Raw genomic sequence first — 144,179 nt, 5'->3', positions numbered from 1 at the left:
CCATCATTTACTGAGGTAACATGGTGAAAGGTGCACTCCATCACTGTGTTGTAATACAGAAAGCACATACACAGACACATTATTTATCGACACCAGACATGGCTGGTTCGGTCAGATTTGCCCACTGGTTCATTGGTTCATAAAATTGCACCAATGCTGCAGTTTAAATTATTGTTGAAAATCCTATGAGGTGCCAAGTATACAGAAAAGTTTCCTCTTAAAGGAACAGAGCGAACAGTTTCAGTTTTCCCATGTAAAATTAAACAGGTCTGTCTGACAGCAAGGTAAAGATGTGAAAATATTCTAAAAATATCTTACACTTAAACAGATTTTTTTGAGACAGACCTTTTTTAGGCTTAATTACGTTTTGCGGTACATTGCTTAGCTTCCATGTTAGGAATCCTGTCCGCTTCTCCAAACACGACGACCGCCATCGACTGTATGTAATTCACTGACTTTGGATGAGTAACTCATGAGTTTGGATGAGTAACTAACTTTCCCTTTAAGTATTTTAAACACCAACCTTTATACCTGAGAGTGTACATCAACAATAAACAAGGAGTCACCTCTATTGTCTGAAGAAGACAACTCCTTCAACATCTGACGGAAAATGTTCATGAATCTGTGAATCTGTTTGCTGTTGTGTGCTGGGGAAGCAGGTTGAGACAGTAGGTCAGGGACGTTGAGACAGTAGAGCTGGACTCTCTGGAGGCGGTGGCAGAGAGGATGATGCTTTCCAAATAAATGTGTCATTTTGGACCATGTCTCCCACCCACTCCATGACGCACTGGTCAAACGCCAGAGCACATTCAGTGCTAATCTGAATGACGGGTATGACTTGTTTTATGAAAACAGCTGACCGGGCCAAAGGAACGCACAGCAGAACAAGAAAACAAAAAGTCAGCCATAACAGAACATTGCAGAAGAAACAACTACATCATGGACTGGGACAGGGGGGGAATCATCACATCAGAAACAAACAGATACAGAAGATAGATAAAGGAGGCCATAGAAATAAGGGCGCGTGAGGGCAACACCATGAACAGGGACGAGGGGGCATACTTGCTCCCACGCACCTGGGACACCATTCTCTGCCAGTCGCACCAGGGCGAGGAACAGACACAACCAGGGCGGGGAACTTTATTTTGAAGTTTCCCAGCCCGGTTATCTGTTTTCATAAAACACGTCATACCAGGAAGAAAACTCAGCTGTAGTACAGCCGAAACTGTCAGCTAAGAAAAGGTAAGAGGACATCCTTACCATACAACTAACTTGTCTGACAAGAAGAAACTTTAACTTTCAATGTTATTGTTCATTATCAGAATTCTTTCTTTTCAAGAATGGAGCAAAAGTAACAAGTCTGTTTCCTCTATTCTCGTTTGAAAAGAACCTGAACACATCATTCACTGTGTACTGACAAGAAAAAGGAACTGAATGTATTCCTATGCTTGGCTGTTTTCAGTATCAGCTCGGTTAATTTATAAGCAAATATGTGTATTGATCGTTGGACACAGTACCCAAAGCAACTGACAAAGTCCATTAATCGAAGCAATCAGGGTGGATTGATGGATCTGGACAAACAATGTATTGATTCCAGTCTTTGTGCTGGTGAGGGTTAGAAACAGAATAGAATAGACGTCTTTATTGTCATTGTGGCAGAGCAACAACGCGATTTTAGATGCAACTCTGTTTGGTTTGTAGTAAAGGACAATTACAAATTTAAAAGACAATTTTAAAAATCTAGTACACAAGACAACACAAGACAACCCGCAACATATAACACTGTTAATAAGTGCAAAAAGTGTCTATCAGAATAAATATTAAAACCATGGATGCAGTATAACAAATACTGTATTTACAAGAAAAGGATAATTATATTGCACAGGTATGAAAGAGTGAGACTGATGTGACATGTAATGGTGTGGAATGATGTGAGGGAGTTGGATGGGGTTGGTCAGGGCTTATTAGAGTTCAGTGTACTGATGGCCATGGGGAAAGAACTGTCTCTGAGTCCGGAGGTGCGTACCTTGGCAGACTTGTAGCGCCTGCTGGAGGGCAGCAGCTGGAACAGGTGGTGACCAGGATGGGAGGGGTCCCTGATGATTTTTGTTGCTCTACAGAGGTAGCAGGAGGTGGCGATGTCTTCCAGGGAGGGCAGTGAGCAGCCAATGATATGGGCTGTCTTCACTACTCTCTGCAGAGCTTTCATGTCCACAGCTGAGCAGCCAGCGTGCCAGCGTACCAGATCACGATGATGTAGGTCAGAACGCTCTTGATGGCTGCCTGGTAAAAGGCTATGTGGAAAGTCACAATTTCACTCATCTCTTTTGTGGCAGTGTTTATTTATCCAGATGAGGTACACAGTCGCTTACCCAGTGGGTGCCATTCCAAATTCAAGGTCGAAATCATTTTTCCTCTCCATCGATCATTTTTCCTGCTGTGTGGCACCCATTAATAAGGAACCACCCATAAGGTCTCCATCTGGCCCGGTGGCCTTTTGACGCGGTTAGGAGGCTCGTCCATCAGTGACAAACGCCTCACTGTCAAATGTCACTCCTCAGCTGGAGTGACACACTCACAGGAATTAAAAAATGACTTATTTATTATATATTTAGGGCATGGTTTTAGTTGTAGTTTACAGCTTAGAATTTATGACTCTTTCTTGCATTTGGTCGATTAACCTAACCTGACTCCGCCAGATGGATTGATTCGCATTTACTCAGCATATCCATCTGGGAACTCTCATTTGGAGCTCTTTTGGGAAGGAGCGAAACTACTAGTTGCTGATTGGATAAACCATCCGTGTATCAACAACATATGGGCCAAATCAACCATTCAGATCAATGATCGCATGACGTACTAACAGCGTGGGCTAAGCTCAGAAAGTAAACAACATGTCGGTAAAGGATATTTACCGTTTGTGTAGCACGAATTTACGGATAAAATTCATAATATCAGGTGCCCGATCCATATTCCAAGAGAAGGATCTAAGAAAAAAAAGAGTTAGTGAGCTTGCTCGATAGCTGTGCTCATCTCATCCGCGAAAGCCGGCATGTTGTTTAGACTGAACAGTTGCTTCTCGTTTCGTCACACTTAAATCCAACTCAAAACCAACACTGATTGGTTCGGTCGCTTGGCTAACTTCTCCAAAATTTCTCCGCTGCACGTTACCAGACTGATCTGCAAGTAAAATACAATGGTGCTTGCGAGATCAGGATGGTTTCACAAGGCTATGATTAGCCACCATCTTTCATCTTTGCTCACTCTGAAATTGCAACTATAGTGATCTTGGCTCTGTCTTGGCTGTCACCCTTGGCATTAACCTAGAACAAAACTACTGCTGCTTCCACTGCACTCTTCTTTGTCATTATCTTTTACATCTTTGGCCGTACCTCATGAACTGCTGGATGGATTGCCAGAAACTTTTGTACAGATATTTGTGGTCCCTTGAGGATTAATCCTAATGACTAATCTAAAGATAAGCATAACACGCTAAACAAACATGGTGAACATGGTAAATGTGAGAAACACAGACGTTAACATTGTCATTGTGAGGATGTTAGCATGCTGATGTTAGCATTTAGCTGGAAGCACCGGTGTGGTTGTGTCTGGATGGAAACCCTAGCTGTGCAAAAACTTGGTATCGTCATTCCTGACAAACATACTAACCATAACCATTCAAGGTCAAGGCCTAACCTTCACCATCTAACCTTAACCATGTTGTTACATGTTGTAAAGGAAATGCAACAGCGTAGCACCACATGCCTCCACAAGCATCAAAACTACATGAAACTGGACTGCAGAAAAGGTCCAAAAGTCTTGCAGATTATATAGACAACCTTTTATTTGCATCATATTCATTTGAAGTCAATTCATGCTCAGTCTGTCCTTTTCCTTTGCAGTTATTCCTCTCGCTAATGCACAGGTTTTGTGCTCATAGTGTCCTGTAGACCAGAAACGTATGTATGTGACCATGAACATGCACATGCGAAAACCAGTGCAAATGCAATCAATCTCTTCATAATTCATTTTTAAAAGTGGATTACTTCTCAGTGTGTAATTATAGCTAAAACGCGACACATTCATGCATATTGTACCTTATGGACCTCATCCTTTCTCCACAGGCACTTCACCCAACTGTCACTCAAGCCAACCTCATTTCCAACATCCTACTCATTCCCAAGACACTGTCTCATGTGCCCTGTCCTCTGACTCTTCTCTCCCTCTTTCCGTATTCCATCCTTTTTCCATCCCATAAATCATTTTAACTGTGTGAGAAAAGTCTCATCTGCACTGCAGACAGATATAGTCTGAGCACACCCCACCTCCTTGTAATCCCTCCAGTGAATGGAAAAGCGCTAATTCTTTTACTGTGCCACATGAATAGCGCAGGGAATTGTCCACACCGTCACATGTTCAGCTCTGTGTTTCTTATCTTGTGGTTACATAAATATATCTGTACTAAATTATTCAAACGTGAATAAGGGAAAGTTCAGGGGAAGTTAGCTGATAAAAGTTCTTAATGATCTGTATCAGCCACTTCAGATGATTCGATTTCTTCTACTGAATCGTTTGGTGGTCTGATTGTTATTAACATGGATCATCAAATTCTCCTGAAGTACCACAGCTGTACAGATGTGTCACACTGTGAAATCTAGCAATACAGCAATGGTAATGCACTGTTGTAATATGTATGATAGATGATTGGCAGGGAAGGGATAAGAATGACACACAGACCCAAATGATGTATTGGGTACGAGCATCCTTTCAGAGAAAACTAAAACAAATTTAAGCATAAATATAAGAATTGCTAATTTGTCTTCCCAAAGGTGATTTATATTGTAAAAGGCGGAAAACAGAACAAACTGTCAGTGTTCTTCTTCTTCTTCTTCTTCTTCTTCTTCTTCTTCTTCTTCTTCTTCTTCTCCTTCTCATGAAAACAAGTTCGAGAAGAGCTTTTTCGCTCTCTTCCCGAAGGACTTCGCCAACAGTTTGATAGACAGATGGTACATCCAATCACATGCCAAGTATTTTTTTTGCATGTGCCTGCCCGTTTCCAAACTGTTTCCAATGACGGCTTCTCAGATGGCTCTGTGTAACAAACCATCTGGCGGGTCAGGTTATGCATCTACCCCGGCATTGCAAACTGTTGGCATGGCTATAAACCGGTAACCTGACTCTCTTCAGATGAATTTTTTCTGCCTTGCTTTTTCGATTTCAGGAGGCTAAGCCCTAATTCAGAATCCAAACAGAATATGATGTTCATATTAGGAATAATAGTGGAAAATGAGTGTGCATGTAAACAATGTCAATTTTCCCTGTTAAATAAATAAATAAATCAGGTAAGGGCTGGGGCTCATTCACCTGAGCATGCCTTCCGGTGAAAATGCTGGCTTTATGGGTTCTCTAACAAACTGCAACCACATTATAATCCCACTAAAACAGTCTGTGGTCTTGGTCCAAAAACAGCAACCACAGAAAATGGATGTCGTTCACTTTACATGTTTTTGACTATATCACAATACAGCGATTTTTGAACAAAGTGAAGCCTCATCATTAAAAAATAAGATTGCGGTTGTTGTTCATTTGCGGGAGTTGCTGCCTTCCTGCCAAGTGAGACTCTTGGGAAGATTTAACATTTTTGACAGGAACCCCAGGCTCACTAAAAACTGCCTCTGCTGTGCTGACACATCACTTTCAAATTTATATATTTCACAGATGGTCCTCTTTTTTCAGAAAATTGAAAAATGAGGAGTTGAAGTTTAATGCCAAATGTATGTATGTGGCTCTCCTGAATACTGAGATTCCCATAAGAACTGGACTAGAACAGGGTCCCCACTGTTGTTATTGTACCTGTTGTTTATGATGGTGTTTTGCTGTAAGCATCAGTTTAGTGCTCACTTTGATGGGATCTTAAAGAGGCCTATAGCATTAGCTGCTACATATAGGACATTAACTCTAAAGCTAATAAAGACTTAACAGCCCAACACATGAAATATGGTGGATTGGACATCTACACAGAGAGCTTTATAGATCCCCGGCTGTGTGAACTGCATGCTTAGCGACCTGTTTACTGAAGCTGTGTCTGTTCTCCGTTACTTTACTGTGTGCATGACAACCTCTTCTCAATCCCAACTCGTCAAATATGGCAGCTTGGTCAGGGGGCCTCAGCGTCTGATACCAATGCACCAGGCACCCTTTAGCACTGAGGTGTCAAATCTGTCAAGAGTGAAAATGGCAAAAAAGTAATTAATTCAATTTTTTTCAATGAAATGGACTGCTCTTCCTATTTGTCTACTGGGGGTTGCACTGTCCTAATAATAGTAGCAGGTCCTATGCTGGATACGCTGTTACAGATCCCACTTTCTTACCTACAGGCTACGTGACACAGCGTCAGGATTTGCAAGAAGAATTGGACCAGGTTCTGTTTCTTCACATAAGCAAATGTTGTGCGCTTGGTGTGTTCACCTATCTTCTCAGTGCTGAAGTAATACTCAGCATCATGATCATCATGACAAAAATACAAGCACTTGCAAGGACAACTGAGAACAGAAAAGATAAATTAATGTTTGTCAGGTTTGAGGAAAAGCAGTCTGTTTTCAGTCACAACTGAGAGTTGCCGAGAGGCTGCAGAAATCTGGTGCCCCGAGAAGGGACAGCCTTTTGCCAACATCAACCAGATGAGAAATTCTCGGCAGATCAGATTTTGGATGTTGCTGTAGTTGTTTTACTGGTCCGGCCACACACACACACATTGGAACTAAAATGAGTATGAATCCTAAATCCCAATCTTTTCCTAAACCTAACCAAGAAGTTATGTTGCTTAAACCTAACCTTATCTTGCGTGTTGAGAAATGTTGCCATAGCGTTAAAAACGTGACTCCGACAGGTGCTGACGGAGCATCCGTATATATCAGTTGGGAGTGACAATGTGTTCTGCATCCGTGGTATTTAGTATGAACTCTTTGTTGGGCTGAGTGCAGTGCAGTGTGTGCTGCTTCAGGCTACCAGATGGAGAAAGTCCTGTACCAGTCTGCCTGCTAATGAGTGCCGAGTAGCCAGAAGACACTGGCAGATGCTACATTGATGGGGCACTTGTCTTTCTGAAAAAGCACTTTGGGATACACTTCATTTTAACCTCCTCGCACAGCCAGACAACACTGTTACACTGTTACAGTAGCTGCAAGGGTTCGTCAGATTGATAAGAAAACGCATTGATTGTAGGTTATTTTTACACAGCTGGTAAAAGAATCAGATATTGAGCGAGGCAATTGACCTCTGTAGATTTGAATCTGCGATGCATCACACCGTCACATTAAAGTATTATTATTCAGGACACAAGACCTATCCCTTTACATCACGTACTGTTCTCATCTCCTCATACTATCAATTTGCCAAACTGCCCTCTTGCTTCCTTGAAAATAGAGTCGGTTGGTTTCCCCACTTTCCCCCACTGCTGGATTAGATTTAACCTGGCATGTCGTTCCCGCTCATAAATCATTCGCTTTATCATTTCTCCAACCTCAATAAAACTCCTCTAAATGGAAATGCACCACCATCGTCGCAGGGGCTTACTTTACGAGAATAACCGTATAAATCAAGTTTGTTTAAAAACCAAGCGTCATAACGTAGCTTAACGTTCTGTATCTGTGTTCAGAAGTGCACACACCCACACACACAGACACACACACACACACACACACACACACACACACACACACCCGAGGAAACATCTAGTTTTCCTGCTCCAACCTGACTGGCTTCCTTCTGGCATCTGTCCATACAAAAGTGAGTAATATCGACTGGGAGCTCAATCAGAGAGACAACACATAGCTACAGGGGAGGTGTTACAAGTCAGACATTGTTGCTGTGGGTGTGTTTGTGTGAGTGTGAGAGAGAGAACAGGAGGAACTGCATTAAGAGCCACAAGCTGGCGTGAGGTGGGGCAGTGTGCGGGGAGGATGGATGGGGGTTATATAAATGATTAATATGCTCGATTATAACATTGGAACTGTGCTCTAAGTAATATTCTTCAAGGCCTTTTCTCCTTGATTTTAAATGGAGATACATCTCAGCTCATCAGTATCTGAGTAACACACAACTTATATTTTATGTTTCTAGATGGACCTATCTAAACAGAATAAAAATCCTGAACCGTGCTGAACGTACAAAAACTCTTTTGTGATCCAGGAGTTCACGGTCTCTTCTTTGATATTGAATAAATGTGACTTTTCCAAGTTGGTGCGGTGCAAAGAAAGAGCTGCCCCTGCAAAAGAATATGTATTTTGCATACGTAGAATGAGAGATTGCAAGTGTGGCGCTTGAGCCTCGAAGCACAAAGAAACCAATCAGTTAAAATGAGGGCTTAATTCAGAGCTGGCATATGAGAAGAAAGACCTCACCAAAAGGGGAGAAATAATTCACAGCTTGACCATTTATCACAGAGCTGAATGTTAAAGTGGTCAGATCAACTCGACCGCTGAGTCCTCTGAGTGTGCCCAATATGGAACAAAAGAGCCACTTTCATTAGGGAAAGAGTCTCTTTATTAGTACAAAGGGCCTAAGCTTGTACTTTCCCCTTGTTTCCCTCCTTCCTCTCTTCTCGATGCCCTCCATCCTCCAGTTCATTAGGGGCCGGGTGCTGATGAAATGACCAATCTGGGCCTGGCCTGAACCGGATGCCGCCAGAGGGGCTGGAGCTTTCTAAGACTGATTGGGCCAGTGTGGAGGTGGCGTCTCCGAGGACCTCAAAGAGGGAAGTGCTTCATTAGGGAAGATCAAAGCAGATAGCTGCGTAGGCAGGTCAGGGGCAGGTTGAGGTGACCAATCATTAGCAAAGCTCCACCTGTTTTCTTATTTGTCATAATTAGTGATGGAAGAAGCACCAAGATCTTTTACTTGAAAAAAGCACTGATACTAAATCAAATCATTTGAATTAGGGATGCATTCACGTGTTCATCACTTTAATGTTGCAAATTTTAATAATAATGCATAATCTATGTGTTGATTTTTGCTTTGCATTAACAATTTAAATCTGCAAACTAAATAGTATCTAAAGTGCAACAATGGCTTCTAACATGTAGTTGAGAGGAAATATTATGTAAGTACCATAAAAGAGAAATACTTGAGTAAAGTAAGTACCTCAAAATTGTGCTTAACTGCAGTACATGAGTACAATGTGTAGTAGTCTTGTTTCTCACAGATGAACAACATCAAGACTGGAGTTGAACTTATTATCCTATTGAAGGATTTCATACAGACATGAATCAATTCAGATCAAATACGAAAAAACAAGTCACCACAAACTAATGCCGCTTTGATAGAGCTGTTAGAAGACAGGACAGGACCAGCAGACATGAAAAGCCCTTTTGTTTTGGCAGACATCCTCATTAAACTCAGTGAGTCACTCAGCCACTATAGACGCCGCCGTCTGATTGAAGTTTGGCTTTCTGGTGCTCCCCTGGGCTTTAAAGACACCAAAGAAAAAGACGCCCAGTGTATGTAAACTGGAAAAAACGACACTCCGATGCCACATGGGAGATCATTGTTGTTTATGATTAGCATTCCTTTAGGGAGTTACTTCTTGTGGATGTGGCACGGTTCAATTACTGTAGTGACTCTCTCTCGGTGGCCGGCCGGCTCTCTTTCAGCCAAAGGAGGTCAAGTAGGGCTAACATCGCTCGGCTGCCAAATTCCACTCTGCGATTCTGTTCCTCATCATTCACACAGTCGACAGAGTGCAGCACAGTATATTTTAGCAGTGACATTGACAGGTTGACAGACACTATTTCAGCAACGGGCCTTTTAGTCCTCCTCAGTGGGTTTCACTGAATGGCAGATTGATCGCCCACCTGATGGACGTCATATCCGCGCTGTGCATCGTTTATGACTCATATTAGTCAGAGAAGTACTTTGTAGCGTTTAATAACAGCGATTGTTATCCATCACCTGTTAATGAGTTCTTTATTGAGCTTGGACACATTAAATAAGAAGTACTTAATCTGTGCTCTGATCAATCTGATCAAACCAAGATACTTCACTTTCTTAATTGCTTTAGCACTTCTCATTCTTATTTGCATATTTCTGAAGGGCATTTCTTCACCCAATATATAGCGAGGGGAAGTGCAGAGAATATGTTTATGGTACTAACAGGGTTCAATAAATCAGTGCATCAGGTATTTACATTAAAGGCCCACTGCTAAAGAGAAACTCCAGTCAGTGAAATACATGTTTCTCTGCGTTGATCACACTGGTTTAGAGTTATATTCCAACATTGAGGGTGTTTTTCTGAACGTCTCTCTTCTCAGTGAGCTTGTGATCTGTGCAATGCTTCTGTTTGTGGAGTGGATGGGTAAACAACAGCTGCTGCTACTGGACCTACATCTCACAGCCTGCTCTGCCTGTGATAAACATGTGTGTTGCAGGTTGGTGTTGGTGTGGTGGTGCTAAAGCTGGCTTCTCATTGGCTTTCTGCACCGATTTTTTTCTCCTCTGCTTAGAAGAAGAAATACATTTACATTTTATCCACACATGCATGTATCTATGCCCCATTGCACATACATGTGTACATGTCTCACATGGGACTCTGGACATAATCTAACTGTGAAATTACATTTGTTTGTTAATTTCCCTCGTCATACATATTTTATATTGTGGTATCAGCACATTTTCACAAACTACATGTCCATGATATTAATGTGGAATTCCTACTTTTTGCCACTATTAGCACATGAATGCCTTCGTCGGACATGTGTCAACGGTGGAGAACCATTACTGGATCGATTTCCTTGAAATTTGGCACATATCTATGGAGCTTTTCATCAGCCTCACGAGCAGGTGACTTATTCTGTCAAATATCTCAACATTTGCTAAATGGATTGGCACAAATTACTTTTTCTCAAGTGCCACCATGAAGTTGTCATTAGAGGTTTTGAGTGAAATGCCTTTACAACTATTGGCGAGATCGCCATTTTATTTGGTACATACGTCGATTTACAGGATTCAGGATTTCTCCTCCCCTTCCGCTATCTATTTTGCAAGGGTGTGGTGGCCACATCTAGGACTTAGTGCCACCAAAGTTGACCGTTATTTGTTTGAAGAAATGCAAACCAGCCAGAGCGTTTTTCTCCCTATCCTGGAATAATAAGCCTTGCAAAACTGAGGAGATGGGTTTAATGGTTATGGTAAAACAAAATTCCCATCATCCTCAGCTTTACTTTGCGTTTAGTACTAGTTAGGAAACGTTATCATGCTTAAACACTGGAGGGTGAACACAGTAGATATAACCGCCTATCTTCAGCACAGAGATGAGAATTAGGCTACAGAGGTTTGGTGAAATCACTTCTTTCTAACTCCACACCCACAGATTTATTGATTTATTTTATTTTTTTCATCAAACTTAAGCCCCAACTGATGCTGACTCAAGTGGCATAATTCCACAATTTATCAGACTTCATACGTCTCCCTCTGGAGCCACAAAAGGCTTTATACACCTATATTCACATCTGCCTTACTACCCAACACCTGTAAGCTGAATTTAAAGTTCCCCTTAATAAACTTTAGTTTGGTTTTATTTACACACACATATCAAAAGAATCACCAGGGAAATCAAATCGATGTAAAAGGCAACACACACACACTGAAAAATGACTGTCTTATCCAGAGCTACTCACAATAACACCACAAGCATCTGCTTTGTGCATCTGGCAATTGTTGCGACATTTTTCATGAAGATGACTGCAGCTTGGAGTCACATCTCTTCTCTCACACTTCCCTGAGTAAATCAAACTGACTCCAAAATCCATTTAAGATTATTTAAACACTTTGATCTGTAACCAGATCTGCTTACTCAGCATGATATCTGTCAAATAACTATCTCAATTAACTCCTCATTCTTGTCTTTTATATTATTTATTTGTTCACAACCAAACAGCACACCCTACCCAACCTGTGCCATCTGCATTCTCTTTACCACATATAGCTAATTGTGCAGCCATCCCATTATCAGTCCTTTCAGTGTTCACATATGTCACTACACTTACGGCCAGGCTGCACAGTCTGAAACTCACTTAATTGACCCGGCCAGTCCGATTCATCTTACGCACTTCTCTCTATCCTACTTTTTTTGTTCATCCCTCGCTTCGCAGCCACCGTCATCAGTATGTGTCACTTGAAGAACAATTCCCTTCCTTCTCATTTTTCACTGTCACCCGTCGTCTGTGTGCATGCATCACTCTCTGGGGCCCTTCATATGTCACCGAATGCACCGCTATCCTCCTGTTGGAAAATCAAAATCTGTGTTTTATGTCAGTTGTCCACTGAAACTCTTTCACTCCTTTGTTCTGTAGGCCAGGCAAAGAAAATAATGTTGTTGTTAATGCTTCAATCCTTTCTGCCTTTCTTCCCCCCCCCCCCAACACACACACACACACACACACAAATATAAAGAGAATGTATTGTGTGAGTGTGCATGGCATGAGATCAGAGAGGAGAGGCTGGAGCAATGCTCTGTGGCTGTATCAGCATGCAGCAGGCAGGTCTTTGTCAGCCCCATGCTGAATAGTCTAATAGGAATAACCTAGAAGACACAGAGACAATGAGGGAGAAAGAAAGGAGACTGGTAGAGGGAGGGAGAGAGAAATACAAATAGAGGATGACTTGAGTTCTGCAGCAGGAGAAAGTGTTTACATATTTGGCCTCACAGTGAAGCAGCACAACATCATGTCATGGCTTTATTTCTAGAAGAAAAACTGACGAAGATATAATGAATTATTTTACAAAATGAAAGTTAATTCTAAAGCTTAATATGACTTCTTCTCCCTGGAAGACGTTCCTGTTAATTAATATTAAAAGTGGGAACTTCTAGCGCATAATCCAATTAGTCATTATGAAGAATGTTGTTTTGTTCACCAAATACGTTGATGACAGAAATTGTTGTCAGCTAATTTTCTTCAGATCTGTATTAGTCAGACCAACAGGTAAACAATTCATATCTAAAAATGTTGTTATTTTACTGACTGCACATTCAGCATCATCATCATGATGATACTGAAATCAGTTGGTGGTCTTTCTAATAAACATCATGTTATTTCCCTAGCAGGCCTTTGATGTAGGAGGTGGCTCTGTTCTGACGCACCAGATGCTTTGTTACACAGAACCATCTGAGAAGCTCTAAAAAAAAAAAGTAAAAAAACAACTTTTCCATCAATAAAAGCCTTCAGTGCTGTTCTTTGCTCTTTTTTCAATAAAGAAATACTCTTCTGTTCTGATGACGCTATCGAAGCATCGATGCTAACCTCTTTAGGAGCCGCCTTTGTTAGTTTGAATGAACAGTCGCCTCTGTGATGTCACACACCTAAACCGCATCCATAGCTGAACACAAATGCCCTACTTGAAGCTTGACAAGATGGATTTTTGTATAATCATGTGCAATTCTCAAGTGATCTTAAAAGAATTTCCCCTCAGGGATGTATAAAGTATAATTGAATTGAATCTTGTGATATCACAACATTCCAGCTGCCGTACAAGGTAAGCTCTGTTCTGTGGTAACACAAAAAACCTGTTACAGCATGATAAAGATTTATATTTAAATATCTTTGGACAATACTTGCAGCAAATATCATAGTGACAGGAACACCCCATTAGACAATACAATACACCACCACATTAAAAAGGCTTTAAATAATATGGACAGTGACGATGTAGCCATGTTAGTGCTTAAGATGGCAATGGTCATTACCTGTCAGTCCAACCCTTTGCTCCAGACATAAACATCTGCACAGCTGGATTGATTGATGGATAGATGAAACCACCATATGGTTGACGACAAGTATTGGATGGATTGTGGTTTGGTACAGATATGCATGTCCCCACTCAGGATGAACTTTAATAACTTTGGTGATTTCATCTAGCACCATCATCAGGTCAAAATGCATCCAATACTTTAATACTTTACATTAACAAGCTGACATTAGCATTTAGCTCAAAGAAGTGCTGTGCCTACAAGCATCTTAGAGACACTAGCATGGCTGCAGACTCTTAGTCTTGTTGTCTTCATCACAAATTGCTATATATAGACAAAAGCCACGAATGCTTTATCTCTCACTGTCTAACTTCCCTGCCCTGTCTGCAGCTGTAAGCCTCAAGCCCACTGAAAATTTGGTGCACAACATACTTGCCAACCCTCACGATTTTCCCGGGGGACTCACTACAATTTTTACTACCCTCTCCCAATTTCCTCCCAGTTTTTGGGCTATCATGGCAAAAGATGGGAGGTTCAGGAATCTGACTATACTGATGAAGGCGCTTTTGTGCATATCACACAGCAAAGCATCTTTAAGGAGTGCATTCAGTATGGACTGAAATATAGTGACAGAGAATAGAATATGGATGGACATCTCTAACCTTTGCCCACTCCTTTCCTGCAAAATAATTTTAACAGGACCGATCCACACCAATGTTCCCTAAAGGACAGTGCTACAGGCTGCAAGGCATTACACTTTCAACTACAATACGCATAATTAAAAGATGACATATAAGTATTTGACATAAAAATGCTGTTGCAATGTACATTTTGTTTTGTTATTTTCATTCTTTTAAAGTCGAATGCGGGAAATAGTGTCTTTAAAGCTCCAGACCCCCTCGCTTTGGTTTAGGAAGTCTCTCTATTTTCTGTGCACAAATCTATTCCAAGTTAAAATATTTCCCGGTTTATTTTTCTCTAACTGAGAACTGAAATCGCCAAAACATCTCCATATGTATAGTGTATAGTACTACAACTATTCTGGTGAGATTATGGCCAACTCAAGTTCAATGAAGGATGAACAACAAGGTGTTAAAGAGTGTAGGTGTGTGAAAGTGACCTGTTACATCAGAGGTTTGACTGAGGGGGTGTTTGGAGGAAGAGAGCCTTTCGATTAGAGGCCAACGTTCAAACTCACACTCTGAAGTGAGTATTGGTGCTTTGCCCGCTGTAGCTCCCCAGTCGGCTGGCCCTCCTTGAGTACCCAAATGCTCCTTTCTCTCTACTATGCACAAACACATGCTGGTATGTGCAGCACAAGGGCGGAGAAAAGTCAGGAGAGGAAAAGAAGATGTTCAATCACGGTGAGTAAGCCATCCAAGACATGTCATCAGACACAAGTTTCATTTAGGATTCAAACAGTGTGTCTCAGCTCAACTGTTTGCATGATTTCACACAGACTCAAAGTTGACACAAATACGATTTTTTTTTTTTTTACTTTATTCATGTCTGCTTAAACAGGGCGAGCCCACACAGGATCAGATAGTTCCTCGGTTAGACAACCGTGAAAAGATCAGTGTCACTAAAGCTCGGAAGCCAGGTCTGCTGCTCCTTTGTGACTACAGCTGTAAACAAAAATAAAAAACATATGATCCAACCAGCCGACAACCACACAAAAAAGTGTCTTTCCATCCTGTGGCTCGGCCCTGCGAATCCACAGTCCCTCAGCTTGAAAGACATCTCTCGTCAGAGAGGAACACTGATGCTTAGTGGTCCATTTAATTGAGAGAGGCACTGAGTGGCAGGTGAGAAGGATGATGCTGCCAGAGGTGGAATGTGTTGGGATGTGTGGATGCACTCAACACAGAGAGAAATGGCAAACAGATGGTTAGAGACTGCTCCTTCAGCTGATTTTCATGTCTTTAATTTCGAAAATGTGAAATGAATGTGGTGCGTTGCAAGGAAATTGGTAATAAAAGGTCATAACTGCCACTATAAATTCAGCCTATAGAAACTATGATGTTAAATCCATGTCTTACATCCAGGTGTGTGTGTGTGTGTGTGTGTGTGTGTGTGTGTGTGTGTGTGTGTGTGTGTGTGTGTGTGTGTGTGTGTGTGTGTGTGTGTGTGTGTGTGTGTGTGTGTGTTACATTTGAGCTCAAATGTACTAAGAGGCAGCAACAGAAGCTGGATGCTGGATGACGTCAGTGCAAGACATTTGGAGGCTAAACAATGCTACCACTCAGAGTGTTAATGTCTGATGGAAAAATGAGGGAGATGAAGCAGACAGCCTAGCGTGAAAAGGGCAGCCAGTAGAACACAGCTGCAGCAATATCCAAGCAGCGGCTTATCACAACAAGGCAAAGAGGCAAAGAGAGCAACACACACACAAACACACACAAACGCACACACACACCGAGGGCAGTGTTGCTTTAATTTCTTTGGGAAGCACATCAGATCAGCCGGAAGACAAAGCAGGACTTTGAGAGATGCATTACAGAGCACAACAGCCGATGCACTATTTCAGGAGGCAAATGAGTTTTGCGGTGTGTCAGTAATTGTGTTCCTCAAGCCAGTGAGTCCACCCACACAAGTAGAGTGTGACTGTTCGGTGCAGAATGGAGGGAGAATTTCTATCCTCCTGATGCTATCGTGTGTTCACTCCTGCTGTGTGAGCCCCTCAAGTCTCCTTTGCTAATTCTCAGCTTCTAATGTGTACATGTGTGTATCAGGAGTAGAAGTATGTTACTCACAAAGTTGACTGCAGGGAACACAGTCATACTGCTACAAAAAAGCCAGAAGAAGCTCAAGCGAACAAACAAAGCCGACAGTACAAAGCTGACTTTACTAAACAAGGCAATGATGCTCGTGGAAACACTGTCCACAGGGGCTACCACAATCAACTTCAACATCGTGTAGCTTTATATTTAAATGTACAGTAAGCTGTTCTTTGCTTTTCCAGAAAGTTCCTGAAATTTTGTGTGTTTGTGTGTGCACGTGCGTGTGCATGTGCATGCGTACGTGCACTTCTGAACACAGACACAGATTTTATGCTACGTTATGACGCTTGGTTTTTAAACAAACTTGATTTATACGGTTATTCTCGAAAAGTAAGCCCCCGCAACGATGGTGTGTGTGTGTGCGTGTGTGCATGTGTGCGTGTGTGCGCGCGTGTGTGTGTTCAGTGCTGACAGTATTCCCTTCAGTGCCAAGGAGGATACGGTGACCTCTCTCCCATCATAAACCACTGAGAAGCTTGTCAAATGTGCCCTTTCATCATGTCTTCCCATATTCACGTGTACACAACAGACACAAACACTCATGTGCACACACAAACACACGTGCGCACACACACACGCACATATATACAAATAACACCTTCATCACTCCTCCTGTTCTATGAATATTCATCAACCAGTGGAAGGTGATGTCAGCCTTTTTCTTCCAGCAGCCGCAGTAGTTTTCCTGAGTGCTTTCTTGGAGCACTTGAACTTCAATGACATTTCAGATCAAGAGTCAGAGTGGCAGAAACCAGATGCAGAACCAGCTTAGGGGATTTCTCTCAGTCGATCTCTGCTGTTTCATCTCAGATGATCTGTGCACACTTTTGATCTTTTGATGAGGCTTTTGATGAACACTCGGGATGAATTTGCAAATGCCGATTTTTGTTTGGATGTTAGATCATCGTCAGTGCCGGGTGTAAGCAGAACATCGTTCGGCCAACTAAGCAGCCCAGAAAGGGGGAGATTTTCCTCATTGCGCTATGAATCAGAGTGTTCAGTGCTCGCACACCCACAGAGAGTTACCTAAGCTGCTCTAAATTCTTTGCTGCTCTTCTAATGATCATTTAAGGGAACTTCTTTCACATTACAAAGTTCTACAGTGCTGTAAAAGTTCAAAGCACATCCACCGTTCCACTGACAACACATAAAGAGGAACGGTTTACTATTTTTTCTTTCCTAATGTGCAGCGGGCAGGTCATTTCCTTCACTTCACAGAGTAAACATTAACTCTTCCCTATTAAAGTATAGATTACAGTCTTGATGAATAGGTGCTGTGGCAGGACTCGGAGAGTTTTATCCCGATGAGGCCTACAAAAAGCCTCTCATAAAAACAGCTATGCAACTTTGCTCTGTGATGCAAAACGTAGCCAATTAAATTGACTCCTCCACCAAGGGAAGAAATGCTCCCTCTCCAATGTAACTATTCCCCCAAATCAAATCACTCACCTCGAGCTAACCTAAGAGCAGGCGCCTGTGACATTCATTTCAACACGAACAGCCTCCACTATACTTTTATCGTTCACTTGCAGGGTTAGTTAAAAGCACAAGTGCTGACCATGGTGCTGAAACCAAAGGCTGTCTCATTCATAGGATGATTCATGGCGGTCATTATTTGGGTGAAGGGCCTGATTGTCCGCATGAGCAGCCCTGACCCGCAGACCTGCTCTAAATCTCACTATCTCATAAAGGCAAACACCTAAAGACGGTAAGATGGTATCAGCAAGCCATTTAAAAAAAGATTACAAACAAAAAGTGTAGATAGTCTGGAAATGAATAGATGAAGCAAGTGGTGCCTAAAGTCAAAAATGATGAAAGACAGACCATAGGGAAGTCAATAGTGAAAGGAAACTAAATCCAGCCCAAAGTCTAAGAGATAAGATGTTCTTAAGGGGAGAGGGTAAATGTCATTATGAGCCTGTAATTCCTCAGACTCAGAGATGGCAGTGAGGAGGGAGGAGGCAGATGACTGTAATTGCATCCCTGACCCGACTTCTTTTATCTGTCCCAGAGCGAGCTGGATACATCTCTGTGCTTAAGAGAGAAGTCAGGTCTGCCTCCTGCCTTCAGTGATTTACAATCTCCCGGCCTTCACCCTCATTCAGCCGTTCACACAGCAGCTGTACACAAACATAGTAACACACATTGCTGTATACAAACTGCTATAGCAAGTACACACACTTTTAAATCCATGCATTTGCAGGACAATAGTCATTATCCTTGATTATAAAGTTTGTTCAGCTGTAAAATACTTGTAGACATTTTGATCGCTGTTATATTAATATATTTTTTACCTGAGGTATATGGAAAGCTTTTGCAGTTATCAATATCGGCATTGGGCTCTAATCACAACCACTTAACTTCCCCATTGTTAAGCCCCACCCCCCTTGTGTTGCAGGACTCCCCAACCCTGCTGCTGGAGAGCTACTGTCCTGCATGTTTTAGGTTTCTCTCTGCTCCAACACACCTGAATCTAATGATGTGCTCATTATCAAGCAGCTGAAGCTTGTCACAGGTTTGAAATTCGTTAGACTCAGGTGTGTTAGAGCAGGGAGAAACCTAAAACATGCAGGACAGGGGCCCTCCAGATGCAGTATTGGGCAGCCCTGGAATGTTGCTAAGCCATGTAATATAATGCCATTTATATTGATAACAGAGGCAAATTTACCATGCAAAAGTCCTTTTTCACGTGATGTTTCTTTTATTTCATATAGAATTCAACAAAATCAGGCTTCCCATTGTATCGCCAGTAGACGATAACAGTTCTAGCTAATTATCGCTGTCATTCGGTTGAAAACTGTCTCCAACTTATTCATTTTAAGATTAGAACCATGTAAAATGGTTTTAAATATGAACTTGGTGGCTACATACATAACAGCATGCTAAAAGACTGACTGGCTCTGGCAATGTGACTTCACTCAAAGTTACTACACCAGCAATGGTGTGTATATCTGCAGTGTTAAGCAGTGCACGGTTGTATTTAGCATCGCAATGCTATGAATTTTGGGTAATGCTCTCATCTTGTGTTAGAGCAGATAAACAGTGGCTTTTACATTCCTTACATTTTCTTCCTGCGTTTTGGGAAGCTGATTTTACTCTTCAAACTTGTTAGCTTTAGAGTGCCTTTCTTACTACAGTATGCACAACACTATCCGGCTGTTAAGACGTGACGTAACATACTTTCAAAATATGATTTCCAGGTCCAAGCCGCTCCGAGCCTCATATTCCTACAACGCAGCGTGCTTTGCTTCCCATTCTGATCTGAGGTTGGTTTTTGTTCTTTTAAATGTACTTGTCATTTTACCTCTTTCTTATCAATGAAAAAATGTCTAACTGACGAAAGAGGTGATCATAAGTGTTCACATGTTCGGCCGTTGTTTGTTTTAACGGAGTGATTTGACCCGGAAATCGTATTTTAAAAGGGTGTTACGTCAGACTTAACAGCCGGATAAAATGAAGAAATCCCCAGTCATGCAATTACTGCTGCTAAATTCTGACTGGACAGTCGCAGGGATAAACAAATGGTCCACTGAACAATCACCCAACACAATTACACACTGCACAAGGCCACAACACTGCAAACACAATCAATAAATACAGCCAAATACTGCAGCTTGATAAATGTACTTGCCAACACGGAAAAACTGACAAACTGCATTGTAATCTAACACTGCCAGCCTCTGCTTTTGTATAATCCACCAGGCGTGTGCTGTCCCACGTCCCAACAAAGCATGCTGACAGATAAAATTGCCCCTCATCAAATAGTCAGAATTGCTAAAGCAACAAAACAGGAGTATTTTGTACATTGACAGAGAAAGGCACTTTCTTTTTGCCTGTCAGAGGTGGCTGCGCCTTCTGCTAATGTTGTTTGGTTAATTTTCGGTCAGTTACAAAGTTTCATTTTCATCATGTTCTGTCATAAGAAGCTTTAAGTGAGTGAGTTGCTGCCAGATCAGATCTTCCTAATTTTCAGATAGGTGTGTGTCTTCCAACAAAGCGACAAATGAACTCTGAATCTGCAGAGCTGTAATGGGATTATGAGCAGAACCAACACAGTCGCTCCTCCTGACATGTCAACAATGCGTGCCATTCAAAATCCTCAAAGTAAGACTACCAAGGGGGAGAGAAAGTAGAGGATTTTGTTTTAACTTATTCCATGTGTGAATTATAATTCTTTTCTTCCTCTGCAGGTTTAATCACACCATCCCCTGCTGGAACAGCTCAGTATTTGTTGTGTCTTCTCTCCCTGGACCTAAATCCCAATCCTATCAAGCCGAAACAGGAACAAAGACTGCTGTCCCTCACTTCCTACTCCCTCCATCCCTGCTGCCACCCCACACCAATCTCTGAAAAATCCCCTCGTGGTCCTGGTCCTCACCTCTGAGCAACCTGCCAGAGCTCATAATCTGAACTCATTTTGAAAGGCAGAAAAGTCCCGGTAAGCTCCAATATCGCGTCAGGAAATATTGATGCATGTAAAATATTCATGCCTTGCTGTTCTAGTTGCTGTTTATGAATAAAAAATGCTGTATCAGGCTGTGGATTTTAGCAACTGTTTTGGAGTCCTGACTTTTTTTATAATCCTCTGTGCCCGTAGTGCTTGGTCAGTTGGAGTTCCTACTTTTTGACTCTAAATAATAATGGCTCAGCTTCACGCCTCACCAATTTCACATTAAATGCATAGAAAAATGCCTGAATTGTCTCAAACAACCATGGACTAATGCCCCAAGGCTGCAGTATATATATATTTGATTTTATAAAGTAAAAATAAATAGATACAGTACAGACCATAGTAGAGGATCAGGTTCAAGATGCTTTGCTGACCTTTGAACAACCACCTCATCATTTTGTCGTGGTGGCAGCAGACTAAGCAAGATAATCATGATGTTTTTATTCCCAGCCACGTCCTCCAGCTCCTGTCCTGATGGCATGCTCAGGCTGGATGGGAACACTTTAGGATGCAATTTGAAACCTCCAAGCTCAAGGAGAGTACTTTGCAGGGAGGAGAACTGTGAGCGGACTGGAGACCAGCAGCTGTGTTGGGTGTAATCTGTGTATATCAGCAACAAGCTGGGGGCAGTCCAGATCAATAATCTGACCCTGGAGCAGCTAACTAAAGGTCTCCATGACCCCGGTCAGTTACCAACACAAATAAAATCTCTTTCTGTGGGAAACACTGCACTGAATACATGTCTAAGGAACAATTTGAAGCAAATCAGGTAGCCTTTATTTAGATTAAACCAATGCATCCTAAATGAGATTATAATAGGCTAATTATCATAATATTTAGATTATAATTCCCCAAACCGCTGTTGCAAACGGTGCCCATATTTGTGGAAGGGGACTGAAATGTATGTGTAAATATCAAAAATAATGAAGCACATACTTTAACAACCTTTTAGTCAGATAAAATAACCAGCAAGCCATAGTATTTGTCCGATAATTGCATGAAAACGTCACAACACATTCGTCCAGAGAGTCACTTTAGTCTGAGCCACACACGAACACCACAAACTTAGAGCTGAGGTGTCGGTGGTGTTAGCAGAGCAGACATGCAGCTAGCAGCTAACGTTAGCCACCTGGGACAGCGCTCACTCAGAGCAGCCACGCCCCTTGATTACGCAGAACTTGAAACCTTAATATAAGGCTGTAAACATTGTTTATTTCTGCTGCAAAGTTGGGCTTTTTTTAACATGGATTAGCTTGAATAGCTTGTGATGCTACAGTGATTTCATTCATTGCTCTCTTCTTGGATAGTGTTGTTTCCTAGCAACTGATTTACACAGTGCTTAAAGTCTCATTTACACTCTACAATAGATCTGCGTACATTTCGTCCGTATTTCTGCTTGTATCCTGCAAGCTTGTGAATGCGTACCGATACGGACCAAACGTTGCAGTACGCCCGGATATCGTGGGGGCTGTGTCGGGCACTGTACACAAAGAGTGCCGTGAATATCAGGAGCGAGCTAGTAATCAAAAGCTCAGACGGACATCGTGACAAATACTGATAGTGACATTCGTCTTCAACTTCTCTCATCCATAAAACCAATGTCTGGAAACCACGTTGTCCCCAATCCGGGATGTATTTAGTGCTTCACAGAACACCACTGTCGAAACGCTGCCCGCCATTTTGCCTCCTTCTCAATAGAGGCAGGATCATTATCTCCTCTGTCGTCGCTACGTTTGTTGTTGTCATAAACTTTTTTTTCCAAACTTTATTGGAGTAACTTTGTAATCTGACGCCCTCTGGACGTTTTGCTCAACGTCCATTCCAACTTAAAGGACGCATGAAAGCATGAGGGCAGCAATGATTAGAAACGTACGTCTCTACTTACGTACGAAATGAGAGCATAAAACGAGCCTTAAGTTTTGACTTAAGTTTTAATGATCTAACCCGATTAATTAAAGCTAATAAGCAGGCTAACTGCTTGCTGTCATATGTTTAGAAACATCTAATTACCATGAGTGCTGCCGACCCCGATCAACCTTCTCTCACCCTTTGCTCTTGCCTTCAGTGTCTCAACATATCCCCAACCTGTCAGGTGTGACCCCTTTACTCTCATTACGTAAGCAGGGAGGCAGCAGCGAGCCCCACGGGTAGAGCTTCTAAAGTCAGTGTTAGCAGAATGGACACTTCAAAGAGCTGGAGAAGCTGAGCGTAGCCTCTATAACTTTGGACTAATGTTCCACTTCATGGCCCCCTGCTCCCCCTTTTGAAAATGATTACAGTCAGGTACCATTCAAATCCTGTTCCCTGACCAAACACAAACACACACACACACACACACACTGAGATAAACATCTCCTTCCACTGGGCTGAAGCTCACAGGAACATAGATGAACCACAATGTCCATAAAGACATCAGATTTATTGCAGATTTTCTGCTTGATCTGCGTTTAATGTAGAGGACTGTAAAGTATCAGTGAGGCCAATTTACAGAGGCAAATTATTCGCTTGGGCTGAGTCCTTTATGTGTTTGCTGAGTGCTGAATTTAAAGACCATTAACATTCTGTTGGGCCAGTACTTCGAGAGATCCCTGAGAGTCCAAGCCCCCCTCCTAGTGTGGAAACAATTCAGTGGGTTGTGTGGGCTTAAAATGAATGAAGTAAATATACCTAAGGTGTGTGTGTGCTCCTTTATACTCTGCAGCATGTTTTCTGTGACTATTAGTAAGGAAATTGTGTGCATTTCTGAATAGGAAACACCTTGTTGTGATTCCCGAAAGAGAGAAGTGTTATCAAAGTTTGCATGCAGAAATGGTCAGACAAGGGCATAACACCCTGCAACCAAAGGGTCGTTCAGATTAATTGAGCAGTTACTCAAGGACTGTATTTTTGAAAAAATCCCTCAACCCTCATCATTTGTGAAATATGGAGAATCTTCAATATTGTTTTGACAGCGTTGCATTTTAAAGGTCCCATAATATGCTCATTTTCAGGTTCATACTTTTATTTTCTATTAGAACAATTTTACATGTTTTAATATTCAAAAAACATTATTTTTCTCATACTGTCTGTCTGAATATACCTGTATTCACCCTCTGTCTGTTCTACCACCTGTCTCCCTCTAGAAAAAGCACAGTTTGCTCTGATTGGTTAGTCTCCCGTAGCTTTTTATCTGTGTCTCTGCACCATCATTGCAAGCGGGGAATGACTGTAACGGCCCTGTAGCAGTACTTTCTCCCTATATAAAGTAGTGTATAGCTGTGACATCACAACCGTACAGACGTCCTGACGGCTCGTTTAAAGACAGTTTCTGAACACGGGCTGTGTGCATTTCTCTGTGGATTTAGCCTCTTTTATACTTAGACAGAATTTATATAGCACCTCGTCCTGCTTTATTATAAAAAAGGACATGGAAATCTCACTTTTTACTATACAGGACCTTTAGTAGTTTGTGTTTTGTATTGATGTGATGGACTTTGATGCTGATGCTGATATTTTTTGTGCAGTTTCATCCAAAAGTTTGAGTTGAGTTGGAAGAGGAGGAAAATAATTTAGAATCCAAAAGGTAAAGAAGGAGCATTCAAGACCTTTTGTTAATGCTTGATTATTATTTGTTGCATGTTTGCTGTGACAAGCCCAAGACAAGCCCAACCACAGCACATTTTATTAGCCCCCCATTGAAGGACAAAGTCATTCAAGTGGGAATGCAAAGTAGCATTTTTCTATTACTCAGTATTTGATTCATCCAACCATCAGATAAGATCAGATCAGATATTACTTTCTAAACCGGTAGAGGTGCTCAGTACTCACCTCACCTCTCTTGCCCCCGAGCTAAAATCCTACTCTACACACACACTCTCCCTGGACATAAAACACAGCACTCTGTCATGCTCCTCATGTTCCTCAGCGCTGGGTATTGACAACTGAGCTGCATCTAGAGAGCTACAGTGTTGCTGGAATAATATGAAATAATAACAGAATTACATGCGTTACATCCTGGGTGATGTATCGCTTGTCTCAGCCTGTTGCTGAATGCCATCTTTGATACAGATGAATTTTGTTAGGTTTGAATTCTGAAAAGGCGAGTTTTGAGTACTGATCTGGACAGATTGGTGCAGTCTCGTGTTTGGGAAGAGGAGTGGAGGTTCTGGATGAGGTGCCATAAAGCTTGCTGTTGAAGTAGTTAATTCTGGATGCGGTGAAGCCATGGATCAATGTTTCAGCAGCAGAGACGGAGAGTGATGGGCTGAGATGGGCTATGTTTTTTAGATGTATAGTCACACACTTCATCTGTTAGAAATAGCATTCAATATGCCAATATACTGTAGCCTAGAGTGCACTTAGTCAGGTCCTGCTTTTTGGTTATACTTTATACCCTAAAGCCCTCAGATAAAACTCCCTCTCTGTTTCTTTAAAACAGATAGAGACACAAAAAGGACTCTCAAGCAGAGATGCATGATGCTTGGACCTGGTCTTTCCCAAATCTGACGATCCACACACACACACACACACACACACACACACACACACACACACACTAATATTCATGGCTGATGACAGAAGCTATAGATAGAAAGCTGCTGCTGTTACTTCTCCCAGACAATGAAGACAACTCAGATGGGGACAGAAACATGAGTGGTAAAACGGTAAGATCAGTTATAAACAAGGCAACAGTTCCGAAGACAAAAGTAAAGACAAATATCTGGTATTCAAGATATATTAGGTATAAGGTGGGATTGTGTGTGCAAAAGCTTTTCACAGGAGGATTCACACAACAGTCATTATTCAAATAAGGAAAATACATGAAAAAAGTTAAGAATTAGGCTCATGAACGGATTATGAGACAACGGGCCCCTGGACACAGACATGTCTGCTTAGGCACAAGACACCCAAACTCAAAGAGTCTTATTTTTAGCTGTTCAGTTCAGTTCTGGAGTGAAGTGGAGTTTCTGTCTTGATATATTTCCGTCTCCTGACGCTTAACACCTCCGCATTTCAGGGGAAAACAAACCACTTAAATTACACATATATCAGCAATCAACCTAATAGTATAACACCCCCAGGGGGCATTTGTATGCATACGCATTTACATTTGATAATTGTAGTATGTTTTGAAAACACTTTTTTCAGGAAAGGAGTAGTGTTACATGATTACTACTTTAATTAAAGTAATGGATGTGAATACTTTCTGCTGCTTGTGGATACATTCTGGTGGTGATAGAGGTGTTTGGAACAGTACCAACTACTCACTCCCCCCCTCTCTCTCACACACACACACACACACACACACACACACAGACACACACACACACACAGACACAAAGATGGAGGGGGGAGCAGTCGCCTACAGGAGAGTGAAGCATGCAACAACAAAAAAAAGAAAACAGCATAACCCCTCCACCACCAACAACAGTGTTCCTCTGAAGCACGTCAGAGGCAGCAGGCTGTGAATCGAGGTGCACAGCTGGGTGACGAAAAACACTTCTTGGGGGACTGTGCGGGTCTCCTGATTCGGGACTGACACTCCCACATACTCACAGGCACACATACACACACACACAAATCCCAGGAAGCTTCAAGTCCACAGAGCGCTGCAGGCAAACCACCAGGTACTGTATGAAGACTTTTATCCACTTTTCATCATTTGCTCTCCGACACAATTCGAGAAGGAAAGGGGGTTCAACTCAGTGGTGAAGTCAAGAGGCACGTGTTTGTTTTTTAAGTGGAAAAATCAACTGAAAGCAGCGCCACAAAGACTTTATGTTTGCGTGGGCCAGTGCATGCATATTTAATCGATGAGTGGGCTGCAATCATTCAGAGAGTACTGGCTCACCAAGTGGGCAAGTAAAGCAGGAGGATGAGAGAGGGACAGACGGGATTTTTTGGTGACATTTGATCAGCTGGACTCGTTGTTGTTCCTCTGGAGGCCAGAAAGAAGTCTGCATACTTAATTGTTTTGATGGCTGGTAATGTGAAATAAGAGTAGGCCATAACTGAACAACAGGGGGAAAAATGGGCTCAGGTTTACACGCCTATAGAAAATCCTTAAAGTTCCATTTCACGTTTTTTTCCCCCACATTTATTGAGTTCTATTTTATGAATTATTTAGCCAGGTTGCCTTGATTGTCCTGCAGCCTCCCTCTCCCTCTGTGAAGCCCGCAGGAGTCAGTGTGGTAGTCAGGCAGGGGCAGCCCAGACGCTCATATACAAAGCCAGCACGTTTCACTCTGTCTGCAGCAGCCGAGCGGCGCTGAGCACCACCTCCAGCATCACCAGCACCACCACCACCAGCAGCAGATCGGGGAGGGTTTTGGAGCGCAGTTGGAGCACCGACGACGCATATGAACGGCGGCGGGCTCGAGAGCAGTCGCGGGTATTGTCTGCCTGGCTGGGTGCCGGCGGCTCGGGGGGAACAGACAGAGGCTGTTGAATGAGCGAAGGTGCTGCTGGAGCGCTGTCCGAGGTGCTGAAACGCCGGCGAAAGACCAGGGTCGGTCGCTGTCCCTTTTTTTTTTTTATCCCAGTCGAGACGATACGCATGAACTGACGTTAACGCCGAGCAGTACAACAACGGCACAGCAGTTCGGCGGTGAACACAGCACCCCCGGGGCAGAGTAAATGGGACCGCACGTCCTCCGAGCGTTAGAAAGATGGAGAGATTTGTTTTCCTGCTCGTCCTCAGCTGTCTCTGCGTCTCTCGAGTCACGGCGGGTAAGTTTCTGTTTGTGTGCAATCAAGAGGGATGTTTCCACGCATGCTGGAGCAGCAGCAGCAGCAGCAGCAGCAACCGCTCACAGAGTGGCGTGATTAAGTGGACCGTGGAGGGAATGCGGGGGCATGTGTGAGGCAGGCTGCTGGAGCTGGATTGTCTTTACATGTCGCGTGTAGTCTGTAGTGTTGTATTTGTGGAAGGGTTTATGGTGTTTGCAGACCACAACTGTAGAGGCATTCCCGTGTTGTCATCCATGGGGAAACATGTGATGTGCACAGTTCACATCCAAGAGCTGTAGATGGAAGCACAATCACACAGTTGTCATGTTGATTAATGAAGATGAAGTGTGGGGATGAACTGACCTGCAACAAACTATGTAAACTGTGTGTGTGTGTGTGTGTGTGTGTGTGTGTGTGTGTGTGTGTGTGTGTGTGTGTGTGTGTGTGTGTGTGTGTGCGTGTGTGATCTTTGAATCTCATTTCTGGCAGGTAGTAGCTATAAACCGCTGCTCAATGTTGACCTGAATAAGAATACACTGTCAGTGTCGGCGTGTTTTTTAGAATATTGTAGGACGCTGATTATTCATCATCGCAAGACATTTTTTTGTGCATAGAGCCCAAAATGTGACTGGAATTAACTGCGGCTGGCCACTGGAAACACATGATTAGATTAGTGAGGAGCAACAGTGGTCCTCTCACACAGATCCATGGAAACACCACTGATGTGTGCTGTGCTGCTGATATCCAACATACTGAGTGCATCTATAAAACAGCACAAACTACACACACACTTTGACCACTCACTGCCATGGAGTGCTACACTTCACTCCTGCCACCAAAATACACCTCTGGTTAAGGTTTCCTCCCACTCCCTCAGCCATCCCACTGATGATAGATTTACCCCCCCCCCCCCACACACACACACACACTCACTCTCTCACACACACACACACACACACACACACACACACACACACACACACACACACACACACACACACACACACACACACACACACACACACACACACACACACACACACACACACACACACACACACACACACACACACACACACACACACACTTCAGTGCCTTAGCATTTCTACTGGTAGGCTGTGTCTGTAATGGACGCTGGCACTGGCACGTTGCTTTATTTTGGTTGTATGTGCTCCACCAATGAAAGGTTGTTTTCATGATTTTAAATGTTAAAGGTGTAAAAACATTTTCTTCTTTTCATTAATTGTTGCATTGGTAACACCTTTTTTTAACCAAGCGCTTGTATCTGACACTTCTGGTTCGTAACATGCTCGAATGAGCTTATTGCTTTGTTAAATACATGATACATACACAGTTAATGTTTGACAAAATACATGACATAGCTATAATCATAATGGTATAAGATTATGTATTAGTATTATAGTATTATAGTAGTATTATTATGTGAATCCTAACAGTGCATTAAAAAGCATTTATTAACTGCCACATGTACAAATTATTTAAGAAGGGGATTTTATTATATAACTCCAACTATGTTGTCAAGCATTTATTAAGTGTGTATACGCCAATTGTGCTTGCTTTATTAGTGGAGTCACAACGGGAGATAAATAAATTAGGCCTAAAAAACACTTATCATAATCTTACAAATACAATATCAACTATTAATGAAGTCATTATATGCTGCTTATAAATAGTGGTCCTAAAATAAAGTGTTAGCTCAGCATGTTTAACCAATGATTTTCACAGTATTTCATGAATGATAGTTGCATGTCATTCTTGCAAAAGACTAGTCAATATAGTGAAATATAGTGAACTATCATGGTAATCCAGTGATTACATTATGTGATACCTTGTTTATATCCCGTTTGACTTTTTCACAGTAGTGTTCAAGCATTGGTCTGCTTGCACTTTTAAAGGGTGGAAATCAATTATTGTGCTCCAGTTCCTTTGCAGTGGACAAGAAAAGTCCTTTAAGTGCTCAGAAGGGTCAAGACATTTGTTGCATCTCTCTCCATTCTTTCTTTTCATCTCTCACTGTATCTAATGAAGACATAAAACGGCCCCAGAATACATCATATAACATCTTCAAAGTAGGAGTAAGTAAGCTCCAGAACGGCTAATAAATGAACCATGTTGTGTCAACTTCAAGGTCAAGGATAAACCCATTAAACACAAGAGTCCCAATGTTTATGTGACCACTTCAGAAACTTGCAGACTGAAGTGGAACTGTATTCACTTTTTTGTCTCCCAGTTTATTTTGAGACTCGGTGAGACGCCTGCACCAGGAAAAGCCGACCAAAATCGATACCGAGGCAGAGAGGTGTACTGGCAGGAGTGAGTGGGAGTGCACCACGGGCATCATAAAATGTACACTACAGTGACGTCTTTACTGTGTTTGTGTTTACGGTGACTCATAAACAGTCAGTTGACTTGGAAAGGTAATGTTTCCATTTAAAATGTAAATCGACTCTCTAACACATTCATCTAAATGAGGCCATAAATCCTCATAGGCAATTTAACCCCCGATGCCTAACAGTTCTGAGTTTGCAGAAAGAAAAAAAAATCAATTAATCAATCAACAAATTGAACAGTAATGCAATTGGTGGAAAGGCTCCTGGCTTTCAAGAGCTCAGGGGTTTTCTTTAATGCTGTAGACAAACAAGTCTAGGAAAAAAGTTTGTCAACCACCTGCCAGGTGATAAATTCTGTGAGTATATTAGGTGTCAAGTGCTAAGACATGTAGAATCCATATAGAGGAGTTACAAGCCTCAGCTGTGCGACGCAAAGTTTGCAAAAACTACCCATCTTCTCCTCTCTCACCCCAAATTACCGTCAAACAAGAAGCAGACTTAGACTGTGAATATTTCAGAGATGCCAAAAAAGACTAAATCAAAATGAATGTGGTGTCACAAGGCCCCGTGTGTGCACAGTCATTTCTCAAAAACACATTACAAATGTTTGTTTAAGGACTGTTTGGTAGACAAACCACAGTGCATTATTAATTCTTAAGAAATACAGCCTTCGGGTGTGTGGTGTTATTGTTTCCACGTAGGCAGTTTTTTTCACATGCAGGAAATGAGACGAGCGATCGTCACTGAACGCAACATCCGTCATTCGTGTCAGAGGATGAGCAGACTGCGTGCAGGTCTTGAGATCTGATCTGTGATGTTACCGCACACATGAGACGGTCTTGTGTTGTCTTTTTAATCCCGTAAATGAAACACTGCTGCCCTGATTTTATTCAAATGTTTGTCTTTAGGTCCTGCTGGAAATCTGGGGAAACAGCAACTTTAACAGGGCACGGAGAGGATGGGAGGGAGGTGTGTGGAGGGGTGTGTGTGTGTGTGTGTAAAGAGATGCGGGGAAAGCAGATTTGTGTGTGTGCGTGTGTGATTATCTGTTCATTAGTTTCCCTGTATTCATTTGTGTGAGCATAATTAGCACTTTAGCTGTTGGTAATTATTAACAGTTTGTAAACTTGTTTGCAGTTTTTTTTAAAGCCGTTTTTATTCAGTGTTTCCCAAAGTCACTGCATTTTATTCTTACAAATGTGTTGCATCAGATTTGGGGGCTGTGGCAGGGAATGCCTCATTATGTTGCAACTGTATGCAACAACACTCTGACTCAAGTATGTTTAGTGACTCGATGTTGCAATGCTATTTTCACCATATTATTTCATGGACACATAATACATGCTGGCAAGCTGCCACAACAGTTAACTTGAGTTTCCAGGCTGCAGTGGACACACACAGTAAGGAAGGCTTTTCACCCGCCCATCTCATCCACTCTCAACAAAGCAAGTGATGACAGCTCTCTGTTACTAGTGTATTACACAATCAAAGGGTCGGTTTAATTTTCAAAATACACAAAGAATGAAGGAGGCACCACAAAATCATATAATCCCAACCCAAAGTGCTGCTAAATATCAAAATGAGATTAAATTAAATAAAATATAAAGAAGAAGAAAAATGCTTTAGAAATATAGATTTATTACCTTCAAGTAAACTATACAATTTATGAATAACAGTCCTTGGCTTCTTTTTCAAGCTTTTGGGACAAAATTTGTGAATTAAAACTCACCAAAGTTAAACAGCCATTTAGATTTTTTGCACTTTTGTAAACCTGAAATCATTTGTTTTGTCATGAAAAAACTCTTAAAACAATTCTTACCTTTCTGGCATTTTTACACGCTTCTTTTGTAATCTTAAAATGCTCCTAATAATCGTATGGCACATTAAAATGTCAAAGAAATCCACCAGGTGTTGAAACTCAAAAATATAAAATTCTCATATATTTCTGATAAAAGTCCGACCAATCATTTTATTCAATCATTTGCCAAGCTTCCTAACTGTCACCCGTCGCTCTGTTTCCGACCTCTAACTAGGCAAAGTGCACTGGAATACCTGTCAAAGTGAACCACCTACTAGCAAATTCGAGGTAGGTCGAGCTCCTCCAAATTCGCTAGGAGATATACATCTATATACACTGGTGCTTTTTGTTTTGTGTTTGAGCTGTGTGCACACAGGTATTTCTGTTGTGCAGGTGTGTGTTGCGCTTTAGAATACACAGATGAAGACCAAACTAATGTGTATTGCTTGAGGTGACCGGGCTGGTGTATTTCTGGTACACAGTATTGGGGGGGACAAAGAAGAACAAAATATGTTTGAGAGGTCCGTCCTCCCATAGCGTTACTTGTTCCTTTACCGTTCCCTAATTCCATCACGTTTTAATTGTCACCCGACAAGCTGAATGAAAGGAACTGAGATGAGAGTCATTTTTCTGGTGTCTTGTCAAAGTCTTCTTGCATCAGTGCCAGTACTGCTGAGTGTTTGTATCAGGGTATTACTACTACTGCTGCTGCTGCTCTTTCCTCTGGCACCTCGTCAGCCTCTTCTTCGTTTTCAAAAAGCCTCTTTGAGTTCCTCTTTGAGAGCTTGCCGACATAGCAAAACACAGATGAATAGAGTGATGGCCTTGTAGTTGATAGCGGTGGTTCATATGTTTTTAAGCTTTCAGATTGGGTGGCAACCTTAGGATAAAGACCAAACAGCAGGAGCCAGAAACACAAAGAATATCATAGATTTTAATCTTTTTCTCCTCAGAAAATGAGAATTGAAAATTTCTTTGTAACCGTTGCTCTTTATGTTGCCTAAATGGAATGAAACAGGCACGAGCACAGATTGGTGCGATCATCTGGACACCGGGCCTGTGAGAGAACAAGGTGGCAATGCCAAAAGACTGACGCGGCAGTGACCGCCTGTGGTCTGTCCACTGTCACGTCTGAATGTGTTAGGGTTGAGGGGGTTCTGAGCTGCTGTTTGGAGGGAATCAGTGCTGTGAATGTACATGTAAAGGTATGTGCGAACTGTGTCCCGAGTCACAAGGCCTCAAGTTTTAAATGCGTGCATAAGGATTTGTCAGTAAGGATCAAGAAAATGGGTGCTAACACCTTTACGCAATGAACAATGATGAATTTCAACTGCATGTGCACGTACAAGCTCATTTACATACAGAAACTCTCCCAGAATGCCGTACAGTTCAAGGTCAGCATCAGGAGCATTAATGTAGAGATACTTGTTGTGGATAAAAGTTGCAACAGAGAAAGACAAAGGAAAAAGATACTGTGGTGTCAGAAGAGCAGACATGCATGGAGGATTCCCAGCCTGCACTGAAGCAAAGGATTTATAGACATTTGTCTCATTTTATGTGTTCATGTGTCGATACTATTGTATTTTACATCGTGCTCTACGACCTTACACTGTGTCCACATTTCAAGGATTTCTATACAATTATACACAGACATGGTTAGGTTGAGATGCTGTTCTGACTGTTAGTTCCCTAAATATACTGTATACCAGCAAACATTCACACTAAAAGATGTTAATGTAGTCTTAAATAGTTAAAAATGAGCTGCATCATTAGACTCACTCATCAGTGACTTGTCTAAATACTGTAAATTAAATTCTGTGCTATTCATAGATTATGAATTTGATTTTAATGTGCTTCTCAACTGCTGCAATTACTTTTTAACAGTTTCAGCATAATGGAAAAAATGCCGCAATTGAAATTAATGTTGCTAAATGTCTATTAAATATGGGGTCTGCAGTTTTTTTGGGGGGGTGGGGTCATTAAGGAAAAATCCAATTAGAACTTTTTCAGCATATTGTGTCTTCTGCACCTCCTCTTGGCTGTTTTCTAGCGTTAAAAAACCTAGACAGGAGACTTTGGACAATCACAGGACATTTCAGAGAGAAGGCGCTTCTACAAATTCAGACAGTTGTGAACGTCCCTTCAGATGGTGAAAGCCTGATCAACTGTTATTCTAGCTTTGGCATCGACTGCCTATGTTGCAAAGCAACCCCAAAAAAAGGAAACCACCAAATGGAAAGAAAGAAGGTCTGACAGTAAACGCAATAAAATGTGCCATGGTACTAATAGCTTAGCCTCCTGCAATCTGTAGCCAAAGGCTCATGGTTGCAGCTGATTCAAGTTCATGTTTCTGTAGCTATAGAGCCTCGAATCACAGTATGTCATCTCAAAGGGCTTAACAGGAGTTGGTAAGAAAACAGTCTGCTAAGAAGAATTGCAGCTTCAGTATACAACAGCATCGGGATGAACTGAATGACTAGTACCCGCACAGGTTACAGCATGAACGGAGGAGATGAGGACAGAGCGGAGAGAGCGGCAGGAGAAGAGCTGGAGTTTGTTTGTTTGTTCTGCCTTTTGCAGAAAACTGCCTACCTCAGCTTTAAAGCACATCCATTCACAAGCTTCCAGGTTGTCAGGAGAGTTTGTTTATGTGTCTGCAATATGAGAACCACTCTACCCATGATTACGCTGTGTACCTGTGTGCGGGTTTGTTGGTATGAATGTCCAGGAGTAAATGTGCACACATTCTGAAACACAAGAAGAAACTGATAAATCAGATTCAATATGAGCGTATGCATGGTTCTTCCTCCTCCAGTTCTCCCCAGCAGCCCAGCAGAGCATAAAAACGGTTTTTATTTGCCACTTGGCAGTCAACTGTGGGGGGGCTATGATCGCCCAGATGGTGTGTTTAAATTCGAGCAGTCTGCAGCACAGGTGGGCCCCCTAGGAGTTTACCTGCGCACGCACGCACGCACGCACACACACACACACACACACACACACACACACACACACACACACACACACACACACACACACACACACACACACACACACACACACACACACACACACACACACACACACACACACACACACACACACACACACACACACACACACACACACACACACACACACACACACACACACACACACACACACACACACACACACACACACACACACACACACGCACTCATTTTTGTCCCCTTAAAAAAGTTTTGTCTCCTGTTCCAGAACTTGTGTCTGTTATCGATTCAGAATTAATATTTTATGCTTGAGTAAATGTCAATGTGACACCTGCTGTACATGTTAAAGTGTATACACGCGTGTGTGTGTGTGTGTGTGTGTGTGTGTCAGTCAGTTTCCCATCATCAACCTTTGTGCTGGGAGCTACGAGTCTGGTTTGGGGTTTTTGGGTGGGGGGCCTCAATCTTCAGTTGGGGGCTAGTAGTCACTCACACGCCATGTGGTCCCTCTTAGGGGAATACTTGCTAGAGCAACACACAGATGGACAGAGAGAAAGCAAATGAATCCATGCAAAAGGGAGAGAGTGTTAGTGTTGGAGCCACAGGAGAGAGAGACAAACCCAGAGAGAGGCAGAGAGAATGCTCATGGCAAAAGAAGAGCGTGAAACATGGAGGAATCAGAGAGAGAGAATTATTCAGGTTCTCCCCCTCCACACCCCCGTGACATCAATCCTCCCAGGCAGCTACTGTAGGCGTCACTTCACCAGCTGTGCCCAAGTCCCCAGAGAGAGTTGGACAAAGAGAAGCTACAGTAGGTCCAGAGTGAAAGATAGAGAAAAGAGAACAGTTATGTATCGAGCACTAATAACGTATTCATAGCCTTATATAAAGTGTTGGGCCCTTTTAGAGTTATCAGCCCCATCCAAGCCGATTTGAGATTTCATTAGCAGTGGGCCTGTCAAATAATCAACCCCTCGGCACTGCTTTGCCTTTTGGAATCAGCTGCTTTGCATTCTCTCTGCACACAATGCTGCATTGATTTTCATACCCTGCCTTTTGACATTTAATTAGAGAAAAGTGTGTGGTGTGCGCGTGTGTATGTGTGCGTCTATCTGATGGAAAGAGAGGGAGAAAGATTTTGTTTCGCAATCCCCACGTCAGCATTCTCATGGCCAGCAAGTGTGGAAAATGTATTTCATATGAGTAAATAACTCATCTCTCTACAAAAAGACCCTTAGCTGTGATTATTTGAGTAAAGAACGGACCACAGATAACACAGACTGACCCATTCTCCTAAAAAAAAAATTACGTTCCCATACAATGAAACTGCCAACTGTCAGTTACAGTTCGAGGGATTTTCCATTGACTGGCAATGTTGCAAAAGTCACTGTTTTAAACCCTAGACTATACAAAATATGTATCTCTGTGACGTAAGAAGAGCTAAATTAAGCTCAAAGTGGGCGGCTCAAAGTGGCTCCGGCCCTCGCCATCTTGGCAGTGTCTGATTCCGCCTGCTCCTGGCTAATCCAAAAATGGGCAAAGAGATGGAGCGCAGAGGTGCTGAGGCAGGCCGAACGCAGCCTCCAGTCTATGCTCGCCACCTGTCGCTCAAATCAGCCATGCCTTTAATTATGCATAACTTTAAGCTTAATATACAACAGGTGACATGTAAAAATACACCTCTTATTCAGTTGTCAGGAACACGGAAATTAGCTATAGAGAAAGCCGTTTTTTTTGTACCAGGATGTAAATATTTCAGCTGTAAAGCTTAATTTTTCAGCACCGGAGGCTATCATTTGTTTTAAACATGTGGTTAACGTTGTGAATTGAAACAAAACTACATGGGTGGATTTAATAAAGCCGCTGATCGGCAGCGAGCGTGAGAGCAGCATGGGGCTAATCAATAGCAGAACAGTACATGAGTCACAGCACCCACCAGATTCCCATTGAAGTGTCAGTTACAGGCAGAGAGCTTTACACACCGGGCTACGGACGAGCTGCCAAAAAGCTGTATAGAAATATAGAGAGGAGCAATGGAGAGACAGACAGAGAAGAAAAGAAAGAGAGACAAAGACAGATAGACAGTGCGGGTTTATGTGTGTGTGAGGGGGAGGTTTAGCACAAAGCGTCCATTACAGTCAGAAAAATAGGCGTTGAAAGCAACAGGGAACCTGTGAGGTGGATTTCCTGATACAGAGGTGATGAATACAGATCCGAAAGCTTTTATATGAAACTAATTGCAGGACAAAGAAGAAGAAAAGACGATATTGGTTAAAGCTCCTCTTTGTAGATCACATAACATTTTAAGCAGTCCTATGGAAAAGAGGCGTAACTGGTGTGAAACAGTAGACAGTCTCTAATGAAAAGGGCATTATGGGTAATTCTAAAACATGTGTGGCTCTGATTCACAAGCACGCATAAGATGGAACTTCTATATAATTCACCAGATGTTTGAGCCTTTAAATGAGACACATTAACGCCTCATGTGTCAGACTGCTGTGTGTGTGTAAATGTGTATCCACGAGGACGACACTACGTGCCAAGGTCTCCTCTGACACATGCAAGGGCGAACTCCAGATCAGCACAAAATCCTGATGGCTCTATCATGGCACATTAACTATGGATGAGGGGAAGCTAGCATTCCTGCCAGCTGCATGTGCACTAACCCCCTTGAGCACAGTGTGACCACAGCTCACACAAGCTCTGAGACTCAATGACATGTTAGTGGGGGAAACAAGCAGCAAGCAATTGTAATTCCCCCAGCGCTGTCGTTAGCTGCGGCGCGAGACATCGTCACGTTAATCAACATGTGCTAATTTATAGCCGTTAATTCCCAGTGGCCTCACGCTTTCTAGCCATTATGCCTGCAGAACAAAGTTTTATGTCTTCCCCCTACCAAAGTGTTCTTTCCCCACCTGCTGGTTATTACACCTTCCATACAAAGTGACTGTTTACTTACCATTAGCCGTGAAATGGGCTAAATTGGTTTAAGATGCTAAAGATGCATTAGTAAGTGCACAGTGATCCCCAAAGGGATTCAAATAAAGGAGCAGGAAGTAACAACCCCCCTAGACCTGTGCCTGCTTCTAAAATACCAGATAACAGTGGAATATGATGTAGCCAACAGGCAGTTTTCATGTTAGTTCACAAGCCCACGGACGAACTCGTTAGCATCCCAGGGAGCACAGCCAGCCCAGAGGCTTGACTCTGAGTAATGCATTTCTAAGTATTGCAGAGCTGTAATAAGGTGGTACGAATCAGTAATATCTCCCCACAGGGGTAGATGGAGGGTGGAACACCACCCTGCTAGCTTTCGTGATCTCTCAGTCTCAAAGCCCCTGCTGTCTGCTCAGGTGTCACGCTGAGTCAGACTGCTGCAGCTGAACAGGTGCACTCGTAGACTGCACAGTGGAATATTTACTCACATAGTGGAGGCAGTGGGTGGGCAGCTTGAACAAAAACAAGCAATTCAACCTTTTTAACAGATGACATTTTGATGTGTCATAGCAGGAAAATAAGTGTTACCAGGGGATTAAAGGGGGGGATGCCGGTCATCTTGTTAGCAAAATTCAGAATCCAGAATTCATGCCACTTGTTAACCTACTATCCCCCTCTAGAACCCCTAGCAGAGACAGTGCAGGGGCAGAGAGGTTGTTTAGATGTTAGTCTGCCTGACTCATTGATCCTTTATCTGACTGAGGTTTGTGAAAGTTAGAATGTATGACCCCCAACACTGGGTATTGTGCTGGCTGAATTCAAGTTGCTACACCCACTAACTGAATATCCTTCTACGCCAAATTTGACAGCTACAGTAGCTTTATAATGTTTATCAGACTACAAATGATTCAAGAATTAATGTTAGCCAGCTAACGCACCCTCCACCCCAGTCCTCACCAGGAGGAGAGCGGACGCAGCTCAGGATACGGTCCTTCGGTTCAAACCCCAGTGTCCAGGGTTTCTGATTCTGGATCCAGCAAAGTGATCTCCTATTGATGGGGAGTGAGTTAGGTAGCTTGTTAATTCTAGTGCTGTTACTTTGCTCTGAATCTGTGAGAAAAGCGTGTGTCACCAAATCAAAATTCACTACGTTAAGCAGTGAACAGCTGAAAGGAGATCCAGAGAAGGAGTTAGGAGGGATGGCAGCATGCCTGGAGGAACTGTGGGAGGAGTGATTTGCCGTTATGAGGTCACAGAGATGAGGAGAACGTTCATTAAATAATGATCGGCTCGATGGACCAGGGTGTGTGTGTGTGTGTGTGCTGTGAAACAGCAGCTCGACTTCCTCTCCTTGACTGTAGCCTACGCAGTCCCTCCTGGTGTGTTCTCTAATGAACAGAGATATTAAAGAGCTGTCACCCTTCACACTGCTCAGCATGGAGTAGAAAAATAGCTGTCGGACTGATCATCATTGGACAAACACAAACGCACAAACACACACACACACACAACAGGGACATCTATCATGGCTCAAAGTCACCCCCATCTCGCAGGGCGAGGCAGACTGTGCGCCACCACGATGAGCGAGAGTTTATGAAGACATCTGTCTGGTGTTTCATTAGAGCTGACTCTCAAGTCATGTGGCTATTCAAGGCACGCGATCACTGCCAATGTCCGCTTTCAACGTCCCTGGACGAAGACAAACAAAAAATGAAGAAGCTGTGGGACGTGAGGACACTCAAAGAGATGGTCTAACTTTTTTATGCACAAAGCTATAGGATAAATAACAAGGGCGTTTTGCCCCGTCTCCTGCGATGCATATGTAATGTTTATTTTATCTCAGACGGATCGAGGTCTGTTATTCATGAGAGCTGGAAAACACGGAAATTCACCTGCACATGCCAACAAGCAGTCAGCAATTTATGCTTTAATAAAAGAAAGAGAATATAAATGCTACATTATTCATAGTTAGAAACATCAATGGACACGTGAAGTATCATTATTTTAGGATCATCCAGTGGGGATAGAAGTTCTGATTTTAACGGGCTTTGGAACTAGCTGCTCCATTTTAAGGTGCAAAGAGAAAGTTCTTTCAACAATATAAGACATATTAAGGCTTTATTAAAAGCTAACCAGCCCTCTGATTTAAAAGAGGTGAAGTACAGATTCTTATAGATGAGTTCAGTATTGAGAACAGAGAGTGAGTGAAACCAGACTGCTTCTATTATCACATCTGGAAGAAAGAACACTGTTCTTTTCATGCCAACTATAGTCATGAAAAAGTTAAATGCATTTTCTTCAGCACTTAGGCCTACTTTTCTTCTTTCTCTTTCTGCACAGTGCTGAGTTGACCTTTAAAGTTTTATTTTTAGTATTATTATTATTATCCATCCATCCATCTTCAACCGCTTGTCCCTATCGGGGTCTGGAGCTGATCCCAGCTGACATTGGGCGTGAGGCGGGGTACACCCTGGGCAGGACGCCAGTCTATTACAGGGCACATAGAGACACACAGAGACAGACAACCATTCACACCTACGGGCAATTTAGAGTCATCAATTAACCTAACACCAAACCTCTTTGGACTGTGGGAGGAAGCCGGAGAACCCAGAGAAAACCACGCAGACACGGGGAGAACATGCAAACTCCACACAGAAAGGCTCCAGACGTGATTCCAATCAGGAACCCTCTTGCTGTGATTATTATTAATTTTTATTATTAAACATTTACTTACTAGGTAAGTCAGTCTGTTGAATTAAATTTCACTTACCGGGCCAAATCATAAAAAAGTTATCTCAAGACACTTTACATAAAGAGTAGGTAAAGACCACACTATGACTTATTTTTGATTTACAGAGGCCCAACAATTCCCCCATGAGCAGCAACAAGTCACAGTATCTTTAATAAAAATAGTAATAATTATTATAATTATTGTATACAGTATTAGTCCAGCTAAGCAGTGGTCATAAAGAAGACGTTCTCATTCATGGCAGACTAAAGACTTCAAAAGAAGATCAGTGAACTAGTCACGGGGGGGGGGATTTCTAAGCCAATGAAAACAGCTGTATAATGACTCAGATTGACTCTGAAGAAACAAATGTAAAACAGAGTGTTCAAAGACATGGACGATTTACCTTTCAATAAGTTGAATTATGGGGAGCACTGCAATGCAGTTCTGGTGTACATGTACAGTTGAAACCAGAAGTTTACATACACTGTGCAAAAAGACACATAACACTTTTTTTCTCACTGTCTGAAGGCAGACTAGACCTCTCCTGTTTCAGGTCAGTTGGGATTATCAAAATTATTTCATTTTACTAAATGCCACAATAAAGAGAGAGAGCATATTTTAGATAATTTTTTATTACTTTCTTCAAGGTCAAAAGTTTACATACATTTCCTTAGTATTTAGTAGCATCGCCCTTGAACTGTTTAACTTGGGTCAAACCTTCCACAAGCATCTGACAGTACTTTCAGAAGTATTCTGGTATTCTGGCCCATTCCTCCTGACAGAGCTGGTTAAACTGAGCCAGGTTTGTCGGTTTCCTTGCTGGCACACGCCACTTCAAATCTGCCCACAAATTTTCGATTAAGGGCTTTTTGATGGCCACTCCAAGACATTGATTTTGTTGGGCTCAAGCAACTTTTTAACTATTTTGGCAGTGTGCTTGGGGTCATTGTCCATTTGGAAGACCCATGTGCGCCCAAGTATTAACTTCCTGGCTGATGTCTTGAGATGTTGCCTTAATATTTCCACATAATGTTCTTTCTTCATGATGCCATCTATTTTATGAAGAGCTCCAATTCCTGCTGCAGCAAAACAGCCCCACAACATGATGCTACCACCTCCATGCTTCACAGTTGGTATGGTGTTCTCAGGTCGACAAGCCTCCCCCTTTTTCCTCCAAATGTAACGGTGGTCATCATGGCCAAACAGCTCCACTTTAGTTTCATCAGACCATAGGACATGTCTCCAGAAGTTTAGATCTTTGCCTTGGTGTCTTTTTACAAACTTTTTTTTTTTAAGGAGTAAGGGCTTCTTTCTTGCCGAGTAGCCCTCAGCCCAGGACTCGTTTCACTATGGATAATGACACTTTCATACCAGCTTCAGCCAGCATCTTCACAAGCTCTTTAGATTTTGTTCTGGGGTTGATTTGCAGCTTTCGGACCAAAACACTATCATCTCTGGGACACAGAGCCGATCTTCTTTCTTGAGCGGTGTGATGGCTGGACATTGCCATGATGTTTATACTTGCGTATAATTGTTAGAACAGATGAATGTGGCACCTTCAAGCATCTGGAAATTACAACCAAGGTTGAACCAGAGTTGTGGAGTTCCACAATTCTCTCCCTGATTTCTTGGCTGATTTCTTTTGATTTGCCCATGATTTCAAACAAGAAAGCAGAGTGTTTGAGGTGTGGCCTTAAAATACATCCCCAGGTGTGCCTTCAGTTAACTCACATGTTGTCAGTTAACCTATCAGAAGCTTCCAAAGCCATGACATCATCATCTGGGCTTCCCCATGTTGTTTAAAGACCGTACTTTTTGTGTATGTAAACTTTTGGCCCTTTAAAGAAAGTAACATAAAAATCTCTAGGAAAATCTCACACTCATTATTGTGGCATTTAGCAAAATGAAATAGTTTTGGTAATTCTAAAGTAACTGAAACAAGAGAGGTTTAGTCTGATTTAACTTCTGATGGTGAGAAAAAATGTGTTATGTGTCGTTTTGCATAGTGTATGTAAACGTCTGGTTTCAACTGTATATACATGAACATTTTCTCGTAATTTGCCTAACACTGGTGTGTACACAGTCACGACCTTAATGTAATAGAGTAAAGGACCCTTGACTCTACCTGGTGGGTAGTTTTCATAAAATAAAATTAGATTTCCTCTTCTGGGTCAGACGCACACAACTGTCCAATCAGTCAGTCAAACGCCAGACCGACTTTAGTCATTTGTCATTATTAAAAAAACGAATCAGACCAGAACTGAAAGATGTACAGAACTTGTATATCATTTTTGTTTCTTGACCAAAAACCAGAAAGTAACTTAAAAGTTGGGACATCGACTCTGCCGATTTTTGATTATATGTATGTATTATTTATTTGTTTTGTCTGTTTTTCACAGGTCTCTCAGCATAATGGAAGTACTAGACTAAATCAACCCCTTTAGGTGTGGTTCTTGATAGAGATGAAGGGGGAGAAAGACAAATATTTGCAATGTTGATTTTTTTTTTCCCACACGTGCAAGCAAAGAAATAGTTTGTCAGTCACCAAAATGAATGCATTTGCAGAGGAGCATTAGCTAAACATTAACTATCACTGTATGTCATGAAAGTGGCATTCGCGCATAAGAGAGAGAGATATTTGAATTTGTGAATTCTTAAGTCCCATCAGCCCCCTTCACCAAAGACGGCCATCCATCGGGCGTCTCAGAAAACCGCAAACAAAAGCAAAGACATATCAAACAGCAGATTCTCAGCTGATAAAGAAACGCAAGCAGGCCCCTTCCTGTCATCCACTGTTAGCCAGGTCATTCATCAAAACATCAGCGACAGGGGACTGGAAACTGTTGTATCTTGTTTCGATGATGATGATATGAAAATGTGATGCAGGAAGAAGTCCACTGAAACATCTTGTTGTATATTAAAAAAAGGTTTATTTCAAACACAGTGTCTAACAGGTTTTCTAGAAAAACCAGCAGTGCCTTCGGACGAACGTGTAAGAACTCTTTTCATTCAAACAAATTTTATTTATAGTGCCAAATAATAACAAAAAAGTTAAATCAAGACACTTTACGGAGTAGGTATAAACCACACTATGACTTATTTATGGTTTACATAGACCCAACAATTCCCCCATTGAGTACACATTGAAAATAAAAACCTTTGCTATTACAGGCAGGAATGTCGGACAGACCAAGCTCTGTGGAGGACGGACATCTGTCTTGACCTGTTGGGGAGGAAGAAAAGAGAGAGAGAAAGAGAGAAAAGACGGACAGATGGACAGAGAGACACAAAGACAGACATAGAGACACACTTCCAGAGATGCAAGCAACCACAAAAGTAACAGTGACAATAGTGATAGCTAAAGCAACGTGAATATGACTTACAAGTTATGGCAGTTAATACAGCAGAACAGCAAGAAACAGGCACAGCTAAAGTGACAGAACATGACGATGACAATAACAATTATGGTGGCAAATATGAAGTTGAGTTAGTAGCATGCATTGATGAGACAGGAATGATACAGACAGGCAGGATAAAAGCTCAGAGTATCAGCAACAGGATTACCCCCTGGCAGACAAGGCCTACAGCAGCATCATAAAGCAGAACAAAATCAGCTTAGGCCCGTACATGTAGGCTCTAAGAGAAATAGAATGCCAATAACAACATTGCTAAGGGCTCGTAAGCCCTAGCTGTAAGCTTTATCAAAAGAGGAAAGCTTTAAGTTTACTCTTAAATATGGGGAAAGTGTCTGCCTCCCGAATAACACTTGGGAGTCGGTTCCACAGGAGAGGAGCTTGGTAGCTGAAGGCTCTGCCTCCCATTCTACTTTTGGAGACTCTAGGAACGACAAGTAGCCCTGCATTCTCAGAGCGCAGCAATCTAGTCGGGTAATACGATACTATGAGCTCTTTATGATACAACGGAGCCTGACCAATAAGAGCTTTGTAGGTAAGGAGAAGGATTTTAAATTCTATTCTAGATTTTACAGGTAGCCAGTGCAGAGAAGCTAATACAGGAGAAATATGTCCTCTTCTATTTGTTTTAGTTAGTACACGAGCTGCAGCATTTTGGACCAACTGGAGACTCTTAACAGACTTATTGGAGCAGCCTGATAATAAAGAGTTGCAATAATCCAGCATAGAAGGAACAAATGCATGGACTAGTTTTTCTGCATCTTTCTGAGACACAATGTTCCTAATTTTTGCAATATTACGCTGGTGAAAATATGCATTCCTTGTTGTTAGTTTTATGTGAGAATCGAAGGACATATCCTGATCAAAAATAACACCCAGATTCCTTACTGTGGTCCCGGAGGACAACACAACATCATCCAGAGTAACAAAATCTTTAGATATTGCGTTTCTAAGTACAATAACTTCAGTTTTATCTGAGTTTAACATCAGAAAATTGCAGGTCATCCAGCTTTTTATTTCCATTAATGCACATTTGAAGTTTATCTAACTGATCGACAAATATAATTGTGTATCATCAGCATAACAATGAACATTTATGGAGTGCTTCCTTATAATATTTCCTAAAGGAAGCATATATAAAGGTGAATAGAATCGGTCCAAGGACAGAACCCTGTGGAACTCCGTGACTAACTTTAGTGTGCATGGAGGATTTGTCATTAACATGTACAAACTGAGATCTATCTGATAAATATGACTTAAACCAGCTCAGTGCGGTTCCTTTAATGCCAATTAGATGCTCCAGCCTCTGTAGAAGGATGTGATGGTCAATAGTGTCGAAGGCAGCACTAAGATCTAGTAAAACAAGTACAGAGACAAGTCCTTTGTCTGAAGCTAGTAGAAGGTTGTTAGTAATTTATACCAGTGCTGTCTCACTGCTATGATTCGCTCTAAATCCTGACTGGATATCCCAAATAACTTATTATCATGTAAAAAGTCAAACAGCTGATTGGCAACTAATTTCTCGAGGGTCTTAGAGAGAAAAGGAAGGTTAGATATTGGTCTATAGTTGGCTAGTACCTCTGGATCAAGACTGGGCTTTTTAAGAAGAGGTTTAATAACAGCTACTTTAAAAGAATGTGGTACATAACCTTCTGATAAAGACATATTAATCATATCTAACACAGGAATGCTAACTAAAGGTAACACTTATTTAAGTAACCTAGTTGGAATAGAGTCTAGGAGACAAGTAGAAGGCTTTGATGCTGAAATATTAGAGGTTAATTTGTTAAGCTCAACTGTAGAAAAGCAGTCCAAGAACATATCAGATTGTAGAGTTGGTTCCTGGGTTCCTGGGTTTGAAGAAAAATTGGTGCCAAGCGAACTGATTTTGTCTCTAATAGTTATAATTTTGTCATTACAGAAGGTCATGACGTCGTTACTACTGAGGGTTATAGGATATTTAGTCTTTATAGGGGTAAGAACAAATGGTGGAAACAAACACATCTGTTTCACATAGATAAACTGACATATCCCTATTTTAGAGGTGTTGTTGTATCCTGCTTAAAGGAGCCCAGGAAAGGAAGATATACAATCGGTCATAATTACAGAGGCCTTTTCTGGATATTATAAACAAAACCATATGTGTATGTCTGTGGACACCTCAATACGTAAAACTGAGGTCTGCTAAGATATGGTGTGCTGTCTCTGACTATGTCAGTGTGTGTGCCACAGCAGCACATCATCCTGTAATTACCCGCTGTGTGATTTGTACCTGTCACAGGGCAAGTGAGCGTTAACCTATTCAATAACTCATCGACTGTATTTGCTTGGCTGAATTAGATTAATATCCCATTAAAGACAGAAGAGCTGCATCACAGTGACCACTTTTCCTCGACCCTATTCATCTCTCTCAGTTCTGCTTCACTTTACAAATATCAATCAATCCCAGAAGGCCTCAGTGATTCATAAGAACTGATGTCTGCTAGAATGTCACGAATAAGACATTACAGGTCCCATATTATGCAAATTGTCAGGTCCATACTTGTATTTGGGTTTCTACTAGAACATGTTAACATGCTTTAGTGTTAAAAAAAACTCATTTTTTCTTATACTGTCTGTCTGAATATACATGAATTTACCCTCTGTCTGGAACTCTCTTTAAGCCTGGGGTTGGCAGTATATTTTTGGCAATGTTGGGAAAAAAATTCATGATAATCTTTTATCACACTGTAATTCAAGAGTTTTGAGAGAAAATACCACCTATGCACGTCCTCCTGGGTCTGTTTTCAGGCTTTAGAAAATGGGGAAGAGGGAGAGCTATGAGAAGAGGTCTTACTCAGATTTTAATTCTGGCGTATTTATTTTTAATTTTTTTGCTTTTTATTGACTGCAGCTTTAAGCTAGCCTCGCGAGACCATCCTGTGAGCTCCACTGTATTTTACTCGCAGATAAGTCAGGTAACCCTCGGCAGAGACATTTTGGAGAAGTTTGCCCAAGCGACCGAAGCAATCAACTTGGTTTTGAGGCGGCTCGAAGTGTGAAGGAGCGACTGTTCAGTGTAAACAACGATGGCTTCCATGAGCTATCGAGCAAGCCGCTCACTAACGCTTTTTTCTCTGCGATCCTTCGGTTGGAATATGGACCGGGCACCTGAAATTGTGCCTTTTATCCGTAAATTCTCATTACACAAACAGCAAATATCCTTTACCGACATGTTGCCTACTTTGCCTCGATGCCGTCATACACTTTGTTGATCCGAGTGGTTGATTTGGCCTGTCTATCACCAACATAGGTGGTGATAGACGGATGATTTATCAAATCAGCAACCAGTATATCGCCTCTGCTATGATTGGTCAGCGTTCGAGGGTTTTCGCAACTGCATTGCAGCTGGGGAATGACCGTAATAGGATTTTATACTTATATACAGTATAGTTGTAGCCTCCCAACCTTACAGAAGTCCTGACAGCTCGTTTAAAGGCAGAGTTTCTGAGTACAGGCTGTGTGCATTTTTCTGTGGATTGGAAAGTTTTGATACTTTAACAGCATTGATAAAGCAGCTGACCTGCTTAATAATAATAAAAAAAGACATGGAAACGGCCATTATGGACTGATGGTGTGGGACTTATTGTCTTGGTTGGACACTCTTTAAGCGCCTAAGATCAACTGATTTTATTGATTGGTTGGTTGATTATTTTCTGGCCTTTCTTTTAGAAAATAACCAGCAGGTCAGACTAATAATATCAACCGTCAATGTCAACTAAAAATATAGAACCACAATATATCGTTGCAATTCATTTTTTTGTCCATTATGGTTAAAACAGTTTAGGTTTCAAATGAGTTTCACAAGAAAAGAAAACAAACAGGATAAGATTGTATAAATAGTGCTAACCAATAATCCACTCCACTCTCTATTGAAGCATCTGAGGTATACTCCTCTGCTGACCTGCACACTCTCATTTAGGACTGTAAGCAGTTTCTGTGTGTGTGTGTGTGTGTGTGTGTGTGTGTGTGTGTGTGTGTGTGTGTGTGTGTGTGTGTGTGTGTGTGTGTGTGTGTGTGTGTGTGTGGCAACACTTCACACAATATTAAACCAGGTCAGTGGACACTTCAACAGCAGAATTAATGAGGACTTCCTGATGTTAACGTTAAGGCTTTAATTATGTTCAGCTATGAACGCACAGTTTTTAATGAATTTAATTTATTTTATCCCTGGCAGCATCATTGTTGTTTGTGCATATGATACGTTGTGTTTTGTCTGGCATTTAATTGCTCTGTCTACCTCTGAAAATACTGCAGCAATGTTCCCTTGGCTTTTGGGGCGACTAAGAGTACAAAATTGGCAGAATTGGGAGTTTTTCCAACAAAGTTAATTGGTGTTTAAAAAGTCTTAAATCTCAGTAGTCATCAGGTACGCACAGAAAGAATGAAAATGATCGATACAGAGTGCAATACGGAAATATTTCACTGGTTCTCGTTGGCACAGTTTTGGTTGGTTCTCTTTATCATTAAAACTGGAACATTATAAATCCATGAGTACTATATGTTGAATGTCAAAAAGATTAAAAGGCTGCACTTGAGCTAAATGCTATTGTCACCATGGGAACATACTCACAATTGATCCTTTCACATCATACGTACTGCAGTGTCTGCTGAGACTGGGCAAAACCACTGTGTTCCTATACTTGTTGATTCCACCCTACATAATAGATTCAGCTGTGCCATTTATTCACACCACTGAATTTGGCTTCCTGCCATACTGGTGGCTGTTTCTCATTTGCTTCATAACGCAGAAGATTAATCAAGCTTGTATATCTCTTTCTGTGTGTTTGCAGATAGCTTGTCACCTCCTGTCAATGTGACCATCAGAGCTGTGAAAGCAAACTCTGCTGTGGTGACATGGGACATCCCCGAGGGAGACCCCGTTATTGGCTTTGCCATCACACAGCAGGTGAGCAGCGCACACACAGTACATGTGAACATACCAGCACAGTGGATAAACTACGCAAACACATGCTAACTGATTTAATCACTGGTTGTTTGCTGCAACAGTTCCCTTTACGTTGTCATTCCCTCGCTCAGTGTCAGTGTGCATTATGGGAATTATAACAGGACGCTGGATACTGTCAGACAGTGACAGCTCTGTGACGTGGTGAAAAGTGCTATTATTTGCTGCCATTGTGCTCACATAAAAGACAAACATTAATTGAATTACTGTACAAGCACGACTCCATACAGACACAGTCATTCAAAGGAGTTAGGAGTGACGTGATTGAGGAGGACAGCTGCGGCGTCAGTGGAGGTCAGAGTGCTACAGAGGTGTGTGTGCAGAGGAAATAGAAAGTGAACTGTTCTGAAGGTACAAATAACACATCGTGTTCTTTTCAGAAAAAAGGCAACAAAAGCAGCAGCTGAAATACACACCTGCCTATATTGGGATTGATGATAGATTATATTGATAAGAACAATTTTATTATTATTATTATTAATATTACTTATTATATATCTATATATATACACAGCATAATTCATTTTCAGTTTGACGTTTCGCAAAATGCACTTATTTTTTTGCAGAGAGTATACATTTAGAAGATCATTGCCTCTCTAATGTCAGGTGACGGTTAGCTTAACACCTACCACTACCTAAAGCTCACTAACATGTTTTAACTTGTTTGTTTAATCCATACAAAAACAGATTAAACAGAGCCAGGCTACCCGTTTCCCCAAGCCTGCTAAGCCAGCTTCGTGTTTTCTGTATAGACATGGGAGTGGAGAATGTAGAAGAGCTTATTTCCTAAAAACTTTGAACTGAACAGTCTGACTACTACAGTAGCATTGCTCCAAGTGTCGAAATACTCTTGTTAAGTGTGACTTTTATTGAACCAGTACTTCTCTCTGCCATAAAAGGACACTTCTAAATATCTTTTTTGTCCCAATGTCACACCAGAATGATCATAAATGCCCCACTAAGTGGCCCAGGCAGCCCTTAAGTTAGCTAAACTGTCATTCTTATATGAATTTAAAGCCTTACTATAACATGGTGGGTGGTGCCCTTTCGTGTTTTTACTACTGCTCTCCTGTGTCATACTCCAACAGAAGAAAGACGTGCGCATGCTGCGATTCATCCAGGAAGTCAACACAACCACACGCTCCTGTGCATTATGGGACTTGGAGGAAGAGACAGACTACATTGTTCATGTCCAGTCCATCAGCATGTCTGGGACGAGCCCGCTGAGCGAACCCCTGCGCTTCCGAACGCCAAAGGAGGCCGAGACTCAGGCCTCTAAGAGTAAAGGTAGAGTCCACCGAGACAAAACACACATGCTCAGTCCTCCAACCTATCCACACTTAAAGAAAAAAAACTGCACTTACACTCTGTTTCTGTCCTCTTCACGACTGTGAGTGCAGAGGGGAGTTGGCCTTTTGACAATATCTTGACTGATTTTGTCTAAAGACCAATAAAAATCAATAGACACGCAAAGCGTGTAATGAAATTTCACAACAGAGTGCTCCTGAAGCTCACCCCCTCTGACCACAACTCTGAAAAAAAAGCAAGGGGGTCCATAGTTCGTTGTGTATTGATGTGCCTCTGCGGGCCTCACCCTGCATGCACCCAGCACAACTGCACAGTAAAGCAAAATGAGGAGAGGCATTTATCAGACACAGGGAGGAGGCAGTCAGAGATGTGAGGAGTGGCAAATCAATGAGCCTCTGTTGAAGCCCTGCACCATCTATTCCTCCTCTCATTTACACTCATCTCTCATGTGAGCTAATTCTTCGATATACTTCACAGGGTGTGGAGCCACAAAAGAGACAGACCTCCTGTCATAGCCCCAGTAGACAGGCAGAGACATGTAGAATGTAAATACAATAATTGCAGGACACTGAAGATGTGCTCTTCTTACCACTGAGGCCTGATTAGCACAGGTATAGTTGTTGTTAGCCGTTTCTGCAAGGGGAAGATTTTATAGATATCAAATAGTGTACAGCACCCAGATAAACAAAAGTTGTTGTTTTTTCAGATTTCATCCTTTTGTGCACACATGCTCATTTCTTATTCTCTCTCCTGCTGTTTTCAAAGGCCGTGAAGACAGAACCATGGCTCCAACTCATGCACAATGCACAGAAATAAACAGAAGGGTCTCATAGCCACAAACACACTGTCTGGTGAACAAAGACAGTGGTAATTCAATCTTTATGAGGAAAAGTGACAACAGGAAAAAGTTTAACACTTATATTCTTGCAGAGACTTAGACTTCTATTTCACTAAAAAATAAAAACTACCGCCAGCATCTGGCCGACTTAGCTTAGCATAAAGATTGGAAAGAGAGGGAAACAGCTAGCCTGCTCTGTCAGTAGTTTACAAAATCTACCTAACAGCACCTCTAAAACTCACTTATAAACAAGTTGTTTGTTTTTGTCTAAAAGCAACAATTCACCGTGGTTGGAACAAGTAATAGTCAGGGTCCTAAAAATAGAGAAATCTACGTTTTTAGACACGTTTCTTTGTACGAATTTAACCAACGTGATATAGCGCGTTGATTAGTGGGCTTGAGAGTTGCTGATGGGAAGATTTTGCAACCTTTAGAAGCTGGATTGCCCCCTCTGTTGGATGTGAGTTACTGCCCCAAGCGAAGGAATTCAAGTACCTTAGGGTGTTGTTAATGTGAGGGTAAGGTGCTGTGTCAGCAGTGATACAGACTGCGAGAGGGAGCTGAGCCAAAAGACAAAGCTCTCAGTTTACCAGCCCATCTATGGGCCAACCCTCACCTGTGGTCAGGAGCTTTGGAACCAAAAGAACAAGATCAGATCAGAATGTCTCCCGGTGCCTCCTGTTAGAGGTTTTCTGGGTGTTACCACACATCAACAGGTGAGAGGCTCAAGGGGAGACCCAGAACACGCTGGAGAGATAATATATCTCATATGGCCTGGAAATGCACAAAGTTGCTCAAAAAGAGCTGGAAAAACTTGTTGGGGAGAGGGACGTCTGGAATACTCTACTTAGCCTGAAGCCCCTGCAACCCATCCCTAGATATGTGAAAAAACTGATAGATGGGTGGATGGATAGACCCAGGTCAGAAGCATCTAGTCTTTATGCTAAGCTAAGTTACCCAGCAGTATCTTAATATTTATGCTACAAAAAGGAGAGTAGTATCAACCAAAATAAGCTTATTTCCCTAAATATTTAAGTTTTCCTTCAAATGAGCAAGTAACTGTTGTGTGCCAGAGGCCGACCTTCTAGTTTTTAAATGAGTCTGTTGATTCGTATGCAGTTGATATCACACAAACACACACACAGCAGCAGGTGAAAGTCCCTATCCACTGCAAAGCAAAAAAGATTTCCCCGCTGCTCCACACATTTCTCACCATGCACACGTTTGACAAAGCAAGTCTCCACAGAGAGCAGGTCCGTGATTCATCATCCTTCACTCCTAGACAACAACAACTTCAGCTCAACATCACTTATCCCTCTCTGTCTCATTTGCACCGCCTGCTCAAGGATGTCTGTTTAATTAGCTTAGCAGCGTTGGAACAAGGAAGCCTTTTGATGACAGGTGAGCAGATGTTCTTCAAGCCAACATTTTGAGTTTCAGTGGAAAAATCTGTGTAGTTAGAATTCAGGTTCGGCAACAGCGTCAAAATAAATTTAATTTTCCATACGGACGATTGTGTCTTTAAATCTGCCCGGATGTGTTGGACTTTTTTACTGAAGGGCTTGCATGATTTGCTGGGGGGTTTTCTTGGTGGACACAACAGAGGCACAGGTGTTCACTACTCATTTTTATTTCTCCAGTAGAGAGATTAAAATGATTCATTGTGACAGCACCTGCTCATCATTATGCAAATCGAAGACAACCAAAGTGTTTAATGGTTATTGAAAAGGACTGCTGCACAAACAAAATAATTTGTCTTTTACTGCAAATAATTGGACCGTAGAAAGTCTAACATTACAGTTGTTAGTCCATTGTCCTGATATGACAGGCGAACATCCCTAGAATATGGAAAGAATAAGGAGGTTTTTCCCATCTCCGCTCGACTGCTCAGCCCTTCTGTTCTGCCATATCATGCTGATCTCAGTGGAAAAAGCAAAGGATGAGCCTGAAATGCTGGATTATTCCATGTTTCATCTAATTTCCGCTTTCACAATGGATTTAAGCTTCCGCAGATCAAAGAAAGCGAGAGAGATGGAAAACAAAGGCACAGCCTGTGCATAAAACAGGAGGAAGAGACAATGCATCAGGGGAAGAGAGAGGGGGAACAAATAATGACTGACAGAGAGGAGAAAAAGACAAGTCAGGGAGGACGCAGTGGTGCAGAGAAATAAGTTATCCTGTCAGTGAGTAACAGACAGTAAAAGCCTACTATGCACGTTTCTACAATCGAACCAGACACACAGATGTGGAAAATAGAAAGCACTGCTAACAAGTCTCATTTGTCCCCTTAGATCAGATAAACGGAGAACGTTCTCTGTCTTGCCCACAGGAAATCTCTCAAAAACAAGGGTGGAGCAAAAGGTTTATCCTATCTTCTGTCTGTAGGAGTTAGTATGTCCAAACAGGGCTGCAGTTAAATACTGTGGGATATCTCCCCAAACAGCATCCCTTAGCTCTGCTGCATCCCATAAGATAAACAAAACTACTTTCTTTTACGCCTGAAGTAAAGGGAAACCACATAAAAGAGAAAGGAAGAATCTTAATATGGCTTCAGCACCTTTTGGGAATAGCTCAACATTTTGGGAAATACACATGTTCATTATAATTCGTAGTGAGAGATTACAGGATGGATTTCCATCGCGCCTAGCTCAGCAGAAAGACTGGAGACAACAGATATACGAAACAGTACATTTATCCCCCTAAAAGAACCTTAATGTAGCTACCACTGAACACACAGAGGTTACGTCCTCCTTATTGTTTTATGTAAACATGGAGGCCTGAATTGCAATATTCATTTTGCAATTTAAAAATACACACGGATACTATACATGTCATACTGCTGTTTTGTAATGAGTTAAACATGGAAAAAAAAACATCAAATTTCTGTCCCTTGAATTAGTTAAGCCCAAACCTGCCAAAGTGTTTATATAATTCTTTAAAAATGTGGTGTTATGTCATGGAAGGTACAGACATCACAGGACATTGTTTCTGGAAAAATTGTTGCTAAATAAACGCCGCATGAGACTCCTGTGATATCATCTTCAAGGTGACACTTGACGTCATTTCATCAACTGTCCGGCATAGCTTTGCAGGCTGCCATTTCTCTAAATCCAGGTCGACTGATTAAAATAAACAGTCACTATTAGCGGTAACTTGGCTATTTAAAAATGTGTGCAGGATGTCCTGTGCCGTTCTAGTGGTGGTTTCCTCTTTCAACGTACATTTTCCCCAGACAATTGGATTTGCAGTGAGGCATATAACAAAACATGAAAGAACATGGGCATACAGTACAGTAAGAGGAGGGGGGGTATCCTGAATACAAGTGGGCAAAAAGTCCAACATGTGTGACATTTCCACAATGACCTATCAGTGGTCTGCAGGGAATTAACTACAACTTGCTGTCTCATCTGGCTTGGACCCTGAACTGAGCTTGTACCAGACTATCCACAACTTTTGCTAATGGAAAACCAAAAAAGAGCGAGTCAAGTTGAGTAGAGCCATGTAGTACTATGCTCTGGAAATGCAACATTAGTCTCCTCGTGTGTGAAGTTATGCGCCAAATTCTTATAAGTTAATTGAACTTCAAAGCTGTTAAGTCAGACCTTGTCTCACGATTGATCAGTGTGCAGCTGACCAGTTAGCCCCAGTGAAGCTAGCTGGCAACAGTGTCAGGCGCCTTGGGGCTGTTGTGCTTTGATTAGATAAAACTAAGCAACAAAAGCCAATCGATTAGCAGAATTGGTTGTTGATAAAAGCTACTGGAGCGTGGGGTTCCTGCCACACTGGGCCCTCCAAATGTCACCCGCCGCATGTAATCAAAAAGGATAAGAGCGTTCTCTACGCTGCGGTGAACTTCAGATCAAGCCTCTGATTTCCACAACACTGCAAGAAATTGTTACTACGTGTTTGATAGAAACCTGCAGGCGTCCCCTGCTGCAAACAACAAGAAAACACACACTTCTCTCTTTGATATTTCGCCCGATGGTTGTACGACTTCAAAGATGATGAATTTAAATGAGGCTGGAAGGAATTGATCCTGAGTGGTGTGATTAACTTTTTCCATTGCTCCATCTCTCCATCGCACTCTAGCAGGCTACGTCATATGTTCTGCCTCTCTGTGACCTTTTCACTCCATCAGGTGCTCACAGAATCAGTCCTATTAGCGATCACACACAATACACCTCTATAGCTGCTCATGCATGTGTGTCTGGCTGTGTTCATACAGTTCTAGATGCCTGCCTGTATGGTGTCAGTCTTTTGAAAATGATCGCTCGTTTTACTGCTGCAACCACCTGTGCTTCAGCTCCCTGACATTTACTCAGGCAATGAGTAACATTTACTTGTAATTTAAGACATAATGGGGATAAAAAAAAAAAGATTAGCTGACAATGGCAATATTCCTTAAGGATTTACAGAGTCTAGACCAGTAAAAGCACTTGATTCACAGCACATTCAGGGTGTGAAATGGTGAATTTAACTCTCAACAACAGTGTGAGGAAGTTTTCAAGAGAAAGAAAGTCGACCTTGAACTCCAACTGATTCAAAAGAGTATGTCAAAGAAACTCTGATTCGGATCTAAAAAAATCAGATTTTATTTAAATCCGAATCAGAAATATGATTAATAGTTTGCAAGCCAGTTAACACGATTAAAGATTAAGTGTGCTGGATTTAGCGGCATCTAGCTAAATCTGACAATTCTTACAGATTAGACTTTACAACAATCTCACTTTTCATGCCTAAAGATAACCGAGACAACCAAAAAAGGCTCTAGGTAATCATCATTCTAAGCTAATGAATACCCATCCGTCCATCTATCTTCAACTGCTTGTCCCTATCGGGGTCGCAGGAGCCCATCTCAGCTGAGGCGGGGTACACCCTGGACAGGGCGCCAGTCTATTGCAGGGCACATAGAGACGAACAGAGACAGACAACCATTCACACCAATAAACCTAACACATGCATGTTCTTGGACTGTGGGAGGAAACCGGAGAACCCGGAGAAAACCCACGCAGACACGGGGAGAACATGCAAACTCGACACAGAAGGGCCCCAGCCGGGATACGAACCAGAAAACCTTTAGCTGTGAGGCCACAGTGCTAACCACCACTCCACCTAATGAAAACCAAACAGTATTTATTTTTCACTAAAGAAATTTCTGCCAACAGATCACCCTAAATCCTGCTCCTTTAACCTGGGCGCAGACAGCAGTTTAGTCTCCCTTAGGAACTGTACAAAAGTTATTGGGGAGGGGAGCAGGGGCTGATTAAATCTTGTATTTCCTCCTCTACATTATTAATATTTTCTTTGGATGCTCCCTTCCACTTATTTATACACCCTGCGCCCAGTATTTCATGATATAGCACAGAGTCACTACAACTTGTCTCACCATTAATTACCAAAAGAAGCAACACAGCAAATTTAAGACGGTGTAATCTCATTTAGACTGCAATATATTCATGGAAATAACCATTTTTACAGATTGAAATTCATGACAGGGTAGTCTGTGTTCCTTAAATCTATCATATTGTTACAATTACAGTAGCTAGACAGACTCTTAAGTACCATGAGAGGAAGAAATGGATATCAGAAGTTGTTTACTGTTTGATATCAGAGTGTTATATCACCCATCTCACAACTTCCAGTTAGTTATTCAAATTACAAACCCCCTCTCTGATCACAGTACCGTAATCTGTCAACCATTTCTACCCCTGTGGAAATGGTTGATGCAAAGACTTTACATCATGCACCAGATTTATGTGCTCATTCTGTGACAGCGCAATCTGGCTACTCTTACAGCAAGAGAGCGCAGTACTGCATGAACACAGCATGCGTGAAGTGTCAGTCAGTGAAAATCCCGATTGTACAGGAAACTATTTTGCTGTTCAAAGCCAATTAGCTCCTCATCCTCAAATATGGCAACTTGCCTCAAGATTAAAACACCACCACTTCAAAACAGGATATGACAGGCTGCCATTGTGTTACAGGGAAATTGCTGTATCTGAACTTCAGGCCAGGAAAGGTCATCAAAGACATTACTGTCATGTTGGCAACATCAAGAGAACATTTTTACTTAAAAAGGTCCCACACTGAAAAAAGATTTACATGTTTTTCTTTTTATTATAAGGCTGTCTAGGTGCTATATACTGTGAAAGTATCAAAATGCATGTTAGGATGACCACAATTACAGCTGGACAGTACAGCAAAAGAATACCCAGGCAGGATTGTCGAGTGTCACAGACGAGTCTTGTATTGTGTCATCTTCAGCAACCTGGCAAGCACTCTCCACATCATGAAGCAAACACCCATTGATCACAAAATGGCACCTTATATAGGGTATCCAATCAACGAGGGAGAGCCCATTCTCCACGCTGACATGCTCTGCTTTTAACAAACACTTCTTTTCTTTCTCCATTGTCCCCACAATATCCCCCCTATATACACACACTAACACACATCCATTCACAACACAACCTCATCCCCAACACAAATACACTACAACAATAAAACAACCCAACCCCCAACACCCCCACTAACCACCACTTGGATTCCCCCGGAACTATAAATATGGTGCCCGCTTCCTGGCGAAACCTTTTGACCAAAAAATCTGGAGACAAGAGACTGGTGAGTACATTTCACACCCAATTTACCACTCCAAATATACTAACAAACACACAATATTTTTACACACTATTGCACAACATATATTAGATTAGTCACATCATGTCAACTTAGCTTTCATTTACCACACAAATGCACATTAAATCTCATGTCTCTCTGTTTTGCAGATGGAACCATGTGGCCATCACAGAACCTGCCAGCACCAAAAAGATTTAAAAGGACAATAAATATATCAACAATCATTAAATATAAAACTATAAGTGTGCAAATATGCAATGTGCAAATCTAATAAAGTGCGACTGCTTCACAAAAGTGTCTGTGCAATTATTAAAGTGCATGTGTCCTGGTTAAAGTGCATTGTGTAATATTACCCCAACCCAGCTCAAGCTCCAGGGAACGAAGTCCTCTTCGTTACAATGCACACAGTCCGTATTCAGAAACTGTGCCTTCAAATGTGCCGTCAGGACGTCAGTACATTTGTGATATCACAACTATACTACAGATACTTTAGGTAAAAAGTGCCGCCACAGTGTCGTTAAAGTTATTAACGGCTGCAATGATGGTGCAGAGACACTGAGGGAGAGGGATGGGCTTAAAAAGGCAGACGCTTAAAACTGGGGGATTCAGACAGAGGGTGAATAAAAACATGTTCTAGTAGAGACCCAAAATAAAAGTATGAACATAAAAAAAGAGCATAACATTTCCTCTTTAAAAAGACGCTGTTAATTACGGGCTCTGATGAAGACTTTTCTCTTACAGTCAGGCAGAGAGATAGGGCAATTGGATGAATATGTGTCTGGAGCATCAGTCATAATACAATCATAAACCCCTGCCACTAACAGTCAGTTAAATACCTTTCCCCCCTGACTCCTTTAGACGAAGTGACGATGGAAGAAGTGGGCCAGTCCACCCAGCTGAGGGCGGGGGAGCTCATCATCATCGTGGTGGTACTTATCATGTGGGCAGGTGAGGACAAAACAGTTTAAGTGAAGCAGGATCACACAGCTTAACACAGTTTTCTGTGGTACTCCTACATACATATTCCTTTGTGTTTACCCAGAGTCGGCTACTCATGAATACACTCTGCCTCTCCTCCCAGGTGTGATCGCTCTCTTCTGTCGCCAGTACGACATAATCAAAGACAACGAGCCCAACAACAACAAGGACAAAGCCAAAAATTCCTCAGAGTGCAGCACTCCTGAACATCCGACAGGGGGGCTGTTGCGCAGTAAGGTATAACCCACCCCCCTCCTCCCCACCCGGGTACTTCCCCTCACAGCGGCGCCGGGCAGGTGAATTGTCCCGGCCACTTCTAGACTTTTTCCACTGACGCTTCATGGACAATCATTTTGTCATCTGAGCGCTGCTTCAACATGACACCATTACGTGCATGACTTTGCAACATTCAGAGTCATGGCTTCGAATAAGTTCTGTTTTGATCAATGCACAGAGCCCCATACCATATCCATGCTCTGTTTTCGAATCAGTGCAGAAAACAAGTCAAAATTAAATTTTTATCCCTCTCATTCTCTAGTGCAGATCCTCATGCTCATTAAAGAAGCTAATTGTATGGTTCCTGTGACTCTTCCAGCCTTTTCATTCCAGTCATATTTCTTTTTCCTCTCCACAGTTTCCCAAGAACAACAACAACAACAATAGGATGCCATCTGTCAACATCATTGAGGTGTGACTGCCAGGACGTCTTCTCTTTATCCAAAATACTTTGTGTTCTCACAAACAAGCAGGCCCCTTTTGAGCCCATCTGCTTGTCAGGATGAGGCTGGGACTGTGGGCCCCTCGGCGGCACTTGCTCTAGTTTGGCACAGGGGCCTGCCGCCGAAGCGAAGCTGCATGCGACGGGGGTCAGACATGGCCTAGTCAGACCTGTTCTGAGAGCAGAGTCTGCAGAGGAGTGACTGCGGCGAGAGTTCAGAGGCTGCACCGTGCTCAACAGCTACTGTACGATGGGGCAGCAGAGATTAGGGCCAAATGGCTCTGGCAGAGGAGAGTCTGCAGATAAACCAACCCCGGGGACCAAAGCTGATGAACAGAGCCAGAGACCTTTTCATTCTCTCTCTCTGTGTCACCTCTTTCTTCTCACTGTCTTTCAGTGTGTTATCAACAACCACAAACCCGGACATTTCACATTACTGGGTGGCTCTGAGATGCATCTTTGTTGAAAACTGTCCCGTTATTTAATCTTCTACATGATATTCTATTTTCTACACTTGCTGAATTGAAGGTAAACACTGTAGATCATTCACGTGTATTATTCTAGTTCTACATATTTTACTTTTAACAAGGTGCCACCAGAGCATTCCTGTTGTTCTGGTATATTCTTTTTTTAGAAACCCCCCGGCAGACACTCCTGTGGGAAATGTTTTCATTCTGGCAAGCTCATGTTCCCCCCTCAGGGAATCCAGACTCCACCTGGCAAATTTAGGAGCCATTTCTTAGATGAGATGAGATGAGAACAGAGCATCTTTAAAAGGAATCACTCAAGTCTTTTCAGAAAAGGCGAAACTCATTCACTCACATTGAAAGGCATCTCTGATCTGAATACGTATATACGGTGTATATATATATATATATATATATATATACTGTAAAGTGTGTAATGGGCCAGGTGTGCTTTCATATTCGTTTGTCCTTCTTTCATGCTTTTATTATAGATTTCTGAAATGTTACATTCCATGTCCAGGATGAGCCCTTTAGTATTCCCTTGTGTCTTTCTCTTTAAGGGTGATGAATTTCAAAGCATTCTGAGGAGGAAAAAGAGCTGCCATAATGGAGTGCATTCATCTAATTAATGGACTTTAAAAAGGGGCTGGACTCTATGAATGTCTATGAAGGAGTGGCCTCTGTAGAGACACTGGAGAGATCCCTTATATCAGCAATAACAGTCTTCAGTGAAGCACGGAAGCAAGGACTCGAACTCTGTAGCCCGTTCGTCCAGAACTCGACCTCCCAGCATGCAATGTTCAGACAGATGAACAAACTGCACATCAAATATGAGGGAATTAATCCTGCTTTGTAAAAACGTATGTTACTGATGGAGCGCATGGAAAAAAAACTTTTATGGGCCAAACATCCAACCCAGAGACTTCCTTATGACATCCTGATCCAATGTCACCAAGACAGAAGGGCTTCTATCAAGACTTTTTCACAAATCACAGCCAACCTTTAGTGTAAAACAACACATTGAGGAGACTCAGAATCTCATCATGAATAAGGGATCAACTGTTTCCGAATGTGCACTGTAAGGGAACTTGTTTTAAGAAAGCAAATGATGTATTTGAGGACTGATTCAAACTCAGTAGTACTGCCTTAAAAATAATTGTATCTCATGATTTATCTAAGAAGATAGGAAGGCCCTGTATCTCACATTTGTGTCATAATCATAAGCTTTCACATAATATGTAAATGTGTGCACAAAGTATAAGGAAACATTAACAGACGACCCGTAGACCGAGCTAAGTTTGAAAATGTGAAAGAAGTGAATGTGTAAATAGATTTTATTCTTGTTTGGTGGTGTCACCTTGGAGAGCCTTTGATGAAATATGACTAATGTGTGTAATGTAAAAGGATACTGCTACTGGTGTTTTCTTTTGTTAATACACTGCTGTTAAAGCCTTTTTCATAGCACTACTCTCCTGTTATGTATTTCTATTACTGTACATTAGGTCATTGCCTTGTTTGTGTGCGATAAAGAACGACTCTTTTTGATGTGAAAAATGATGAAAAGCGCTGGAAAATCATTCAAACATAAGAGCCTTTCAGCAACTGGAAATCTGTATTGACAGGGAGAATGATAAACACATCAACTTCCTTTCTACACAGACTCCATCTCATTCTGGCTGGTCACTCAGACAAATACATATGTGCACAAAAACACAACAGGTCACAACTCCCGTAGGGTCAAGTGTGGGAGAAGAGGTGGTTAAGAGAGAGCAATGAAGGTTATGGTTGAGCAGAGTGGGAAGAATGATTCCACTTCCATCGATCCCCCCCTCCCTCTCCCTCCACTCTTAATAAGAGTGGAAAAGCCCAAGATTGCGCTCCTCCAATGAGCACTGATTCATGTCGGAGGCAGGAGCAGGTTTGGTGGGAAACAGGAAAACAAATGTAATTTTTGGTGGAAGGTTTAGTTGTTGCCAGGACAAACTTGGTGAAACCTCCAGACAGTGCATTACCCAGTTATCAGTGCTTCGCTGAAAAACTTCTGCGGTTGAAGGTTGAATCCATTTTTCTCCAGGAACACTGCAGCGGTAGCTACTGGCTCTCTAAATCGATAGCCATCCATCCACACAGTACCAGATAATGATGATTGTCTCCCTGGATGGTTTCTTTGAACTAGGGCCATGTCTTAGGTGTGCCAACAATATATTTCTAAACAGCAATCCCTGTAGGCATTTTTTTAAAAACTTTTCTCCTCCTCTGTTGCTTAAATGAGTAAAACTTCAGCTATAGCAACATAAGAGTTTATTTTAAAAGCTGTCACAGAGGTTCAGCTGGGAATATGTTTTTACCTAACTGAATGGAGGGTCTAAGGACAGGGCGTGTCGTATGCTGTACAGATTGTAAAGCACCTTGTGATATTTGGTTTTCAAAGTAAATTGACTTGGCCACTGAATAAACACTGTAAACTAAAAACAAAGTATCATCAACTCCTAGTTATGTACACTTCTCTGTGTTGCCGCTGTGTTCCTTACTACCTGTTTAAACACAAGGCAGTTTGTATACATCACCAACTTTACCTTTGAAGAACAGGTTGGCATTTGGGAAATACGTTTATTTACTTTCTAGCAGACAGCAAGATGAGAAGATTGCCATCACACTCATATCTGCACCATACATATGAAGCTATAGCCAGCAGCTTCATAGCATAAAAACTGGAAAATGTAGCTTTTTATTTAGCGTATAAACGTGACCGGTATTGATCTAGCGTATTTCTCAAAAATGTCAAACTATTCCTTGAAGGGTTGCAGCTTCTGCATACAAGCAGTGAGTGAGCTCTCCTACACAGAGATAATAACCCAGCAGCCACAGTTTGGTGGTGTGGAATGACATTTGATTTTACATAGACATGGGTTTGACAATGTTAAACAACTACACGGAGGTCTTACATGTTTGGTGAATTAGTGGGAAACATCTGGGTATCTTATGAGAGGCCACAAGTTTCATACTTGTTGGTGCAGTTTGCTCAGTCAGTCATGGATCAAACAGTTCCTACAGAAACCAAGTGGATTCAGGTTGTTTGTCACGATGGGTGATTCTTTATAACTGGTGAAGTATACACTCGTCAACCACAGATGAGGGTCTTTTTTCATAATTACTTTTTACTTAAAAGGTGACGACTGTAAGAACTTGACATTCCATTTGAGAGCCCTGTAGTGGCAAACAACTCTTAACACACTGCGGACTTTCTTTCAGTGATGCGTTTAATGCTACTCTATGTACGATACAATGCCTGAAAAATACTGTATGCTTGGTAGCAATGGAATACCTTGCAATGAGACAGCAGGGCAGGAAAAAAAAAGCACTGGATTTTTCAAAACAACTTACACAATGTTTATTTTGTATTTAACTTCAAGCACGCCTGGAAACTGAAACACATTGTGATATTACAGAGGAATTGGACTATTTCATTACGGGTTCTTGAAATATAGGAATGAGATCCGCAAAGAAGCATGATTTAGAAAAATGAACTGCTTTATTAGTGCTATCATGTTTATATTCATTGTATGAAATGTACAGGAGTCATTGCTTAATGAGGGCTAGCATGGTTTAAATATTATGCACAAGGTTACACAACTTCAATTATGAAGATTATGGTGTATGCTTACTTGTGTATGCTTCAATAAAGTATCCAATATTTTCCACAAAAGACGGCGTTTGATCTTAATTATGAAGAAAGACTTTAAGTTGTGACATTCAAATCTAAACATAATATTATCTAAACCTTTCTGGACAAAAAGTCAGGGTGGTGAAATATTTTCTTTTAAAAGGAAACTCTTACAACAAGAAGGAAGACTTATTCTATAGTGAATGATACATGTGAACCTGGGGCTTCAACTGTCAGCTCTCTCCATCAAAAACAACAACACATACAGCAGACCTACAATTGGCTATATTACTGTTACTCTGGAGGAATGGAGTTTTGCTAGAAAAATTCACCCGACAACACAGTACATTTACTGTTAAGTCAGCAGCTTGTGTAAGAAAACGTGCCTGAATTTGTAATGACTTTGAAATCAATGAGACTTAAATGGGAAAACACAACAAATCACTTGGATCTTACTCAAGTCCCACATTAGACTATGCGTATCTATGCATCAATACAAGAGCCATCGTTGGCTTGACTGCTTGGCTGAGCAGCTCAGATGAGGAAGTGAGATTTTCTAGCAGACATGCATGACTTCTATGGCTCAGAGTCTCTTGTTTTCAGCAGTTTAACAAAACCCAACACAGAAGAACTGTGCGACAAAAACAGCTTCTTTACTGCTGAGATCCTGCTCATGACTCTAGAGGTGCAAAACATTGTTGGAAAGGTTTAGTGAGGTGCTGCTGCTGCTCTGCTGCACACGTGCCCTACAGTCTGCACAGCATGTGTCACGAGGCCTTTACTGACAACCAAACACCTCTGCCTTCTGGATGGCTGGCCAGGGAGAGGCTACCCTACTATCTGTACAGACAGGAGTACTTTAACAGCCTGCATTATTCAACGAACGGGACCCATGCTGATGAGTTCCGTGTTTATGGGCTCCCTGAGGTCACTTCTGTCAGCCTGTACCTGTGCACAGCACTCAGATGGTGTGAAGTAAACTCGGAATGAAGCTGACAAGGACGCAACATTATTCAGCAAACATTAACAGGGCATGACAACTGTAGTATCAGTTGAACAGGCTAGGCTTTATTATGAAATGTGCTTAATCAGCAGCACTGTCTTGCCCCCACACACACACACAGCCCTGCTCTGACTCTAGGGGCCAAGCTCTCCACGCAGAGCCTGTGGCACTTACACTTCTCTTACAATGTTAAAGGGCTAAATGAGACCCCAGTGCTGAGAAACCTCCAAGCAGCTCAGAGTACACCGCGGTCGCTGCTGCTCTACAATTAAACAAGGTCAGTTCACACAAATCACTAAAAACATTTTACCATGTAACCCCTAGTGGTATCAATATCAACTTCAGCGCCCAAACTTCTGCTGACACATCAAAAAGGAGGTACAAAGGAATCTTGTTTGTGGTGCTCACAAAATTACTTTTTTAGGAGCTCAAGAGCAGGATGTCTGGGCTTTTATCATCCACAGACAGTGTTGTGAAGTTTTCTTTAAAAATTAGGTATAATAAAAAGTTAAGCAGCCAGAGGTCTGTGGACTATCCAGACTATTCAGGACGATCTTAGGACACATTTCCTCCATTACAATTTAGGTATAATGGTTGAAAATCTTGATATGACGTGGATGAACTGACCTTAACAACTTCCTGCTAACACCGTGTCAATGTGTGGGGCACAAAACAAACATCTGCCTGCCATCATATAAAATATATGATTAGTATTAGAACTGCAAAAGTTTGACTGTCACGTCATTAAAGAAGTAATCCATACTTTTTATCTGTATCCTCGCTTGTCAATTTACATAAATCTCAAGTGTTTTGAATGGAGGATTGGACTAAACCCTCTTGGTAAACATTTTCAGGATTACATAATACATTTATAAAAAAAATTACTCTGCTTTGCCCTGCTACATCTTAAATCAATTTAGCATTTTCTTTCGATCCAAAACACTTGGCTTGACAAGTTGTACAAGGATGGACAATGTAACAGGAACACTTGATATAATATAATCCAATATGAAATGTGTTCAGTTGTATGATTTTCAATTCTTCTAGCTACTTCATTTTCAGAATCATTTGCAGAAACAAATGTGAGACTATTGGAAGTCCAAGAGGCAAGAAATCTACAAGAAAATTGTCAGTGCAGGCCTGGTCTGTTCTAATCACATCCAGGAAACATGAATGGGAGTACCTTTGCACTCACAACTACAAAAACAGCAGGAGTACAAAAAGTATTAAACACACATTAAAACAGACGTAGTTTCAAATATAGTAAAAAGGTAAGGTATTTAAGATGCTTGAAACCCTTAAGTGCTTGTTCCATAGCATAATTTTCACATCAAAACCCCTTAAAACATGCATTCATTTTCCTCAACAGGGACATGCATTGTTGAAAGAATAATATAGAGTAACACTTACAATGACAAAAATACACACCGCAAACTCCATTAAGAAATAAGAACAGTGCAAACAGTGATATAAGACCCAGTTATACATGGTATATTAGATTTTTTTTTCCTAAAAGGACTCAGTCCAGCATGTGGAATTTTTGAGATTTAGTGCAATCGGTTTACAAGAAGACTGTCTTAAATTAGAGTCCTAATTCAGGGAAATGGACTCCTTTCAAAAATCTTTGGGACGTTGGCAAAGCGCTTGTATGCTGCACAATTCTTGACCTGCCATTCATGAAGAGTCATTTTTGGTATTTGGTTGCCAAACAGTCTTTGGTGGTTCCTAAAAGTAAGCACAGATCCATATTTTACGTTGGCTGAAACAGGTCTGCTTTAGGAGCATTTTAAATCCAAACCTCTTCATAACTATAGAGAAACCCAATGAGAATGACACACCTGCGTGTGAGATCAGAGGGATGCTGCCACTGTCTGCCATCAGTGCCTGGCCTCTGCTCGGCCACATGGGTCATCAGGGTCATCAGCTCAGTCATCACATCTTCAGGAAACACAAAAGTGTTTGGAAATAAACGTTTATATATAGACTTCAGATTATAGTCATCCAACCCTTCTCTCACATAAATATTGCTATAAAAAGTTCCTTTACACGACCATTCAGCAATTCACATGGCACCACGAGGCTTGAATCACTGGCTGATCTGCACCGAAGTGGAAGTAGAATTAATTTACACACTTCTAAGAATCTACAAGTGAAGTTTCATATTTGTACATGAGCATTTACCTGTCAAATTAGTAAACTTAAGCACGACGACGCTTTTCGTGAGCGGCTCAGGGGGTGGTTTACAATAAAAATGACTTTATGAGAGGAGTACACGGCCAATTCGGAGTTAGTGTCCTGTTGACCACCCGTGTAAACACAAAGCTAAATCAGGCCGTTAAAACAATATTTGGGTACAAAGATAACAAGTTAGACTTTAGTTTTACCATTTAATTAACTCTAAACAATATACCATCATTTACTGTATATTTGTAGGTTAAACGGAAGGTTTGATAGAATTTAGCTAGAAACTGTCCCACTGGAGACACAGATCTGTTATCTGTGAGGAAATGTCTCCACAAACACGATGATGGAGGTTTGTTCCCAGTCTGCCCCGTTAGAAGACGCTCCTCCTCCACCAGGCAGTCTTAGCACTCGTACTTTTAACAATGTCCACTCGCTTTAAGTCAAGGCAAGTTTATTTGTATAGCACAATTCAACAACAAGGCAATTCAAATCTCTCTCCCCTCTCCATGTTTAGTTCTGACTCTTTGAACACAGAGCAGACCTGTCCCAGACGATCTGAGAGGTCTGGATGGTTCGTAGCTGAGCAGAACATCAGAAATGTATTTGGGTCCTAAACCATTCAGTGCTTTGTAAACCAACAGAAGTATTTTACATCAATTATTTGAAAGACAGGAAGCCAGTGTAAAGATCTGAGGACTGGAGTGATACAATCGACTTTTTTGGTCTTAGTGAGGACTCAAGCAGCAGCGTTCTGAATTAACAGCAGCTGTCTGATGGACTTTTTAGGGAGACCCGTAAAGACACTGTTACAGCAGTCGAGGCTGCTGAAGATAAATGCAAGGACAAGTTTTTCTAAGTCCTTTAATCCTTGATATATTCTTTAGGTGATAGTAGGCGGACTTTGTAATTGTTTTAATGTGGCTGTTGAAGTTTAGGTCTGAGTCCATGATTACACCTAAGTTTCTGGCTTGGTTTCTGGTTTAACCTCCTCGCCCACAGGTCCCGCTGGATAAATTAAGTTCTTTCTGAAGGAAATCAATAATACCCTTCACCTTTTTGCTCGATATCAGGAAGCTCAACCGCAAACACATTTTCGTTTTTAACTGTGCAAAACTGTTTACAGCAGTCGGCTGGTCAGCTTCAGGTCAGTGGAAACTGCTCGCGTTCTGCAACCCGGAAGTGTCTTGGCGCCTGTTTACAAACATTCTGAAATGCCCAATTGGGGTACATTTACAGCATTGTGTTAAGAACAGACTAATCAGTTAACCTGCACATGATCATGTTTTGCTTCAGAGTGTGCAGGGAGGAAGAGCTTTGTGTTAGTCATTAAACTTCATTAAACATCATTTTTGCAGCCGTTTCTATACCTAGGCAGCCCGCAAAAAGTGTCTATAGCCCCTTTCACACATGCACTGCAATCCTGAAATTAACTAGACATTACCCGGCAGAACCGTATGTGAGAACGCAAATGTCTGTATCAGTTGGATAAGACATGAAATATTTTTTTACCCTGCCAGCTCCGCAGTAGAAAGTACATTTAATCTCCTGGTTAGCCCATGTGTGAATACAGCCGCTCATTGTACCCAGTATCAATGGCAAGTGAGTGGGCGTGTCGATGTTTTTGGAAGAAAAAGGTTTCTAGGGTGATGAAGAAGGATGATTTACACAAAGATGGTCATGAACCTGTTTATCTGGAGATAACTTAATGTCAATGTCCTTTCTGTGCTGCATGTGTGACAGGGAAACTCTGGATCTGATTCTTCTGATATTTTGCAGAGTTTATATGTGAAAACAGCTAATGTGTGGCAAACATTTGTATTAATGAGCTTTTTTTTTTCTATTAAGTAGAATCCTGTTTTCAGTGGAGTATTCCTTTTAATTATGTAATGCTGTTATATAATACCATCACCACAAAAAACAAGGGATATACGTTTTAGGTTGTCACTCACCCCTACTTAGGTTCATACCTTTATCTGCTACTTGATGTTCATTTGTGTGCCTCGCAACTGAATGAATATACAGTCGTTTCTCACGCTCCCAGTCCACCTCCCTGTCGAAGACCACTAGCCTGAAAAAGAAAAAAGCTCTATAATAGCTACTTAACACATTCACCAAACAATAAATATCCTGCTTGAGACACAGGTCTGAGTAAAGTGAAGACAAAGCCATGCCTAACAGACAGTCTAGGACATTGATGACAAAGAAAGAGATGGGTAAAAAAATAATTAAATTACACTATTATCAAGGTTAGACGCCACCATGGTCAAAACTTCCACATTGTGTTTTATATGGTCATATTGCCCCCCCTAGAGGTAACAGAGGCAAATTCAGTACCTTTGATTCCTGGCATGGCTGACACATTTGGCAGACCGGGAACCTCTGTTCTCATCTGGGCTCAGCTTGGTGGGCTTAGCAGTCTTCACTGGCAGGGCGGGTGCTCCTGTTTTACTGCTGGAGGGGTGATGTCCAACAGCCACCGCAACTGATTTGGCGGTCTTCACTGGCGAGGCAGGTGCTCCTGTTTTACTGCTGGAAGGGTGATGACCAACACCCACCGCAACTGATCTGGCGGCCTTCACTGGCGGGGCAGGTGCTCCTGTTTTACTGCTGAAAAGGTGATGACCAACACCCACCGCAAGTGATTTGGCAGTCTTCACTGGCAGGGCAGGTGCTCCTGTTTTACTGCTAGAAAGGTGATGACCAACACCCACCGCAACTGATTTGGCAGTCTTCACTGGCAGGGCAGGTGCTCCTGTTTTACTGCTGGAGGGGTGATGACCAACAGCCACCACAACTGATTTCACCTTGAAAAAGCCCACAAGTTGTGTGTGTATGAACATACAGTATATATTGTACAAAATCACAGCTAAGGAAACAGACATATGACTGCATGTGTGCAGAACCACACCATGAATACCACCTTGAGTAACAGTTTACCTGAACTTGGAGGGGTAATGAACTCTCATAAGAAGTGTCTACAGAGGCTTCCTCTCCATCAAGTGTGGGTTGAAATATGGAAGATTCAAAAATGGGAGAACCAATATTCCACACCTCTTCAACATCACCTTCTAAAAGCTCTGCATGACCGTTATTAGACTCCAACGGTGTCTGCCCGCGTACAATAGGACACAAATCACTAACTGGGAAGGACACATCTTGTTGTTCATGACAACCTGGCTCAAACAAACATTTCAGGTGGTTCTGCTTCTCTGGCTCCTCAATGTCACCTATCCTGAGCCGAGGACTAGAGTAAGCCTGGGGTAGCTGAAAGTTTACATATGGAGAGAGGTTCCTTGCCATTTTAAGGTCATTAATGTAGGACATTGAGAAATAACCCTTATCATCTTCTACATCATTTACACTCAAATACATTCCTTTCTGAAGCTCCGCTCGTCTTTCCTCCACTAGTCCATCTTCTTTTTCCAACTTTAGTCCATCCCCGCTTTCCAACTCTTGTTTGAGTGCCAAAGGGGGATTTAAAACTGACTTGTTTTGAATTGTGTTACTACCTGAACGTATGCAGTTATCTCCATTGTCAGAAAGTGCGACAGTATTTAGGCACAAGATGTCATCAACATCACAGTCAAAGGCAGGCGTAAGATTTAAAGGCTCATTCTCACACCTCGAACCGTGTGGTACAGTCCCCTCATTAACCCCTGGCTCTGTGGAGGACCCACATTTCACATTATCTGAATGTAGCACCATTTCTTTGATTTCACTAGCTTGTGTCTTATCCAACAGAGCAGGCATAGAGATGGCAAAAGGGGACAACAGGGGGTCCTGTCTTGCAGGAGGGCTGCAGTAGTCCATGAAACACCCCAGGTCTGGGGATATATCCTTTGGACTACAAGCCTTTTTTGCTGGAGTCTGATAACCGTCATCCTCTATTTTTCTTTTTTTGCCACAATTGTTTACCAAATCAATTTTAAGATTAATGAATGGGTTTGAGAGGTTGCTCTGGTGATGGAAACTGGCCTTTTCCTCATAAGTGATCATCCTTGAATAGATGGACAGAGGTGTAAAATGTTTGGTTGGATTGAGCCTATTGAAAATTGAGTTTGTCGTCATTTTGTTATCCATATCTGTTGAAAAAAAAGAATAAAACACATTCATCAGATCACTTCTTACAGATGTTATTATCAAGTAAACGACTGTAGCTGAATCAATGTAAAAAAAAAAAAATCCATCTTAAGAAAATAGATCCTTAAGTATATTTTTTATTAAATTAAATGAATATGCAAGAAAGGTATGTGTAAAGTTAAAAAAATTAATTAGTTGAGTTTGGGGGAAAAAAACAATAAAGATGTATTCAAAATGTAAAATAGTTATTCATGTATCTCTATGTTTGGTAATATTATCTGTATGACCTTTTCTGTTTCCTTTTTCACAAGTTTGAAACACATTTAACTCAAATCCAGTTGGAAGTTCCCAATTCCAATTACATGTGAACGCAGCATAATCGGCAGTGACGAGAGCGCACCACCTGGCAGACCAACCGCTCCGGAGTGACGTAAAAAGCGTCACTAACCGGCGTGTTTTGAATCTAGCGAATGAATGTCGTCACAGACACTCAGACACAGCAGCAAATGTCTGCTGCGTCTATTTATTATTGTTATTAATGTGATGCTCATCATATGCTTTGATGCACTGTTGGTGTATTTTCTAAATCAATAATAAAGTTGATGAAAAAAAGGGAAAGCAGCAAACAGTCATTATCAATTAGCATTGTTTTAACTCGCTATTTGATAGATGTAATGCACGGACAATTAACTTGATGAAAATCGTACGGACTTCCTAGGTGACGTTTCTAACGGTTCAAATAAACACATTTAGTTTAGGTGGTTTCCAACGGGATACTACTCAGCGGGGGCAATAACGCTATGTAAGCTAGCAGCAGCGGTTTCATCTTTAGCAAACACCGTGAAAGTTGAGTTTTTAAGAGCTTGTTGAAGCTTAAGTTTGCGGTAAACTGATACAAGAGAAGTGAAGTTTGCACCAATGTTACAGCATTAAAATAGACTCACCTCCTGGAGGAGCCGACAGGAAACACCGAGTGCTGCCGCCCGTGACACACAAGCTCGCTTTCTCGGCCGCGCGCAAAACGTGCTTGATATAAGAACGCGCACGCACACTGGTTGAACGTGACGGGGCTGTGTTCAAGTTCAGACCCTCTGGTTCAGACGTGGATCTTGCGTTGTTGACGTTTAAGTTAGTAAATTAGCGACTTTTGAATTCACTAAACTCTTAATTCGAAAACTCTAAAAGTCAAGTCAACGCGTGTTCCCGTATTTAGAATATCAGCCAACCATTCAATTCAATTTTATTTTATTTATAGTGCCAAATCCTAATAACTTATTATTAGAAAATAATAAACTTTGTGAATATTTATCAAGACACTTTACTAATAGAGCAGGTCACACTCTATTCAGAGTAAGTAACTCAAGGTATTTACCATTAACAGATATCCAACAATTCCCCCATGAGCAGCAGCAACTTGCAATATCTATAATATCATATAGATAATATAATAATAATAATAATAATATACAGTAACAAGAACTCTGACAGAAACGAGATGAGCAGTGAAAGGTGCCTGATGCATTTAGAATAGAAAATAATAAACTTTGTGAATATTTATCAAAGTAATAAACAATAAAATATATTTTAAAAGAAAAAAACAACAACAAAAAGAAGATAGTCAATCATAGGCGAACGGGGAACAAAAAAGCAACATACATTTGTAAATAAATGTTACAAAAGGAGTAGGACGACATAACCAACTCCCAGTCCGGTTCAGTTCAGTTCAGTTTGAGGGTCAATGTTTGGTGAAGGTTGAAGAGAATATTCAAATCTTAGTTGGACTTGGTTTACCCAGATATTGCCTTTGTATATTTTGTTGAAAAATAATTTTAAAAATACCCCAACTGAGCTTGACCCTGATATCCATACAAAATGTGAGGAGCGCCAATGTGAAAGTTCATTAACATGGGAAACAGCTGATCGAAACCTCAGTACATCACGCTTGGGCTTATATTTGTGATTTGGGTGAATGACACTTTACAAAACAATATACAATATGATCCAAGGACATACTGTTGATCCAGGCAAAGAGAACGTGCATGCAAAGACACTTGAAACATTTAGTGCAATAGACATTTTATCATCTTAACAACAAGGAATGCGTGCTTGTGTAGCACAGTTCTGTATTAAATACTCTAACAAGTTCAAACCAACGTGCACACCATGTTGGCTTTGTCCTCACTGTGATCAGCAGGCTTTTCAGAGATCCATTACCCCTCTGCCGTCAGCAGGTGGGAGTCACTCGCACTGCTACAAAAAACTCTTCCTCTTAACATTGATGTTCTGCAGTTCTGCTATTAAAGGTTTATTGAATTCACACAAAAATTAAAAATGAACATATTCCTTCTTTACCATCACAGTATCCATCCATAAAGATCATTCAGGTTTTATTTGCTGAGGTCTTGAGGTATCTGCAGGTGAGACTCTACAGACAACTGTAACTGTAACATGACCACTGGCAGAAAAATTAAATCTGTCCAGACGGATATGATGATGAAGCATAAACAATGCATACAGTGGGGAGGTTGAGACAGAAAGTGACACACACATTTCAGTAATTTATCAAGCATGCAAGGATACACGGATATGAAATGTAACATGTCAAATAAATGATTCACATCACAGCAAACCACTATGGCTCAACAGATTCCCCACATAAAGGGTCGTTATATCTTATCCAGTCTGTGACTCAGCATTTTCACGTTGAGTTGAGACCATGGGTTACATCGTAGCCTAATATGAAATGCCCAAATATGGTCATATGTGCATATGCTTCCTGGAAAGGCTACTTCAGCTACCAGCAGATTTATAACAACACAACAACACAGTGGCAGGTTCATTGTTCATACACAAGCATGATCAATATTCCACTACTTCCTCCATAGGTTTATTCAGCAGTTTGGAACGGGTACAAGTGGCTTCACCTTCGTCTGGGCAAATCAGTAAAAGTAAGATACAAATTATTTAAAATAGTCCATAGTGCTGAGTGAGTGATTCTTGTGATTTACGAGTGGGAATTCCCCGTGCTGCTCTCCCCGGCTGGAGGCCTCTGCTCATAACGTTTAGTCTCTCCCTTCCAGTAACCTCTGAGCAGTGGGTAGTCTCAGCTGCTGCTGTTCAACACGCACCAGGTTTAATCTTGACCAGAGGAATCCACTGTTTATGTTGTGAGTGACCACATCTGTGACAACATACTTTTATCAATTTGAACATTCACACACCTCTTCTGCTATGTCTATGGACCTTTTCATCGTTGTAAACAAAAACATTCCAAAACGGTCCCAGTTTATTTCCTGTTGCTGTGTATGTGAACGACATCAGCTGACAGGAAGTTAACAAGGACCAAGGCTGTTGCCTAGCAATGGAATTCCATTAAAAAGGTCTATACACCCGCTGATAACAATTTGACTAGAAAGCTGTCACATGACTTGCCCTCATAAAGGTGAGGCCACTTTAGTGAATCAGAAGTGGAGCAGTGTGTTTTATATAATAAATTGCTATGCTAAAAGTGGTTAGCTTAATCACATGCACTGTAGATTATATCATTAAACTTTATTGACAAATACTTACTATTTGACATTCAGTCAAACAACTAATGAAAAAATACATCTACCTTATATCAGAACAGTGTTCACTACTTTTAGTCTTCTGTAATATTCTTTGGTTACAGTTCATACACCTTAAACTAGTAACTTGAATCTGCCTAGACAGAGAGAGGAAGCAGGGTAGTGTCAGGTTACAGCGCAGATCTGTGAAGGACTCTTTTCCAAATTTTTTGCAAACAGCTCAGTGACTTCACTGTCGTTCGACCAACCTCACCCACTGTCAGTGGCAAAAGCCTATCACCAGATATTAGACCACACCCTGTTGCTATGAAAACCTATCACATTTAAAAACAACAACAACAACAAACGGTAGATTTTTATTTCAGAAACTTTATTTTGATTTGATGAAAGATTATAAAATACAAATTTCATAAAGCAGAGTAAACGGAGGGACTCATGATGTAGCTTACTGTACATCCAGTACTCGGATAAAGGCTGACTTCCTCTCACATGCTGGATGTCAGGCTATCTCCTCCACTTCTTCAATCTTTTTCACAAAAGCACCGTCGCTGCATCCGGAGATCAGCACCGCACAAGATCTTTGTATTTCTTTAAACCAATCACAAACGACTCAGAGAGTTTTTCTCCTATACCTGAATGCTAACTTGTGCAGCTAAAACCATACTGACACAGCACTGTGGAGAGAGGTCTGGCAATGCGAGGCTCCTCTAATTCAACCACCTCACAATCCAATACAACTATACTATATACACTATATACATATTATATATACTATAAACAACTGTATTAGACAGGATTTCATCGCATCACATTATGGCATGCAAAACCTGTGGTGTATTTATAATTATATAATCATAGCATATAATATATGAAGAGCTCGAGATAAATGCCAAATTTTAAAAAATGAGTTAGAGCCACTTTGCTGTATACAGAACCTATTCACTGCTTTATCTAGGTTTCATGCCAAATCGCTATATTTCCTTATTTAAAATGGTCCGCAAGATGCAGTTCCTTTCCAAACCGCGACCAGCGCCAAACCTATTTTTAGCCTAAAAATGCGATACATCCTCTCGACCAATCAGAATTCAGTGACGTTCTTTGCGATCCAACATGGCGGCGCTGTGAAGCGGGAGAGTTTTTTGTCTTGTCCGTCCGTTCAACATGTTCAGACTGAGCCATAAAGCATTTTGACAAGATACATTGAATATTACCAAATGTGTGGGTCTAGGTAAAAAAAAATATTTTCCTGAAAACTATTAAAATTGATTTATAGCGTTTTGGAAAAGAGCTCCTCATATATTTATATATGTTAGCCCATGTATATCTGCATAGAAATATCAGGTATCATCTGACTGGACCTGGGGAAGTTCATATATTTCTGCTGGACCTTGGTCCATGAAGTGCACTTCCTGTCTGCAGGTTGAGTCACATATGGATACAATCTGCAGTGCTTCTTCTACTGTACCCTACTGCACAAGCTATTGAAAACACTGATCTGGATACGAGACGCATTTTAATGCCAGGATAAATGGAGTCTATGTCCGTCTGCTCCCACTGCCACTGCTGATGTGGATAACTTTTTATTTGTGCACCAAAGCATCAAAGCCAACTATTAGCCCTGTAGTCTTGAATTTCTGGACCTCTCTCTATAGCACTGTGTTAGTGTTGGAGACAATTAACTTAGAGATAGGGAACAAACACTTTCTGGCTTGTTTGAATTTCTTTAAACTAAACACAATTGTCTTGGGCGGTGCCAACAGCGCCCTTGTAAAATAGATAGTGGGGATTGCAAAAGTGGGGAAAATGCCTAGGACAAAGGCGAGCTTTGTGCAAACAGTCGTCCAGTAAGTCAGACCACCAGCTGTGTAAGTATTATCACACTAGTGACACAAGCTGCTTTGTAAAATATAAAAGGTCAGACGAAAATGTTTCAAACCTTTCTCACTAAGCATGAGATTGATAAAGGCCATATGTGGACAAAATGAGGAGGTTTTTAAGTGACGGTCTCCCATATCAAGTCGTATATACACCGTCTAAAGAAAATTGTGTTGGATTCTGACTTAAATGTGTCCAGGAGCAGTGACACACTGGATAAAGCTTACAGTTCATTGAGACATCTAACGGAAGTCTTTGAGTCCAAAGTGATACCAACATAAGCCTGTGAACGTCCTCATTTGTCCAGGTCATCGTTATCCCCAAAGAAATTTAAGTCCAAAGCAACTGGACTTGGTTGTTTGACTTGTCTTAGTAGCAAGTACCATAAAGCACGGGGCACGATACGGATGGACATTGTGAGTCCGCCCTAAGACAGGGAAAAAATGGTTCCCAAAGTAAGGCACATCGCACTGATTTTGGCTAAATGTAAAGAGTAGTGCAGTAAAAAGCAGGAACATACTGTTATTGTTAGCATGAATATATCCTAATACAGAAGTAGACTCAAGTGTGCCACAGTATATTTGCTAAGAAACTAATCTGGCAGTCTACCATGATAACAAATTGAGATGATAAATTGAAAATGGAAGGCACATAAAAGGATCAAATCATGACACCACTGTAACTGATCAAGTGAAAAGAAGAGTTTGATTAAAACTACAGTACGTCCCTTGTAGAAAGGTGAAAGAAGAAAGTCTGTCTGCTAATTTCGTGCCTCCAAATCCACTGCTTGTGGGTCAATGTTCTGCATCATCACAGAAGAATAAATGCATCTGAATGTGCTGCGGCTCCATGCCCTACCAAAGAAAATAGAGTACAATTTACAACTTGTGAGATGAGGGGAAATACATGTCATTTTATATACCGACGTGATTAAGAAATACCTGGCAATTTTATCCTTGAGTTTATAGCACAGTAAACCAAGCACCACCAGCCCCAGGATAACAGTAACAGCAACAGCAACACCAACAGCAACACCAGTGATGTTTTGGGAAACCACTGTCAGGAGAAAAGAGTTTGAAAGTACCAACAACATTTTACATACTGCTTTTACCTATTTTATTCGATTACTGTGATCCATGCTGCAATGAATTTTGAATGTAAATCTCCACAACAGGGAAACATGTGGCGCTCTTAGACTCATCTATAAAGATGCATTTCAAGCTGCACCAATGGAATTAATTAACATACACTTCAGGTCAACTGAGTGGGCGCGGCCTCATTTGGAGGTGTAGCATCGGATGTCATGTGGATGGATGAGAAGCTAAATTAGCATAGTGTATGACTACACTTTTGCTAACATTAAATATTTACACAGATAACAGCCATTTGACAGACCCCTTTGTTGGCCTGTATTATACAGTCACATACTCTCATTCACAATAGTCTCTGCCAAAACACATGTGACACAGATTCTAAAACATCTTTGGTTACATGGTCAAACGGACAGGGCTGGTAGAATTGCAGAGTCAGTGAGTCATAAAGGTTAGCCCTGGGTTAATAATGTGTTTGTGTGAAAAGTCCTCATATGTGGGTGGCTGCCTGCTCTACGGTCACTGAGGGTCGGATGTCAAAGGTCAGACAAACAGTGCTGTCTGTTAGGGCGGCTTCCAAATGACTACTTTTTTACTTTCTGTCTATTAGTAATGAATGGAAAATGCTTTGAGGCACATGTTGTTGCAGTAGTGTTGTCACTCACAGATTTTTTGCAACATTTCCTCACTCTCTCACTCAAACAGGAAGTACAGACACATGATGTAAACTTAGGGCGCGCTCACACTGTCCTCCAGGACCGAGACCCGGACTTTAGGGTACTTGTCCCCCCTCCCTCTCCCCCCCGCGCCCCAGCCCCGTTTGTACTCACACTACCAGGGCCGGCCAATGCTTCTTGCTGTCCATACGCCTTCAAGCCGTAACACGTCACACGCATTGATCGCGTGTGTGTGGCTTTGTTTACAAATCTTTCCACAGACCTCTGAGTTTTTGTGCGTCTTGTCGACTGTTTTTGAATCTTTTCATCGACCAAATCTGCAGTAAACACTCCACCTCCGCACCACACCAACGTGAACCTTTCACCACCATTGTTGTTGTTGTTAAATATCCGCGCATGGTCCTCCTTCTATTTACATGTCCGAACAGGCGCACATAACGCTACTGCCGTAGGGCTCGTGCTCGTGCGCGTACACGTGCGCACGCTCGTGCTCGTACATGTGCAAACGGCTCCGCTAAAGCCCACCTCTTTCAAGCCGTGGACGGTCCGCTGGCCGCAGTTGAGCGCGGAGCGGGTGCGCTCACACTACTTAAAGGTACTAGACTTTAGCTGAAAAAACGGTTTTGGCCGCGGCCAAAAGGATAGTGTGATCACGCCCTTACATTAGTATTCCACATGCTGAGAGCGGGAAACACAAAGAGTAAGAGCGTGATCACACTATCCTTTTGGCCGCGGCCAAAACCGGTTTTTCAGCTAAAGTCTAGTACCTTTAGGGGCGTGATCACACTATCCTTTTGGCCGCGGCCAAAACCGGTTTTTCAGCTAAAGTCTAGTACCTTTAAGTAGTGTGAGCGCACCCGCTCCGCGCTCAACTGGGGCCAGCTGGGCCGCCACGGCCCGCTTGAAAGAGGTGGGCTTTAGCGGAGTCGTTTGCACATGTACGAGCACGAGCGTGCGCACGTGTACGAGCACGAGCACGAGCCCTACGGCAGTAGCGTTATGTCCGCCTGTTCGGACATGTAAATAGAAGGACGGACCATGCGCGGACATTTAACAACAACAACAATGGTGGTGAAAGGTTCACGTTGTGTTTACTGCAGATTTGGTCGGATGAAAATATTCAAAAACAGTCGACAAGACGCACAAAAACTCAGAGGTCTGTGGAAAGATTTGTAAACAAAGCCACACACACGCGATCAATGCGTGTGACGTGTTACGGCGTGATGGCGTATGGACAGCAAGAAGCATTGGCCGAGGCCCAGGTAGTGTGAGTACAAACGGGGCTGGGGCGCGGGGGGGAGAGGGAGGGGGGACAAGTACCCTAGAGTCCGGGTCGTGGTCCGGGAGGACAGTGTGATCCCGCCCTTATAAGAGCAGGGGAGATTCTAGGATCAGAGCTTTAGGGGTGAGCCCAAAAGGTTTTTCAGAAAATGTACATTTTAACGTAATTTTGGACTATTATTCGTACACTCCTAAAAGAAGAACATCAAACATTAAGAGTTACAGTTACTGTTTTGTTTGCCTCTATTCACTATATGTCCATTTTCTCACCTGCTTCTCCCTGCTCTTGCTCCTTCTTCCCTCCTCCGTCCTTCTTTCTCCCCACTGACAATCATACACAAATAGATGTAAATACACACTAATAAATAAAGCAAACTAACAGTATGAGTTATGTAAATAAATGTAAGAGGAGGTTGGGGAAAATCCACATTTAACAGGATATCACAGTTTGGTTATGTGAAATTATTGTGGACCCCACTGCAATGACCGTGGGAAAACTATAACTATGTAGTCATGACTGATGTAATGGAGTCTCTCCTACCTTCATGTTTCTGAAATCTGAGGGCATCATGAGTGCAGTTGACTGTCAAAAGAAGACATTCTTACATCAGAACGTTGGATGAATGGAAACACATTTCACTTCAAAATAAATGAAGCAAAACACTAAAAATGACGACCAAAGATAGCGGCTGAGACAATCGGACACAAGGTAAATGGTAGAACAACATGTTTACAATGACAATGACAAATACCCGGCCCTCACACACAGTTAAGTCTGACAGGAAATGACACTCACTCGTACAGTAAGCCACGAAACCTTTCCCCTGTGGAGAAGAAACAAAGGGCCGATATAGTGTGATAATCAATGTCATAGCAGTAATACTGTATTTTTTTCACGGTAAACGCGTTTTAAAAGCGTTTTACCTCTGAGAGGCAGGTTCGTTTAAAGGTGACACTGGCAAAGCATTTGTAGGTGACGAGATCGTTGGCGGTGTTGCTCTTCACTAACCCAGGGATGTTTTCCTTGTGATTTGCAATCACGCGGTCCTAAAGTACAGAATACAGTGTTGTGTTTATCAACAGTATTTCATCAGAAAAGCAAGAAAACAATGAGCTCAACTATTGTGGCTCGTTTCACTTACACTTGTGTATGAGTAATGGCAGTCGGATGCCCCGATGTCTGAGACACGAAACTCGTCTGATATGCTGTACACTGTTTGATCAGGATACTGAGTGACATTGCAGTTCATTTCAAACGCACTGCAAAGATGTAGAGAGCCACCTGGGGACAAAAAGACAAATACATCACCAGAAGCTGGAAGGACGACACCGGCTGCCCTTTTCCACATTAATTGTGATAAATAACATGTATAGGCCTATACGTCGCTACATGGGGATACCTTTGAGGTAGAAGCATGTCTATGACGGAAGTCACTCTGAGCCGTTCAGCCGTTCAATGAATTCACCATAAATATCACAATACGGGCGCACTACAAATGTAAGTGCGGCTGGCTTGATTCTGGAGAAACAAATGACGGCTCTGTTAACCGCAGCACCAGGGTGACAGGTAGGCTACTGGCTGGTGGCGCAGCGAGTTAATCTCTTATAACTTTATTTTCCCACAATGGCATCACTACCAGGGAGTAAAAAAGGGTTTTTGTTTTCTTTAGTGGGGTTCTAATAAAGGTGTACGCACAGGTGTTTGCACAAGCAGGTTTCAAAAACAAATGGATATATTTAGAAAACGAATTATATTTCAAATAAAGAAATATATTATCAGGAAGAGCAACTGACTCTCTCCCTGTTTACCGTAACATCAAGCAACATACAAAACGTCACTGACACATTTCCTCAAACAAAACTATAAAGACTGATCAGGGAGGTGCCGTAATGTTTAACAGTCATGAAAAACTAAACATGGAGGCATTCACGAGGATTCACTTCCTAGATGCTTTTATCTGAGAGTGTCCGGTAAACAGGTCACTCGTTACATCCAAACACCGGTCGGGAGAGAAACTGTCGCGGAGCAGTGATGTCCTTTAGTTTGCACAGTTTCAGACCTGCAGTGGATTCAGCCCGGTCCGCTTGACACCGGGTCGGTGCATGTCCGTGTTTCTGAGGCTGTAGGCTGTTCTCATGTCTCATTCTGGCTGCTGGGGTCTGTTGTGTACTTTCTCACACACGACCACTGGTCTTTCTTTTCCTTCTCAAAAGAGAACCAGCCACAATGACATGTTCATCAGCCAGATTTCAGACATTTTCTCGGGGGAGAAAACCCCGGAACCCCCTCTGAAAAGGACTTTCATGGGCTACAGCCCCGGATGTTTTCACGAGCTCGTGACGCGCCTGAGTCCACCTGAGGATAACTGAGGGTGGAAATGGACTGTCTTTCTCTCTGTCACACACACACTCACTGCATCTTTTTGACATCATTCCATCAATGAATATGGATGTATTATATTACTATTATAATATATTTATAAACTGAGTATTCACTCCTCTTTTTCGTATTAGCGCCTCTAGGTCTTCTCCTTCGTTTTCAGCGTCACTCCTTCTACCGCGTCCTACTCAGTGACGTCAGGAAATCCCCGCACATAACACTGCCTATTATCAACTGTAAGTGTGTGTGTGTCTGTGTGTGTGTGTATCTGTCTGTCTGTGCGTGTGTATGTGTGCGTGACTGTGTCTCTGATTGTGTGTGTGTCTGTATATGTGTGTGTCTCTTAGTGTGTGCGTGTGTGTGTCTGTGCGTGTATTTGTGTGTCTACTACGACCTACTCTGTGACGTCCGGAAATCCCCGCCCACAACACTGCACATTATCAGCTGTGTGTGTGTCTGAAGAAGAATTACTTTATTTTTATCCCACACTTATTATCATACATGTTACACACACAGGCCCGAAATACACACATGCACAACCAGGACCTATACATGCAATTGAGGAGAGATGTTAGAGCGAGGGGGCTGCCAGTGACCAGCGCCCCGAGCAGTTGGGGGTTCGGTGCCTTGCTCAACAGCACCTCGGCAGTGCCCAGGAGATGAACTGGCACCTCTCCAGCCACCAGTCCACGCTCAATATATGGTCCACACAGGGACTTGAACCAGCGACCCTACGGTTCCCAGCCAGGTCACCTATGGACTGAGCTACTGCCGACTGTGCTTTGTGTGTCTGTGTGTGTGTGTGTGTGTGACTGTGTGTGTGTGTGTCCTCTGTGTCTGTATGTGTGTGTTTGTGTGTGTGTGTGTGTGTGTCTGTGTGTGTATGTATGTGTGTGAGTGTGTGTCTCTTAGTGTACGGGTGTGTGTATTTGTGTGTCTCTGAGTGTGTGTGTGTATGCGTGTGTGTGTGTCCGTGTGTCTATGTTTGTGTTTGTGTGCGCGCGCTTAAACAACTCTTGAGATATGACATCACATCTAGCAAATATCGTTTTCTCACATCTGTCAATGAAGAAAGAGTTGTTGTATCGATACAAAAGTATATTTTAACATTTAACAGGTGTAAGGTAACACATACTCCAGAAATCCCTACACTGGTGCTACATCAATGTCGCTGACACGTTTGAAACCAGAGATACTTTAATATCGAATATAATATCCGTCATTGAAGACACTTTCATTAAGTGATCAGATGATTCACACCTTCTACATAAAACCCCTGAATCAGAAGTTCTGAGTGAGCAGAAAAACTTTACACACTCATGTTTTAAATCTTTGTAAGAAGTTTATGGATTTTGGTTTCAATTAATCATTCAAACACAATTGTACTCACATGCAAATAAGCACCACTGTACAATGCGCATCATCGCGGCTCCCTCTCCTCTGATAACTGATCACAAACCTGCAGACACGCTGGGTGTCAACCTGGTGTCACCATGCTGTCAAACCGCAAAATACTGAAGTAAGGAAAATCAGTTTCCGGTTTGATATCAAAATAAAGTCAGTATCGTAGTACTTCTGCCATAGACTTTAGGAAACTGTTGTATGACTGTGCAATACAAGCCCTAGCCCAGAGGAATCTAACTCTAAACCCTCACATAACGAAATAGATACAGACAAGGATAAAATCGAACTGATTTTCTGCTTAGATTATCTTTTATTTTGAAAGTCGGAAGTATCTGCTTGCTTGTGGCAGGTGGGAGGTGTGAGTAACGCCGCGGGAGTTTTCTGTCATCATACTCAGATGGTGCCAAAATCGTGGATAATAATGAAGTTGATTGTTTTGTTTGGTCCTCATGAGCGCAGTATTATAATAATGTGCAGGTCTCTGCTGTTCCTGTTGATAACTACCTGACAGGTACACTTCATTTATTTCATATTTTAAAGTATTGCACTGGCCTGAAGACTTCAAAAGCCCCCAAACTAATCCTCAACAAATTTTCTTAAATATAGTACATTTGTCATGTTAAATAACATGTATAGGCCTATACGTTGCTACATGGGGATACCTTTGAGGTAGAAGCATGTCTATGACCAGTCCCGGCGGCAATTCAACCAATCCAACCAACAAACGAAGGCGACGTGCTGGCCGATTACAGGTGGTGGGGGCGGGTCACTGAGGGTACGCTCTGAGTACTTGACGTGCATGGTCGCAGTACGTAGTCGCTAGTGTTCGGTATGGATATCCGTCCTTATTCCCCAAAAAATACGCGGACAAGCAGTGTGGCAGCGCCATTCACTTCAGCTGGAAACATAACCACTGAAGTCAACAGTGACACTGGAGTAAACATTCATGCTAGGAGAGCTAGCTCCGGCAGCTAGGGAGCACAGGGAGCAGCACCTAGCAGTGTAACTCATGTGCATGGAAGAAACGTGCCACTACTAAAAGTGGTTATACCTTCCTGCGCGTCTCTCTCCCCATCACACACACACACACACACACACACACACATAAACAAACTTAGGTTACTTGTAGGCAGATGAGTTACACTGCTTTGTTCTGCTCCTTGTGCTCCCTAGCTGCTGTAGCTGCCTCTCCCAGTAGGAGTGTTCCCTTCAGTGCTCAGGTTGACACCAGTGTATGGTGCCATCTGCAGGTCACAACCCTTGTTGCTGGTCTTCTTGAATAAGCCTGAGTTAAATAAATGGACACGGCTTGACACTATTTTGTTTGTTTGTTTTTTACATTTTGGGATGAACTGCTCCTTCTTAGTATGAGGGAAATGATTTATCCGCACTGTACTGTAGGAGTGGTCACAGAGCCATTGTTCAGCATGAAGCAAATCAATTGTAGGTTGAAAAAGTTTGCCCCCCTGAAAAAATGTAATGACCCCTCTTCATTGTTTCTCTGCAGCTGGGTCTGTTTATGACGAGTGTCCCAAAGGGCTGTCTCAGGGTTTCCTTTCTAGTGGATCGTTCAGATGGATTATCATTCCCATATCTGGTGACAGTTAATAAAAAAAAGCCTAAACCATACAAGTTATTCTAAATGATAAGGTTCAGAGCGTGATCACACTATCCTTTTGGCCGCGGCCAAAACCGGTTTTTCAGCTAAAGTCTAGTACCTTTAAGCAGTGTGAGCGCACCCGCTCCGCGCTCAACTGGGGCCAGCTGGGCCGCCACGGCCCGCTTGAAAGAGGTGGGCTTTAGCGGAGCCGTTTGCACATGTACGAGCACGAGCGTGCGCACGTGTACGCGCACGAGCACGAGCCCTACGGCAGTAGCGTTATGTCCGCCTGTTCTGACATGTAAATAGAAGGACGGACCATGCGCGGACATTTAACAACAACAACAATGGTGGTGAAAGGTTCACGTTGGTGTGATGCGGAGGTGGAGTGTTTACTGCAGATTTGGTCGGATGAAAATATTCAAAAACAGTCGACAAGACGCACAAAAACTCCGAAGTCTATGGAAAGATTTGTAAACAAAGCCACACACACGCGATCAATGCGTGTGACGTGTTACGGCTTGAAGGCGTATGGACAGCAAGAAGTATTGGCCGAGGCCCTGGTAGTGTGAGTACAAACGGGGCTGGGGCGCGGGGGGGAGAGGGAGGGGGGACAAGTACCCTAAAGTCCGGGTCGTGGTCCGGGAGGACAGTGTGATCACGCCCTCAGTCAGCACCACAGGTTGACATACTGTAGGATTCTGTATGAGAAACTATGTTAAGTAACACGGTGATACTGCTCCCTCCAGAGGTGGCAGAGGATACCACCGTTTATTTGACTTTTGTTTCTCTTTATGGTCATTCTACATCCATTTGAGTGGTTTTGCTTTTTATTTGTGGTGGTTTTGTATTTATGTTTAGTCGTTTTTCATCTAAGCTGAATCATTTTGTGTGTCTTGGTTGTCAATTTGTGTCTATTTTCAGTCATTTAGTGTGTCATTTTGTGTCTACATGTGGTCCTTTTTGCTAGTTTTGTGTCTAAATGTGGTCATTTAGCATCTCTTTGTGGTCCTTTTTGGTAGTTTTGTGTCTAAATGTGGTCATTTAGCATCTCTTTGTGGTCCTTTTTGGTAGTTTTGTGTCTACATGTGGTCATTTAGCATCTCTTTGTGGTCCTTTTTGGTAGTTTTGTGTCTACATGTGGTCATTTAGCATCTCTTTGTGGTCCTTTTTGGTAGTTTTGTGTCTAAATGTGGTCATTTAGCATCTCTTTGTGGTCCTTTTTGGTAGTTTTGTGTCTACATGTGGTCATTTAGCATCTCTTTGTGGTCCTTTTTGGTAGTTTTGTGTCTACATGTGGTCATTTTTGGTAGTTTTGTGTCTACATGTGGTCATTTAGCATCTCTTTGTGGTCCTTTTTTGGTAGTTTTGTGTCTACATGTGGTCATTTAGCATCTCTTTGTGGTCCTTTTTGGTAGTTTTATGTCTACATGTGGTCATTTCTGGTAGTTTTGTGTCTACATGTGGTCATATAGCATCTCTTTGTGGTCATTTTTGGTAGTTTTGTGTATACTCGTGGTCATTTAGCATCTCTTTGTGGTCATTTTTCAGCAACGTTTTATGAGTCAGGGGCCCTGACCTTATGGGCCCCTGGGCCTATTCCCAGTAGGCAGGTTCAGTAATCCATCCATAATTCGGACTACACCCAAAATGGTCGCTGAAGGTATTTTAAGCATATTACACTTTTCCTGAGCCATTTACTTTATTCAGGTTCCTAATCAGACCAAACATCTCTCTTAAAGAGTTCAAACATTAATGAAGAAGTATTTGACATATGTATTTTGTTCCTGAAGACTGCAAGGGAACACCAGCTGGCACCTGGCTTTAGGCCCACAAGATATGAGAGGTCCATCAGCTCCCTGGACGAGCCTTATGTCCTGATGTATCCATGGCTGTATACGTATCTGGTGTCATATTTATCACAATTAAATGAAGCACGATTTAAGTTTAAGGGCATAACTTGAGCTCTGTATTGCCTTCGTCCACATCTGAAGCATTTGAACAAAAATACAAAACTGCATTTAAAACATTTGTGTGATCAACAACAGCAAATGAGAGCTCTGGGTCAAGGCTGCTGTTGTTCCAGCACAAAAGGAGCGGAGGACTTCAGAGTTTCTGTCAATAACATATGATAAAAAGGAATTGTTTGAATGCTTCAGTGAAACCAAAGAAGTTTTTTGAGGCAGGGAAATGTAATTATAGTACCAATGCTTTTAGGCAACACAGTATACAGGTATGAATCCGATCAAGAACGACTTACACTTCTTTTTATAACTGATTAATCTGCCAATTACAATGGAAAACATAAAAGTTCCTCACATTGGAGACATTAGAAATGAGAATACTTCTTATTTTACTGAAAAAATGACTTGCTGTCAAATGATTACTGGTTGTTGGAGTGCACTTGTTTGTGCATGCTGTGACAAGGCCAAAAGTGCACACGTGTTGTTTTGATGTCAGGATAAAATGTTAAATCTATTTACTGTAATCTTTGCAAATTCAACCTTGAGAGGATATGTGCCATTAGAACGTTTGACTGAAGTGTTACACCACCAGTACAATGCAGCTTAAGCTTCACCAAAAAACATCACACATACACCATTTTTCTCTTAAAATTTATGTAAATTAATGAATTAAATTAAATTCATACATAAACAAATGCCAAAAATAACACTGGGAACTCCCCGGGAAAAAAATAGTAAACTAAAAGTCAACAATAATATAATTTAACGTACAGTGGTAGAGTGCCAAGAAAACATATTCACCCTTCAGGTTTTATTTTTTGAAACTATGAATCACAGCGGAATAATGTGACTTCCCTGACATGGTCCATGAAAAGATAGTTGTGTACAAGTGAAAGCAAAAAAGCTCTGATTTGCCTCCTTTTTCTCATCCAAGGAAATTACAACTCGCTTAGTTTGGAATTTGGCGTTTCGCAGTTTCCCACCGTTGGTGTAAAGAAGCACAATGAATCCACTGTGATTCAAAGTTAAAACAATGAAACAAAAAGAGTGAATAGAGGCACTGTATAGAAGTCTGAATAATGACGCTTATTGACATTAAATTCCCTTACATGAAGTATGTGCTTTTACAAGTGGATGAATGCAAAGTGCAAAAATAGATTTTGCATTACAAAAAAAAAAAAAAAGATTGTCGTTTTGTTCTCATCCATTATTCACACAACACTCTTGACCAAAAAATACACACATTTTTTTTTTAAAGCTTTTGTTGCCCAATGAAAGGCTGAATCCTTGAAGCACATAGGTCGCTACTTTATTGTATTGCCCAATACTGTAATTGGTGCATTGGTGGCCTTCCCTCTGATCTGGTTACCTGTCTCCATCTCTGAGTACATAAAATATGACAGCACCCTTTTTGACCCTTTACCTCACCTGTTTAAAACTCCACACATCATAGCTCTCATATCGCACTTTTTACATTGATATACTGTACATCCACACACATTTCCTTTAACGCGATGTACACAAGCACATACCACAAGCACATTACTAACAGTGAATGGGTAAACAGACACACAAAAAGGAAGTAATACACTGACTGTAACAAACATTAAATGACTGCATGTATTTTTTTTTCATAGAAAAGGGATAAATTGGTTTGTATTGCTTTGGCCTGTTCTGCGAGCAGCCTGCTTGTGTTGTCCTTCTCCGGTCCTGTAGATGCAGAAGCAACAGAGAGCCACTAGACCGAACCCCTGAGAGGACTTGGCAGAAGGGAGAAGGTGGGCGACCTTACTCATCTCACAAATGTCTCTTTTGTCACTTCAGTTCCAAACTACCGTTTCTCCTCATGTTTCCCTGTTTTCCTTCTTGGCAGAAGCTTCACTTTAGAAAGTGTCTTTTTGTGTGGCGAAGTCTGTGTCCTCTTGGTCCCATTTGCCCGGGGACAGGCACTCTTCAGTGTTGAAGTCCTGAGGGTTTACCCCAATGTCCAGGACCTGGGGGTTAGTGCGAGACTCAGCGAGTCTGGAACAAAGGAAAAATACAGACATTTGATTTTCAAGTGCTATGATGGAAATTGTTATTACTTAGTACAATGCATTACATCTAAAAAGTGTGAACAACTTGTGAACAATGGTAGGTACAATGTGTACAGAAATGGACATAAACATGAGTTATAAACACAGTGGCATCTCTATTTGTAATGAAAAGAATGTTTGTTTGTGAACTAGTCATGGCAACCTGACATTATACCCAAACATTGATATAAAATTCCAGTTTGAACCCAAACATGTTAGACCTACATGTGAACACACACCATTTCTATTCACCGGGTCAGAGTGCAAAGCTGATGGATGTGAGGCGGAGACACATAAAACACTTGTGATGAAGACACAGTGGCGCACTACAGCAGGTTCTGTGGCAGTGAAACTGTGAGTGACAATGAGGAGAGTTGCCCCCCCTCGTGAATGGGATTTGGCTTTAAAAGAAAGTGTGAAACTACATGAGTCTTAATCGAGCTGAACACTGATATCCAGACGGATGAGCAGGCTTGAATAGTGGGTTGACCAGGGGGAGAATGAGGTGGAAGTCACTAGATCCAGTGAATGACATTGTTACCTGAGTAGGATTCAAAGCTATCCAGACTGCGGCTGGGGGGGTGCAAAGGAAACAATTCAATTCAATTCAATTCAATTCAAATTCAATTCAAAAAACTTTATTTGTCCCCGGGGGGCAATTCAAGGCACAAGTCAGGCAACAATTAAACTCTGAGCTATTCAGAACAGCCTCATAATAAAGTACTTCATGTGGCAACATTGGGACTTTATGGCTGTTTTTTTGCTTTAACATAAAGACAATACATTAAGGTTAACCATAATTAGAACATCAAACTGGCCTTTGCCTCACTATGATCAACAGGCACTTCAGAGGCTTTCACAACTACCGTTAACAGTTTCCAACACAGCCAGCAGATGGCAGTGCAGTCACTTAAATGCCAATAAAAATGTTCTCAACAGGAATTTATCTGCAGCTTAGGGCGAGTAGAGCGACAAAACTGCTCATCTAAGAGAATTTTAATGCCACTCATGAAAACATAAACAGGAGTTAAAGTTAAGTACAGACACGTTGGACCTCAATTCAAACTTGTGAGGTAGCAGATGGTTTTGCCCTGTTACTTGATCTCTATTTTGTCCCGAGAGAGAGGACACCCTGGTGCCTATGATGAGCACTTTGATTCAATATATGACTGCTTATCAGTCACTGGTGGAGCGTAAAGAATAAAACACTCGTTCCAAGTCACAAAGTAGCTGTATATGATGCACATGTTTCTCAAGCTTCATATATCTCACACCCTCTGACTCTGTTGTTTATATCTGAAATAATATTGTGGAGGAGCTTACTCAAGGTAAGAAACATTTATGTTGCACAGCTCCATTAATCAGGAGTTTATTTCAATCCTCACGTAAAAATGTATGAGCCACACTATCACGTACCATCGTTTAACCATCATTCTCATCACATTCACTCTCATTTCCTTTTCTGCTCTGGCCGCAACATGACCCGGTATAAGCAGCTTCTCCTGAAGGACAAAGATGTCATCTTGGACCTCGGGGCCCCTGAATTTCCTTCAATCACAGAAATCTACATATGGATGTGTCTGTGCTAATGTTTGGAGCATCCTCATTAATCACGGAGCGGAAGATTAACGAGGTTCGGGTGTAATTACAATGTGAGCAGACAAATAATCATCTGATAACAGGGCCTCTAGGTGCTTGACTACAGACTGTGGAGCCCATTCTCTTTTTCAATAAATAAAGTGAGAGAAGATGAAGCCCAGTGTCCAATCAGCAGAAGGAATGAAAGGCAGGGACAAAGGAAATAAATGGACTAAAAGTGTTTAATGAGTCTGAAACAAATGGCTGTAAGTTGTGCAACCCAAACCTGACCACACCAGCGCAGCTTATCGGAGTATGCTGCTGATTGAGACTGATTTGAAGCATCTATAACACTGAACATAGTAAACTCCAATCAGAGACAATGGGCTTCTCTGTCAGACCTGAGTATTTCTTCTTGAGCTTATATTCCACTACAACTATACTTCTCAAAACACTGCAGAAGAAGTTACTTTCCTCCGAGTTTGTGATATAAATACCAAGCGGTGTCTCTGCGCAGCCCATATTTGTAATCACAGGCTTTCTGAGCTCATATGAAATCAGCGTGTGAGCCTGAGATGATGGTAAACGGAGCCTACAAAAGCAGCATGACTCAGGGCGGGTGTCAGCAGTGTCAGGGCATGTAAACTGAGCCTGTCTCCTGCCTGTGGGAGCCAACTGAGGTGAACCAAGGAGAGGCACTGTTTATTGCTAGAGCAGCCCAGACCGCAGGTAGCTATTTCCAGAACAGCAGTATGTGTGGCGGTTTAGTAGAGCGCGGGGGTCTTTAGGTAAAAATCCACATTGGTTCTCACCTTGAGAAAGCTTCGTCCAGACCGTCCTCCAACTCCTGCGAAACAGAACATACACATGCTGGTTAAAGTTTACGTCTTGAAAGAGATGATAAACAAACTGTGCTTATCCAGGAGACGTCACTCACACGTCACCTCTTACCACTTTTCTGTAACCTATAATGTTTTTTATCGTGGCTTCTTGCAGCCCACACCCTGTCCTGTTATGTGACCATTTGATAAGGCCACTTCTGTTCAATAGGCTATTGTCTGACTCTGTGTAGCAGCTGCAGAACTGTAGAATCCACTTCTTTGAATACAACAGGTAAAATACATCATCAGCGACTTTGGCTCATTAATCAATGCATTCCTCTCCTCCCATCTTATCAAGCCTTAACAGCTGAAACTTACTGACCAGCCCGACTTTTGTCTTACCCATACAGTATTGTTGTTCTCTGTTGCATGATTATGCACCATAAAGGGATCCGATTCCGCCTGCTTTGTTCCTGAGTGGACAAGTGCCATGTTGGCTCCCTCTGCCAAATCCAGAAGTTTTCCGGTGGCAACCTCTGTGATTCAAAACACAAAAAAACAAGAAATGCATTACTATTCACACAGACTGTATAAAAATGACATGCCAAAATGGAGCTCAGTGTGGGTTGCTCCGGCCGTCACCATCTTGGCAATGTCTGATGCCGCCTGACTACCGGTTAATCCAAAAATGAGCGAAGAGGTGGAGCGTGGATGGAGCTGAGACGGGCCGAATGAGGCTTACACCAACCTCTCACTTAATTATGCATAACTTAAAACCCGCATTTTATTTAAATGGATGAGTTATATAAAAATTCACCCCTGTACACTTTTCATGAAGGGACCAATTAGCTATACAAACAGTTAAGTAACAATTTATTTTTGTACAGGGCTATAAACATGTTTATTTGTGCTATAAAGTTGGGCATTTTAACATGGGAGTTGACGGGGATTGACTCTCTACCGGAGGTTTTAATTTGCACACTCTCATGCAACACATATGCACAATGTGTATGATGCCGCTCTATTGGCTTTGACCACTTTTTCTTATTAATAAACCTCTAATGTATCTCACTGATGCAGCCATCTGTGGATTGTCACTCAGGATAAGTGAGCCTGGAGAAACCCCCTGACTTGCACGCCTAACCACAGTAACACCACTGATCTCTAATGAGATTGGCTTGTAATGGCCTCGCCTGATGATTAATGTGTGTCAATAATGTGTGTCAACACCAATATCTGTCTCGTCTGTGGGTTAATGCTGTCCATAGAGAACAGTAAAAGCTCAATGACTCTTCTAATGCTAGAAAAACTTAACTCTTCTGTGCTGAAACCTGAACTACTTCCATAACCTTTTCCCTATTTCTATGTTCCTCAAAAGAGGTTCTCATATACAAGTGAGTCAGCATGCAATATACATCCCCTTTGACTTGTCCTCTCTGTCAACAGTGGCTCAAGGGCACTGAGACTATCCTGCTGTCATAAACAAGGCAATATTGTGGGGCTAAGGCTGTCATTCATGGGGAAAGAGAAGGGGGATTAAGACTCATCTGAGGGCAATAGCCCTAAATTAACAGCTTAGATGTTTGTCATGGTGGAGTAAACACCCAACCGGCACATTTAACTAGACAAAAGTGCCAAATATTTCGTAACTTATGCTTCTTACATGTGAACATTTGCTGTGTTTATAGGTCATTTTTGAGAATAGATCGAATGTCTTTGGATTCTGTACTGTTTGTAAGATAAAACAAGCATTGTGAAGATCTAGACGAAATTTGCTGCTGTTAGTTGCAGCCCATACATTTAAAAGGATACTTAGCTGATTTTAAACTAGCTCTGTGTCATGGCAGCGTGTGCAAATTAACACCCTTCATGGCAGAAATCCTCGCAGATTGGAGCAGCAGAGGTATGCGCCCACCTGCAGATTTCAGCAGAGTCTCGGAGGGCCGCCAATGCTCCGAGCTCCATGCGCTGCGGCCACAGAGGGGAGCCAAACACATTTTTATCTGCACACACCATCATGATAAAGAGCTGGGTTTAAATCTGCAAAATATCTCTCTGACCATGTGAAGAGGAGAAGAAAGGACAATCATTATCCACCATTGACAGCAAAAACCGGGTGACACAGGAAGAAGGGGCATTTCTATTTTGTAGCCACTGTAAAAGCACGGCACCGGGAGAGAGCTGAGGGTATCATGTCTCATGAATAAAGCTGACTCAACAACGACAACACCCCTGATCCAGAGAGTCTCTCTGACACAGTGACATGCCATCTGATCCTCCAAAGTGAAGGCTACATAAAGCTCTGCTGTCCCCAATCACTGCCTTAGGGCTGGCGCTCAGCCTGTTTCAAAAGGCACTCAGAAGCTTCTACCATGTATTACTCTGCTCTACAATTATGCCAATTTACTTTACAGAAATATAATCCGCTGGCAGCCGAATGGCCCACAGAATGGTCAGTAGGATAATGTTGGTCCAAAATACGCACACCAAGCCTCTCTTTTGCCAGAATCTGTTTCCAAGTCCTACTTTGTCGAGTCTTCTCACTGGGGATCATCCTTAAAATCCATGTTGGCCGTAAAATGTGACACATTCAGGGCCACAGCAGCAAATAAAGTGTCAGAACAGATTTAGAGATCTCTCTCTGGCTGCAGGCCACCTGGCTGGGCAGAGGGGGACACTCAGTAAAAAGCTCATGTTTTCAGAGGTTTTTGGAGTTGCCTGTTAAATAAAAACTGAAACCTCCAGTACCAAAAGGATCAGCAAAGTGGCTGCTTACAAAGTGAGACAGGGAAAAGGCATACACAAAACAGACTAACAAAGGAAAGCAGTAAAAGGAATACGTGTAAAGCAATTGTGCCCCTGGCAACAGGATGTTTCTCATCTCATTGTATCTTGGACCGTGGACAATATGGAACTAATAATGCCTTTAGGCTGCGATCACTGGATGTCAACAGCATGTTCAGAAGGCATGACCCCCGTCCTGGAATCTTAGGAAATCTGACCGAACAATTGGGGTCACAGAAAATGTAGGCCTCTTTCATGCTTCTTCTTACAAAAACAGGACTGTAATTGTGCTTCCAGCCGTAGACAGAACATGGCTTTGTCCATGAATAGTTCTCTGTTATCATAAAATGTCACGATTTGTTTTTAATGGATCTACAATAAGGCAAGAGGACATCCAGAGCATCATCACTGGCATTATCATCATACATAATCACCTCAAAATGTAATTTGCTGTTCAGCGTCAGGAAGCTTGTGAGGAAGAATAACAGAGAAGAATGTAGATTGTTGTCAGCTGACCTGCAGCCTCAATAGAAGCCAACCTTTGACAAGTGGCTGAATACCCCTCCTCTCACCCCGAGGCTATGATTACTGTGACACACAGAGAGAGAGAGAGAGAAAGACGTGATGACGGGTGACACGACTCACCTCCTCCCTTCAGGCTGCCCAGGCTGGCCGAGCTGTCCGACTGGGAGCTGCCGGCTCCTTCTCCGTCTGAACCCGACTTCACTCGCTTCTCTTTCTCTGTGCGGAGGACAAAACAAAACAAAATAAAGAGCAGACAGTGAAGGGCAAGCAAACTATGATTCTGGAGCTTGTAACAACAAGGTGAGCCTTGAAAGGAACTGTTTATTTTTCTAGCTGCTGAAAAGGTTTTACTAACCAAGTATATAATTACTGTAAACAAATTAGCAGCAGCAAATTGGCAGATAAGGTCATTACTCAAGCCATCTGCCAGCTGAAACCGAGAGAGCCCGGGCTTCAAAGATGATAACACATATCTCATAGGAGTAGTAAACATGGTAACTGCAGCATTTAAACAGAATAGGCATGGCATCTGGGTCAGTTGGATAATAGGCTCTGCTCGCCCTGAACATTCTCACCTGCTGAGAAGAAGGTTTTCCATACAGCACACATCACAAAGTAAAACTGACAACAGCTTTCATAGAGCAGCAACAACACTGCGGTCTTCAACTCAGAGGAGGAGCTACACAGCCCATATTTATCAAGCATTTCATAACGACTCCTTAGAATGGCACTGAAACTAGCAGCACAGAACACACTTGAGACTGATTGATGAAGCCTCTTCCACTGTGCAATTCACCTTTCTACTACACTCTGTGTCAATTTATGTGTCCTACATGAGGGACAATATGAACAAACAGTGTATTGTTATGTTGTACCCTCTTCTTTAAAATATGACACCCCCACTATTATTTGAAACAGCCTCACTAAGACAAGTCTTTTATTTATTACATTCAAACTGTTGGCTCTGACAGAACCATCACTGTTGTGCAGCTGCATTTTCCTCCAAACAATACAGCAAAATGGTCCAAAATGTAAGACCAACAAATGCATCTACCCCCTGAGAATTTTTGGATGTGATCACCTGCTCTGAGACGCTTGATAAATACAGGTTCAGTCTACTTACTAACACGTACATAAACACCCATCTCTGCCTATGTGAAGGTTGGACAGATGCTCAAACTCATCAAAAAGTCAGACAGGAAAACGACCTTCTGAACAAGATGCTGTGGCTACAGAACAAATGTCCATTCCTCTCTTAACGGAGCCTGCTAAAAGCATCATCATCCTTGAGCTAAAACAAAAACCCCATTTCTCATGAGTCCAGGTAGCTTAGAGACAGCAGTCTTACAAAACTTTCCCCAGGGCACCCGTTTCCTCCCCCGTCGCCTTTTCGGTTGATAGTTTTCAGCCTGCTAAACATGGAGCAACTGAAAGACATGAGAGTTCAAAGCTAGCTGTAGTGTTTACAGTGAATATTCTATGAACATAGATTTATGAACAGAGACAGGAGCAGTAATATACAGAGGAATATGGGTCAGGAATGCGTGGCGGGCTGTGGAGAACCACTGTAGGTGGTGGAGGAGTTTGTAAGAAACAGAAGTAGCAAGCTAAACAGATACACAGCAGATGCACCTTCTTCCAGCTCTGATCATCCAGGGTCTTGTAACTTAAATGAAACAGACTCGAAAGGATTTCTCCCGCATCCCTCTCCGTTTCTTCTTCTCTGCCACTTCTTTTTGAAAAAATACTCCCCTCCATAACCCCCAACCCAGGCATCAGTTCTCCTTCATCAGTGACACCGTACTGAACTGGAAAAACGCAGCTCGGCAAATCAAACGGCTTAATGGGCCCGGCAAGAAAAAGAAGACGGCAAGAGGTGAAGAATGGTAAGAGAAGGAAAGAGCAAGCAAAACATAATGAAAAAAAGGAATGTAGGAGACAAAAAGTATGAGGTGAAAGAGTGAGGAGGCAGCACATTTAATATTCAACGCAACCAAATGAGGAGGTGTGAGGAAAGGAGCCTGTGGCCTTGATGTTGGAAAAATAATCCATCCCCAAAATGGAAATGTGCCAACCTTAAAAACATTACTACACACCGCAGAAGAAGAAGGAGTAGAAATGTGGTGAAAATAAAAAAAAGAACCTGCTAGGATTTTCATACTGTGCAAGTGTGTGTCTCTAAAGGACTGAATAAATAAAATTGCCTTTGCACGAGACAGGATCAATGGCACGGACACTGAATCTGTCAAGGGGTTGAGCTCCAACTGACACACGCACACAATCATTTTCCTTTCTCTCTTACACACTCCCCATCCCAACAGCCCTTTCTGCCCCGCCTTTCATGCTCTCTTGCCCTCTCTCCTCATCTCCACCATCCCCCCTCTCCTTTGCCTTCCTCTTCTTCACCCGTCTACCTCCGTATAATAAGCAGAAGCGAGTGCTGGGAAGGGGGGAGGAGAGGGGAAAAGATTTGACAGAGGGGTGGGGGGGTCAAGGTGCCAGGTGCAAACCAACAAGACAAAGGATAATCACAAAATTCAAAGAGCGTCTAAAAAGGCAACACACATGTAAGGAGGTGCAGAAGATTGGAGGGGGTTGTGATGCAGACACCAATATTATGTGGCAAGAGCTGCTCATTTACACCAGAGTCATACATGCAGTAAATTACATGCATGTTCTGCTGAGCTGTACAAAAGAACGTGTGCAAGACTCTCCTTACACAGCAATCTGACTGCATTGTCTTCTTATCTCCTCTCTGCTATTAAAAAATGTGCCTAGTTAAAGAGGATGGATGCTTTCCAAATTTGACACAAAACAGAAAAATATAAATATATAACGGGGATAAAATAATCATTCTTTCAGTAAAAAAATTAAATATATCTGGGAAAATCCCAGCTCCCACACATCTGAGGCCTATTCTCACTGAGAATAGAGGAAACAGAGAAGATTTACCTGCAGTCAGCCCACCTCTGCCCCAGGCTAACCTCAATCCTCCCCCGCCCCCCCACGTCGATACCTTGATGAGTCTTTAACCATGACTGAGTTGCCTGTAATAAAAAGGCATCACTAACTAAAACAGGTCTCTCTGGTGGATGATTTAACCAGTGTGTGTGTGTGTGTGTGTGTGTGTGTGTGTGTGTGTGTGTGTGTGTGTGTGTGTGTGTGTGTATGTGTGTGTGTGTGTGTGTGTGTGTGGGGGGGGGGGGGTGACTGGTTCAATCAATGAGGACATTCCTCTATTGTACTAATGTGTGTGAAAGAACAATATTGACTGACAGGAACAGCTATACAGTTCTCCATCTTTTCCCGAGACCCCTCGAGAGGGTGTCAGGGACAAGACCAAAGAAGACATAAAGCGAATGTATGTTTCCACTCTGTGCAGGAAACCTCAACATAAAAGACAAGATCATTGTTTAGCTTCCTTCTCTTCTAAGTGACCAAAGGGTGTATACAGTAAATGGAGAGATTAATAACAGTGGGGGAGGAGAGGGAAGAAGAGAGGAATGTTTTCACTCTTCCGTCACACTCCTCTGAACGTCGGGGGCAACCATGCATACCTTCCTTGGCAGCCTGCCAGAATTCAAACGCCACTCTGAAAGCCTGAGCCACTGTTAGAGTTACCGCCTGGGCCTGTTGGAGGGAAGCAGAGAGACAGAGTGTGAGAGAGGGTGAGACTACATGAAAGAATAAAAGGAAGATGAGTAATACTCATATACATCTCATCCGCACGAGGGAAACTCGAGGAAGTTGAGGAGCTACGACGGCCGTGATAAAAACAGGAAGTGACCACTAACAGAAGTGGATCTTTCACAGAAACTTGAAGAGGAGGAAGAGAAACCCGTGGGCTCCATGACAAGTTGTTTATGTAACTGGGAGGATACGTGGCCTTTTGGTCAGAACTAAATTAGAGAGGGGAAGGAAGAGGAGGGAGTGGCTCACTCGTTCTGAAAACCTCCAGGGATGGAGAGAATGCCAGGGAGGGACGACAACCTCCTTCATGTTCACCTCGTCTTTCTCCTGACTTAATACTTGGATATTTGCATACATACAAGGAGGTTTCTTTGCAACATACTGTAGCTGTATGAAGTGCTTTCCTTTGATTGCCAGGCTGAATCAAATCATCTGAATAGCTAAGCATTGCGTAAAGACTGGAAACACTGAAACAGTTAGCCTAGATCTTTCCAAAGGTGAGGGGGAAAAAAAAAAATCACACCAGAACCGCTAAAGTCACTGCTACAAGCTGGAAAAAAAATGTCCAGCACACATCCCCCATAAAACAACAACTTGTTGTTCTGGATTAAACAAACAAGATATTGGATGGATTTTGTTGACTTTGGACAGAGCTCTTGTTTCCTGTCTGTATGCGAAGCTAAGCTGCTGTTGGCTGTAGCTTCATATCAAAGAGATATGACGTGAATCAATTATTGGAATCCCTTTGTTAAACAGTGGTACACAGCAACACGTGGCTGAACATACTCATTTACGTACCATTTTTCTCTTTGTGCAGAGGAAGGCATGACACTCCAGAGTCTCATTGTGTTGGCTCTGGACGATGTAGGCAAACACTTTGTCATGCATCTTGTCTGCCGTGCAATATGATATTCTGGGGGGGAAAAAAACACAAACAGATGCACACACTTGAATAAAAACTCTAAGACTTTATAGAGACCTCACATATCAAGTGCTGACATCATGCAACTTTATCTGTACTAAGCCTTTAAGCTATTCCAGCAATCTGATTCAAACTGTTCAATCTAGCATTTCTCTAGAAAAAGCCTTTCCATTCTTGAAGCCAGCTGCACACACAATCTCACCAAAAATACACACCCCAGCTGTGTGCAGGTACACAGCTTATCATGTATTTGTACTGAACACGTGCACAGTGGACATCTGTGCGGTTGGGGATGATTTTTCTTTCTGCTTTTTAAACAAGTTTAACCGTCACACTGCCACTGTGTCCACCTGCTTAACAACCCCGACACACACTGATTTGAATAAAAGCCTTCAGATTGGGCCTGTCCCCTGTAAGGTACATGAAAAGGTTCATGCAGACAGAGGTGATTGTTCTGGTCTAGGAGATCATCTACTGCACTGAGGTTTCCCTATGTCGCATGTGAGAGAGGAATCATTCTTGCTTCTCAGTCTCAGGTGCACAGCAGAGACTCAAATGAAGCTGTAATGCTGCACAAATAATGTTTTCCCCATTATTTGATCATCATGCCATTACCCTAATATCAAAGCTACGTGTACACTGGCCAGTTGGAGAGGGAGACCCAAAACGATGGAGGAAGGCTAATGAATGTCTGCCATCTGTCCTTCCTTTCCCCTTCGAGCATCAGCACTGCTCAAACTTCAGTGTGTGATCGTCACATACTCTTTTATCAATGACTAAGAAATAGGAGGTGTGGATATAATATATAAATAAATAAAAGCGAAAGGTTTAAGAATCGCAGCTGCAGTCTGCACAAAATAACTGAGATTTACGGGCAAATGTTTGGGAGGGAGTGTGTCAGGGAAATTGGGTGTCTAGGCAGATCCGTTTATTTTATTGGTCGTTCATCTTCTTAGCAGATGTACGGGGAGGAGAACTCCAATGGGGTGCACGCCACAACCAGCTGCTTTGTCTTCACACCGTCACAGCTGGACTCACCACACGCAGTCAGTGTTTTAATTGCTGTAGTATTAACCAAATATTCTTCAAATGAGAGGATTTATTAACAGTGCAGACTTGTTACTGGAGACGCATTGCAAAAATTGGGTATTTTTGCACATAAACTTAGGATAAACTAAGGAGTAGCTACTGTAAAGCTCTCTGAAATTTGTGATGGAGATGTCATCATTGAAACTGAAACAGTTAGTTGTTTTCAAACTGTGTGGCTTGGCCCCCCGTGGGAGAGTTGAAGGAGGGCCGCAGAGGGAGAGATGTGAGGCGAAGATACTGTGTGAGGTGAAAGATGCAAGTGTCTGCCGGTGTTCTGAAAACAACAGGAAGTTTGGTCCACTCATTTGGCTGGTTTGCCACCACGGTAAGCAGCTTTAGCGACAGTAGTTGCTGTGACACACAGCTCATAGAGTCAGAGTTGTAACTCAAATCTAAACATACCAACGTTTTTTAAGATTCAGTGATTTAAAAAAACAAACAAACACTCCTTTTAACTCCAGAGCCGGCCTAATGTTTTTAAGTTTTACCCAATCAAAGCAATTCAGTGACAGCTGTATGCACATCCATAGGTATATTGCTAACAGGGACTGATACTAGCTAATTCAGCACCAGCTACCTAGCCATGGCCCAATGTCAGACTTTGGATCAGTCAATTTATCAATTTAGTCATTTTTCAAGCAAAAATCAGTCTCAAACAGTCTCAGGTACCTGGCTTCTAAAATGTGAGGAATAGCTACTGAATTAACTACTGGACTGTTGGTAAAGATAAAAAAGCAATCTGAACAAGGATTCATGGGGACTGTAAGGGGCATTTTTCCATTTTTCTGACATTTTCTAGATGGCCGAATCAGAAAAACAATTATCAGCTTAATTGTTGAAACTCTGACTGACAAACTTGATTGAATGTCTGTTCAGTTTGATCTTGGTGTGTCTCGGTGCACTTAAATCTTACAGCAATGCCTTATTAATTCAAATGTGCCTCAGTTGTAAAACATTTTTTGTTTGGCATTTTGCCTATGATGAGCTTTTGTGTGCAATGTTCCTAAGGGTAAATCTGCAAAAACAGCCCAGCGATGAAGAGCCCAGATTTTTAATATAGATAAATCCTGTATGCCTGAGAAATGAACTCCACCCCGATTACTCTAAGCTGCACAGACAGGAAGCAGTTGTTCAATGACAAGAGATGCAAAATTGAGCAGGTGAGAGAAATGAAACTGGTCTCTAAAATAGAAGAACATCCAGAGGTGACACAGGAAAGCCAGAAACAATGGTTACGATAACTTTCAAAAAACTATCAACAATTGAGATTTGCCCTCGATCAGCCAATCTTTTAGGAGAAATTATTTAACACAAGCCTATTCATGCATGGGGAAAACTGATGGAAAGTCCCATCTCTCCTTGATATGTAGACTCATAAATGTGAAGTTTTAGAGAAGACATTCAAGCCTGGCTCATAAGCTCGAGGCCAATGGAGGTTAGGCAGCTTTAAGCGTGCAGGTAGTGGCAGGCAAGTGAGATCTGTAGGCATTTACTAAAGAGAATGTGTGTGTGTGTCTCACAGCTGTTGTAATGCTCCCAAGAGAGCCAAGATTGATGAGACATACTGCTGATGGACTCAAGGATTCTCCTCTCTCTCTCTCACACACACACACATACATGCAGAAACACATCACACTGCCTTGGAGAACCACACCTGCTCTTACACATCTAGTGATGGATGAGAGCAAATTACAACTTTTGTTTTGTTGTAGGTGATAAGGACAAGCTTAGGGTGAAAATATTTCACAACTGTGTTAGGAATAGTGGTAATAGTCAAACATTTGAAAGAGGACAACTGACCTGTATATGGAGATGTTTTCTATCATCTGGTTGGAGGCACTGTCGTAGAGGATGATTCCTCGTGGGGAAACCGTTAATGTGACTTTCTGCAGTTTTTTTCCGCTGGCTTTGGCCTGGGAGGGAGGGAAGAAGGAGAAAGGGTGGAGAGCACAGAGCGACAAAAAAGGGTATGTGAGTGAGACAAAGATAAGAAAGAAAAACCAAGTGTCAATGCTGTATTTATGTAAATGCAAGTTTTCATGGAATCCATACTGTAGGTCTTGAGTGCCAGTCAAAAATATGTTAAATCACCATGGAGACAACCAAAAACTGCCGCTCACTGGATCTTTTCTCTTTTTGGGACCATTCTCTGTGAACCCTAGAGATGGTTGTGCGTGAAAATCCCAGTAGATCAGCAGTTTCTGAAATACTCAGAGCAGCCCGCCAACAACCATGCCACGTTCAAAGCCACTTAAATCACCTTTCTTTCCCATTCTGATGCTCACTTTGGTCTGCAGCAGACCGTCTTGACCATGTCTACATGCCTAAATGCTGCAGTGGTTGCTGCCATGTGATTGGCTGATTAGAAATTTGCGTTAACGAGCAGTTGTACCTAATAAAGTGGCCGGTGAGTGTATGTCTATGCAATAAGCCGATTAACAAAGACATGTCAAAACAAACACATTTGAATATAGATACTTAAGAGAAATACGTTTGTATGTGAGTGAGAAAGAAAGATCCTCTCCAGAGGAAATGACACCTTTTATGGCCTGACAAAATACTACTTTACACCAAGTGCTCCTATTACACAATATGAAAAGTTCAAAAATATCCCATTCAGCAGCCTGACATCCTTTTTAGAGGGACACCACGGGCGGCCAACAGATTAGGCCCAATCAGAGCCTCTGCCCTCCTCTCCATATATCACCGTGTCCCGAGCCCCACCATTCTGCCGCTGCTAACTTCATTATCCACTGAGCTGCCAGATCCAATAACATTAAGCCCTTTCCACCATGATAAAGCTGGCTGAGCCATATACTCAGCAACAATGTCCAAACTAATTGCATCCTCCTCTCTAAATGTCAGCCTGGGCCTCGGGGGGAGCAGGCAGCCCACCAGTTACTTTTCACCAAGGTGTTATTCAGGTCATAAATAGGACAAAACTACTGGATGATTTCTGAGTGGTGGAGGTGGTGATGTGGAAAAGTTATTATATATGGTTGAGGAGACTCGTTTTGCATTGACAGGAGATTTTGGTTGCCCTGTGTTAAAGCCATTTCGGTTATGTGTGTGTCTTGTGTTGTCTCTCACCGTGGCCACTATCCTCTTGACAGCAGCCGCCGACAGCTCCTCTCCTTTGGGCTGCTCAACCATTGTGACCCCCAGGTACTTGAGCTGGAAAACCATGCCCTCCAGAAGGGTCTCCCTCGTGTCCGTCCAATTCTCTGGAAGCTCTGCAGATGAGAGACATGCATCAGTGACTCTTCTGCTCATCAACAACCTTGCTGCTTGTACTGTACGGCAGGGTGAGAGATACTCCGTTAGACATGTGTCAGTACAGCATTAACTCAGCTATGGACTCCGCTGTATTAGATACAACAGCAGCCAAAATGTATTCTCATTATGGGTGTGTGTAATGAACACATGCTTTTGCTATTCCTCTTGGCAGGAAGGCAAGAGCAAGTGTTCAAATGGAATGTATTGTCTAATGGTTAAACTAAATTAGAAATATGTTAGCATTTATCCTTCTGAGGTGTAGTTCTTCTAACATGGACTGCCTCTTAAAATGAGGGGAAGTAGAAGCAGGTGTGTGGTAGTCTAGCATGTGAGGGGATTTTCCAGAAGCCATCCATTTTTAGGGCTTTTCTCACAGAGGTTCCATGAGAGTGTACATGAGCAACTTTGCACCATTATTTAACCGCCCGAAGCCGACCTGACCCACAATCTTTAGATTTTTTATACATTACAGTAGCACAACTGTCAGTAAAGTGCAGGACAGGGACGGACAGCAGGGCCGTGTCCACACCTGTACCTGAATGTGAGAGAGACAAAAGAGAGCGGCGAAGAATGGACTATTGCATGCAATGTTACTGAAAGTTATTAATAACTTAGGTTATAAATAACTTAGGTTAATAACTTAGGCTACTCTGAATGCTGCTTTGATACTTTACCTATTTTAATCCAGGTCTGCGTCATGGAACTGTGGGCAGTGTGTCCAGATGAACAAAGGAATTAATATCAGTAAAATCTCCCTTTAAGTGTCAAATACAGGTTAAGGAGGTGAAACTGGTGCCTCTTACCAAAACTAATTTACAATCCTGCCAACTTCTGCCAATGAAGTCATTCATAAAAAATATCTTCTCTAGCACACAAGATGATGACACTTCAAGACTCAAGATTGTAATTTTTGTCAGTGGGACAAAACTCCAAGGTTGTGGTTTTGAAATCTTTTATCAGAGGGATTCCTTGAGCCGCTCACAGCAATGCACTTCTCTTCATATTATATCAGTATGAAGATAGCCAGGGGTGCCTGTCTGGTCACAGGACTACACCACAGAGATGGAGCAGTGAAAGGGAAAAGAACAACTTTTGCAAACTGATCTGCCTCCCAAATAACACTGAATCATTATGCTCCACGTTAGAATATTGCAGACAATCCATACTAAATTGAATTGAATTGCTTTGAAACTGACGAAACATGAGGTAATTAGGAAGCGGCATTAACGGTCTTTAGAGAGGACATTCACTTTAGACAACAAAAGGCCTCTTCAGTATTCACTGATTTGCTCCAACAATGGAAAACACCATCATCAACAACATCTCTCCCCTCTCTCCTGGGTGGTCTTCAAGTCACACAGTATCTTCAGGTTGATCTAAATAGATTCATGTGGTCTCTGCCACCGTGTCGTTGTCCAAGGAGATGTGCAGGCATCTTTTAAAAATGGTAAAAAGGGTTCTGCTCATGTGCTTTAGAATTACCTCCACCAAGGAGGTTATGTATGCTATTTATCTGTTTGTTTGTCTGTCATTAAGACTACAGAAAACGACATGCCCCATTTTCATGAAACTTGGTGGATGGTTGTACCATGGGCCAAGGAACAACAATTAACAGATTAATTTATAACGTCAGTTTAAAAAAAAAAAATACTAGCACTCAATAACTTCAGCTTTTAATGATGAAAGAGTTATTGATTTACAATAACTCTTTACATTGTCTTTCATTTAAAAATGTATAATAAAATCTGCTTATGGAACCGCTTGGAAACTGTAAGCTATAATATTCCTTTCTTCACCAGGCAAGCCAAGCCAGCCATCAGTGATTATGGAGGAGGATTTATAACTGTCTAAATGTAGCTCTAACCAAACCCATACTTAAGTAATGGGTGAGTCTGAAGTGAACACCCAGTCTAAGGTCAAGGTCTTTGAGCTCCCAAGTGTGTGGAACACATCAGGCAGCCGTCTCTGCTGATCCCGTGGTTACATTAGTGCCTGGATAAGTAGCACCCTTACTGTAATATAACCTGTGGCAAGGAATCATTAGCTTCTATTCACGACCTAAATCAAGTTACCGAGTGGTGCAAGTAGACTATGAGTGTCCATTACGAGGTGTAGCCACTTAAGGACATTTGCAGACAATTGCACAAATACGATGGGGATAATGCAGGCTAAACTTGAGCTGGCATGACAATTCTAACCTTCAGTGCTAGCTTTTGTTTGTAAAGCCAACGAGGAACCTGAGTCCAGAGATTTTTAGTGTTTACAAAAGGTAACATCGCTGACAAGTCTGCTTCAGTGAATTTCAACAATCCGTCAGAAGTGCTTTGAAAATGCTCAGAGTGATTCGAGGCTTAGGAGAGATGTCATTCACATAACACACTCAGCTGCAGGCATGTGCTGGTCCAGTGGAGATATCAGAAACAAGCCTCGATACTGCAACTGCCCATACTAATGCTTGCAGGAGGCAAATCTCTGGGGATGACCAGCAGTTCATGCTGACTGCAGAGTCTTAGGAACCCTCCATCCCAAGAGATCCAGGGGAAGCAAACTGTAAGACTAGACAACACAAATGATGGGAACTCTTCAGCCTGCCTGAAATACAAGAGTGGGTGAATATTCTGCAAAAAAATGATAATAATAGTGACTCTTTTAGTGAGCAATGAAACAATAGCAGTTCAAATGTGTAACTCATGAACCTGAGCTATTTTTAGACTGATGCATATACCCAGAGCGCTGCTTTGTATGGAATAATAATCCATTTTCATATTGTTCACATTTGCATTCACACCAACCCCCCACCCAACCCCACCACCACCAGCCCCAGCCCCCTCCATGGCAGCTCTCTGCAGCTGCGGTGCTGATTAGAGCAAACTTCAAAGGCTTCTTGGCTACGCTGGAGCTGTGGCCGGTCAGTGAACGCTGCTCGCCTGGGCGACACTGCCTGTAAATAAGCCGGAGAGAGCAGGCAAGCGAGCATCACTGATATTTGCTGAGTGGAAGGGGATTGGGGAGGCAGGTAGAGGGCAGTGACTGCATCATTGAGCATAAGACACGTGAAGGTTTGTTCAGCCAATTATCTTCAAATTGTATTGTGGATAATGAACCAGTGGGGTTCATTTGGCTTGTTCTCATTCCAAGTGTCTGCACCCAGATCCTCTGGAAAAACTTTTTACAGCAGCCAAGCTCACCACCTCATAACACATAAATATTTACCACACTACAACAGTGCCAGACATGAGAAATATGGCTTATGGAGGAAGACGCAGTGAACAGGAACAAAACAAATATCTACTGGCCCACTGCCAAATGACGGGGGATTGAAAAATAAGAATTTACCACACCCAACATCTGTCAACCTTGGATTATGTCCCAGATGAGACTAATCTCATCTGGGAAAAAGTAGTCTGAATAAAGATCTTATTACATCAAAGCCCTCAAACAGAACTGTGACAATCGCCTTTAATATGTCTTTGGGCTAAAATGTTAATGTTAAATGTTTTTTCAGATATGCTTGGACATAAAGGATGTGTGATATTCACACTGCAAGCTGTAAGACTTAAAAGACACTGGCTACATTAGAGACACCAGACCTGCTCTTGTCTGCACTTGTTGAGTTGAACTTGTGAAATTTCATCAGTCGTGGACCAGATACTGTTACAATTCAGTCCACATCTAGCCAAGTACAGTCCAAATGTACCAAAGAGTTATTCGTGAAGGCTGACTTGCCTTCAAAGCGAGATACTGGGAGTTATAACAATGTGTTCTCAGCAGAGAGCAAGACACTTCCAAACGGATTAACGTCCATCCAAGGGAGGGGCCTTATCTTGGCCTGATACTGGCGGTATCAATGTCTCTCAGTGTTTGTGCATAAGATATAATAACTTTTGTAAGATAAACGCTCAGAATCTGAGTCAAAATATTATATTTGTTGCTGCCAAATAAGTTTCTCTGAAGGTTAAGTTAATGGGTTTTTTTTTACGGCTCCACCGATTACAACACCCAGGGAAAATGGCAGAAATATAAAAATGGAAAATGGTGACATAAGTTTAGTGGTCGACTGATATGGGTTCTTAAGTGGCCGATGACCATATTTTGAAAGAAAGGCTGCTGATACGGTGTTGACAACAAAGGAGTTACTGGAGTAGGAGTGGGTCTGGGGCCGCCTATACAATAGTTTTCACAATTTTATAATGTGATGACAGGTAGAGAAGCATTGTGCCATACTTAAAACCCTTTAAACCCATTGGCTCATGAAGCATAATCACCTTGGAATCACAGCCTGTGTGAAGTCCACACTGCCAGTCAGAAACCTGCTCCCATCCCCTCTGTCCCTGCTTCAGACAAGTCTCAACAGTCCACGGGCAAGACTCGGCCACGAGGAGAGAGGAACAAAGAAAACACAGCTACTTTCTCACTCTGCAGTTCACCTCATCTGAACTGTAGTGCAGATCTACAAACCTTTAAAATCTATCTCCATATATATCACACTGTCAACTGAGCACAGTGTTAAAAAGCAGACCTGGTTGAATAATACACGAACATCAGACTTCTGGATCAAATGTTTCTGGTAATTAATGCATTAAAGCAAAAAGGTATCTTCACAAAGAATGTGTCTGAGAGCATTTTAGACTGCATAAGAACAAACATTTCAAGTTCCTAAAAATCTCTGGGTGATGTAAATTTCAGAACCACTATAAAAAGGAAACATTTTTCTTAAAAACTTAAAGAATTATTCAAGACTGGGCCTACGCCATATCATACCATCTTTCCTCCTTACCTCGGTTTTTGCTACACTTTTCTCTGATGTGAAAAATGACACCAGTATTAACAGTTACTGCAGACTTTAGTGTGTACTATCAACAGGTGCCAAAATGTAGGCAGGTTATTGGAGCTGCGGGGTTCAACGAACCTGGGAACAGTTTGTCTGTTCGGGGAGAGTGTCAGAATAGGTTGCGGACATTAGACTCCTCTGGTGGTTAGATAAGAGTGTTTGGGAAAAAAACACTCCAGAAAAGGGTTCTTCTCTTCTTTAAGATCCAATTATTTGAGTTTTAAGCTGGGACTTTTAATTAAGTTTTAATGGAGACAAAACTACAGAGGCAGTTGGAACCTTTTGATGCAACAAGAGATCTGGAGAGGCAAGACAGCACAGAGGTCTCGGGAATTATAATCAAAGGGATTTGAGGGCTGAGCCTGTGCAGCATTAGAGCATGAGAAGCGGTGGTGGATTTGGTGGTGGTTGTGGGTAAGCCAACACAGAGGAAATGAGGCAGGCGATTTGGACACAGAAGGGTCAGAAAGGATCACTATCACTCTCACTGTCAACAGCCGGCACCAGTGGCAGTAATGAGGAGAGGAGATCCTCTTTGGCCTCTTCTATTAGAAAGGAAGATGACAGACAGTCAGATGTGGAGGCAGTGAGACGCTCATAAAAAAGAACGGGCAGATGAAACAGAACGGAGGAAGTGATTTTAAGTCCAACACCAGGAATATGCAAATAAAGGCGGCAAGTTCACGTTGCCAGCATAAATTCACATAAGTACACACAACAAGTCTAATGGACAATTAGGGAAATGCAACAGTTTGATCTCCGTGGAAACAGCAGGCACGCTCTGCTATGAGTGCAGGCTAAATAATGTAGTTAAGACTCTGGGGAGATGTGCATGCAGAGATACAAGCATAGAAACACAAATCGCCACAGAGCCATCCTGACAATTTAGTTGCTTTATCACTGCGCTCTAGCTGGCTTCCAGCCAAAATCTACAGTGTTTCTCTGCTCTCTCTGATGCTCTCTCTGATGCTCTGATGCTCGGATGTCTTCCTCGCAGCCAGTGACACATTTCTCAACCAAAACCAATTTGAAGGTGACAAAGCTGAGCAGGTGAGTTTGTTGAGACTGAGTCAGACTTTCACAGTGATTAACTATCACATCAAACCGTAGGAGTTAATGTTTTAGCAGTATCCTGGAAGAAATTCTCTCAAATGCTTGTTGTTGACTTCATTCTCCAAGCTATGAGTACATGAGTAATATGCAGTGTTGAAACACTAGGTACCAGCTATATTCAACCAAGCCGGTTATGAATGATTATCTGCAGATTCTAGGGAAGGGGAGGGGGACTAGCAGCTTGGCTAAACATACAAGCACAAATAAAGACTTTCTGGTCAACAATCAAACCCCACCACCACTCCACAGATCCAGCAGGCTCCACTGGTCGAGCCTGCTGCATCAACAATTTCCCCTTTGTCAAGGTTTGAAAGGGGCTTCTGAGCACTGAGAGCTCTGCGTGGTGTGTATTGGCGCCAATGAATGAGTGAGAGGAGAGAATCCCAGCACATTCATCCGAGCCCTCTGAATCCCCAACTGTGAGTGACTCCTGCCCACCTGCATACCTTATCCTGAACAAGATCAGAATTGATTAAATTTCCACTGGGGCTTTGGTTGTTCTAAAAAACAGGGTCTTAATTCTTGCTTTTGTTGAGGATGTGCGTCACTATGGGATATTGGGAAAAGGTGTGTACTCTGGCTGCCTTCCATGGGGTCCAGAGGATCAGTATTTAACTATGGAGAGAGGTAACATCTGCTCTCCAGAGATGCTCTGGATGCTCGTGTGCCCACGTCATGTGCAACCCAAGCCAATTGGAAAAGACAACCTTGTCATGCCAACAAGGACAGAGTAATATGGCCAAAATCTTCTATGCTGACAAGTATTTTCATATCTCGATAACAATATCACAATATAGCATGTTTTTTGGCAATAAATAGTCCATATGAAATGGTAAAGCCTCTTTGCATACTCCTGTGTGAATTAAATACGTGACAAACCAAGCTTACTGAGTATTATCTCATTTCATTAAAAACTTCAGTTCAAAATCAGCATAACGTGCAAGGATCAGAATACAAAGTGTCATCCAAATGATATTATATCGCTGAAAGGTATTCTGGTGATGAGTTTTTAGTAAACATGCAAACACCGCATTTGTCAGGGACTACTTTCATTAGCGGATTAATACAATTAGGTGAGCTAGTTTTTCTAGGATCAGGACAGTGTATTTGTAACACAAAATAACCTATTGTGTTCATCATAATGAAGGAACACTGATGTATTTCTGATTGTTTTTGACCAATGGATGTATCTGTCTTCTGGATACACTCACTCTTCAGCTATTTTAGGCCTCAGCTGACCATGCCTGTGGTGAGATGACCTCCTCTTATCTCACAGAGACAATACATACACAAAAAACCCTATTGCAGCATTATTAGATTCCAATCAGGACACTTTGGGCTAAATTAGAAACTGCCGACTCAGATGAGGAAAGATGCCTGAAGGGATACGCAGAGACACAGTAGAAAGCTTGCTGAGAGAGAGCCTTGGACAACCTCTAACTATGACACAAAAAGTCCTATATTTCTATTGCAGACTCATCTTCTGAGGTTGAGTCTCATAAACCACATGTACATTTTGTATTATGTTCTGTAGAGACGGTTGGTGTCAGTGCAGGTCAGAGATAAGCACCATCATCACCATTTCAGCCGTTACAGGATATGGGTGAAATAGAGCATTGTTAAGAAGAGAAAGGCTGCGTGTTAGTCAAATGGAAAAAAGTGTGTTACCACACATGGGGGGGATTGTCACTGGCTGTCCCTGCCTAGTACAAAGACTGATCCAGTACTATTGTTCCGCCTCTTAACTTCAGCTTCTGTGGAAAGGATACAGGAAATGTTTTACATATTATCGGAAAGCCAGGTCAAAGCCTCTCTGTGTGACGTATACAAATATCCAGCAACAGCAGCAGATGCAAAAAACCACAGAGACATAAACTAGAGGCCAGCTCACTAAAAGGAGCAATCGATACAAAGTAAGTAAGATGAACAGTCAGCAGGGATCCTTTATGTCCAGCAGCCTGTGACCTCTTTTCTCTCTGCCCTTGGGCTCCACGGGTGCTCCTCCTATTTCATCTTCTACACCAGCATACTTATGACATGTTGGGAGCAGTTTCTAATAATACAAAGGAAGTGTTGCATGACTGTGTAGCCATATTTAATTTGATGACCATCCAAAACAATTCCAGTTGGGTGAAGGAAAGGATTTGCGGAGGATAAGAGTCTTATAGTCATGGTTTAAGTCATAACATCGAAACACGTGTCTTTCAGTATTGGCTAAATCCACTCAAAGAGTAAAGTGAGGAGAGGGAGGAGGAAATGAGTGGTCATGCCAGTCATGGATTACAGCTGATGACCAGCTGAGGTCAGAATGTACGCTCAACAAGAAGCAGGGTTATGAAACTGATCCTTAAAGCACCCTGTGCACAGCCGCGCTTACCAGGAGGAGCTACTATTGCAACTCAAATGATAATGACAAATAAGGAAACAAGTGGGCTGGTTGCATCTTCCAGTCTACCAACACTGGCAGATAATATTGGCATATAAACCGGGGGATGAAATATATAAAACTGTCCAATATTTGATTGACCCATAATTATAAAAACACCAACACTGTCGGCAGCATGATGCGTACATGCACAAAGCCAAAACACAGACACGACTGCGATGATCATCAGGTGGTGTGATCAAAGCCGAGTATTACTCGGGTATTATTAGCCATACTGACACACAAATCAGAGACCCACAGCAACAGAATTGGACCCTAGCTGGAAACAATTTAACTGGACACGACCTGACTTTGGTCCAGGGTCAGGTCTCACAGCACCTAACCAGTACAATAAAAACAGCAGGAAATTAAAAACACATAACCCATTCCTTTGCTTTGACTGTTTGATTTTTTGTTAAGTCCCATGTCGCCCCAAAGGCTGATGTTTATCCTTCTTGTTGAACCAGTTTGACACACAGGAGCACAGATTTACATAATGTGTCCCTGAGATTTTGGAGGTGTGCATTGGGGAAGTATGAATTTATTGGCTGAACATCGAAATTGGACTATATTTGCCCTGTTGACTGGAATTGGCAAAATAAAGTAAAACTGAAGTGGCTGATGCTTATATTCTGTGTGGCATCAAGATTATGCTGGTTAAATGTTTGTAAAAGTTTAAAAAGGCTTTTTCAAAAAATACTCTCATGTTTGTATGATTGAATTCACCTTTTTTATAAGTAAGATTTATTTGTTTCCCTGGCACAAAGGGGGGAATAAATAACAACAAAAACAATAGTTAACGACAACAACAAAAACTCACAATCGTTTCCGCCCAAATTTTTATTTTTAAACATAAGTATCATCCCAGAATTTCACAGCCAGCGCGTTCCTAGTGTGCATGTCAGCTCCTCTGCAAATCTCTTCTCTGCATCATTACTCCAATATGTTTTATGAGCTTCTTTGCTGTGACATGTTTCAACTTGAAGCAAACGTGAAGGTGGAGGGGAGAAGGACAGGTAAATAAGCAGTAAAGGAATCTTCCATTCATAAAAATAATCCCACACATCTCTACTAGGGATTTCATAAACAGGATTCATTTAGTTTGGGGGTGTGTCATGTGAGATTTCACAAGATTGCACTACAGCTGACAGAAACCAACAAGTGGTGTTTGTGAAGTTTTGGTGTTAAAAACAAGAGCAAGTCTTACCTGAATTACATGTTCAGGAGTGGGGTGAGGGAAAGGTTCACCATCGGCTGAGTTTCATTCGTGTCAACTGACCAAACACCCAAAACACATCCATAAATCCCCACAGCTTGACTGGCAAGTTAGAAGGATACTGCTGGAGGTGCCCGACAATGTCTTGCTCATGCCTTAGGACCTGTAGAGCCATGTTCTTATCACGCCTGCAGTAGTATCTAGTATTATTAACTCACTTGCTCAGAATAGATTAAAGTGAAGGAGTTGTAATTGCTGGGGACACTGAATGACCAACAACGTAACTGTTTCAGGGCTGAAATAGCTATCTAAATATACTTAATTGGGATTTGTGGGCTTTCCTTTTGCTATAAAAGCCTCAGATGGCCTTGTTTAGTCACCAAGCTCTCCTACTGACAATAAAGCTAAAGAACTGTGAACTAGCACACTGACCATATGTCTTCACATATGGCTGACAGAGATTACATCAATTATTTGTTACCAGGAAGGTGAACTGGTTAGTCACTGTGCCCACTGCCCAGACTTCCCTTCTGGCTTCACAAGATGGCATAGTCTTTCAAAGTAGTCCCTCATTTTGTGTTTGCCCTAAATGTGCTCTTTGCGGTTTACACAGAAAGGGAAATAGTGTTTACTCTGAAATAATAACACATGGGAATGGATGCAAACTTTTCTAATCACAAACTGAATGCAATTATATAGCACAGTGAATAACAGATGAAAACAGATTGCCTCACAAATTCATCACACTGCAATTTACCGCTCAACTCAGCCAGTTACTGGTGTAATGATAACAATTCTGATGTTTAAAGTATCCTCTTTTTCCCGCTGCGTCAGCTGAAACAAGAGAAAGTCTATTAACCTGCGGGATTAAAAAAATGTCCTCTAGGAGAAACAGTGACAGAGCAAGATTGTGCAGTATTATCCGCACATATTCACATGACTCTACACGCTTACAGTTTACAGATACAGGAGATCCAACAGGGCTGTAAATCAGTAAGGGCTTTACAACTCCATAAAGGAATCCTGCAGGAAGCAATATCCATTTCTGCCTGGAAGCCCCCTTTGGGTGACTTTGTGCAGGGTACAGAGCACTGGCTGGCTAGACTGGGGCCAGAGGGGCAGAGGGGACTGGCCAGTGCAGTCCACACACACTATATGATGTAGGGAAAAAAAGGTAATTAGAGGCCTACTGTGTCTGTCATTAACCATAATGCCATTTAAAGTCTAGCTAGAGGTGTAATATTTAACACCAACCCCAACTGCTGTCTGCAATCTTGAGTCAAACAAAATGAGTCAACAGTTATACAAACTACCATCTCCGGTAGAAGTATCAACAACATTGGCTCACATATCTAAGTATTATAATCAGTCCAAAAGGGTTTAAGATCGTAAACAGGCTGCCCATTAGCCATCTGCATGGGTCGACCGACATCCTGATATGTAGCTGCTTCAATATTGAGAACCCCACAGAAGACAGCTCCTTGACCGGGGACGTGGGAGGGAACTGTCTCTCTTCAATGCAGACAGGGATTTTCTGCCTCCTACACTTTTCAGATTGGGAGAGAAAAAAACAGGGCCTTCGTGACCTAAAAAATGGTGGATGTTACATAGCATTTTTCCCCTCTCAAAATGGGAACAATTTGGATGTAATGAGAGGGCAGCGCAGAGAAACATCTTGTCAGCTCAGCAGACTGCCAAAAAAGAAACTGAGCTGTTTAAAAACCATGCAGGAAATGACATAGCTGACACATTCTTGCCTATGCACGAGCACATGGCTGCAAAAGCCAGGAAAACAGGGCCAAGTAGAAACTAATGTCAGCTTACTGCAAATGGTGACACGCAGCAATCATTAAAGAAACACAGGCCCAGTTTAACGAGAACAATGCTGGAACCTGTTACGATCCAACACTGACAGTGGGAGAAAAGGAATGCTGTGCTGATAGATGCCAAAGAAGTGAATAGGCCGCTGTGACAAAGCCAAGCCTAAGCACACAGAAGAAGAGAGACATGTGGCAAAACTTTGCCTCAAATTATATGGACCCGTCTAAATCTTAAAATACTCCAACCCCAAGCACACTATAGGAATTATTACTTCAATGTGTATTCTGTGGCCTAAATTACAACTGGATATCTGGATACATCTCATGCAACAAAAACCAAAACAAGATCCACCTTTTATCAGAAGCTTACTGACCCTACAAGATGAAACAAGTTGACTTCTTATTCATGACTCCACAGTTCACTGGCCCATAATTACCTCAACACATTTTAAAAACGGGAAGATGAACAGTTACTTTGATCACAGACAAAACAGGAAGCTCTACCGAATGCACAATGTGGGCGAAGAGATATGATGAATATTAAATGATTGACAGGACTAGTTTCCATCTGTCTGTGGCAGCAGCAGAGAGAGGGGAGGATGTGACTATTGCCACAGATTTAATGTAGAGCCATGGCAAAGCTCCCCATCAGCCCAAGCTTCCAGCAGTATAGGGGATTGATTGGTTGTTAGCCTGGTCAGATGTGAAAGGACCATGCTGATTGAACATCATTCACCCCAGAGAGGAGGGGGACCAAAACAAAGCATCGATTGCACTGGCACGTGTGACATGTTGCTGCCAACTGCTCTATTGTCTATGATTTTCTTTAAAGGCAATGTGTGTGTGTGTGTGTGTGTGGGGGGGGGGGGGGGGGGGGGCATGGAAGCAGGGTCATTCTTTGTGCAAGCAAACATAAAAAGAGATCTAGGCATGCTCAGCCTGCATGTGACAGCCATGCTAGCAGAGTGAGTGTGATCATGCTCAGCCGCCTGGGCAATGAATGATTGTACATATTGGAGGGTAAACGTTAAAGCCAGGCATCATGTGGGAATACCCAGTAAAACCTTATTCTTCATAATTATACCAGCTATTTCGAGCTCGGCACTTGGATGAAGAAGTAGGCTCCCCTATAAGATTCAGTCTCTTTGCAACCACTACTCACGCAGCCTGTCATTTTTTTTGTTTCTTATAGTGCATCGCCTAGCAACAGTGCGTTGCTAGGTTTGTACACAACCCTGCCAGGAGGACGGCCACTCATCTTTTCGTGCCGCTTCGCTCTCCTCCAGTCGCTCAACAACAGTCCACATCACACAATATGTGTTACCACCACGCCGCTGAGTGTCTGGTGTATACATTTCACAACCGTGTCAAGTCAGGGCGGCAGAATGACGTGGCAGACAGGAGGATTTCACAAAACTTTTGTCTTGACACACTGAATGTCCGCTCTCTGGTCTGAGCGACTCCTTGGACCGTGTGCAAAAAAAAGCCTCAACAGGAGTCAGTTTACGTGCTCTGTGTGCGCGTGTGTGTGTGTGTGCGTGTGCGTGTGTGTGTGTGTAACGCTGCTGTCAGTTTCAAGTTCAAAAGCATAACAAACACTTTAAACCCCTCGCTGTAACGTTGGACTATTCGTACAACCCCTCCAGACACGGGTAGCTTCTCTCCCTCCGTATCCCCGACAACTGTAGCTGCAACGGGCGAGTTGTAAAGTAATTAGCGCTCAAGTAAACGCCGGTTGTAACGTTAGCTACCTGGATTTAGCCAGCCCAAGTTAGCATCGATTTAGCCAAATAATACCACAGCTAACGCCCTCGTAGTAACGAATGAAACAAACGGGATACTCACTTTTATGTCTGCCCGAAGCCCACGACTGTTTGGCGATACTGGGGCTCCGTATAATCGCCCTTCCAGCGGATTTCAAAGCGTCCATACCGTAGTCCAAAAGTGGGGCAAAAGAGCCCGATAAGCGCCCTGTGCGTTTGTGTCGCGCTCGGTTTTAAAACAGCCCTCTCCCCTCGACCAAACTTTTTTTCAGCTGTTTTTTTTTCCTCCCCTCCGCACGGTTAGCTCTTAGTCGATGGTAGATTATCATGTTCGTCCCCCTCTGGGCGGTGTTTTGTATGTAAATGAACCGGATAAATGTGCGTGACGCCCGTTTGTGGAGTCACGAGAGGGAGGCTTGTTGCAGCGAGAGCGGGCGGTGTTGTGTGTTCCTGTTAAAACACACAGTGCCGCTTCACTCCCACCACCGCCGGCGTCTTTTGTGTGACACATGGTTTGGTAGTCACATCACGGGCTGGGCTCATGTTTAATTCAGCCACATGGCTTTTTCCCTTTCTTTTAGTGGGCTTCAAAACTGTATTTAATCCTTTTATTTCAGTCCGCAATATCAAATTAAACGAAAGTCATAACAATCAAGTGAGCATCATGTATGTTATGTATAGACTGAAAACGTGCAGGCTGAAGCTACATCTTATTATGCCTATGTACCCTTCCTACATTTAGATTATTGACATCATTTTAGTAACAATACATACATAAAAATATTGCATGTCACAGGTTTGCTTCTTTGCTGTATTTGCTCGTCATCACCTTATATTTCCATTATTTTTGGAACTTTTTAGTTCAAGATTCTTCCAAAAAAATCAAGCCTTTTACAAACACACATCTAATTTTTTTATTAGTTATTTAATTAGTCTATTAGTTCTAGCTCTTGCTTTTTTGTTCCCTGTTCCTCTGAGTCCATAAGGACTTCTTCCTCTAAATTCAAACTGGTTCCTTAGACATTTTGGTTAGTAGTTGATGATACCCTTTATAAACGACTAGGTCATATGTTTGCTCTTCTAATTCTAATTCATCTTCTATTGTGGAAATTTCAGTCATGTCACGACCAGAAATGGGCTGAAGGTTGGAACTATTCAATTCAGTTGACTCACCTTTTTCAGGTTGACATAGCACAATAAAGCAGCTAAATGCATGTTGTGCATCATAGTAAGAATGAACTTTTATTATCGTGAAGAATTTCATAATGTCAACTGCCTACAAGTCATCCTCCATAATCCTATTGTCTCCAAAATGTCAATGTCTGTCTCAAATTTAGATTTTGTCAGTAGGCTATACTACTATTTCTGACTAATTGTGTCCTGTTCCCTCTACTGTGAGTAACCCTAGCTCCCAATTTCTGCCCTCTTGCTCTGGTAGCTGTAGAACAGCTGCAGTGGAGGAAGTCTGTGAGGTCCTTTCTTGGAAAAGTCTAATGTATCAGTGTGTTATTGTTCAACACTGAAAGGCAAGGAGGACAGGGGTCTCCTGATGGAAACAGGAAAATGAAGGTGAGTGAAGAGGAAACCCTGCTGGTCAACAAAGAGCAATTCATGTCACATCAACCTCTTGTGTACATAATTAAAGGTACATAGCCAAAAGGATGATATACAACAAGGTGACATTTATCAGAGATCCAAATGACCCTTTTGTGACTGTTTATAGTCCAACTTTCTGGAGAGTGTTAGGACTTGTAGACGCTTCAAGGAAATGTGTAGTGAGATACACGAACCAATAGACCAATAATGTTTTTCTATGTGTACTTGGGTTGAGTTTCAATAACTCTTGAGTACCGACTGAAGTCTTATTTAGTAATTCTTTGCTAACATCCTGATTAATATTGTTTGTTGCTGATTTTAAGGTTGCTGATTTTAAGGTTACTTAACAGAGCATTTTGTTAAGTAAAAAAATCATCCTAAAAGTAAGAAATAAAGAAATGTTTTTGCGCGTGTTTGTGCTGAAACCTTTGTATTGTATTCGGTGCATTGTTAAAGCATTTTAAGTTACACCAAGCCCCATTTCTATATTGAGTTTTGCTCAGCTTACATCATTACTCCTTAAATGAATCATTCAGGAGAATGGCTTTCAAAGAATCTTGCAGTACCAGATTTCACTGGAGATTACGAGCTCAGGTATGAGAGTGCAACAGGCTAATATGTCCCCAAGGACACATGAAGCAACACCACCATTGTCTATCTGAAGGTCAGTCAACAGTGACACAGTATAGAGTTTATTCTGCACCAAAAATGCTTCCAAGGGAGAATTATCTCTCCATCAGTAAACCAAACCACCCTCTGTTCTCAGGTAGGTGCATTCCTTTTAAGTCCCTGTTTCTTTACTGGCAGCTACAACCATCTTCACTGAGAGGCTGAAAACAAAAGGCGTGCACTCTACTCTGCTAGAAAATCTGCCAGTAACTGAACCATGCAAGACATATCTTGACTTTTAAAGCAGCGACGCGGGTAGCATAGTTACAATCGGTGTGTTTGGGTAGAAAAATCAATGAGTTTCTGCTGGAGGAGCGAAGAAGTGCACATAAAAGGGTGGAGGGTGGGGGGTTCACGTGAGCAGGTTTCCCAACATTCAGGAGTGACGAGTCTTTAATCTGAAGGTGAGTACGAAAGACAGAATGATTTATTTATACATCAGGACAAACAGGAGCAAGTATATCTACACACACGCTGTAGATACACTATCGTGATCATCTGAGAAAAGCAATTTAATCGGTTTCACCATATTCCCTGTTTGTCAGAGTGACAGGTACAGAGGCAGGGGGAGCGAAAGTCTATCTGCCAAAAAACTACTCATGGACTTTATGTTAATTGAGTAGGTCAAGAGAAACATACCTGGAATCTCTCATTAATGGCCTCTTCTCTAAAAACAGCTGGATTTACTGTAGATTAGTGAGTTCTAAAGGCATCCAGGGCAAAGTTGTGCCAAATGCAGACTGCTAGAAAAGACCTATTATAATCGTTTAATTCCACATGCTTGACTCTGCCAAACAAGTGTGGTGCCAAATTGGAACAAGCAGAGCAATAAAAAAAAAACTGAGGATTGGGTGTAAAACAAATGTATGCCAAATGTAGGCACCAGTTAATGCAGAGAGCCCAGAGCTTTAGATCCACATTTGTCTCGCTGCACAGGTTAATCAAGCGTACTTGGGGAAGCCTGCCGTGTGACAGAATGCTGAGCAGAGGGGCTTCTTTCATGCAGTGAGATTCACTGTCCTCTGCACACAGATTCTTTATCTCCCTCCCCAAAAACTCCAAGTGCATCGGATGAATGAATTATCATTTCAATCACAATGTGTGGCAGACCAGAATTAGTTCCCACTTATGGTTCAATCTCTGAAATCTCCAGCCCACAAACTCCCTGGTGGTGATAACGTCTGAATATGAATAGGTAAGACAAAGAGGGGGGTGGAAAGATGTGCATCAATACTCATTTTGCGCATCAAATACCAGCATTCCCCAGCATTGTTTACACGGTGCACACTCCCAACTTCATTAACCAAACCAAAGCTGATAGATAGCTTTGTGGGAGCCCCACTGGTCACCACGCTTTGACTAGCTGTGATTAGCATGAAGAAAAAATTCATAAGTTCCTTTTGTCAGAGCTAAATTGGATTTCCTGGTTTTGAATAGAGGGAATTAGCACTTCTTGACAGTGTTAATAACCTGTGAGATTATCTCGTCTAAACCACATTATATGGACAAACACTACCTCCTAGTGACAATGAGGAAATGGTGCAGCCCATCTCCAGTATCAGAATATGGCTCTCCAGAATTTTAGTATTGCACTTCCATAAAGTTTAGGAACTTACAAGAGAAAGATTAATAAGAGAACAGTCGAAATTGCAGCAGCAAGGGCTGAGCTATTCTAACTTTTAGTCTCTTGTATGGGTTAAACTCCAAAAACCCTGGATTTCCCATAATCCAACCCAATAGCATATTTCATTAGCTCCTCTGCCTCCTCATTTTCCACTTCTTTTAAACCTCACTTCAGTTTGTAAAGCAGGTTTTCTGAGGGTTAATACATCTGATAACAACATTTGGAAAGCAAATAAACAGAATTTAATGTCTAAAATCTGAAAACAAACACTTTGTTTAGATATTTTCAGACATACTATCAGAGTAATAACCACAAGAAGAGGAAATATAGTCAATTTGCAAGAAAAAAAAAAGTTTATTCCTTGTAAACCTCACAGAGCGAGAGCACAGCCAAGTTCAGACCTGGGGAGAAACAGAGCAGTGACTGTGGGCATAGAAAACAAAAACCAAACCAAACATTTTTTCTATACTTTCAACAATCAGTTGGCCAAACAACTGACTAAACTGTAATTTTCACAACATCTTTTTTCTTCTGGAGCCAATGACAGCAATCTGAGCGAAAAAAAAGAAAAAAAAAGCATCTCCATATACAGTAGATGAAAACCACACGCACAACAATGACCATTTCAGATGACGGTGAAACCACATCAGACTGGAGCGATTTTCTCCCTGCAGGAAAATAACGATAATACCAAACAGGAATAAGAAAAAATCTGCTTTTAAAAACAACCACTTCCCCCAACAGTTGCAAATACTGTAACATTCACAAAAAGAAATGTGACTTTCTAGTCCCTTACGTTTAACTACACAGTCTACTAGAAACAGGTGACCACTTTCTCTACCTGCTTAACAGAAAACTTCCATTAAGTGATATTCAACTGGATATTTGACAAACACGTCAACCAATGCAGTACATTCTCGAACACATGACTAGAGAAACAAGCATTCCCAGTCTTGGCACACAAACTGAAGTGGAAGATTAATTAAATAGAATGATTTAAATGCTATATTTAAAGTTGGCATCTCTAAAGCTTTGCTTAGATTGCACAGTCCTTCTTTACAGTTTTCCCTTTTCGAACAGCATGTTTTTCTACAGTGCAACTTTAAATTGGAAATGAAAAAGAACCGAAGGGGCAGCAGCTAAACCGAGGGATTTGAGGTTTAACAGCAGTAGAGATGAGTTTCTGTGAGAGGACATGTGACGAGCCGGAGACTCTGTGGTGGCTAACGTCATGTCATCATACTGACAATTATAGGCAAACAGTAGGACAATTTGGTGCCGTCTAATGTATTAAATGTGATTTACATAAAAAGGGACAAAGCTGCCTTCAAGTGGACACAATGCATCAGCTTTCCTATCAGTTGGAAAATCAGTAGGGAGTCTGAAAACCACATCTGAAGGCACTTTGTCCCACTTCACTAGGCAAGGTCAAATTTGTATCCTTTTCAGCTTAACCAGATGATTCACAACTAATAGAGAAGGGTTGGGTCATGTCTCTTAGTCAAATTCACTCTGTCCTCAACTCAAGGCACTGTGTTTATAACAACTGATGATTAACTTTGCAAAAACTCAGAAAATGGAGCAGGGTCAGGGGGAGGAAACCAAACTGCTGTTTTCACTGATTCTGAACATTAGGAGCTGCTTGGGTTAGTCCAATTTAATTTAAGGTCTATGTTTCGGCTTATAACACAAGATCTTTTCCAACTTGTTGCGATCAACACTTCCAGTCTGTTGAAATCAACACTTGAATCCTAAAGAGTGAACAAATAGAACCACACAATACACTTTAAAAATAATTTACCCCCAAACCCCAAAGCAGCTGAGAGCAGGGTTCATTTGGTGTCTTAAAGAATAAATTAAACACATCCGGGGGTGAGAGTCTGTGCCAGCTTTGCACTACATTCCTCTGGTTGTACAGATGTTGCCCTACCTCCTTGGGAGAAAACAACCCGCCAAAGAAATTGGGATACAAGTCAGGCTGTATGACTGTATGATAAAAGAGAACTCTGTTTTCCAAGTTTTAGGAGGCAAAAAACAATCAACAATCAACCCAAAATAATAAAGCAGCTATTCCCCAGGACCAAAGAGCAGGTAACTGGTTGCAGGTCGTTGCAGTGGTGGTGGTGGGAGAGGGAGAGCAACACCCTTGAGATGAAGATACATACCCGATTCTGTGAGGTTTCACTAGACACTTAAGAGAAAAAAAAAACTGGGACTTCCTAGTTGACATGTGATGTCCGTTTAAAGTTTTTTTGTCTTTTGTTTTAACTACAACAAATACAGTCACACAATACAACATCCTTCTGACCTGGCGAGAGGAAAATTAAAAACCCAAGAAAAACAACGTTCTCAGCCGCAGACATGCCGAGCAGATCGGAAGGTGGTGGGCCTGCAGGAAAAAATAAAACTGATGGGAGGATGGAGGCAAGAGGAGGGGTGGGGCGGGACGAAGCGTTCACTTTTTGAGTGGCTGGTAAACAGAGGCGTTGGGGTCTAGGCCGGAGGGATTGGTGTCCATGAACTTGGAGGAGTAGTGGGGGGCCACGGGGGTCATGCTGCTGGTGTCGGCTGTGTAGGAGATGCTGGGCATGACGGCCATCACTTCGGCTATCTTCTGCTTCAGATCTTTTATCTCCTGGTCCTTCTGCAGGATCTGACCTGAAAACAGACATCAAGAGGTCATTCCAGCTGTGTAATGACAAGAATGTGGCAATACGATAGTCATCCAGATACAGAGTTTATGATTTGATATATAGCGATACTGCAAGGAAGGAGATATACTGGGATTTTTTTGCGTATGTCTGTAAAGGGTAGTCTCGTGGGTACCCATAGAACCTATGTTCATCCAGATACCTGGAGGAGAGAGGTCAAGGGACCCCTTTGAGAGTGGCCATGCCGGTTTTGCCCATGCCAAACATTTTCCTAACTTTGGAGCGTTATTTAGCAAAATTCCTTACAAGCCAACATGACATATGTTAGTACTAATGGCTTTCTTTGGTCTTCTAGTTTCATGGTTCTAGTTCTCTTGATATTTTCTTACACGCCTAGAGAATATGGTTCAAAATATCACAGTTCAAGTATCGTGTGAGTAAACATATGTTGTTTGTGGAAATCGGGCTGACCTTGTGCAATCTCCAGCTGTCTCTTGGCATCTCCCAGCGCAGAGAAGAGGTCCAGTTTGATCCTGGTCTCTGCGCTCAGACTGTTCTCCAGGTGCTGGGTCTTGTCCTGCATGGCTGACAGTGCCGACATCAGCACCTCTGTGTCTTTTTCGTTCTCTTTATATTTATGAAGCTCCTGAGAGGGGAAGATATCCAGCAGGTTAGTGCTTTACCACGCCAGTGATCGAATGTTCTGTAAATGGACGATATTAGCTTTTGGAACATTTTTAGCTTGCCAAGTAGTGAGGCACACATGCAATGGGACAGTGCTACTTTGATAGATTTCATAAGGTTCATAGCTGACGTGAATAGAAGTTTAGAAAATATCAGCCATCGACAGTGGTCGGATGGACAGAGCTCCCAGAAATGCCCCATCATGATATAGACATGGGCGTGTTACATTTAGCTGTATCACTTCTGTCTTTTCAGAAGCTTGGTCACATACAAATGCAGAACTGGCGATGTGCACAATACTGCAATAGGTTAAGATATCAGGAATCCAAACGTTCATGAATTAGAATCAATCATCATCATATGGCCGAATGAACAAAGACAATAATGCATTAAAACACAATAATACTGGGAGAACTGCTGATTTTTATCTGTTGACAGTTAAATATTTAATTTAATAAACAAATAATCTTACCTGGACTTTCAATTCAAGCTCTCTGATCTGGTCCTCCTTTAGCTTGATATCCATTGTTAGTTTCTTACACTCTGTTTCTACTTCAGTGATCCGCCGCCGCAGCGTGTCTGTGCACTCCCCTCTGAAAAGGAGAAAAAGTAGTGAATTTATCAGAACTTAAAAGAAACAGGCAACCAGTCAAAAGTAAAATGCTTATTACAAACTAAATCTCAAATGTGAGATGTGCACCTACCTGGATGCTGCTGCCAGTGCTACTGCTCTGGCTGCTGTGGCCTCCTCTAACTTCTTTCGCTTCTTTTCATCTGCAAGCTGTTTCTCTGCACTGGCTCGGGCCTCCTGCTCTGCTTTGAGCCTCTTCTCCAGTTGGCCCACTGCCTGTTTGTCCTTTTGCTTTGCCTGCACAGCATTATGGAGCCTGCAAGTGCGTGGACACACATATAACATAGAGCAGCATATTAACAAGAAAGAAAGACAGGGTGGCAGGATCAGTATTTTTTATTTTATGTGCTGTTTGATTCCATCATTGTTTCACATGTATAGGGCATTTTAGAGTGTTTGTAAACAACAGGCGTCAAGATCCTTCTGGGTGGCAGAACGTGAGCAGCTTCCACGTACCTGAAGCTGACCAGCTGCTACTTTAAACAGTGTTACAGTTAAAAATGAAAACGTGTTGTGCTTGGGGTTGAGCCACCTGATATACAATAAACGGTGAAGGGTTTTTTCCCATAAATACTAAATTTATCCAGTGGAACCTGTGGTTGAGGAGGGTAAAGCGATTGGAAATTGTTAAAAGCACGAGTGCTAAGACTGCCTGGTGGAGGAGCGTCTTCTAACGGGGCAGACTGGGAACAAACCTCCATCATTGCGTTTGTGGAGACATTTCATCACAGATAACAGATCTGTGTCTCCAGTGGGACACTTTCTGGCTAAATTCTATCAAACTTTCTGTTTAATCTACAAATATAAATGATGGTGTATTGTTTAGAGTTAATTAAATGGTGGTAAACTAAAGTCTAACTTTTTAACTTTGTAACCATATATCGTTTTAACGACCTTTGTGTTTACACGAGTTGTCAAAAGGACACTCCTTTCGGCCCTAGTCGGACAAACCCAATATCCTCGCAATAAACACTGGGAACTGCTGGTCATCCACATTAACATCAATGTTGTCAAAACATCCGCGACCATACTTCAGTCCTTCACAATAAAATGACATGATTTAACAGCTCCAAAATATATCGTAAAGTCTTAAAGTCATTTTTAATGTAAACCGCCACCTGAGCCGCCCAGGCTGAGCATCGCCCAAACGTTCTCACTGCTTTCACTCATCAAGGTCACTTTAGTTTACTAATATGACATGTAAATGCTCAGATACAAATATGAAATTTACCTTGTAGAGTCTTAGAAGTGAGTAAATGAATTCTACTTCCACTTTGGTGGAGATCACCCAGTGATTCAAGCCATTTACTCTGGTTAAATGACATGAAAGGGCTTGTTTACTAGTGTTGTCATCGGAGAACGCTTCTGCTTTTGCCACCCGGAAGAACGAATATTGTTGTTGTGACGTCATGGTGAACTGTTGTATAGCGTTTATTTGAGCAGCCCACACAAAGCCCACCTGAGGGACCTCCTAAAGGCATAAGTGCTTTGGGGGGCCACGATATATCCAGAGACAGACTGTTTCCACCAGGAGAGCATTCCTACTCCCTCGTTTACAAGCGATTTTGCTCCCCTACTGTTTGCTAATCTGTGTGTGTGTGTGTGTGTGTGTGTGTGTGTGTGTGTGTGTGTGTGTGTGTGTGTGTGTGTGTGTGTGTGTGTGTGTGTGTGTGTGTGTGGCAGGAGCAGCAGACACAGACATCCTGCATGCTTATCTCTGTCTCTCTCTGTTGAATGTGTGGAACAAGTATGTACTTAAAAAAAACAATAAAAAAAAAAAAAAACACAAAGTGGTGAGACAAGGCTATTTTTAAATAAATATAGTGGACGACTGCAGGAGCAACTAGTCATAAAAATGAGGAATAGCTGGACCTTAAAGCTTGGTGAGCCCGGACAGTTGTCGATAGCTTTGCGGCTAACTCCTTTTACTTTAATGTGCTGCTCGGTTCTTGAGGACTTGTAGCATTTATTCACTGACAAATATTAAGTGTAGACACGCCGCTTACAATTGCAACTTCACTTCATACTGTCACATACACACTCGCTCATACTGTTGCTGTCTGTGAGTGTGTGAAACTACTCGACTTAGGCCTTAACTAACTAGGTCAACTAAGGATCACTAGTGTGACCTCTGTTTGATGCAGTGAACAGAAGCTCAGCTCACTTGTTCTGCAGTAGCTCGTTCTCCTGACGCAGTTGGCCCAGCTCAGTGCGTATGGAGCGCTCAGCGCTTCCCAGAGAGCCGATCTGGCTGCGCAGGTCCTGTTCAACCTGCCGGCTGGCCTGCAGGTCTGCCTTCAACTTCTTAACATCCTGCTCCAATCTGGGAGAGTGAACACAGACAATGACATGCTGCTTATGACATTCAACATGATTTACATATATATCATGTACATCAATACATTTATGCTGTTATGGAAACATACATGGATTATACACATTCCCCAGGAGCAAACAGCTGCTTAAGAAAAACATCCATAAAGTCTTATACAGCAAAGGCATGTATATAATCAATCTATACAGATAAATTAAGTTAAGTTAACTTTAGGCTTCTGAGTGTTGCATAGATTTATTCTGAAATGAAACAGGGTGAAGGAAACTTCATAACCATTTATATCCTACTTAGAACACAAAATATCATCAGTCCTACTCAAACTTTCAGCATCATTTCTAAGTGTCTGAGATTTCTGATAAAAACAACCCAAGACTTTAAAGGATAATTTGATGTCACACATATTGGTATATCTGCTGTCATCTGAGACAGTCACCGAGAAAAACTCCACATTGCACACATGAGTAAACCAGACACAAATTAGATTAGACACACAGGGAGGCTTTACAAACAATGACAGTCTATTTTCTCTGACATTTTAAAATATGTCACTACCAACCCGACACTTAACTCACTTTTACATTATCTGTTATTAAATCAACATTGTAAGTTATGTGCAAAAGATTGCAAACATATCAAGAGTGAAATTACACTTTTCAACACACAGCTCAACTAAATCATACCAGCTGGAGACTTAATGGCAACCTGTTTGCAATATGTGGTTTGACAACTAAGGATATCACAAGCTGATCAGAATAGGCTCAGATTCAGGAGTTTATGATGGATCTAGGTTATACAAAGCACAATCAATTTGTGGTCGTTTGTTTATTTGCTCCAGGTGCACAAGCTGTCAAAATGTAACTGCCGCACTCTGTGAAAACGCTGGATTCACTTAGTTTTGTGAGTGAAGCACGAAATAAACATACCATAAAATAAACAGCAGCTTGCCAAAGACTTTCAGTTAATGATACACCAGCGATGCGGAAAAAGCAAACTTAAAAACATATACCGTGCTTCAAAATGACTGCTATTGGATGAAAGGCTTTGAACTTTAGCATTCTGTTTGTGCTGGAGTTGACAGGTTGTCCAAATCCTGTTCAAACCGTTCTACCACATCATGTTGACCAGAGATATTATAAAATATACTGCAGGACTTACAGGAAACCATCAAAGGTCAGCTAGGATGCAGGCTATATTTTTAATACTGTTCCCAACTTTAGTGTATGGTTTCATTTATTTTAAAGCAGAGTTGTGAATAATTGAGACTACTTTATCAAACTCACTGTAGGTCTGCTTTATGTGTGCACAGTGCAGTGATTGACTAGGTCTTGGTATCATGATTGGGATGACAGCAAAAACCATCCCTAGCCTCACACATATCACATATTTGACAGTAGAAGAAATGCTTCAGTTTGAGAGAATTTGCTCGAACATGAGATGTATGTTCCTAATGAGCATGCGTTGTGATGAATACTCATGTCTGAGCGTGTGTTTCTTACCTAACAAGTGCTTCTGGCTTGCTCAGCTGGTTGTTGGGGATGCAGTTGTCTGTGGGATCCCTGTGGGAGCCACCCGACGTCCCCTTCCCGACAGCTAACTTGTGCTTCTTCTCGTTCTTCCCCGTGGAGGAGGATGATGATGGTGCGGAGGAGGGCACGCTCCCGTTGCTGGCGCTATGGCCGCGAGGCGAGGAGTTGAGCGTCGCGGCATTGCTGCTAGCATTTTTGTAGTTTTTGGAGGAGGAAGAGGAGGAGGAGGAGCAGGAAGAATTGTTTTCCTCTTTAAGCAACAGGTTCTCTGTGCTGCCCAGCTCTGTGGTCAGTCTCTTGTTGTTCATATGGTTCTCCATATACTCCATCTCTTGGAGTTTAGAGTCCACTGATGATGGCAGGATGCTGTTGCTGTTGTGCTGCTTTTTAGCGTCCCCACCACCCTTTCCCTCTTTCCCTTTTTCTCTATACTCTAACTCTGGCAGTGGTGCCGATGTCTTTTTATTGGCTGGGGCGCCATTCTGTGACACTGGAGGTGTGTCCACTTCAGATATTCCTTTAGCTGCCGCTGCATAAATAAAGAGGAAAATGAAGGAGTTACATACATACATACACATATGAATGAGACTATTACTTATCCTGAAGTTCTATGTATATCCTCTCTTTACCGGTGTGTAATTCTTCATATCTTAGTATATCTGAAACATGGCTTTATGCATAGCTAAACAAACAACTGTGATGCATTAAAGTGAGATTTTTGTTATTGGTTGGCTGGTGAAAACTCCTTTGCTGGCTGCAATTTTGACATTTTTTTTTACAAACTTGCTGTGCAAGCTCCTTTCAAATCTTTGCCATATCACACCCAATGACGAGCACCTCTTAGAATCATTATGTGCATGATTTGTTTTTTTATACTGCGAGGCAGGCACACCTGCAACCACAGACTTTGAATAGAGAGGGAAATGCTGCAAACTGAAGTAATGTTGATAGATTCATGAAAACACATCTTGATACACACCTGGTTGTAGTCTAAAAGCTAGTTTTGTTTCCAGGGTGCACATTTATTATCACAATCCATTGAATCCCATAAACAGGACACAAAATCTCTAGGGAACTATTTCTCCCAGGTCCAACACAAAGCCTAAAGGCTACCTGCCATCCTGGTCAACAATCCTGACTGAAGCAAAACTGACTGGCAGATCATTCAAATTCCCGATCCATAGATGTGTCATTTAATTACCCCAGCTAGCAAACCAAACAGTAAAGTGACCAGGTAACACTATCAATGTGTCGTATCAAAGAAGGTAAGTTCATTGTTCCGCCGTAGTAGATGGTGTGAGGTGTCAGATTTCCTTAATCAGATGCTTCATCTGTGCATACAGCATGTATGTGTGTTTTACCTTCTTCTGCTTCTCGCTCTTGCCTCTGAAGCATCTGTTGCTCTGGAGGCAGAGCCTGCTGCAGGAGCTGCATGTAAAACTCATTCTCCTTCTGCACTTCCTTCTGCTTCCGAAGGCGCATCTTATAACTCACGTAGCTCTTGAAGCCGAAGCCCAGCGTGACCACTGGGTAGCCAATGCTAAAGCAATGGGACACAAGAATAAACTCATAAGTCTAGCCTTAGGGTCATAGATCAAAAACGTGCTGATTTGATCAAGGAAGCACTGCTAAAAAAATGCTCTTAAGTAAATAATAAATTAGAGTTCTTTATTTTAGTATGGTGACATGTCAACTTCACAGAATAATATAGGCAAACCAAATCCAGCTTTAGGTCTTAGGGGTTCCTTAGATTAAAATTACATACCTCTCTTAGCGGTACACAGTTCACAAACATACACTCCAACCCTACTTTAAACCTCTTTCGGGATTTTTCAGAAATATGCAAAGTCTTGGGGAAAATCCAAGAAAAACCTAAGACCTGCTTTTTTTTTTTTTAAGAAACAGAAACCAATAGGCAAACATATATATTTTTTTATGGGCACAACAACAACTACATTTATTATACAATATGATAAGGGCCTGTGAATGTTCTCATTTGTCCAGGTCATCGTTATCCTCAAAGCAATTTCAGTCAAAAGCAACTGGACTTGGTTATTTATTTTGGTTATCTTTGAGGATAAAAATATGATAAGGGGTTAACCTTTCTTTATCCCAAGGAAAATTGCTTTGCAGCAGTACTAAGTGGGAAGAGTGCAACTATAAAAGTCTTCTTACAGTTCCTACCTGTACAGTCAGGCACATTTAAGTGCATTTATTCTCTAAAACATTCAGCCTTAAACTGATTTATCATGAACAATGCGCATAGCCAATCGTGTGATTTTACTGACTTCATGTAGTGTGCAGCAACCAAGGAAGCTGTGTATATGTCTACTGCCCTAAACCTTCCAGTAAAAGCATGTTACGTTAAGTACAGCATTCCACCTGGTTAAAACAGAACAGGGGCTCACCAGTGTGCAGCAAACGGCCGACACAAGTCCACGTGGAAGTTCTTTAGGTCTTTGAATCTGATGGCTGCCTCGATGTACACAAAGAGTATCCATAGAGACACAGTGGGCAGACAGACACCTCTCTCTGAAAAACAAAGCAGGACAGAGATCTTATAAGTGGGCATTAAACATCAGCACAACCACCTGTGTCCATAGCAATTAGCACCACAAACTGGCAAAGTTGGCACAGAATACTTGGTCATTGTTTACTTATTCTTTCATAAGACACTGCCTAATCCTTATTTTGCACTGTATTCAGGAAAAGTTCGCATATGTCAGTCTGTGTTACAAAAATGTATGCGCGCTTCTTTATGACAGAAAAACATTTTGAGGAGAAATGGATACCCATATCTGTTTTAAAGACACACACTCCTGACTTTGCCCCAGTACCAACTTGATGATGTGACTATCTCAAAAAAAACGTTTTAGAATACGGGCATTGGCAGGTTCTTTATGGACTGCGTCATCCCCCTACTGAAAGAGTTCCTACTTTGTACTTGATCTCACCCGGCACATCCCATTTGTTATCAAATATGCTTTACACCAGGGGTGCCCAATCCTGCTCCTGGAGAGCTACTGCCCTGCATGTTTTAGGTTTCTCCCTGATCTACACACCTGAGTCTTATAATGTGCTCGTTATCAAGCAGCTGAAGCTTGTCACAGGTTTGATAATCATTAGATTCAGGTGTGTTTAAGAGTGCCATACAAAACACCACTGTCACCAGTGAAGTGAAATGTGAGAGGTCATATAATGAAACAGCACTTGCTCAAAACTTTGTCATCAGAGTAAAGACTTGAACACAAACCTGCCTCCCTCTAAGGAAGACCATCAAATATACAAAACTTATGGGCACAGATCTTTATTGACACACCATTATCACGGAACACATACGGTGGTCAGGATACAGACACTACCCATTGTCTCCTTGGCTGCAATAAACTGCAAGACACTTTCACCACCAGGCTGTGGGTGCTAAGAGATATTAATACTCTTAACGTGAATGTCACTGGTGAGTGAAGTTGGAGGGCTAAGAAGGCAACTGGGGACCCCATGCGTTTCTCCCTCCCCCAACTGGCACTAGGATTTCAATCTGACACCTGGCCATTGGTCAACGCAGGAGGATACCACTAAATCAGACTGACAACTAATCCGAGTGCAGCTCACTTACACACACACCATGCGAAATTCTAAGACGCAACTATTTGTAAATAAGATAACACAATGTGCACGGGTATTGCACAATGCCTCTCACACAAGCTTTACCCCGAAGCACTAAGTGGAAGAGCAACACAAAATAGGGCAAGTTCTAAGAACTAGTGGGCTCTGTGACTTAAAATAATTATTTATCTAAATCATCTGTCATGTAAATACACAGAGAGATTCTTCCTTCCTTCTTTTGTTAAACAGAACTAATGTCGACACAAATGAGCCAAGTTATTCGCTGGCATTTACAATTTCTCATATGCAGTTTTTGTATTAACAAATATTAGGAGACACTGAAGGGCCTTACCTGTGTGCCAAACATACTGCACCCACACATAGGTACTGGCAGCGAAGAATAGCCATTGCACTGGGATGAAGAGGAGGCAAATGATGTCCGAGGTAAACGCCACACACACAAAGAATACTGAGAAGGCCTGTTGGGGAGATAAGGTGGTTATGGTAAACCATCAACATGTGCAGCGAAGAAAGATGTAGGTTGTTTGTACCGCAAGTTTTTCATCCTCAAAACTTTAAACATTCCGTTAAAAAAGAAAAAGGAAATGTTTTCAGGCTAACAACCAGCTTTAAGATGTCACAACAGGTTGGCTGTCATATCTTAATCATTTATAATAAGAGTAGTCTTGTTGTGAGGGATTAAACCATATAGTTCATTGTTAAATTACACCATGAATGTTTATGTGAACAGTACATTTTGGTTCTCCAGTTCAGCATCTCTGTGAGATACATACACACCTACACACTGCATGTCAACAAGAAGAATCTGCCCAGCATCAATAAAGGACCCGAGGCAAAATAAAACTGATAGATAAACATTAGCATACAACATTTAGATACAGGAATACTTTTAAACTGTCCAATAAAGTCTGTAATTTTAAAAATTATGTCAGATTAAAATTCTGATCCTAAGAGGCAGCAGCTGTAAAGTGCAGTAGAATTACACAACTAAATCTGAACTGTGTTGTACAGCTGCAGCAGCTCTTTCTGCCTGATATTTACAGCTTTCTTCTTTTGATTGGCTTTGGCAGTCTCAGAATCAATGTTACCATCCTATGGGTTATTCTGAGTCTAAAGGGATATCTGACTACTGATTATGTTTACATGCAAGAAATCTGATTATTGCAAGAAGTACTAATCTTTCCTTTTATCGCACTACACTGCTTATATCTAGATTTGGTTAACTGCTTCTTGTTCACATGACATTTAATAAATAAAGTTACTGCAGAAGATAACAATAACCTGGTAATTTAATTTCATGTGTAAATGCAGGGACTGTGACTGCAGCGCTACGGTGCTGAAGACATTCAAAACTCAGAAGAGACTGATAATATAAGTCCACATCTGTTCTTGCTTATTTCAGTGAAACAGCTAAATGTTGTGAACAGAGAATAACAAAAGATGGCTATGCTCGCTTTATTGATATGTATAATAAATATAGAAGGACATAACCACTCACCAGCCCCTGGTATCTAAAGGAGTCGTACACACTCCGGATGAAGAGCCAGAATGGCCAGAGGTACTCAAACCTGAACTCCAGTACAAAGTCTGCCAGCAGCACCAGTGCCCACACCACCAGGAACTTCAGGTACAAGAAGGTACTGAAAAAGGAGAGGAAAAATGGGATGACAAGTTGTTTTGGAACACAAATACACAAGTATGTTACTAATTTTTACATCTAACTGTCAATATATGACAAAACATCAATACAGGGAATTTATTTTAAGAGTATGTGTGGGTGTGTGTCATTCAAGTGTATATGTGTCTGGAGCCTATTACTGCTGTTTGACGGCACTTTTTCTAATCAACCGATGTCATACAATGCATCTCTGCAAATAAACAGAACAAGCACACAGAGATGTATGAGACTTGTTTAGACATTGTGGAAGATGGATGTCTGCACTTTTACATGTTATTGAGTGATGCTGCTTTAAACAGTGACAACAGTGCCCAACAATAGTATTTCTCAAGGATTGTGCTGGATCTTTCCAAGTGCCAAAATTAGAGTTGATAGAGTTGATCCCAGTTTAATAGAGTACTGAGACCTAGAAAGTGACACAGTAGTAGTCTTTGATCTCAAAGCATGACCGTTTTGTGCTTAATAATTTAAGAACCAACCCACATCTCTAGATCTAAAGGCCCCATGTGTAACTAGTGGTCTTTGACGCTTAGATTAACAGATGCAAAGAAAGTCACACTCTAAATGTAAAAATGTGCAACTCCCTGTTGGTTTTCAAGAAAATTGTTGCTTTTTTTGAGGGATGCAAATGTGAATAATTTATTTATTTACTTTATATCTTGTTTTTTATATTTGCTTTTTCTTTGAGGTGGGTAGATTTAATTGATAAGAAAATGGGATAGGCATACATTAGTTTTTGCTTCAGCCTAAGACTTTTCAGCCACTATTTACTGTTTGAGTTTACACTGCGATATGTTTGTAATGATTGTTTTATGATAACTAAACAAACAAACACACACACACACACACACACAAACAGAGGTAGGACCTGTCAGGTGTTCCTTGGAAGGACAACTAGGCAACTTTAAGTTGTCTGAATAGTACAACACAAGTCAGACTAACTGACTGCAGTCTTACTCACTCATGTTTACAGCTAATGGTCCCATTTGTTACGCTATTACTGGACTTAGTAAATTAGAAATGAGCAGACAAAGCTGCTGTTGTGCTAATAGCTATGGCTAACAGGGGGAGCTGTATTATTTTCAATGCTTCTAGAAGATGACAACTGACGTGTGCAGACTGTTAGATACCCAGGGTTGTTTTATAAGTGTCCAAAAAATCCATTACAACTTATTTTAAAACAGTAACGTTGCTGTGAAACAGACCTTGACTCAAAAACAGGCTGTTTTTGGGGCCTAGCGCTACGGCTATCACTAGCAGCTAGCAGTGGCAGCTCATTGACATCAATGGGAACTTCAGGACGTTTCTCCAACTATCAAACCCCATTCAGTGCCCCCCGTAATGGAGGAGGACCCCCGTATAAGTGACCGTTACCTGCCGTATATACCCTCAGTGATTCGGTTCCGTTTTAACGGCCGTCGGAGTTTGCTGCAGTCCGCATTGCGCCGCTTCATCCTCCTCCTCTTGGCTTTGGCCTTCGAGTAACCACTGTAGTCTTATCCAGTTTTCTTGTGGATACGGACACTGATAATGAATGAATGTCTGTGGTGTATATGTCGCTGTTATTATTATTATCCCCCCACTGGAAACAAAGAAATAAATAAAGGGACTCTATATTCGTGGGGAACCTCCTCCTTTTCTGTTAGCGCAGACTCAATAAGTCCGTACGTCCACTTGTCAGACAGGCTCGTGTAGCCAATCAATCTATCCGCCGAGGCCTCTCTCTTTGACGGATACAGAGACGAGCCATTGACGTTGCACTGTCAGTTCTCCTCCGCCAAAGACAACAGGGGAGAGCCACGGCTAATGGGGGGAGGATGGGACACCAACAAACAAAATATGTCTGAGCCTTGGGGTATGACGGGTATGACACATGCGCAGTAACATCTGGCGAGAGGCTCATAGTATGTAGGACAAAACATGACAATCTCAATGATTAAATACATGTGTAAATAGATAAATACAGGAATAAATAGATGCAGGAATAAATTGACATATGTATAAGAAAATGGGACCTAATACCTCATTAACATATGGACACAGAAATACAGAAATAAATATAGGTGAACAAAGATGTAGAAATACATTTAAAGCATTTATCTATTATTTAATTTATATATTTATACAGTTATTTATGACGTATAATTTATACATTTCTAAATTTAATTTGGTATTTATTTATTTATGAATATGTTTATTTATTTATTGAGACTTAAGTCATGTTTAGTCCTCCCTACAATAGCTGGGGCACTATTGTAGAACAATCAAACGTATTATGTTTAATAGTTGGGAGTTGGGACCTTGTTCTGGAAAGTAATCCTATTTGATTTGTATAGCACCAACAGCGCAGCTCCAGTCGCATTGCGCATGCGACAGACCCCAAAGCGCGGAGATTTTAATGTTGGTGTCCCAGCCTCCTTCCATTAGCCTTGGGTAAAGCTAGGAGACGAGGGACGCTGTGCGTGGAACGTCGGGCCAGTTCAACCAATCAGATGTTTGTGGACAATTCGGGCACCGCTGACTGACCAATGAGATCAGCGCTGAGGCGGGCTTTTGCCTTTGGTTTATTATGATTAGAAAACATGCAGTCTCTGGGATAAATTCCCTTTGTGCGAGACATAAAACACGGGGGTTATTTATACCGGGTTATTTGTGTGTGTGGGTCATTGTCAGACTTGCCCTAAGCCCCGACTGCCATCTATGTTTTGTTACCAGGTTAAAATGTGTGCAGAGCGTACACGCGCGCGTGTGCGTGTTTGACTAGAAAGTGTGGGTTGCAGTTGACGTAGCTGATTAACTTTGCCTATGGCTTTTTTTGTTTACTAAATGTTGTATTTATGCATGGCCAAAACTGTAGTGACCTTAGTTTAAAGTAACCTACACATAGAATTAATTGATGCATCAATCTACCAGTCATTTTATTTTAGTACATTAAAGAAACTAATGGGTTTATGTTTCACTGCATTGTATTTTATGACTTCAGGTGACACACATTTCAATTGGAACAGTCCAGATGCTGTCTAAATATGGTAGGCTAGTATAGGCAGATATTGATACATTTTGTTCTGTTCCACTTCTTATAAACAGCATTTTAATTGCTTCATTAGATATGCAATTCAACATGCATAGATATTTTTCATGCCCTAAATGTGCATTTATATTAAGGCCTTGTATTGTTGCTGTCTGGGGATTAAGACATGTTGTCTATCTATCTATCCATCCATCTATCTAAACTACCTCAACCGGTCTTGCGTAGGGGTGGGCCAGGCCCCGGCATGCTAGCCTAGAAAGGCCGGTCTGTGTCCAGCAACTGATAAACAAGACCCTTAAGTGGTTTCGCCCTGTTCGATGCGCGGGGGCTAAACATGCTCATTTGAAGAGAAGTGCGCAGGGAACATCTCCAATGGCTCCTCAGTACGCACCAAGTCTGCGCTCTCGTCTGGCACCTTTGCTTCTTTTCCTGCAGTTGGGGTTCATTATCTTATATGCCTTTTACATTCAGATCGACACCAATATCAAAGCAGATGGGACTGCCTTCAGAAACTTCTACTCAGGTAATCAATGGTGTGTGTGTGTGTGTGTGTGTGTGTGTGGGGGGGGGGGGGTAGCATGTAACTCAATAAAAAAAGGCATATTAAACTACTTCATTTAGGTTTAAAGGTGAATAACATAAGGGTACATACTAGAATCCAGGAATATGGGGAGGGGCTGCAGTTATTACTGTTGGTCAGTGATAAGCTCACACAGTTGCTGCTTCTTTGGAGCAGATGATCTGTGGTGACTCCTGAGAAATTGGGCTGTAAGCTGAGACACAGCAGAAGTGACTATAGTATAGGACTGTATTGTCATTTTTCTGTCAGTTCTTTTTTTTTTTATGCGTACTAACTTCTTGTGTCTTGCAGACTTCCAGGATGTTAATGTGATGGTGATCCTAGGTTTTGGCTTCTTATGCACTTTTCTAGTGCGATATGGTTTCAGTGGCTCTGGGTTCAACCTCCTTGTGGCTGTCACTGCCATCCAATGGGCAATCATACTCAATGGGATTGAGTCCTGGTATTACAGAGGAAAAGCCAGGTTAGATTTGAGAAGGTAGGTCATTTTATCTCCTTTTTTAAATTCAATGTCACATCTGTTTGGGCAAATTATCTCTACTGAATAAATGTGCAGCTGATCAAACAAAAGAGGCACTTAATTGAACAGAGACATATTTAACATACAATTCTGAAACTATTACAAACCTAATATTGTTACATATTTTTAATATAGCTTAGTGGTTGCAGAGTTGTGTGCAGCCTCTGCGCTCATTTCAATTGGAGCCGTGCTTGGGAAGACAAACCCTGTCCAACTTGTCCTCATCGCCCTGCTGGAGGTGTCAGGGTTCGTCCTGAATGAGCGGCTCCTCCAGACTCTGCTGAAGTTAAGCCGCTTGTTTTTTCTCCCGTGTTTCACGCTTATATCAGTTCCTCAAGCCATGCATTTGCTCATAATGATGTTTTCTAACTCCAGGTCCAGCCTCTGAACAGCATCATGCTGCTTCACATATTCGGGGCCTTCTTTGGACATGCCCTGACCTGGATCCTGTATCGGGAAGGATCTGAGCAGCAATTTGAAAAAGAGAAATTTGACCGCAAATCAGTATTATTCTCCATGTTGGGTAAGGTTTTTTTTGATGTTACTGGTAGGGTTTTGTATCGTCCAGCAAGTGGGATTTAAGTTTAAACCCTATGTAATGACATACATGAATCCCTTTAAAGCAGAATCTAAATCCTCTTCTCTCCAGGGACTGTGTTTATGTGGATGTTTTGGCCCAGTTTTAATTCAGTCCTTGTGGACCATCGCACTCCTGGGAGGAAGATGGCAGCCGTGTGCAGCACCTACCTGGCCCTGGCCACCAGTGCTGTAACTGCAGCTGTTGTGTCTGTGCTCTCCAGCCCCAAAGGAAAACTCAACCCGGTATTCTGAAACTTGATATGTTAACACAACATTATGCTTGTTCATGAACAGAGACCCCCCCCCTCCACTCCAAGTGAAGGAGTTCAAGTACCTCTGGATCATGTTCACGAGTGAGGGGACGATGGAGCGTGAGTTTGGCTGGAGAATCGGAGCAGCAGGGGCGGTGTTGCAGTCACTCTACCGCACCGTTGTGGCGAAAAGAGAGCTGAGGAAGGCAAAGCTCTCGATCTATCGGTCAATCTTTGTTCCTACCCTCACCTTTGGTCATGAAAGCTGGGTCATTACCGAAAGAACGAGGTCACGGGTACAAGCGGCTGAAATGGGTTTTCTCAGGAGGGTGGCTGGAGTCTCCCTTAGAGATAGGGTGAGAAGTTCAGCCATCCGTGAGGAACTCGGAGTAGAGCCGCTGCTCCTTTGCGTTGAAAGGAGCCAGTTGAGGTGGTTCGCGCATCTAGTAAGGATGCCCCCTGGGCGCCTCCCTAGGGAGGTGTTCCAGGCACGTCCAGCTGGGACTAGGTGGAGAGATTATATCTCCACACTGGCCTGGGAACGCCTCGGGATCCCCAGTTAGAGCTGGTTAATGTGGCCTGGGAAGTTTGGGTCCCCTGCTGCTGATGAGATGAGATGAGATGAACAGTGACTTTTAACTGTTTAAATACCACAGCAGCAACTCAAAATAAAAAAAATAAAAATCAGTGCACTTAATACCAGAGAGATATAATTTAGAATAGTGCATATAACTTTACTCCTCTGTCAGATCCATATGCAGTCATGCATGCTTGCTGGAGGTGTTGCTGTTGGGGTTTCCATATCAGTGGTTCATCAGCCATGGGAAGCCATGACAATCGGATTCACTGCTGCAGTCGTATCAACCATCGGATTCCGATATCTCAAGGTTTTTGGCCACCGCATGGACACATACCCCTTGATTAAATATTCCAAAACTTATCCTAAAACTCTTCTTACAGAACCACATGCAGCTTGCATTCGAGTGCCATGACACCTGCGCCGTCCTGAGCACACACGGACTCCCTGGTCTACTGGGATGGCTGGCACATCTCCTCCTACAGATTAAAGGCTGTGATGATCACACAACGTAAGAACACAGCTGTCACACTATTGCATTGCAAAAACACACATAGGGTGTGACCACCTATGTAATTTGTGCTTTGTTTTCGTAGGGCAATCCGGTTTGCTGTATTCCACATTTGTACTCTATTGATCACCATCAGTCTAAGTCTGGCCATGGGTATCATCACAGGCAAGTCTCCTCTCTAGTAGGGCTGGGTGATAATTCAATGTCTTTTGGTGGAATCAATATTGTAAAAAATATCCTCATACAGAATTACATTCTCTAAATTGATTTAAAAGAAAATAAACACAAACCTCTTCTAAATTGCAGTTTTGGTTTTATAATAACTTTACGTTCAAGAGTTCAATGTGAATAAATACTCTGTACTTTGCATTTGTATAGTATTTAATTCACACAGGAGTATAGGCTACATAAATATGCTTTGGTTATTTCATACAGACTATTTAAAAGATGTGAAATACATCTTTATTGAGCTATGAAATGACCTATATTGCGATTGAAGCGTTTGGCCATATCGTCCAGCACTACACGTTTGTAAGGTTTCCATTATCACCAGTCGGGTGCAATCATACTAGAAAACAGAAGGTCCATTTTGAATTATTCATTCAGTTGCAAGAGAAAGCCCCCCCAACAGTGAAATATGACCCAAATTTTATTTCATCTTACTTTAGGCCTTCAGTATTCTAGAGAAATTCAGAGGTACCCTGTTTTTTTCTGTTATCCGTAAAGCTCTCCTAAAGACTTTTATATGTCGCTGTTTAAAGGGCTCCTACTCAAGTGGAACTTCTGGAGGCCGCCCCAAGACAAGAAATGTTTTGATGATCAGGCGTTCTGGGAGGTAGGCAATCAAGAATTTCTCTTCTCATCAACAGTGCTACTTACTCAGTTACGGACGTGGTATTATTTTGTAAATAATAGGTAAATTCATAAAACAGCACTGGGACATAACTCTTTCCATGTTTTGCAGTTTCCCCATCTTGCTGTGCGGAAGTAAGACGACAGAAAAAGGTGTAGATCAAGTCTGATCCTCAAACTATTTTTTGTGTTCATTCATTACAATGAAGTTATTAGAGTTATTTGATTATGTGTTTATGTGTGTTATATGTGTTAAGACTGTAATAACAAGATAAAATAAATCAAGGTTGAACTGTGAAAGTATGAATGCAAGACTCATTTACTGCCCAGTATGTTTCTGTTTAATGCTGCCATGGTCGGCAGAAACGCATCTCATGGTTTGGATGTTAAATAAGCAAATGGATAAGTGTCGCAGTCAAATACAAATCTCCAGTTCACATATGACATCCTACTGAGTTCAGAGAGTTCTTTCAGGGAAAATACAAACAACCCCTTATAGATACATTCAGTAAATGCGTACAGTAATATGAAACATTTCCCTCTATGATTTTGTTTTGTACCATAAGCATTTATGTTGTTTCTGCTTAAACTGTTCAAATTAAAGGATGTCATAAAAGTAAGTATACCCAAAGGAACAGTGGACAGTTCAGAGAAGTAAAGCTCCCAAAATACACATTTTGTTAAACACAAGTTGTAAACCATTAGAACAACATGGCTACACAGAGTGCAAAGTGACACATTTAAAGATGTGCCACATTTGAAAATAGGCAAAACTTTAAAAGGAATCTATGAAACGTTGTGCTTAGTTATGATTTAGCCATTATACAGCAAACAATATAAATTAAACATTAATTTGAAAGCTAAAAAAGTTTATATATAAAGTGAATAACCACTAAAGCATATTGTCTCATACAATATAGAAAGCAGAGTGTATAAACGGTGGACATGAAGACACATAGGGTTCATTACTGCCACAGGTCCTCTGTACGTCCAAACTTGAAGACCAAACCCCTGATCAGAAGACAGGAAGATAAGTATGTAAGAGAAATATTCCAAAAAAACACCTGTGCTGAAGTGAAAGCGTGGGTTTGAAGTAAGATGCTGCTGAGGACCATTGACTTACCCAAAGAAAATGAATGCATTTTGGAAGAAAACGGCAATACCAGGGTACACGACAGGCTTTTCTGTAAGAGACGACAGAGTTACAGGTTACAAATTGAGGCCACATTTATCTAAAAATCCCCTGATTTACATGTCTCTTAAGCAGGGGGAGGTGCTATATTTGAAACTGTGAAAGTATCAAAAGTCTGTGAAAGACCACGACACACTGACCAATCAGAGCAGACTGGGCTTTTTTTCGGTAGGGGGGCTTAATGAGACGGGGGCTTAACAAAGCGTTTCAGACAAACCGTGAATAGAGGTAACCTGACTCTCGCCAGATGAATTTCGTTCCACCTCGACTCCGCCTAACTCCACTCAACCATCTTGGATCGCTCCATAGGAAAGTGATTTGTGATTTCAGGTGGTTGAGCCAATCAGGACCTCCGGTCGGAGGTTTTATAGACAACAATGGCGGCTTGCATAGATGAAGCAGGTGTCAACATGGATGCTGCTATTTCATCCGTGTTGTTCAATCTAGAGAATATTTCTTCTTTAAAAGAACACCAGAGGACGGCTCTGGAGGCTTTTGTTGGTGGAAACCATGTCGGCTGTTCTGTTTGACTTTTCCCTGCGTCGCTCTCATCAGCGTCACAGGTTGGTTTCGATGTGAGTGGTTGAAGTAGCACCAGTCAATAAAGATGAAGGACAAGTGGTTTATCCAGTCATATGCAAGGATCTTTGATAAGGCCCAGCCCTACCAAAAAATCCCTTTCTTATGGAGCGATCCCAGATGGAGTGAAGCAAGGCGGAACAAAATTCATCTGGAGAGAGTCAGGTTAGAATACAGGTATACGTTTCATAAACAAGTAAGTCTCTTGCTGTTCCTTGAATTAACCTAACAATTTCAAAGTCGACCCTTATTGACACAAGCTCGTGAATCTTGTTGTATTTTCTGTTGGACATCTTCGTTGCCGTCTTTGTGTAGGTCAACATTCTTTTTAACACAGTATTCACACATGCTAACTCGGAAATTAAACAGACTTTGTACTGGGGGGAGGCAGGGTAAACACTGATTAATGTCCAACCCAACTGGTTCGTAACGTTGCATTGTCACATACAGCGCTGCCTTCTAATGTCTACATACACAGTGCATGTGTGAAAGGGGCTTGTGACAAAACAAATTTGTTTTTGAACATTAATGCATGTTAACATGCTTAAGTAGAACCCCAAAATACGCAAGTACAAATACATAAATATGAACCTGAAAATTAGCCTGATAAGGGACCTTCAAGTTACTGCACCATACTGGCTTCTCGTTAATCTTTGCAGTCTTCAAAAAAGCACTTCTGAATTGCTCAATACTATATAACTCATATTAATGCCACACCCCAAAACTGAAAAACCAGACTTACGAGGCACTACGAACCCTCCAAACAGGATCCACATGGAGGCAATGAGGGAGCCAAAAGCCAGCATGAAGCCAATGAAGAGCCAAACTCGAGCGCCTGCAAACAGAGATAAGAAACGTGATTGGGCAATGCAACAGAATATGCGCGTTTGTTGTAATACAAGGAAGGAACTCGTTTGAAATTAGGGCCCAAGTATTGTAGAAACCAGATGTGGCAGTATTAAAATACCCAGTGAAGAAGCCATCATTATTCATGGGAAATATACCAAGAGTTAGAGAGGTTCATTATATCCTTTCATACACACCTGTCTGTCCAATGCAGCCTTCACTGTAGCTGTCTCCTCTCACTTGGCCATTTGAAACAGCATTTATCCTAGATGGGTCAAATGAGATGTTTATTAAAATTAAAATTAGTAAATTGTATCTGATTGCATATGCTGACAAACTCCATGATAATAATTGGATAGAATAAGTTACCTGTGCCTTTGATTATGAGAACTAAAGGCATGTCCAAGGTCTTAACTCCCAAACAAAAGCTTCTAACAAGCTGTGAAATAACAAATTAACAAAAACAAATACCATCAGAAGGACCACTTATTTGGTGCAAGTACGCCAGTTCACTGCCAAGGTGTCCTTGAGCACAGCACCAACCCCTTAACTGCTCAGGGGCAGCTCCATCTCTCTCCAACTGCATTCTATGGGTCCTATGTGTATGTATTTACGGCCTATGTATGTGCCTAAAATGTAATCAACTCTAATTCATAAAGTAGTAGCTATTCTTCTGGCGTGCCACGGTCCTGGAGTTTTTTCGGTTGTCATGGAGAACGTTGGTTAAAGATTAAGGTCACAAAATGGATAGGAGCCGTTTTCATCGGATCGCCTGATCGGGTCTAAATGTCCACTAAGGTGGCCATCCACACCTGACGGAGACTATTCTTGAACAGAGACACGGCTAATGACCTCCAACCTCTGAAATGTAAGACCACCAGCTGCCATGTGATTGATTCTCTATACTTTGGGGGAAGGTCTGGAGAGGAGCTTTAAGCTTAAGGGTACGTCCACACGATTGCCCCTGTCGTTCTTAAATAGTTTTCCGTCCACACAGACTCAGCTCAAGAAATATCTGTGACCACACAAAACCAGTGAAACCAGCTAAAAACGCTGTAATACACATGCCGGGCCCAGGTGTGGCGCTGTAACTGCCACAGAAATATACCAAC

The 144,179-nt window shown here is 41.9% G+C and overlaps 6 protein-coding genes across 7 annotated transcripts in view; 2 read left to right on the top strand and 4 right to left on the bottom strand.

Moving 5' to 3' along the window:
- Positions 1 to 27,603: 27,603 nt before the first annotated feature.
- Positions 27,604 to 59,340, top strand: fndc5a (fibronectin type III domain containing 5a; the record flags this gene model as incomplete). Of its 2 annotated transcripts, none has more annotated exons than XM_083923940.1 (6): positions 27,604 to 27,679; positions 48,714 to 48,829; positions 49,975 to 50,173; positions 58,527 to 58,616; positions 58,750 to 58,883; positions 59,281 to 59,340. In XM_083923940.1, the coding sequence occupies 6 exons, from the start codon at positions 27,619 to 27,621 to the stop codon at positions 59,338 to 59,340; spliced, it is 660 nt and encodes a 219-aa protein (XP_083780066.1). The 2 variants fall into 2 exon arrangements, with proteins under 2 accessions (XP_083780066.1, XP_083780065.1); XM_083923939.1 differs by having other exon boundaries at positions 27,619 to 27,679; positions 58,750 to 58,878; positions 59,281 to 59,309.
- Positions 59,341 to 74,748: 15,408 nt separating this feature from the next.
- LOC310955131 (uncharacterized protein) lies at positions 74,749 to 80,696 on the bottom strand. The gene is made up of 8 exons (XM_083924885.1): positions 80,653 to 80,696; positions 80,395 to 80,534; positions 80,177 to 80,299; positions 80,049 to 80,076; positions 79,794 to 79,835; positions 79,523 to 79,576; positions 77,145 to 77,259; positions 74,749 to 77,057 (listed from the first exon to the last, which is right to left on the bottom strand). The coding sequence occupies exons 2-8, from the start codon at positions 80,500 to 80,502 to the stop codon at positions 76,964 to 76,966; spliced, it is 564 nt and encodes a 187-aa protein (XP_083781011.1). The 5' UTR covers positions 80,503 to 80,534; positions 80,653 to 80,696; the 3' UTR covers positions 74,749 to 76,963.
- Positions 80,697 to 87,280: 6,584 nt separating this feature from the next.
- On the bottom strand, positions 87,281 to 116,862 carry ldlrap1b (low density lipoprotein receptor adaptor protein 1b). The gene is made up of 9 exons (XM_083924649.1): positions 116,611 to 116,862; positions 103,175 to 103,317; positions 101,885 to 101,997; positions 98,872 to 98,986; positions 97,941 to 98,013; positions 94,504 to 94,599; positions 91,477 to 91,610; positions 91,066 to 91,100; positions 87,281 to 88,622 (listed from the first exon to the last, which is right to left on the bottom strand). Exons 1-9 carry the CDS (start codon positions 116,693 to 116,695, stop codon positions 88,484 to 88,486), a joined length of 933 nt encoding a protein of 310 aa, XP_083780775.1. The 5' UTR covers positions 116,696 to 116,862; the 3' UTR covers positions 87,281 to 88,483.
- A 3,939-nt stretch (positions 116,863 to 120,801) lies between these two features.
- On the bottom strand, positions 120,802 to 135,123 carry maco1b (macoilin 1b). Its single transcript, XM_083923802.1, has 11 exons — positions 134,924 to 135,123; positions 133,370 to 133,511; positions 132,203 to 132,329; positions 130,653 to 130,776; positions 129,606 to 129,784; positions 128,215 to 128,773; positions 126,548 to 126,706; positions 124,457 to 124,639; positions 124,225 to 124,345; positions 123,540 to 123,714; positions 120,802 to 123,075 (listed from the first exon to the last, which is right to left on the bottom strand). Exons 1-11 carry the CDS (start codon positions 135,001 to 135,003, stop codon positions 122,873 to 122,875), a joined length of 2,052 nt encoding a protein of 683 aa, XP_083779928.1. The 5' UTR covers positions 135,004 to 135,123; the 3' UTR covers positions 120,802 to 122,872.
- A 1,829-nt stretch (positions 135,124 to 136,952) lies between these two features.
- rhd (Rh blood group, D antigen) lies at positions 136,953 to 140,589 on the top strand (the record flags this gene model as incomplete). Its single annotated transcript, XM_083923850.1, has 10 exons — positions 136,953 to 137,103; positions 137,452 to 137,638; positions 137,816 to 137,966; positions 138,056 to 138,203; positions 138,330 to 138,502; positions 139,260 to 139,397; positions 139,471 to 139,598; positions 139,684 to 139,763; positions 140,360 to 140,433; positions 140,563 to 140,589. 10 exons carry the CDS (start codon positions 136,953 to 136,955, stop codon positions 140,587 to 140,589), a joined length of 1,257 nt encoding a protein of 418 aa, XP_083779976.1.
- Positions 140,590 to 140,779: 190 nt separating this feature from the next.
- The window catches only part of tmem50a (transmembrane protein 50A), a 5,888-nt gene continuing 2,488 nt past the window's right edge, over positions 140,780 to 144,179 (bottom strand). Inside the window, exons 4-7 of the mRNA XM_083924791.1 lie at positions 143,265 to 143,332; positions 142,964 to 143,056; positions 141,574 to 141,634; positions 140,780 to 141,461 (exon numbers count right to left, since the gene is read on the bottom strand). Of these exons, the coding sequence (XP_083780917.1) occupies positions 141,416 to 141,461; positions 141,574 to 141,634; positions 142,964 to 143,056; positions 143,265 to 143,332 (268 nt within the window). The 3' untranslated portion in view covers positions 140,780 to 141,415. The remainder of the gene's footprint in view (positions 141,462 to 141,573; positions 141,635 to 142,963; positions 143,057 to 143,264; positions 143,333 to 144,179) is intronic.

Source organism: Echiichthys vipera, assembly GCF_963691815.1.
Source record: "Echiichthys vipera genome assembly, chromosome: 12".
Lineage (NCBI taxonomy): Eukaryota > Metazoa > Chordata > Actinopteri > Perciformes > Trachinidae > Echiichthys > Echiichthys vipera.
Note: the sequence above shows the minus strand (reverse complement) of the source record. Positions and strands in the feature narration are given on the sequence as shown.

What these genes read in the sequence shown, in the direction of transcription:
- ldlrap1b (XM_083924649.1), bottom strand. Translation starts at nt 116,695, where the DNA reads ATGGACGCTTTGAAATCCGCTGGAAGGGCGATTATACGGAGCCCCAGT. An exon ending in TCTGCACAAAGAGAAAAATG is followed by an intron (nt 98,014 to 98,871) that starts GTACGTAAATGA and finishes TCCCTCCAACAG; the next exon opens with GCCCAGGCGGTAACTCTAAC. An exon ending in GGGCAGCCTGAAGGGAGGAG is followed by an intron (nt 91,611 to 94,503) that starts GTGAGTCGTGTC and finishes TTTGAATCACAG; the next exon opens with AGGTTGCCACCGGAAAACTT.
- LOC310955131 (XM_083924885.1), bottom strand. Translation starts at nt 80,502, where the DNA reads ATGAACTGCAATGTCACTCAGTATCCTGATCAAACAGTGTACAGCATA. An exon ending in GCCATTACTCATACACAAGT is followed by an intron (nt 80,300 to 80,394) that starts GTAAGTGAAACG and finishes TCTGTACTTTAG; the next exon opens with GACCGCGTGATTGCAAATCA. An exon ending in AACGAACCTGCCTCTCAGAG is followed by an intron (nt 80,077 to 80,176) that starts GTAAAACGCTTT and finishes TCTTCTCCACAG; the next exon opens with GGGAAAGGTTTCGTGGCTTA.
- maco1b (XM_083923802.1), bottom strand. Translation starts at nt 135,003, where the DNA reads ATGAAGCGGCGCAATGCGGACTGCAGCAAACTCCGACGGCCGTTAAAA. An exon ending in AGAGCGAGAAGCAGAAGAAG is followed by an intron (nt 128,774 to 129,605) that starts GTAAAACACACA and finishes TTATTTATGCAG; the next exon opens with CGGCAGCTAAAGGAATATCT. An exon ending in GCACTGGCAGCAGCATCCAG is followed by an intron (nt 124,346 to 124,456) that starts GTAGGTGCACAT and finishes TCTCCTTTTCAG; the next exon opens with AGGGGAGTGCACAGACACGC.